This window comes from Calidris pugnax, unplaced genomic scaffold (assembly GCF_001431845.1).
Source record: "Calidris pugnax isolate Ruff unplaced genomic scaffold, ASM143184v1 scaffold25, whole genome shotgun sequence".
NCBI lineage: Eukaryota > Metazoa > Chordata > Aves > Charadriiformes > Scolopacidae > Calidris > Calidris pugnax.
In genome coordinates, this window is record NW_015090805.1 from 9,175,100 (window position 1) to 9,319,278 (window position 144,179).

Sequence of the window (144,179 nt, forward strand, 5' to 3'; positions counted from 1 at the left end):
TCCAAGAGGACTGTCTCCAGCCAAACCTATCATCATGTGTTCAGATGTATTTGGAACCCTTCTTGCTCAGTTATCATCTTTATTTGAGACACATATAGTACAGCAACTCCAAGCCTCTTCTTGTCTCTTTCTGGTTCTCTTTTTCTATTTAGAATGAAGTAATTGTGTTCTTTATCAGCCTCCTTCCTAATCTCAAGTCTATAGTCAGTGCTCTGCAAAGTATCATCTCCTGCAGTGAGACTGTAGTTAGGTCTAACTTTCTGAGTGTTCTGTTTTTAAGGTAGATTCTTATTTCTATTGAACTGGGAAGCTCGTCAGGCTCTTCTAATAGCCCTTTTTAAAGATTTTCTCAAGCACAGACCTGAAAAAAGTGAGAAAACTCTCCTTCTTCTATCTAGAAAAAAAGTGGCTGATTTTACACACACATATAACTTCTGAGGTTTGGAGAGCCATGCTGTGCATCCATCTGCATAAAATCTCTTCTACCAAGATGAGAATATTTTATCTCTGTAACACCTACCATGCAAAGAAGTATGCACTGACTTAGTTTTAACTTTAGTCCCATTGAGCTCAGTAGGAGCAGTCATGTGCGTAAGTTTAGATATACGAGTCTTAGCATAATGAGAGATAAAGAAAACATTTCTTCAGAAACCACACATGAAATTTTTACTCATTTGGATGTCGATAACAAAACCTCCATGAGCCAGGACTTCAACCATGACTGCTGTGTAAAGTGTGATTCAGGCTCATTCTGCAAGTAGTTTATAAATATGTGATCTGTCTTGTCTTACTAAGAATTAAATCTGATGACATGAAAAGAGTATCCCACTGTTTTTCAGATAGTTCTGTTATCACACCATTTTCAGTGAAAAAAAAAAAAGAGAAAAAAAAGAGTTAGCTTGTGTTTGTGTTGCTTTTGTGCTAAAACCTGGGTTTTAATTTTGAATTTTGATGAATTTCATAGACAAATTCAGGTAAAATTCACATCACCATTTCCTAAATTCATTTGGCTTTATGTCTAAGACAAAAACATAATGAAATTAATTTTTACATGTTTTTGTAAAAAATGCCCAACCTCTACACTAAAACATTTACAAACATTACATGGGGTTTTCAGAAAAGGAAAGTAATTTGTTTTTTTTTTAATTATGGGAAAATGCCTTAAAACAAGGAAGCTGTTCCATTCATAGGACGTGGAAGAGTTAAAAGATACCACTGCTGAAATAAAACTTATTTGCCGCATTAGGCAAGGAGAAATAGGTTTTCTCACATCCTGATGAGATGGACGTGATTAAACGTGTGGACTGCACACACAGCTTTCAAGAGGAGGCATTTGCAGTAATAAGAAGAACTCTTAGGCAGCACAAGTGTGATCCATTTACACCCAAAAATGGGAAAGAGGGATCATGCAGCCTTGTTCTCCTCAGGCGAAGACTCCTAAGGACACCTTGTCCCCTGACATGCTGCCTCCTCCTTGCTCATTGCTCTAGAGGGAAACCCAGCCAAGTGTCTCAGCTGGGAGCCCAGCTGGTCTATAGCTAATGCAGTGACTTGCACATGCTGCTCCTTTGCCCTTTTCCCTTTGCTTTTTACCTTTTCACCTTTTCTTTTTTCCCTTTTGCCTTTTCCTTTATTCCTTTATTCCTTTATTCCTTTATTCCTTTTCCTAGAATCATAGAATAGTCTGGGTTGGAAGAGACCTTTAAAGGTCATCTAGTCCAACCCTGCTGCAATATGCAGGGACATCTCCAACTAGATCAGGTGGCTCAGAGCCCCGTCCAGCCTGACCTTGAATGTTTCCAGGGACGGGGCCTCTGGGCAACCTCATCATCACTACCCTCATTGTAAAGCCTTTCGCCACCCTTTCCCCCTTTTTGTTTTCCTTTCCCGTCTTTCTTCCTCTTCCTCTTCCTCTTCCTCTTCCTCTTCCTCTTCCTCTTCCTCTTCCTCTTCCTCCTTTTTTCCCTTTCTGCTTTTTCCACTGCCTTTGGCAGAAGGCATGGCAGTAAGAGGTGCAGCTGCAGCACCCCCACAGCTGGCAGACAACATGCTCCTGGCTGTCACCAACTGACAGAAATTACGGCTGGCACAGCGTACAGAGCTGGAGCCAGTGTCACACCAGGCACAGCCACACATGATTCCCTGGTTCATCCTGCCTGCATCTTCCTCCATTGGCAGGGATACGGGGCAGAATAAAAACAACGTCCAACATAGTAAGACCTCGATTTTCAAAGCCAAGCAAGGGTTTATAATCAATTTCCAGACCTGTTTGACAATCCTGTGGAGGGACTCTGCCAAATAAGGAGAAGCTTTCATTTGGGAGTATTGGTGGATGAAAAGCTGGACATGAGTTGGCAAATATGCGCTTGCAGCCCAGAAAGCCAGCCGTATCCTGAGGTCTGTCAAACAAAGCATGGCCAGCAGGTCGAAGAGGTGATTCTGCCCTTCTACTCCACTCTGCTGAGACCCCACCTGGAATACTGTGTCCAGCTCTGGGGTCTCCCAACATAAGAAGGACATGGACCTGTTGGAGTGAGTCCAAAGAAGGGCCACAAAGATGATCAGAGGGCTGGAGCACCTCTCCTGTGAAGACAGGATGAGAGAGTTGGGGTTGTTCAGCCTGGGGAAGAAAAGTCTCCAGGGAGACCTTACAGTCTCTTCCAGTACTTAAACGGGTCCTAAAGGAAAGATGGGGAGGGAGTCTTTATCAGGGAATGTAGCAATGGGGCAAGAGGTAATGGTTTCAAAGTGAAAGAGGGGGGATTTAGATTAGATACTAGAAAGAAATTCTTTACTGTGAGGGTGGTGAGACACTGGAACAGGTGGCCCAGAGAAGCTGTGGAGGCCTGGAGGTGTTCAAGGTCATGTGGGATGGGGCTTTGAACAACTTGGTCTAGTTAAATGTATCCTTGGCCATGGCTTGGGGGTTGGAACTAGATGGTCTTAAGGTCCCTTCCAATCCAACCTATTCTGTGATTCTATGACTCTAGGATTTCTTGTGCCAAGGGCAGGGCTCAATGCACGAGGGCTGAGCACACCATACACCTCTTGCAATGGCAAGGTGTGTGCACCAGCGAGAACAGTGGCATCAGGCACTTCGTGTGCCTTCTCCATAGGGATGATGGGAAAGCTGTTATGTTGGAGCTGGTGTCCTGCAAATATGAGGCTGCATATGAGGGAAGCGAGTGTCCCCTAAGGAGCAGAAGTGCTGCTGCTCTTGTTCTGGGTCTGCCCCAGGCAGCTGGAGAGGGCATCCTGTGGAAGGGCAGCGTGTGGTGCCAAGCAGGCTGCAGGGCTGGCCTCTGCTGCCCCAAGTCAAAACGGGGCTGCTCTCTGGTAACCATGCATGAAGCTAGGCTTTAGATAGCATGGCAGCCAGAGGGATCTGTTGTTGCTTTTCTTCATCTAAAATGATAGGGATCGTGGTGTGAATTTGTATCCTGCTGTGAGAGCGTTGTCTGTTCTGGTCTGTGTTGCTTCTCAAAAACTCTCAACACTGTTTGCCTTTTTGGCTTTTGCTGGATGCCGCACCAAAATTTTCAAGACAGTATTCACAGTAGCTTTGACGTGTGCTTTCTCAATAGCAAGAGTTAATCCAATTAGTTCAATTTTTAAATTAATCATTAAATATATATGTCATATATTATTTTCATCAGTCATTTTGCAAATTCTGTATTGTAATTTTTCCTTTCAATTGGTCTTCCAGGTAGTGAATTTGCTAGTAATTCTCAACATCAGTCCCAAGAACCTTTTTCTAAAAACTAGTACAACGATGTTTGCTACCTCTGTGTCTTGTGGCAATGATTCCCACACTAATGAGAAGCTGCATATTTTGTTAGCAGCTCAGCTACTTTGCTTTTCTGGTGTTTTTTCCCCCCAGACTGATTGAATACATGCCATCTGGGCTCATTTGCTATTTAAAAAGTGTCTAGTTACCACAGAAGAAGATTTTAAAGATATACACATCTTTGAAAAGAGCCAAATTATGCTCTATGAGCTAACCAGATAACACTTGGGAAAAAAAAAATAAAAATTAAGGAAACAGGAATTTATCAGTCAGAAAAATCTTGATGACCTTTTTCTTTTTAATTTTCTTCTATTTTCTCCTGCATTTCATTTTAGTAAATTCTTACCATTGAATGAAATGTAGCAAGGACCAACAGCAATTTCTTATATTAATAAGCTTATTCAGCTTACTGATGAAGCTTTATTAAACAAAAATTAATTCTAAATGCCTAACAGTACATTTTTACTGCCTTTTCTAGAATTCAAACCTTCAATCTATCTACCTCCACTCACAAAATAATGTATACGACAAAAATTTAGCCACAATAGAGAAAAACCATCTGTCAGAGTTCACAAAGGACAAATTTAAGAAATCATTTCTTGGCACGCTAAAACCCCATGTTGAAATCCTGTCAAGATCAACTGGTATTATTTTCGGCAGGATTAACCATATGAAGGCAGAGATTAAAAAGTAGAATATCCCATGATTATGGACAATGCATGTGCTATCTGAAAGAACAAGCAATGTGACTGAATTCCTGACATGGCAATTTTATGCATTGTATCCTTCATATAGCAAATAATCAGAAGAGAAGAAATGATTTTATATATATATATATATAGTAACAGAAGAGTTATAACCATGGCTTTATGTCTTTTCAGTTCACATCTTTGCCCAGATCCCAAGTTGTACCTGAACTCTGCTTCTAGGCAAGTCAAAAGTCAGAACTCCAGTATAAATGGGAGCAGTAAGATTCAGGTTTTCATACCTGCATCCCACCCCAAACTTCTTGTCTATAGTTGGGGTTTGATCAATTTTAGGGAGCTGGATTTTGAATCCAGCATTTCTGATTTGCATAATTTTTTAATAATATTCTGGAGGCTAGCATGATTGTGGTTTATGTATTCAGCACAATGATCTGAGAAAGGTATCGTTTTATTTTAATGGAATAATTTGTTATACACTCACTATTTATATGCAATTGACACTTCAGTTATACCAATTCTCACTGTTATTTCCTGAGACTCCCATTTTCTGGATGTGTGTTGAAAGTCGGTGGACATTCTCAGAACTGCAAGTTACTTTTCCAGGACCAGGACTGAGCAGAGCATCACCTTAAGAGATGCCTCCAAATTCCCCAGCAGGAATGCTTCCTGTAGCAACTGTCTAGGAGGTGCCATAATATGATAACTTGCCTTTCTTTTAATTGATAGTTAATACCACAAAACTATAGGCTGTAGTTTAACAGTCTGAGACAATTTAATATTGCATAGGTTGTATTTGCTGCAGTGAATATATAGTCAAAAGTGTGTCCTAGAAAACACTCGGTATTTTGTGAAAGGGAAATGTAATAATCACCAGGGAGCAAAGAAAAATCAAAATGAAGGTTTGCAAGATATCCACACACTGAAAAGCATGAAATTTCACATGCCATGTGTGCAAACTATTCTAACTCTTTTCCTTAAAAATGCTCAGTGTTTGCTCTCCTCTCAGACTCAGCTAATTTCTATTTAATGTTCTTTTAAATCACAGGCAGCTTTCTGTTAGGGTTTCAGTGAGCATTAAACCTATATTTTACATCTGCTTTAGCTGGACATACCTGCACCGCCTGAAAGAAATGTAATATACCCAGGAGACAAGTATAATTAGCTTCAAGTCAGCAGAGGGGACATCCTAGTTCTGAGTCAGAGCATTTATTGGAATGTAGACTCAGATTGCAGCGGTGGCTCTAGCTATGGGAATCACAATTCTCTGCAATGGGCTATTGCCAGTCCTGCACACTATCTGTAGAGGGTTTCTATGATGCACAGGGCTTAATCTAGCTCACTTTCCCTTGAGGAAAAAGAGTGTTTTCAGAATGGTACTAGACTAGTAAGGACCATAAGTCTTCTATGTACGGGCTGGGTTTTATAAGAAAAAGGGCCATTGGCACAAACAATGTGATTTAGATGCCAAGTTCTCCAAGCTTCATGGTCATTATTTGGTCAAGCCTATGCGGTGCAGCAGTTTGAATTTCTGTGTTGTATTGTTCCCCAATGCCATCACCCTACTACAAACGCTACCATGTTCTTTGAATACAAGCAGCCAACAGCTAGATTTTTTCTCCCAAGGAATTAAAGGACTAATTAACATGTGCAAGCATCCACACTACCCTTTGGACATTTGGAGACCCTGCACTAATAGAGCCTTGGAAGGCTAACCCACTCCTTCACATAACTCCTAGAAATCAGAACAGAATAGCCAACTACCTGACAAATCTGAAAGCATCATCAGCCATCCAGTTTTCAAACAGTAATGAAATAACCATTGCTTCAGTTGCCCTCAGTCTTTTCCAAGCCAGCTGGCATTGTGCTACAGGGAAATTACACATTCATTTTGATTATTTATTCTCATCTGCACTTTGTATTTCCACCCCCCTCCCTGGATTTAGCAATCATTACTGTTAATAAGGGCTAGACCAGTGAGTGCTGAGAGGCCAACCCAAAGGCCAAAAATGTTAATGGAAGACCTTTATATTTTGAATCAAAATCACACTGTCACACCCAGACAACTTCAGTGAAAGCTATGCACTTAGCTCCTATGTCATTCCAGCAGGAGATGTACATGTGCATCTGCAGATGTTTTATGGAGACCGTATGGCTGCAAAACAATACTTAGTGAAGTTTATCAACATGGGGAGATAGTATCTCAATGCACAGGAAAGGTTAATGGTAGCTGCATACCTCAGATTAAATTTAAGTTACTACCAAATTTGATGGTGACACTTCTGAATCCACAGGTTCCTACAATCAGCAATTCATTGATGATCAGTGATACAGACAAGTGGAGACTTTAAAAGCTTCTTAAGGGGTTGCACGACCAATTCTTGCTAATTTTAATTTGAACTAGACATCCAAAACCTGTTGCCAAGGGAAATAGAGGGGGAGGCCTTAAAAATTACAGACCTAACAAATAAATAAATAAATCAGATACTAGAATTCAGCAATTTTGTTCTCACATCTGATTTTACAACAATGGTTGACTGTTCTGGAAATTGGTTAAACAATATGTATGGAGAGAGAAAACTGTGGCAAAAGCCCACAGTTTAGATCCTGCAAGAGATAAATGAAATGTACTCAGCGGATGATCCTTAGCTGAACACAAGCTGCAGGGTAAAACATAAGCTTCAATCAACTCTTGCAAATAATTTGAGCCCAATGCCATAAGTGCCTTAAATTAAATCCCTCTCAACAGGAGCCAATCTAAATCATTAAACATATGTCATGTAGAGAGCTATAATCACTAGAAGTGTCGTCTACACAGCATTTAATTTACATAGAAAATGTATTGCGGTTGTTAATTTGACCATTTTTCAATGTTCAGTATCTCACAGAAAACATATATAGTTAGAAGCAATGCTTGCTTTGTCACCAAGCAAAACCCACATGTGCACATAATTCTGTTACCCAGTTTGTTGTGACATATATAACTGTGAAAGAAAGCTTTCCTGCCCCTCTTGTTTGAGATCTCTGGTATGATTTATTACTGCCTTTAGAATTTCATAAAGTTTTGGGCCAGGCAGGCTCATTAGAGGATCCACACCTATCTTCCATCATAAACAAGGAGCAGAATTTCGTCCCCTTACCTCCAAAATGAGACCAATAACTTCTGTGTGACAGTGGCACGTCTTTCAGAAAGGCAGTCAGGGTAGATTTGAATAAATGACAACCTGTCAAAGAGTAGCATTCTGGCTTATGGTCTTTAAAACTGTCTCTGTTTTTTAAAATCATACAGCACTTGACCAAGTGTCACATCCTTGGGGAAAAAAAACCCTCCCTCTGCCTGTATGAACTCATGTCATATGAAACTTTCCCCAATCTATGGTCACCCAGGTCTTTGGAGACTTGTCCATCCCCAGGTGGCACGTAAGCTGGCGATGTTCCAGGTTTGCAAGTTAGGGAGAGTAGTAAGTGGAGACATCCCTCCGTTCACTACACTTCCTACACCAAGTGCATCTTTGAGTACAATAATCAACAAGCCTGACTCGCTTGTTAACTATAGTGTATGTTGGAAGTAAGTCATCTGGGACAGTGAACAGAGGTAGCCTGAGAAACTGCAGTGACACTGAGATCAGAGTCATGCCCAGCAGGCACCAGCATTTTGTAGGTACAAAACAGCAAATCAAAACATGAAGGGAAGAAAGGATGTAAACCTAAGCAGCCACTTTTCCATATCTGCACCATCCTGCAAGTATTTTAATAGCCGGGTTTCACTGTAATAGCTTATTTCTTGACTTACTGAAAAGAATATGATAATACTAAAGAATGTGCATATGGGGTTAAATACTAATTTTGTTGAATAAAGGGGAAAAAGTTACATTCACATCAGGGGGACAAAAATGACATACTTTGAGAGAAATGGTATGTTGTTTCTTCCTACTGCTGCCTGAAACTGAAGAGTTTATATGATATTCTGCAGGACAAGGATGCCTCACTTCAGAAGTCCCTTTAGTCAGGCCCTGTTTTATACCCTGCTTTCCTCAAGCTCTGTCATATTCCCCTCAGAAGGTCTTCTTAAGTGGCACAGGACATCTGAAAAATTTAGTCCAATATTTCTTTTAGAATTGTAGTTCATGCTTAACAAGAGCTGGTGGAGTTGCTCAGGCAGTTCTGTTTCTCCAATTTCAACAGCTGCACAACACAGCAACTTCAGCAACCTGAAACAATCTCCATCCTCTTGTTATGGTAATCGAGCCTCAGGTTTTGAATGTGTCGACAGGAGAAGCTCAATTTAAGTTCTGTTTGATTTTCAGGGGAAGACTAGGCTTGGTGTCACTTTGAAACAGACTAAATATATAGCTTCCAAAAAATATAAGCCCATTCAAATGTAGAAAATGTCAAGAAAATTCAAATTAACCCAATGTATAGGAAGTTTTAGACGCAGACAGGAAAAGTGAGTCACTGAGCAAGGAAAATAAATCTTGTCTCTCCTGAGCTGAAGCTTTAATTTTATTTTATTTTGAAAGTTAAGTTTTTCTCTCCTGATTGATGGCGACACATGTAATGGATTTCAAGCCATACTTTATGCACTGTACTAATGATAAGTAATTACAGTTTCCTCTTCACAGCAAGGTTATTTTATGGACTTTTGATAGAAATTTCTGACAATGAAGCTATGAGGCTAAAAAATCCCCTCATAATACCTAGTAGCCTCAGCTTTTACATGTCAAAAATCTGAGGAATGACTTAATAACTCAGATATTCACCTGTTGGAGCCCAGAGATGCTGTATGCAGTTTTTCAGAGAATTGTCTTTTTCTTTATTTTATATTTCTTATTCATTTAATATTTTGCCACAGCTTTAACCCATTTGTAAAATTTTCCACAACCAAATTTTCCTGCCCCTTTTAAAAAAAAGTACACATCTGACTTTCCTATCAATAACTATGGTAATTACAACTAAGTATAACTATAAGAAATCATAGAATCATAGAATAGTTAGAGGTGGAAGGGACTTTAAAGATTATCTAGTTCCAACCCCCCTGCCACGGGCAAGGATACCTGGTTGCTCAAAGCCCCACCCAGCCTGGCTTTGAGCACTTCCAGGGATGGGGCATCCACAACTTCATTGGGCAACCTATTCCAGTTCCTCACCACCCTTACACTAAAGAATTTCATCCTAATATCTAATCTAAATCTCCCCTCTTTCACTTTAAAACCATTACCTCTCATCCCATTACTACACTACCTCATAAAGAGTCCCTCTCCATCTTTCCAGTAGGTCCCCTTTAGGTACTGGAAGGCTGCTATAAGGTCTCTCTGGAGCCTTCCCTTCTCCAGGCTGAACAACCGCAACTCTCTCACCCTGTCTTCATAGGAGAGGAGTTTCATCCCTTTGATCATTTTTGTGGTCCTACTCTGGACCCGCTCAGAGAGGTCCATGTCTTTCCTGTGTTAGGGCCCCCAGAGCTGGATGCAGGTGGGATCTCACCAGAGTGGAGTAGAGGGGCAGAATCACCTCCCTTGACTTACTGCCATGCTTCTCTTGAAGCAGCCCAGAATATCGTTGGCTTTCTGTGCTCGAAGTGCACATTGCTGGCTCTCATCAACCAACATCTCCAAGTCCTCCTCAGGACTCCTCTCAATCCATTCTCTGCTCAGCCTGTATTTGTGCTTGAGATTGCCCTGACCCACATGCAGGACCTTGCACTTGGCCTGGCTGAACTTCATAAAGTTCACACAGGCCTACTTCTTAAGCCTGTCAAGGTCCCTCTGGATGACATCCCTTCCCTCCAGCGTGTTGAGCACTCCACACAGCTTGGTGTTGTTGGCAAACTTTCTGAGCGTGCACTCAATCCCACTGTCCATGTCTTCAACAAAGGTGTTGAATATCACTGGTCCGAGGACTGACCCCTGCGGAATACCACTCGTCACTGTTTGCCACTCAGACATCAGGCCGTTGACCACAACTCTTTAAGTGTGGCCATCCAACCAATTCATTATCCACTGAGTGGTCCATCTATCAAATCCACGCCTCTCAGTTTAGAAGCAAGGACATCGTGTGGGGTGGTGTCAAATGTCTTGCAGAAGTCCAGGTAGATGATGTCAATTTTTCTTCCCTTATCCACCAACACTGTAACACCATTGTAGAAGGCCACCAAATTTGTCAGGCACGCTTTGCCCTGAGTGAAACCATGTTGGCTGTCACCAACCTCCTCTTTTTCCATGTGCCTTAGAATAGTTTCCAGGAGGATCTGCTCCATGATCTTGCTGGGCACAGAGCTGAGACTGACTGACCTGTAATTCCCTGGGTCATCCATTTTTTTCTTTTTAAAAATGGGAAAATAAAAATAAGTCTAATATCTATAAAAACTAACATCTCTAACTAGAGTTAATAATTCCTGATTAAGCTGTTTGAGGGTTTAGCCACGAAGAGATGAAGTATCTAATGCCTTCTAAGTCCTATAAGAATTTTTATTGCAAAATTTGGGCTTGATCCATGGCTCAGAGAGGTCAATGGAAAGACTTGGGCTTCAGTCACATTGATTGCCTATAACAGTTAAGGCTAAATCAGGAAAAACAATATAGGAAGAATGTAGTCCTGCAGATACAGAATGTTGGATGAAACAACCAGAGAGATCTAAAATCTAAAAGTGTATTTTCAGTGCAGCACAATTTTAAGTGTCCATTGTGCAAATGTGCAACTGCTAACATACTCATTGCACATAACAAGCAAATCTTTTCAAGAATGTAAAATTTGCATACATATGACATCTTTGTACAGGAAATGGATTATAGCCAGTGCACTTTGCACATCTTCCTGTTGTTTGAGCCAAATCACTGCTACTGAAATCTCTTCTAATGCAAGAACAGACGATGTATCCTTTGCAGTAAAAATCCAAGGAGCATTGTGTACACTCATGCTACCATAATTTCATTTGCAACCAAATATAAACAAGGACACATTTTGAATTTTCACTTAATGCTGATAAGCAGGGATGTTTGCACATTTGATGATTTCTTTTTGTTTTTAAGACTTTTACTAATCTTTCACAGACCCCACTCAGACAAATCACATCTGTCGCCATGTAGCTCTTGCAACACAGAAAAAAGTGCTATCTGCAAAAACACTTTGGAGAAGAAAAATAGATGTAGCTACTGTAGGCTTTTCTACTAAGTTTTATACTGAATTCATCCCTGGGAATCGCACAGTTAAATCCCAGCACTGGAATGCCTCAATCTGAGTATCATTGCTGGTGAAAAACATTTCTATGTGTGCATCAGGTATAAACGTTAAACATTTCATGTTTGGGTTTCATCTGGTAATAACATGGGTGGCTCAGGTATCCTAAAATTTGCTTACACAGCATGACAGTGGCTTATCTAAAATCGCAGAATCAGAATCGTTTAGGTTAGAAAAGACCTTTAAGATCATCGAGTCCAACTGTTAATCTAGCACTGCCAAGTCCACCACTGAATTATGTGCTTAAGCACTATATCTAGATGTCTTTTAAATAACTCCAGGGACTTTACCACATCCCTGGGCAGCCTGTTCCAATGTTTGATAACCCTTTCAATAAAGAAATTTTTCTTAATTTCCAATCTAAGCATCCCCTGGTGCAACTTGAGGCCATTTCCTCTTGTCCTATCGCTTGTTACTTGGGAGAAGAGACTGACCCCCACTTCAGTACAACCGCCTTTCAGGTAGTTGTAAAGAGTGATAAGGTCTCCCCTTACCCTCCTTTTCTTCAGGCTAAATAACCCCAGTTCCTCAGCTGCTACTCATAAGACTTGTTCTCCAGACCTCTCACCGGCTTTGTTGTCCTTCTCTGAAAAGGCTCCAGCACCTCAATGTCTTTCTTGTAGTAAGGGGCCCAAAACTGGACACAGTACTTGAGGTGTGGCCTCACCAGTGCTGAGTCCAGGGGTACGATCACTTCCCCAGTCCTGCTGGCCATGCTGTTCTTGATACAGGCCAGGATGCTGTTGGCTGCCTTGGTCACCTGGGCTCACAACTGGGCTCATTTTCAGCTGGCTGTTGACCACCACCCCCAGGTCCTTTTCTGTCAGGCAGCTCTCCAGCCACTCTTCCCCAAGCCTGTAGCACAGCACGGGGTTGCTGTGACCCAAATGTAGACAACACTTACACAGGTTATGAATGATTTGAATAGGAGCCTCTCAAGTCACCAGATTCACATACAAATGGAAAGGTTGGTTCCAAAGAACCTCTAGCGATATTCAGCATTAATAAAAGTGATAGCACAACCTGGAAAGTTTCCCCAAAGCAATAATTTCTGGACTTAAGGGTCTTATATCCCTTTTAACTTAGACGCCATAGGAATGGCATAGGAATTGTGCATAGGAATTTCAACATCATATGCTTCTCCATCAGAAGGTTTAACACAAGTTGGAATTTTGTTTCCTCTGTACATTCTAAGCATTTTCAAATCAGTCTTGCTGATAAATATGGGGTTTTGAAGAATATATGTTCTTTTGTGGGGAAAGAAAAAAGTATTACAAGAAAACAGTGTTCCTATAGTTGTTTGGGTTCCAAATTTCTATTGAAGTTGCATGATTTAACACTTCATGTCAAGTTGTGATTAGGTGCAGATGCATTCTGTTTACACTTGTTACTTTAACATTTGCAAATGTAGATGCGAATAAGATATTTTTCAGACACAAATGGCCCTCAGTAGATTGAGGAATAGAAATGTTCCAGATTGATAATTACCAAGAAAGCTTTAAATTGCAGGCACCTCAAGTAAGTGTCTTTTCAAGAGCCAACCATCATTATTATAAAGAAATATGGCAACTCAAAGTGCAGGTGCTGATTAAACATTCCTTGTAAGAGTGGATCAGTTGCAAAATCTGCAGTCCCCCACCCTTAAAAGTATAATCTTAGATGAGCCTACTTAGACATTATACTTTCCAAGACTGAAAATCCCAGTATTTTTCTTTAAAACACCTGCTATATGCTGAGTCTGCAATATAAATAATACCTTGTTTAGAAAAATGTCAGCTCATTTTCTATGTGCTCATTTTTGATACTTGAAGATTTAAGGATGAAACTACAGTAATGCTAGTAAGAGAGGGACAGAATAATCCAGTGGGATGGAAGAAAATACATTTCTATAAAGTTTAAAGAATAATAGGTAAATCCTTAGCAAACTCTGCCCATTTCCTGTGTGTGTGTGAGTGAAGTACCCTATCCCAATGGTGTGCTTGAAGTTTTAGGAGAATCAAAACAATTGATCCAGTGGGAAACCTGGTAAAATTTGTATTTATATCCTGCCTCTATACCAGTAAAAGATGAAGGGAGAGGGGAGATTATTTATTTTAATGAAAATTTGTTGAATCATGTACATATTTTTTTAAGTTTCTGTGTTTAAGCTTCAGGTTTATACTTCCTTAATTACATACCTGACATGAGCTGAGTGGCTTGTGGCACTCTTACCTGCATTTTGTCACTCTTTCTAGAAGTCTGTGAGTCTTTCTGTCACATTGCAACAGGCTCAGCTGCGCAGAAGAGCAGTAATAGAGGCTTGCAAAAATCTTCTACTGGGTTAGCTGCGGCATGAACATACTGTATTCACAAAGGGGCTATGTGGGGTGCTGGTCCTTAGCTTTTTTTTTTGTCAGAGGAGCTCAAAGGCTTTTTCCACAGAATAATCTTTTCCTAATAGAGACGTTATATAGTTCCCTGGTAAGCCAAGACGAGCTCAGCAAGCAATATGTCAGGCTGGCTATGTTTTATTAATGCACGTCTTCTGGGTTCTGAGCATCTACCTTTATCTAATACCTATAAAACATAGCTGATGCTCCCCTTTGCTGAGATGTTACAAGAAATGCCATCATTTCAGTCTGATGAGGACTGAAGCACACTTGGCTCAGTGGTCTCTTCCAGTAACAGCCAGCAGAGGAAGGTGCCAAGAAGTTCCCAAGTGTTGTCTCTGGTGTACTTTTGAAGCTGAATCAGGAAGATGTCCGATTCAATTGCTCGGTGTTAAGAGTACAGGCATGTTGCCTCATACAGGAGAGAGGCACTGGAAGACCACACAGGTGCTGGGCTCAACTTTGTCACGAAGATTTTTATTATGCTTTTCACAGAAACAGGTCCATACTGTCACCATTTTGTTGACAAAGTTTTTTGGGCTATAGGCTGGCATTTCCTGGTGAGACTGGAGAGAAGGTGCACGTATCTCAGACCACTGACCGAGCCCCTGGGCTATTGTCTGCCCTGTGCGACACAAGTATCTCATGTTGCCATAACAAGCCCAAAAAAAAAGTACGGGAGGTCTTATTTTCCCCTCCAGAACTGGAGCAGGTTTCATGTTTTCTGGCTAATTCTACCCCACTGACTGCATTTACTGCTGTACCAGTGGGGCAGAGACTCCAGCTGTGAGCTGAGACTTTGGCAGGGTTAGTGAAGAGCCCAGGGGAGCTCCAGCCACCATGGGAGAACGAAGGCTGGTGACAGTCAAAGGTAAAGTCCTCTCTATTTTAGCTGAATAATTTTAAGATTTTCCTCCAGATTGAGAGGACCAACTTCAGATTGAGAGGAATCTACCATGAACTATTGCTGTGTTTAGAAGGAAAGCAAATTCAAAATTCACTATTACTGCATGCACAGTGTGTGATAGCAAAAGCTAATGTAATATTTGCATCCTTAATGTTTAAATTCTTGATTAGGATTATACTTTTTTGCATGCTTAAAAATGCAAAGTGTCCATAGTAAGTTATAAATGAAGATCTCTGCTGTATCTTGCTAGCTGTGGGCTTCTTGGCATCCTCCATGTCAATAATTTTTTGGATTGATAGATAGCGCTGCCTTTAGGGGAATTCTAACGTCTGGATTTCAGAAAGAAAACAGCCATTGACTCAAGTTAGAGTTTAAAATGTTCCCCCTACCAACTTTGACCTCCCTCTGCCACCACCTCCTTTCTGGAAAGGATGTACTTTTGGGTAGTCTGTGATCTGAGTTTATCCATGCTTTTTCAGGATAAGCCCAGATTTCTTCAGCTTTAATAAAGACCTTATGTTCCTAAGCATCTTACAGATAATAGTGCTTAATGGGCACTCACAAAGAGTATATAATTTTGAAAGATATAACCCCGGTGTTTATGCATAAAAATACTGTTTACTGAATAACACACATTGCAAAGTATAGTCTAGGATTTTGTAATGTCTTTCTATTTCTGTCTAACAGCTTGAGAATAATGGCTAATCCTCAAGTAGTTTCATTGCATATGCAAACTCACAATTGCTTTAAAGTAAGGCTCTGTTCTCACACCTCAGGGTTGCTCTCCAGAGTAACCTTTTCAGGACTTCAGTTGAATGAATTTGTACATCTTTCTGTGGGTCATCTGCTGTTACAGTGCAGAAAATAAGTAAAAGGTTACACATACTGTATTGATTGCTACTTTCTGGAAAGTGTAATATCTTGTAACCACTGCAAGGGAAAGTGGTAAAGCACTTTTTGCACAGATAAACCTCCTGTTTTAACCAGGTGCCTACATAAAGGCAGGTGGTGAAACCCCTCTGAATTAGATTTTCCTTGCTATTCTTTTAGACAGGGTCTCTACTGCTCTGTTCGGTTCAAGGTTTCCTCAAGTGTAAGGTACAATTACTATGTACCTGCAACAAATCTTAGTACATTTTTTAAGCAATCCAAAACTTTTGAGGTGAAACCAGATATAATCAGTAAATAAAACTTCCTGCAAGTTCCACAGCTCAATGCCATCAGTCTTTTAGTCTTCATTCAATGAGCTTGCTTTCCATTCTCCTTGTCTACTTTTTAGTTCTGTGAAATCCTTTTCCCTTCCTTTATTCTTTAATATAGACATTGTTTTTATTCTGTGATCATTCCTTCCTCTCTACTTTTGTGTTGCCTTTCCATCCCTTTCCATTTTCAGAAGCACCTTTTAGTCCAGCACATGTTCAGTAATTAATATGTCAAGATGTCTTGATGTCTCAGAGGGAAATCCTCTGATTCAGACGGATATGTAGGAAAAACATATCTGTGAAGTAGTGCTCTAAAAAATTTAAAAAGACACCAGAAAGTAAGTTTCTCTTCCAGTGGGGCTATTTAAGTTGTTACAGCATAGTGGGAGAAATGCTCAACCGTGAGAGAATTTGATCAAAAACTATTGAAATCAGTAGAAACATTTATCTCCTTCAATAAACTCTTATTTCTTCTGAACAAAATGGTGGGGAGGGAAATATAAATGCCTGTTACTTTGTAGTTGGGAGCCTTGAAAAGGGGGAATGAAATCACTGTTTTTGCAGAGTCCTGGAGTGTTTTTGCCATACAAGTGGTAAATCAGGATGATTTACAGCAAAAAAGGTGGGAATTACAACTACACAGCTGCAGCCAATCCATGATTAACAAAGACCTTCACCAAGATCATCTCATTAACTAAAATAATGGCTTTATTACTTTACAATCCTATTCACACTGAGCCAAAAATGTTCACCTGAAGCGCTTAGGGCAGGAGCTGTGTTGGGCGAGGGCTTCCTCGCTGTGCTGCAGGGAAGGATGGCATCTCACCACAGCTCTGCCCTGCTTCGCTGGGTTACTGGAGAGCTCTGGAGAGAGAAGCTCCATTCATACCACACATCCTGATTAAAATATGGTTCTATTGAAGGAGGAGGCTTGATGTGCCATGTACTTCTGCAAAGAACAGTATATAAATCATGCTCTGCAAAGCAGGCCAGGTCATATGTGCAGGCACAGGCCAAAACTCTGTGTGTGCTGCTATAGCCAGTGCCCTGCTTCTGGGCAAAACATCTCACACAAAAGCTAACCCTGGTCTCTGCAAGGTTTATCTGCCTAATTCTAGCTTCAAGAAGAGAAGGGGAAAAAAATCTTATTCCCTTCTCCTTCCTGCATGGCCAGAAATAGCATCTGATGGGACTCAGCGTTGCATGTGTAACTGGGTAATTAGAACCAATTTTCTCCTTCTCCTGTCTTTGTCTTGTTTGAAATTAATGGGCAATGCACGGATAGCTAGTTTGCCCAAGTAGGTATAGTTAAGTGGAGGGAAGAGCAGCAAAGAGTATAAATAACATACGCATTATGCTGCATTTTCAGTACCTCCTGACTAGCCTCTGCATCAAGTGAAAACAATAAAGGCAACAAGACAATACTTTTTTAATTTTTATTAGATAGATTTCCACCTCTAAAATGATCATTTAATTTCCGGCTAGTACTGCCACTGTATTGCAAGAGATACCTAAATCAGGTCAACCATTTTTTTCCTTGTTAAAAAAAAAAAAATAAAAAGTTCATTACTTAGAAATTCTATAACATGAATCATGGTGATTGAGCCTTTGGGAAATATCTGCAAACTCACAAGCCGAACTCAAATAAATCCCACTGGAAAAGGCAGATCTTTGTATCTTAATAAGCTCAAATTTTTATATATGTGCATATACACATACATATTTTTATCCCTCTGCTTTCTGCAGGATAAAAGCATCACTGAATGCAGTACCTTGCTAGAGTGCATATAATTATAAAACCCTAGCCCTGTCTCTCATAGAGAAGGTTTTGGACAGAGAAGTGCTTTAACATTTTCTATTTAAGATCCTTTCCTTCTGTTTTGTACTCTTCTTCTCAGTCTTTGACTCTGCCTTGTTAGTTATGTAACTAAGTTATGTAGGGAGTTATGTATTCAGACCCAGTGGAAGGGGTTGCAGCTCTTCAGCAGTCGCAGAACTTGCACCTGTCTGCACGAGGGCTGAAACCAACATGTGATTTCTGCCAGTTTCATCGCTGTGTAATTAAGCACTAACCATGTTGCATGAAAATAACAGAAAGGCTGACTCCCTGTGAGAGTTCAGTCTAAATCAAGCAAATTCTGAACCAGACTGCAAAGCCTGACAAAGTGTACCTAACCTCTTGTTAAAGCTGAGAGCAAAATCTTCACAGAAGTGATTGGGATACGATCACGTCCTAAACCCGTGCCCAGAGGTGAATTTTAGATGTGCAGTTTTGAACCTTGGAGATACTCAATTTGTCAAATATTCCATGACCTTTCTAAAAACAAATCTAATCTTCAAAAAAACCAATCCTCACATTTGCTGAATTTGACAGTTGAGTTGCTCCCCCATCCCTCTTTCTTTGTCAGGTTTCAGGTCGTGAACTTGTCCCAGGCTTCAGCTTCCCAGTCCTACCACAAAGGAAAATGTAACCATCACCCCAACCCACCAAAGCCAGCCCTGCTCTGAATTATTGTGTTTGGTTCCAAATTTCTTGCAGTCTGGAGAAGCTTGCAATCTACAGAGACAGCAGAGCAAACAAATGTAGATCTGGGAATAAGGGAGGCAGGAAATTCAGGTGAGCATCAGAACAAGATACTTGCCTTTCTATGCTCACTGTCTCATCTTTTATTTTAGATTCAGATGGCTGAAAACAATAAAGGTAGAGTGTAGAAAGAGCAAGGATGTGGGCTTCAAGTTTTGTTTGAAGTGCATCCTAAAAGGAGGAACCCACAGATGGATGATGAGTTACGGAGAGAAAATGATCCATACCTGGGATCTGGCATAGGCAATGAAATGGCAGTGACATTTGGCAGGGTATAGCAATGAGGAATAAAATCAAAGGCATGCTGGACAGGAACCAGACTGGGTGAATGCAGAGACGGTGAATGCTGAGGTAAGAAGAGGGGCTTGAAAAAGGGTGGGAATAGGCTGAAACAGAGCACAATGTATGGAAAGTTTCCAAAACAGCTTTTGAACAGATTGAAGAGGGAGTGATGGTAGGAAAGTCACTCAAGCTCTCAGCTTCACTGTCTGTAAAATGAGGGTGATAATAGCTGCCTAACTCAGAGGTCCCTGTTGCAAGGCAAAATTCACCCATGCAAAGAATGTTAATGTGTTCAGTTTGCATTCTGTGAGCCAAATGCAAAACCCATGCATCTAATTCCACAAAAACCTAGGGGAGTAAAACCACTTCGATCTGGATTTGTAAATGTAAAATGCAATTACTGTTTGCTATAGGATTGTGATCATTAATGATTCTTCCTGAGAAACATTTTTTTTTTTAAACACACTCACGGAACAGAGTAGTTTATAGGTCATGTGTAAATTAGAGTTAATAGCCAATTTCTGGACTAATCTTACACAGTCAGTGAGCTAACTTTAAAAAGAAAGATGCTGTTAAACTGTCTGCTAAAGGTAAGCCTCTAAGTAATAACTCATTTGATTATTCTTTCCTAGTAAGATGAATGCCCAGACTTAGCTCTGTAACGAGTGCACTTGCACTGGCTCCCAGTCAGGCACCTTATGGCACAGGAGAATGTCCCCTGCTAAGAGGCAAGGGTGCAAAAAAAATGCTTGGAGGGGGTTTCCAGTAGCAAGTGCTTTCACTCCAAGTGGCACACTCTAACTGTGTAAGTGGGCATAATCTGGAGAAAAAAATAATTTCATAAGCACTGTTTCTCTCCGCCCTGTTCCTTCCGGAGCCAGCAGCTCTACCCCTACCAGTCTGCCAGCCCCACTAAGCTTCGTTAAGTGTCTGTGAGTCCATACCTGTGACAGAAAGCAAGGGCAAACTGCATGCTAATTTGGCTTTATGACTCTCCTACACTAACTTGGCATCACCAACAGCTCCTCTTTCGGGAAACCAGTGGCACATAGCTGCACAGTCATTAGGATTTTAACTCTCATTTCTCTTCAGTGACTGACAGGTGGGTTTTAATGAGGTCTCATGGACCTCCTGGCATTCAGATGGTGCTGAGAAAAGGAAAGGAGGCTTCTCAAAGCATAAATCCCCCCTAGGACATAGATATTCAGATGTTTCTGGAAATCCTGCTAGTGAATCACCTGCACATCATGGCACTGAATTGCCTTTGAAAGCCGTCAGTGGCTCAAAGCTTCAGGGATGGAACAATGTCACCCAGTGAGCCCTGTGCTTCCACAATGCTTTTTCAGTTTGTCGTCCTGTGCAAAAAACACCTCCCCAGGAGGATGAGACTATGAAACTAGGATATCCTTTGAGCATGAAAAGGAAACCTGGACACCTATTTTGTTGAAGTAAAATTTCATCCTTAACCGGAAAGAACTGTAAACCATAGAAAGTCCCTCTTTTCCTAGTGAAGGGAAAAATACCCGTGTCTGCATGAGGAAAATCTTGGTTGTTCATCTTAACTATATTTTGCCTCTACCATTCTTCTTAGTCTGCATGTTTTAAAATTTCAAATGTTTTTTACTGCATGGTCAGCATGTTTGTTTTCAAACAGCATTCTTCTGAAGTGTAGAACCGGAATAAGAACATAAACAACATATGGCTTTCAGTTTTTTTTACGCCTCCTGTTTCTCACTTTAATTTCTGTCAGAATATCAAAATACTTGGTGTTAATATTAATGCAGTTACTCCTGGAGTCATATACATATATGAATAGCTGTCTTTAAGTTGCTGGGACTGCTGGCTATAGGAAAGAGGTGGTATGTTGGGGGATAAAAATCTGGCAGCAAATAAAAATCTGAGCAATATAGCTTTTAAATCTCATTGTGTATGGCTTGACTTATGGTCCTTCAATACTGTATCCACTATTCAGGAACAATTTTCTCTGTTTTAACAGTACAAGCAAATGACTTCCCTACACTGCCAGTTTTTTTCAGTGGTCAAAAGTAGAGAGAATGATGTTAGTGATAAAGAATATCATTAAAATATGTTGGGAGGACAGTTCAATAGTGGATACACAGTGATGCCTGGTTTGAAAGTGAGATTGACTGCTGGTCCGGTGCGTAAGCACGGACACAGACCTGCCGTAGAGTTGACTCACACAGACACCAGTGAGCTGGAGAGACTTTTAACGTACTCAATTGGGATATATGAAATTTATCCACAAAGTTAATGAACATGAGAATGTCTCAGAGCAAGATCTACATCTGAAAAATAACTGCTTATTTTTGGCATGTCTATGGTGACCACTGGGTCTCAGGTTGACTTAAGAGCAGAACATGTTTTTTCTCGTTCGGTCTCCTTTAGGTGTCAGAAGGAAATACAGGCCACCCTCAAAAATCTTGGCATTTTCACACCTCTCTTTTGCAGGCTACCAGTGCTGCCTTTCTCTGTAAGACTATCTCCATTTCATCTGGCTTTCTGTAGTATTTTAATAGGAAATAGCAAATAACAAAAAAAAAAACAACCAAAACCCAGTGCAATAAGACGTTCTTATATTTACTATGGAGTAGGTAAGGAAAATCTCTCTGCAAGCAGGATATAGCTTTTAAAATATTTTGAAAAGTTAGCATTTTACTTAGAAAGCATCAAAATGATTACTGACTGAAATCACAGGAATTCCTTCTAGGCTACTCAGGCAATTCAGCATATATGTGGCTAAAAAAAAATATTCTGCATCCACTGTATTTGGACTGAAATATGTTAGTGAGATATTTTGAATTGAGGAAACCTGACCACAGAAGCCCAGGGAAACAGGTCGATAACTGCCGTCAAAAAGGTCAACAATTTTTAGCTACTGCTGTTTATGACTAGTTTTAAAACAGGGACAGAGAATTTTTCCAGTAACAAGACTTTGAGCTCTGCCTTGTCTTGAAGCGAAATGTTGAGACCCATTGAGAGGTATGGAAATTGATTCAGCCATGACCTTTTCTAAAACTCTGTCAGTCCGTGATGACCCCTTTAAATGGAAACATTTGCTTGCTCAGAAGGACTGGAACTGCTTTTTCAGGTGTGTCTACTGAGGTACGCTTTTGTATTTTTGACATTTTACTTGCGGTAGAATTTTTTTTAATCTTCAGAGGATGAACGGGGCTGGTGCTTTGCCATCATTGTCAGTTTGACTCGCATCCCTTGGTCCTCTCCGTGGAGAGCCACTCATGTGGCTCATTTGTGTCAGAGCAGTATTAGCCAAGTTGTCATTTTCCTCTTACTTTTCACAACTAAATTCAAAGCAGGGGCAAATATAGCTTTTTCCTTCATCCTCACAGACTTCACTTTATGAAGTGAGTGCTGAGAGTGAAAGGTTTCCTCACGCTTGTGCACTGAAGCAGGATTATTGGTTCAATGCACACGAACACTGAGGTCTCCCACTGATGTGCTCCTCTGTGGCTGGCGGAGAGCAAATCCCTGCATGCAATAGCATCAGGCAGCCTACGCCTGGCATTGCTCCTCAGCTGTATGTGGTGAGACAGCCTCGGGGAGGTGTTGACACCCATGTGAAGCAGAGCAACTCCTATAGCTCTGGCACGCACCTGGTTTTGGGTCGGCAGTTCCCTGCTGACTCAGGTGGCCAGTCCCGGTTCATCCTGGGGACAGACGCAGCACCTGGGCAGAAGAAAGGTCAGGTCTGGCACTGATCAGGACCAAGCAGCCTTTGGTCAGCCAAAAAGCCGTAGGTGCTACAGCAGATTCGTTATCTGGCTGAGTAACTGGGGAGGTGAGTTGCAAGGGAGGACTCAAAAATTTAAGCTTTGTCTCATGTATGATGTGCTACCAGCAGCCTACTTTGACAGCCAGCGCTTGTTTTTGTGCTTAGCAATAATAGCCTCATTTCTGGAGCATGATTTATATCTTGAGTTAGCATTGATTTTTTTTCCTTTCACTTGTTCAATCCTGTGGTTAATTTGTTTTTAAAATGTTGTACGGTAATTACTTTATTTAAATGAATCATCTGACAAACCAGTTCTTCATCAAACTTGTCACCTACTCTGCTATTTCTCTTTTAACCTGGACCTTACAATAAACTCTAAGCTTGACTGTAAGTCATCAGCAGAACATGGGAAAAGAGAAATTCTTTATTAAATTGCTAGATTTCATTAAGAATACATGGATGGAAACACAACAGCACAGAACAGCCAGATTTTATCTGCTGGCTTTTTTGTGATGCAAATTTATAGACTGATCCAACTCTTTTTTACACACATAGGTCCCACCAGAAAAATCAAGCACAAATAAGTAGCGGTTCAAGGTTTTCACAATGCAATTATTCCAAACTTCACTCGCAGTAAGCAACAATTTCCTCCATAAATTGTCTTGTGGACTTTGCTCACGGGTGGCAGGGCCCTGCTCTTTCTGCTTACTTTAGGGTTTAATTCAGTCAAGTAAACATTTACCGACTTAGAAGAATTGCTTTTGTGGTCTCAAAACTTTCTCATCCTAACAGGGAGGGGGAGCACTAGTTTTCAGGGACTCTAAATGGCACCCTATTCAGCATCTCCAGTTCAGCTGAACTAAATTTCCTTTGTAAAATTCTGAACCTCTTGACCTATCTATCCCATTCTTACACCAGACCTATCTAGAGTATCTCATCAGAAAATTAAAGCACATAACCAGAGTTACCCATAAGTGCTTTACTGCTATATTAACGTACAAAAGGAACATGGAAAATATGATGAAGGGGTACCACCATACTGATTATACAGCTGACTTTCAGAGACACCTATCTGAATATATTTGTCATGTATGTGGTAGAGCAGATGCAGTTTTGATTAATTTGCTTAGGAAACGCATCCATGCAACACTTTCCTTCTTTCTGTCACTCCGCCTTTCCTTCCACTCCTTCCTTCTGCCCAGTGAGCTTCTACTCTTTTTTTAAAAGGGATCTAGCAAAAATTCTGCAAAATTCTGCTAATGAACTATAAATAGTTCAGGGATATACATCAATTGCTATTAATCTCCATTTAATAGGCAAGTGATTAGAGGTCTGGAAAAATTTCTAGTCCTAAAATGAGAAAGTGCTTTTGAACGTATAGGTATGAATGTTACCTCAAGGGTAGTTGAAAGATGTTTTAATTTAAAAAGAAAGAAAAAAAAAAGAAAAAAAAAAAGAAAGGTAATACAAGCACAGCACAATAATAGTTTCCAAGATGGAGGAGATTTTTTGCCAAGATCAAATGGTAAGAGTTCCATCCTATTGGAAGCAGGGAGAGATGGTGGTCACCCTGTCTTATTAGTAAGTTATCTCAGTGTCTTCCACCTTGCCTTACAAAATGATGTTCTGCTAATACTAGTAGGGATCCAAGCAAAACACAACAGTTGTATCTTGCTGGCCCAAGTTCAAGCTGGCATTATAGCTAACTGAAAATACTTGTCTTCCTCAAGTGAAAGGAGGGAAGGCAAATTTTAGTTAACCAGAAAAGTAGTAAATTTATCATCATTGAGATGAGGAATTATAAGATCTGAAAGAACAGGCATTAGATTTTTTTTACTTCTGGTAATGTTATAGTTTGCAAATCTAGAAAATCCTGCAGAGTCTCGGCATTCCACTTGAGGTTTTACATTTGGTTCCAAAACCATCACTTAAGCTTTTTTTTCCAGCTATTTCTGTGTATCACAGTTTCCTAAAATAATGTTTTATGATTGAAGGGGGAAAAAACCCAGGAAGTCCTTAAGGTTCTGATACTTGCATATAGTAAATGAGAAATACAGAGCGCGAACAAGAAAATTGCTTAAGTTGGCAAAATTGCTGAAGTCATGTTAAGGTATTGTTATAAATGGCTTTGCAAGATAATACAATGCTGTGTATTCAAGAGTAGCTAGAGATTACATTGCCAGCTTGGGATTGATAGCCTCCAGTGTTTTCATTGCCGAGTTAAAATTCGAAACAGGTTTTAATTCCACTGTGTTCCCATTTCCTGATTGTCAGCTAATGACTGCACTATTCCTACGCTGGTGACATCAAAATTGCAAGAGATTGCAGCGCATTAGCTGAATACATTCTGATGCTCAGAAAATATAAAGCTATATCTAGGGCTCAAATTTCACATGGGGAAATGGGAAAATATGTAACTGAGAAATCCAAAGTATTCTCTAGTGACTTGCACTAAATGAGTAAATTATACTTGCAAAATCAAGTACTGAAGCTGGAGATTGCTGTTTAAAGGAGCTATTTTTTTTCAAATTAGCTGTGTTTGTTATGCATTCATCAAATCCCAGCGCTCCTAGACAGCTTGAATGTGTTGTTGGCATAATAAAGTCTCTAGAGGCTAGAGGGAGTAGACATCCCAGTATAAGTGGGACAGCCTGTTGACTTGAAACATAGCCACCTTCCCCATCTCAGAGTATATGCCAAAGCATTCAGAATGCTTCCAAAATTCAGATTGGTTATTTACAGGTCCTCTTCTGGAAAACTTGCTTCCAGGTTAAAGAAAAGCTCAGATTCACCTCATTTGTTTTAAAAATGAGCAAGAAGTATATACAGTTTCAGTCTGAAAGGTGGAAAATACGTTCTGACAAATTGATCAGCACTCAAAGAGCAGTTGCCCAGCTGGGGTTGGACAGAACAGGTTGGGACACATCTTTGTTCAAATAGTTCAAAACAGATGTTGGAAGAAGAGTATAGAAGAATGACAGGAAGTTGAGAGCAATTGTGCTAGATGTAGCACTCTCCTTGGAAGGAGACTTTTAAACCAGTGCCATTGTTGTACTGGTAGATGCTACACCACTGCAGAGATCGCTCAACACTTTGGCATGGAAGCAAAATCTTCTGTGGGAGCAATGTGTGGCTCAGTTATGTTCTGTATCAAGTTCAGTTCATTCAGCAATTATTCATTCAGCTTTAAAAAAGTAAAAATATTTGCCTCTCCCTGAGAAAACTGAGAAATGGCCAACAATGTTGCCTAAAATTTATAAAAAATCAAAGCCCTAGGACACTGACCTCAAGTGGAAACTTGCAGTCCTACTGCAAGTGGAAACTTGCATTTCTACTCAAATTCCTAAGTCACTTCCGAATGCGGATCCTGTACTGCCAAGATTTGCAGAAACACCTCAGAAAACATCTCCAACACATTCAAGTTTCATTTCTAAACATAGATTAGGTAGGAGCAGGGGAAACAAGACCTATGAATATCACTACTTTCATTAGTTGGGAATTCAATAGAAGTTTTCACAAGCATTTAAAAACTTTATTTTGAAAAGCCTGAATAATAAACATGCATCATCTTTCACAGATGTTTGTCTAAGCAATATTCATAATATTGAGTTAACCTATAGTGACATTGTAGATAAAAACTAATGATCCAATATGCTTTTGCTGTGGTGTTTTTAAGAGTGATTTTAACTGTTTTCCTTTATGAACACTCAGATTTTTATTGCTCATAATTTATTTTTCTCTTTTTGCATACAGTGATGAAGAGGTGAATAATACTTCTCATTTATCTCTGTTTCAACAGGAGGGATATTTGAAACTGTGGAAAATGAACCTGTTAATATTGAAGAATTGGCTTTCAAGTTTGCAGTCACCAACATTAATAGAAACAGAACACTGATGCCTAATACCACATTAACCTATGACATCCAGAGAATTAACCTTTTTGATAGTTTTGAAGCCTCAAGAAGAGGTAATTATCTCAATTACTGTGTCAGTAACATATATGTTCTATACTACCTTTCCCCAGCTTGGTCTCCTTTTTTGCTCCGATTGCAACGTGTATGTGAATGGTAACATAAAATTAATCTTTCAAAGTTATTTAAACTAAGAATGAAGCTGGACTTGGACTTGTCATCTAGTTTCTGATAAAACACCTACATACTATCTGCATGCTAGAAGCCCCAGATGGAAGGTGGCAAGTCCAACCCATTTTTCTCTCCAAAAAATAGAACTGCCACCTGGAATTCTGCAAAATATGATCACAGACTAACAGGGAGCACAGTGAGATGTCACAACCCATAATTAGCACACACACACACACAGAGATACCCATTATTCATAACAAATTATTTCCATTGTATTTTAAAGAACAGAGACCAGTAGTCTCCCTGTTCTGAAATGTCAATGCTTCAGAGGGTTAAAGACAGAAGTAAATTTCTCTGTTATAAACAACTACAAGAATTAGAGTAGAATATTTTGGAATTTTTTGTCTATTTTATTTTTCTCAGAGGGAAAATTATGGTCCAATTTATTTGCATCTAATTTACTTGCAGACCAAAACAAAAAGGGGAAAAAGTCACAACTCTCCGTAAGGACAGTCTGTTTCTTCACCTCTAGGAGGCAACATTGAAGTTTGTTAAAATTTTATATACAGCAATCTAGTTCCTGGAGTTACATGGTATGCACACAATCTCATGCAAACAAGTCTCATAAGTCACTAAGACTTTGCAGATGTGCTTTGCAGTCTGCTATACCATCTATCACTGTAAATGGTATAAGATACGCTTGCTATACGGCAAAAGATGTGTCTGTTACAAGGCAAATGAAGGCTGCTAAATAAACATGCTTCACATCATGAATAGTGCTAGAATGCTGGTGAGCTGTTGCCTTCCAAACATGTAAGGGTAACTTACATGGAGAATTTGGTTAAAATTCTCCTTGCGGTACTCTAGTTTTTTCCCCTAAAGACTGGAAAAAAGGAGAACAGTTTCAAAGAACATCGAAAACAGCTTTAAATTCTCTTTATTGCATTCTTTTTGAATAATCAGATACATGCAGGAACTATATGATATCAAAAATCAAGTATGCTGGATTTATAATCCATATAATCAAGACAGACAGGATTTTAGATTCCCTGTAGAGTGAGAATCTCTTCTGTGCTATTTTGAAAATGCCTTCTCCATTTAATCTGTAGAAAGCAACACATTATAAATATTTTTGTAAATCTATATGCAAAGAATCCATTCAAACAGTAGCAATTTCTTCTCATCATGAATTATTAATATTATTTATGCAATTTGCACGTTAAAACCTGTGATCCTTTAAGAAACCTTCTGAATTAAACCTTGAAACCCTGAACATTTTATGCTGTCTGTAAAACACTCATTTGTAGACTGGAAACAGAAAATAATTGATTTTCTGTCATATTCTGTTACTGTCAGAGAGCTAAATATTAGTTTAAAAAATCTCAGCTCATTGTGGATGTGTGTGTACTTAGTATTTCATCCAATAGCTGTAATTTCTAAATTTTCCACAAAGAACTACCATACAAAGAGTACAGCACTCTGTACAACTCCCGGTTGATAAAGACCTTATTAGAAATATTTGCAGTAAATTTTACTAATGGACAAAAGTAATTTAATATTACTCCATCTTCGGTTAGCCTGAAAGGACACGGGAGGAAAAGAAAAATGAAAAGACATCTACAGGAGGGGTTCTTTTGGCTGAGATGTAGGCACAAGGAGAAAGAAACCTTTGTTGATACTAGCTTTTGACTGATTTGGAAAGGTATTAAAATGTCAGTGTGTGTTGGTTCTTTATTTCCCTGTGTCATTACTGAGGGCTTTAGCCTTTACTGCCTGTTTTGTAAACACAGATTATGGAGCGCCATGAATCATAGTGCCCTTTACTGTTTATATTCCTTCAGTAGCCTGAAATTAAAGCAACTCACATTGGTAGAAGCTTGCAAGTCAGTGAGGAAATCTGTATAGTGTCTGTTGTGACCCCATGAACATATTTCCTGACACACTGCCATGAAATTTAATTCTCATGATGTCCCTTTGGCAAGCCTATAGCCAGAAAGCTCCTGGTTTCTCCAGGATGACACCATTCTGAGAAAGGCAATTTAGAAATCAATGTGATCTGAAGGTAATGAGCAGAGAAGTTGTTTCAGGTTTTGTTTGTGGCAAGTAAGTTCTAGGATACAACGCTAATCAGTAAAGCCGTTTTCAGGAACCATTTGCAAATCTCTCAGTGGGTTTTTGAAGCAGCATGCTAACCTGGTCTCACTTTGAAATGATGGGGATGGATGGAGAATAAATGATCTCAGTAAACATCACACAAGTTACATGCTTTTGCCACCTAACAGCTTCTCCCCCTCCCTTCCTCTCCCCCCCAGCATGCGACCAGCTCGCTCTCGGCGTAGCTGCTCTGTTTGGACCTTCCCACAGCTCCTCCGTCAGTGCAGTGCAGTCCATTTGCAATGCCCTTGAAGTCCCACATATTCAGACCCGATGGAAACACCCTACAGTGGATAACAAAGACGCATTTTATATCAACCTCTATCCAGACTATGCAGCCATCAGCAGAGCAGTTTTGGATCTTGTGCTATACTACAACTGGAAAATAGTGACAGTAGTATATGAAGACAGCACAGGTAAGTAGTACTGGTGCACTGAAGATGATGTACTTCTATTCATGTACATACAAGAATAAATTCTTTGAGAGAGAGTGCCTGGGATAGTTCAGTTTGGCATACTTACAGCAGTTTTCCCCAGAATGGAGAAGAAAAAGTTATCTTAAGACTCAGCTATCATTCTGCTGCTATTGCTTTTGGAAAGCAGTTCATTTCATCAGACCTTAAGTCACAAGGACATGGCTCCTAGAATCTGAATACTCAGTCATGTTTTGCTTCCTATTTGTGGAACAAATAGAATCATAGAATCATAGAATGGTTTGGGATGGAAGGGACCTTAAAGATCGTCTTATTCCAACCCCCCTGCCATGGGCAGGGACACCTCCCACTAGAGCAGGTTGCTCAAAGCCCCATCCAGCCTGGCCTTGAACACTTCCAGGGATGGGGCATCCACAGTTTCTCTGGGCAACTTGTTCCAGTGTCTCACCACCCTCACAGTAAAGAATTTCTTCCTAGTATCTAATCTAAATCTCCCCTCTTCCAGTTTAAAACCATTGCCCCTTGTCCTTTCACTATGCTTCCTGACAAAGAGTCCCTCTCCAGCTCTCCTGTAGGCTCCCTTCAGATATTGAAAGGCCGTTATAAGGTCTCCCCGCAGCCTTCTCTTCTCCAGGCTGAACAACCCCAGCTCTCTCAGCCTGTCCTCTGATCATCTTCGTAACATAGCTTCACACTGATAAATATTCAAGTGTGGGGCTGATTAGGGATTCCTCCTCCCAAAGTGGGGTTGATCTGAAAAGGGTTGCATCTACAAGCCAAAAGTTCAAGCTGAAGCATTTTTAACATAGAGACTACCTTGTTCCTTGAAACTCTCAGAAACAGTCAACCCACTTGTCAGTTGGGTACTAAAAACTGAATCTGAAAGTTGCCATTTGTGTGAATGTTTCCAGCCTGGGACTCTTAACTCTGAGAAGATCATTCATTCTTTGTGACAAGAACCTCCCCCTGGGACACACAGTAGTCATAGCTGTCCAGCAACATACCACAGACAATCAATACCAGTAACATGCCCCTTTTTGTTCACGGGAGGGAGAAGATAAAAAAGACAGTAACAAGATCACTCCTGTGAACAAGTGATTTAAAATTTTATCAGAGAATAGAACTTTTTTTTTTTTTTTTTTAAATACACAGACACTGTGGAAGAATGTTGATGTTATAAGGAAGTCTAAGCCACCGTTGCTTGTCTTTACCTCTATAGGTTTTACTATCCCTGTAGCAGATACAATATACTGTACTGTACTTTTTTTTCTGAGAAATGTTTTAGCTGCTCTAGTGATTGAGAGAACTGCCTACATAAACTGCTCTCAGAAGGTGTCCTGTCCAGCAGGATTACACACCAAAATTTAGTCCAAGAAGGACTGCAGAGAACATAATCTCTCCTACAGTGTAGAGTCAGCCATGGGTTAAGAGTCCGTAATCTGGCTCCACAAGAAAAGGTGTGCATGTCAACAAACCATTAAAAGCTCAGTGAGGTCTATAGTGTCAAAACATGGGAAGTGCTAAGCAAGGCCTACCAACTGATGGTTTTCCACAGGGCCCAAAGTTACAGGTAAGGGCACATTCTAAGCAGCAGCAAAGATTTTCTTGGAGACATCATATCTGTAGAGATGAAGAAAGTAAAGCCAACTAAATAACTTCCACTGACAGTTATTCCACTGTAAACTCTCACCACCATCCTTCAACACTATCCTTTTATAGTAAAGGTGTAACTGAACCCTATGAATTTCTGAAAAATCCTGTTGTATGTTAGTGGTCACTGGTGCAAATTAAGAACTTCACATTCAGCACTACTCTCAGACCTGCATTCTGCTTTCTCTTCCCATTGCCCGCAGAAGTACACCACCTTCTAAAGCTCTACAGATGTGCAAGTGACATTTAAATTTATTCTTTGATGATGGCATAAAACAAACCTGGATGAGTCATGTATTCAGGCATCTGCCTAAGCCTTTAAAGAGAGTATGCAAAAAAAAGCATGCCTATTAAAATCATGTTGTAAAAAGAGGTCTGAAGGACAGAATTTTGCTTTAAAAAAAAAAAGTCAAACCTCAGTTTTAAGGCTAAAAATGTTGTATTTCTTTCTGCACTCTCACAGCACAAAAGCAGCATGTTTCCTCCTGGATCCAAGAGACAGTGCCAATATTCTGCTCACCTTGGACTCAGAGAGTACACCAAAGGGCTGGAGGTAGAAGGGAAAGAACAAGTCAGACTGGGCTTATTGCAGCAGTTTTCTTGCATTTTCTTTATGATGGTCTAGCTCAGCAGGATTTCTGCTGGGCTCCTAGCACAGTATGCCAAAAACCACTCATCTATTTGTTTAAAAGAGATCCTTTTCAGCCTACTCCATTATCAAATTAGCATTCCAAACCACTAAGTGTTGTGTACGTGTTCACCTACAAAAATGACTGATATTAACGAGACTTCATTTGCAGAGCTATTTACAAAGTAAATTAATCATCAATCATCCCATTAACTTGGAGTCAGGAAAGTAAACAGGTCAACTTTGATCAATATAAATAGTCTTTAGATTTTGAGTTAGTGATGCCATTTAGCTCAAGCTCTTTTTATTTCTCATCTCTCATGTTTGACATTGTTACATGACAAGAAGAAAAAACATATTAACCTATTTTTTTATTGTATGTGAAGATCAGCTTCATTCCGAAACAAACAATGAACTCATAGCTGTAACAGTAAACTTCCAACGATACATACTCAGATTATACAGTTTGAGATTAGCCCTGCTCCAGGTTGACAGTCTGCTTTGAAGACTAAACTTGGAAAATCCTGCTTCCATCATTCACACTGTAGCACTGCTGCAAGGCCACATGCCATCACTGCCAGCTCCAGCACAGAGGCCACATAATGTGCCAGTTTTCCAAGCTGTAGTTGCCCGTCTCCTGTAGTTACAGTTCTCACTACTGCATGGACACATCTATCAATGGAAATGCAGTTGAGTCTGGACTGAGCAATGTTAAAAAAGACAGTTCATCGGAGTGAGTTCATGTTTCTAAATGATCCAAATCGCTTGTGCCCACCCTCCTTATCTCAAACACTATTTACCATGCTGCCAGTTTTTGTGATCCAAATGTTTTTCAGGCATAACTTTTTTCCAGTCAATGATTTTGGAGTGCATGCAGAGACAAGAGCACTACAAACATCTGAATGGCTTAGCAAGAGCCTTCACAGGCCTCCACTGTTTAAATATGGCTTTCTCATTGACATCTGTTTTTTGAGATCTGGCAAATGATTATTTTATAGACCCACATTTTTCATGAGCATGTTGTGTGGTACATGAAGATGGCCACCTCCCAAGGAGAAGTGCTTCACATCTAGGAACCTACCTGTGTCAACAGAGCTTGTAACACCAAGTGAAGGCACTCGGTGTGATACAGAGCTGTCTTCCCTTGACAGCTTAACATCTCTATTAATTATAGTCCCAAGTTTTCATTCTTCAGCATTTTATCACTACATCAGCTTTCCCTTAGCTTGTCCAGTGCTTACACTGAGGTAAGCGTTTCTATGTTATCTCACATAGAATAACATATTTCTCATATGTTATTCTCTGTACTCTTTCTGATATTGACAAAACAGCGTGGTTTTCCAATCTTCTAGAGTTCATTCAAATTTCCAATATTTTGTCACATTAGTTGTTTAGTGTTAATAATCTGCTGAAAGGATTCTATAGGACTGTCATTGATAAATTTTATATAAGCAGGTCTAGAAAACCTGCAACTAATACTGCTAAAAATTACATTTGGAATAGGAAGTACTTACTCATCATGCTTCTTGTCAAGTATCATGTTAAATGGTACCAAATGCACCATGTTAAACAATGTTACTGTCTCCTCCAAAGGGACCTACAGCAGTTACAAAGCTCGAATTTTGTTCCTAAAATACGCTTTCAAAATTTCTTCATGTTTCCAGAGTTGAACAGATCAGATTTTTACCCTCTTGTCTCTTAGACTTCAGTAAAAATATTAATAGTAAAGAACACTACATCTATTTTTATTCTAATTGCTGTTTTTACTGTGCCATTGAAAGATGGACTTTCAGCCAAAGTCATCTTTCTGATAGCAAATTAATGTCTTCTGGCTATAGAGTAAATATTTGTTTAAACATCTTGTAGTTTTCTCTTTCTGAAATTCTCATCATGCTTATTAATGCATATAGCTTTCCAATGCTAGGGAAAAATAAAGCTCCTAAGCAAATGTATTTATTTTTCAGGTTGAGACTCTGTTCCTTTTTCTCATATTAAACACAATCCACATTATGTTCAGAGTCCCCATGCCATAATCAGCCTTCATTCTGATTATTAATTCCTCTTTATTTTTTATCAAGGTGTTAAAAAAGATTTTATATCGAGTGAAATGTCTTTCTCTAAGGCAAAAATTTGTCTCTTGAACTTTAAAGACAATCTAGTGAAGCCTTTCAAGAGACTGCATGATACATCAAGCATGCATTTCCCAAACCTATGTACCGTAAATTATGGTTTATCTTTCTAAATGCTAAAACTAGGTAGACATACTGTTCTCTGGTTTAATTTAACGGTCTGTAATAGATCCCTTCTGACATCCCACTTTCACACTTTGTTATTTAGCAGATTGATCTGTAACAGACACATGACTTTGTCTCAGTTATCAACAACTCAAACAAAAGGAAGAACACTACCTTTAGTCCAGATTTGACTCTACTTTTGATCTATCTTCCCTGAATTCAATAACTTTAACCTACTAGGTGCTGAGAAGGGCAACTACAATAAATTCCTTGTCTTCTGTAAGAATGCCTGACTTTCTCCCGTGTTTGGCCTGCTGTACCAGCATTTCATTAAGGGTCAGGGGAACCAAATCTTTTTGTCATATCAGTTCAATTAGTTTGCACAGGGCAGAATTTCAATTCTTACTGAATTACAAGAGACATTTAACTTTGCTAACCCTAACACAGTTTTCTAATAAAAAGGAGAACTTTCTCCCAAAGCAGTAAAAGCATTTCTTCAATTTTAAGGGAGGTGAACACTTTCTGCCACCACACACTACCACACTAACTCTAGTTGTCACAGGAAATCCAGCCCCAAAGCTTACTAATCCATCAAAATTGGAGACCACAAGATTCATCTTCACTTCATGTGGCAGTAGGAAATAATGGGAAGGGCAAGGCCCGAGTTTCATGTGGCAGAAGTAGAATTTTACGATACACAGTATTTTTCTTACCCCCAAAAGAGATGGAGGCAGTTGGGCAAATCCTACTCTTCTGATCTTCACCACACTTGCACTTAAGTACTTTTTGTTGCTGAAAAGATAAATGACAATACTCAGTCTGAGGTTGTGGATAAGATGCAAGATCACCTGCATGCTGGACTCTTCCTCCCAGATTTCAGTTTTCTCTCTTAGAGCAGCCATTTGTTATAGTGGCCAAGGCACTGCGGTCAAGGGCTGAGTGCACCTGAGTGCACGGTACAACCAAGCTACAGCTTTACAGCCAGATTACATAAACTCCTCTTCTTGTTAGTCAGTGTTGAAGTGTGTGCCCAATTCTCATAATAATGAGCTCAAATTGTTTCATATTTACACAGGCTGGCTTCCAGCCAGGCTCCAATCTCACAGCGTGTGCAGTAATTTACATTTGAATACTCATGATGCTTAATATTCTATATTGATTGTTGATACTTGAAAAGCTGTGAAGAACTGACCCAGCATTGAGGGCGGAGGGAAAGATTATTTTTTTCAAAACACATTGCCAGTACTTGAGTAAAAGCCAACAGTCCTCAACATAACAATCACTCACTAACCTCAGAAGAAGTAGCCATGCTTCATCTTGCCTTATATATACCATTGGACCATTCAACCAAGGACATTCACACACAAAACAAATATATATCCACACCCACAGGAGAGCAATGATTTTTTTCATATTAATAATTTGATTTTTGTCTAAGAACTGCTTCTTGCCTGTATCTTCTCTCTCTTTATGCATATTGTTAAGGCAGCCTTGTACCTTCACTCAGCAGGAGACTGCAAGTTTTTTGTGGGTAAATTACATTCATGGATAATGAGAAAGAGACTGTAATCACACACCTCAAAGAATTCTTAACTATCTTACTTAGGTTTTGGAGGCAGTACAAATTACATAGGAGTGCTGAATTAGCTAGTAGAATTGCACTGTGTTTAAATACTTGGACAAATCTTCAGCTGGTTGAACTCCACTGACTTCAAATAAACCGTGCAGATTTGTACCAGCTGAAGACATAGTCTTAGAAATCATGTTCTTGTGTTTACAGGCGTAGAGCTGGATCTCAAAATATTCTAGTTCTTTATAAGATCTCATACTTGCTGAGTGAACTTATGCAAGTCACTATGCCTTCAGTTTTTTTGGCTCTAAAATGATGATCAGAAAATTGTAAGACTTCTCCTCTGGGGTATTGCAATATATGTTGAAATGAGGACAATGAGAACCATATGGATGGTTATTAAGAATAGTTATTGGTAAGTTCTGCTCAGGATAACCACTGGCTTTTGAGTGAGCCACAATGCAGGTTCTGGCCATTGAACATTTTTCTCCCTCTATCACACCTCATCTGCTTATGCTTGAAATTAGGTGGGAAAGTTAGTAAGGAGATATCTTTCAGATAAAGGTATCTTTCAGAGTATTTAGATGTTGAAACTAAGTAGGAAAAGGAAAAGCTGTAACAACATTAGTTAGGAGTCTGGCAAATATGAAGCTAACAACTACCCTTTGAGTATGTGGAATATATTGGGACTGATAAGAAGATGTTTAAGTGACAATAAATACTCATTGCACAAAATGGTTAGTTGTATAATTGCATATCATTTTTCAGGTCTAATTCGCCTGCAAGAGCTCATCAAAGCCCCTTCTAGATACAACATTAAAATCAAAATCCGCCAACTGCCCTCTGGGAATAAAGACGCCAGGCCTTTACTCAAGGAAATGAAGAAGGGCAAGGAGTTCTATGTGATATTTGATTGCTCACATGAAACGGCAGCAGAAATCCTTAAGCAGGTAAGGGGAAGGGGGTGAAAAAGCCTGATATTAATTTTGTATCCTGAAAGCTGTCATCTGCTCCATTTTTCATTTTCTGGGAAACACTAAAACTGAATGCATTTATCAATTAGGACACAGATTTGTTAATACTAGGGATAGAAGTTGTTACAGAATGTATAGCATTGTCTGAGTGCTCCACAAGACTTCAGGGCTTCACAGAGCCATAAGGACCAGCAGCAGTACTGATGTCTGAAGATAAGCCCATAGATATCCCACAGAAGGAAATATGCATTTATTTTTAATACTTCAGGTTCTACTCGACCAGAAAGATTGTTGCATTTATTTTTGCTTGTCCTGGTTTAATCAATACAGTTTTTATGTCTTGCCTCGCACAAAAAAGAAAGATCCCATTTTAAAGTGTTTAGGGAGCGGCTTACATTGAGTTATTGCCTCCACAGAGGTTGCACATCAGGTTCAATGCTGACTACAGTAACAACAGGGCATTTAATCCACTCCAGACAGGAGCCTAACTCTGCATTCACTTTCCTGTAACAAAGCGAGATTTGGTCTGCTGGTACTACCTCATTACACTTTAAACTCTAGTACAGCAAGAAGGAGAAAGTATCAGAAGAAAAATGAATAGCTTGAAACAGGAAGAGAGGCTATTGTGCAAGGGTTGACATAGCTCTGACCTAAGCGTGAGAGCTGGACAGCCACACAAAGCAAGGACAAGCACCACAAAGCCTGACGTTAATGGGCTGGGACGTTACCAAGGGCACACAAAGAGTGGTGTAAATTAGAATTTACTGATGTCACTTACTATATATTTCTAAACAATCAAAGTCTAAAACACTGGCTCCTGCAATTCATTAACCTATAGACAATAATATCAAGCAATACCGATACAATTCGTTGCCAATGGCATTCCCCTATTTTGCTGCAATTCTAGGTATGAGGGGTTGTTGGTTTTACTGTCGGTTGATCTAATGGGAAACATTGATCCCAGAAAACTACCAGAGAGGTTCCACTGATTGAAATGTACAGATATGGGCTGCCCCATAAAGGTTAAAACCTATGCTTCCAACCCAGAATGTTTTCCTGAAATAGTTAAGTTATGGAGGGCAGCATTCTGTATCAAAGTAATTAGGACAACTTACTGGCTGCATTAGTCTGAGGAGCCTGAAAGCACACTCTCCATACTGAAGATTCTTGGTCCTGTGAACACAGACATGCAGGATGGTGACCAAAATGAGATGCAACACAGCTGAGAACAGCACACAAATCCCCATGAGCTGGTAGAACTAGATTTATTGCTGTCAGGAAAGTTGGCCTGGACTCAGTTTTAGGGTTTTCTCGGTGCAAGTTCTATATTTAAGCTACAGCAGGGCCAGATGCAGACATGATGTTGGGAATGTGAGGGAAGAGCAAGGGGAGGGTACACAATCATGCAGATGCTCTCCCATGTAATGGGGTGTGCACTGTAGCAAGCAACAATCGAGAAGGGGGGTAGACAGCAGAGCTGCTGTCCCCTCACTCTGCTCCCTGTAGGGCTGTCCAAAAACATTAAAACGTGACAGCAGGAACAAGCTGCTCCAAAATGAGAAATGCGGGGGAAGAGTTAAACTGACAACACGAATTTTCAAGGACCTGCAGGAAAAAAGTGCAGATGTCTGACACACTGCAGGAGGCACAAAGCTTCAAAAATACCAGGCTGAGTATGGGGAGAAAAAAAAAATAGAAAAATAACCTTAGTGTCAAAAGAAGAGGAAGTGCTAAAAGATGCACTAAGACAGGGCAAAGTGGCAGAATGGTTTGTGTGGGAAATGGATCAGGGAGACAACTGACAGGCTGCAGATACAGATAATGCTCTCCAATGCCTTAAGAACTCAGAGAAGGATGGTGAATAGCAGTGTGGAAGAAAACAGGAAAATTAAGAGAGGTACACCTGTGGGTCAGAGCTGCGGGAAAGGAAGCAACATAAATATAGGCTAGAAAGAAAGGGAAAATGGCTTTTATATGAGATAGTTCTGTGGCTGAATCTAGACGCTGGCAGCAGTAACTCAGGTGTTGAAGTTCCTCACTGACAACGGCAGCTGTGAAATGGGAAGGTGTGGAGGGCTCTGAATTCACATGTGACTCATCTGATTGTAGGTTAGCTACATGAAGTACCGTGGCTCACATTCTCATCACTGCACACAGAAACCCCTATATAATTTTACACTGAATGGAAACAAAATATTAAAGAGAATACTATAGAAATTATTTTTAAAAACCTCTGCAATGTTAGTAGAGAATAGTTTTGATGTTGTAAATGAGCCAATAGATATTATGGGAAAAATACATATCATTATTAAAGTATATAAGATTTCTAATAGGAGTAGGAATCGGAGCCAACAGTCACCTAAACCTGTCCCCAAAGCAACAATTTCTTGTCTACCTCTTGTATTTACAAAAATGTAGCAGATGTTTAGTAACTCATGCAGGAGAAGACAAATAGAGGAAGTGGAGATTTGTAGTTGATTGAGTGGTGGGGTTATTTTACTGATTAAAACTGCAGCAGGTTCACACAGGCACACACCCACCATTGCTTATGCTCAATTCCTGTGTCCTCCTCATCCTCTGAGCCTGCACAGCTTCCCCTCTCAGAAGCTTTACACAAGGGTCTGCATTTCCCCCCTTTCAAGGCCAAGGGTGCTCCCTTTGCATCAAGATCTGCTCTATCTCCTTTGGACAATCCCCAGCCAAGGTGGGCAGCATCCCTCACCTCCTCCAAGCCTCTGGGAAAGATGCAAGAAGCCACCTCTCACCTGCCCCAGCCACGTTTCGCAGTTGCAGGGCAGCGAGGCATGCTGCCAGCAGCATTTCTGCCACCAGCTGCCAGCCTGCCTCTGAGCTGAAGGCACAGGCAGGGCAGAAAAGCTGCTGCCCTTTTTCAATGCTGCCCATGCTGAAGGGGTGACAACAATGGTACTGCAAGCAGGGGCTGCTGCCACCCGTGCTCCAGGGGCACTGGCAGTGACACAGCTTGTTTCCCAGGAAGGAAGGGCAAGGGATGCCTAAAAGCTCTTTCTAGGAGTAAAAGGATTAGCACATCTGAAGTTACGTCCTGAAAAAGTCAGCATATGGAACTGGTTTTAGGCATGTGGAGCCACCTGACACAGTTGCATTACTGGGCTGTGGGACTAAGGGACCTCTTCACTTGCTTCCTTAGAATCATGGAATTACTGGGCTGTGGGACTAAGGGAATTGACCTCTTCACTTGCTTCCTTAGAATCATGGAATTGCCTAGGTTGGAAGGGACCTTAAAGATAATCTAGTCCCACCATCAACATAACTCTGATAAAAACCATCACTAAACCATGTCACTAAGCACTATGTCAACCCGTCTTTTAAATACCCCAGGGAATGGTGCCGCAGCCACTTCCCTGGGCAGCCCATTCCAATGCTTAATAAGCCTTCCTTTCAGTGTAAAATTTTTTCCTAATATCCAGTCTGAACCTCCCTCTTGTCCTATTGCCTGTGACTTGGGAGAAGAGCCCGACCCCTGCCTCTCTACAGCCTCCTTTCAGGTAGTTGCAGGGAGTAATAACATCCCCTCAGCCTCCTTTTCTCCAGGCTGAACAATCCCAGATCCTTCAGTCGCTTCTCATAAGACTTCAACTGATTGTTTGCAAAACAGAACAAAAGACGGAGTTCTTCTCTAAAATGAAACTATATTTTGCTTATTTGTAGCTTCAACTAAAATACCATTGAGCCACACTTCTTCCATGTGCACAACAAGAACAGGCAAATCAATAAGCTAATTTAAACCCAATACAAAGCCTGCACACGGCTGAATAACCTATTCCTTAAACTCACACATTTCCCCTTTTCTCTGAAATGTTGCAGAGATCACAGGCTTTCACAGCCCCCAACTGGTTTAATGACACTTGGCCGTCTCATCACCCAGATCTGGGAGGAGCAAGAGGAAATTGTGATTATTAATTGCTGCCTTTTCCAACAGTCACTTAGTATTTTCTCTCCATGTTCCCTCAGGAGTGTTGGCAACCTCATGCAACTGGTGCATAACAGCTAAGGGAGTTTTCCAGCCCTCTTGCCTGTACCAGGTAGTCACCCAAAACAGCAGCTCTGCTACCCAAAGTGACCTGTTCCACAGGGATCAGGTTATTAGGAAATTATTTGAGCCTATGCCAAATGAGATACACTGCACCATCAGAGCTGATGGAAAAAGTTGCAGCTGGCCCGACACTGATAGTCTACTTGAAAATCCTGGCTGCTGGAGCTTTAAAACTCATGAAGACTGGACAAATCATCTGACAAGGAGAGAGATCTAGTAGAGAATTAGATGTCAAAAACAGGAGCTAAGTCAAGCTGTGGATTTTTAGGGTATAATGGTCATCTCCAAAGTCCTGCCCAGGATCTGCTTAAGCTCTGTAGGAGCGTCCCTGTTTGACTTCAGCAGTGCCTGTCCTGCTCTGCTCCAAAGGTGCCTAGCATCTCTTTACTTTCCAAGCCTAAAAATAGACATCCCTGAAAGAGGGTGAGAAAATAATGCACGCTCCAAACTTGTCAAAGACCAGCAGGAATGAGTCCTTTATGCAAGGGAGCTTTCTTAGGGAAAAATCCCAGTGGATACAACATTCCCAGAAAATATTTTGTGGACAGAGATTTGGTGCTCTGTCTAGACTAGGTAAGCAATCTCAGATGCTGCTTCTAGTAACCTGACAGGTAGGTTGAAGCCCACTCTCTATTAAGAAAAGATGGGATTAGCTGTGTTCTCGCTGTCACTGGAGAAATTCCAGTGGCAAATCCTCCCAGATCCCCTAAGCCTCAGGGTGAGAAGCAGATAGATACTCAGCTCCCCAGTTCTCCTCTCTCCTATTTATTTTATAAAGGGGTTTTTCTAGGGCAATGTCCTCTTCTGGCCACCTGGTTTCTGCTGAATGACACCAGATAGCGACAGCCATAGGTTAAGACAGCAGTGAAGACCATGGGCACAGAAATGGTGTGGTGGGGTAATTCACCCTGAAATTTGGCAGTGCATTTCAGTTCCCAAATCTAACTGTAGGTCTCCATAGAAGTAAATGTCACCATTGCCTCGGAAACTTTATCCTGAGCTTGGAAGATAGAGCAGCACAGGCTACCAGTCAATCTTTTCAGTCCCTGGGTGTGTAACATCATAGCTGCACTACGCTGAGAACTCTGCTTCTCTCTTCTTAGCTGTGTTGTCTAGATGAAAGCTAAAATAGTAACATAGACTTGCTCATGCAGTTTCTTCCATCCCTGGAAGATTCACCGGGTGGTGCAGATGCAAGCAGCAGACTTTCAAACTAAAAGAGTGCTTTCAGTGTTGGTACTGTGAGATGGTCTCCACTCTGGAGTTTGAAAGGTAATGCTGCTGCCCTAGCTCCCTGAGATCTCTTCAGGAAGCAGAAGGAGCCAACCACAGCTGACTGGGGCCCTGGGCCAACACATTCATTCTGCCCTATTGCTATGGCCCATGTTTTCAGCTGAACCACAACATTAGTGAAGTATTCACAGAATACATCTTGTTTCTTTATATGGCTCATGTCCATGTTAGAGGAACTCTGCACCACTCCAGCTGGACCACAGCTGTGACTGAGTGGGATGCAGATTTCCAGTGAGTTAAGTTATGTCCAAGTAAAGCTGTCTACAGCCAGAGTCCAGAGAAGCACTGTAAACACAATTTAAACCTTTTATATCAAACACTTGAGAGGAGGCAAAAGGGCTGTTATCCATTATGGTGCATCTTGCTGATCTTAGAAAACAGTGGTACTAATTAATTAGATAATGAAATACATTCATTTAATGGTCACCACATTAAAAAATAGCATGAGTGAGGAAAATGCAAAGTGAAAGCAAGCAAATTATGTGATGCTGTTCCTGCTAATATATTTTACCATTGCTGTGATTTCAGCCTGCCTTGAGGGAAGACTGACACTAGCTATAAATGAGGTGGTGAATTTTTTACAAATGAACAAATGTAGGTTGGGGCTGGGATATGATGCAAGCCAGGAGCAGGGCACCCAAAAAGATTTACAGACAGAAGAGAGAATATTTTTATCCAGTCTCTATCCACTTGCCATATATATTTTGATCTATTTGACCACTAATACTTGTTCAGATTCATTTTGCAGTTCATGACCCACAGCTAAAAGTACAGGTCTGCAAAAGACAAGGCCCAAACATCTGATCTGAAATAGATAGTCAGAGATGGAAGTCTCTTTTCTTATTTGCCAGGATAATCCATAATCACCCCATATCTGAGTTTGGCTGAAGAATAGGTCAGGAAGGGTAGGAGATCTGCAAGGAGAATGCAGAATATTTTAGCCTGGTTTCACTAGTTTACATTTATCTAAGTTCCATAATAAGTAAAAGCTGTTATTATTTAAATAGGACATTTATATCAGATGCATAATTATTTAAATAATTACATGCAAAGCTATTTAAATGAGAATGTGTAAAGAAATTGCAGTCTTTTTTCTTACATACACATAAACCAGTTTTGTTGCTTTCCCTTCTCTTTTCTGAGCAGCTCTGCTCATATTCTCTAGTGAGGGGAACACTTGCTCTGTGGGAAGAGCCTTTACAGCTGCTTTGCAGGGCATTTCAGAGATGCCCCAACCTGAAAGGACTCTTTGCTCCTACCATGCTTTTATTATTGTCTCTCTCCTGGTAGTTCCTAGAATCTGTAGTCCCTGTATCTACTGCGCTGCAAAAACATGAGTCCTTGCTGCTGAGAACACACAAGAGTCCTTAAGGCTCAGAAGTCATTAATGCTTTGGGGTCTTCAGCATTCCTCTTACTTTTGATTTAACTTGTCTTCACCTCCTGTTTTCCTAATGCCATCCTCCCGAGTGGGCATTTGGTACTGTCATCAAATCTTCCTTCGTTGGGAATTTCACTTAGCAGCCACGTTATCCTAAAACATGAAAAAGAATTTACTACAAAGTCTTTATGATCTATGAATAGAAAGCATCCAATTTAGGTCAATCTACAGATCTAGCATGTCACAGCAAGGACATATATAGCAGTTATGCTATATAACTGGTAACTAATTGTGTTAATGGTTGTTAGAAGGGAGGGCAACTAGTTAAGGCTGGGCTTGTGACCATTGCTAGGTGAGAGGGACAAGCTCACTGGCAGGTCAGGGCCCAGCCTGGGACAGATTCAGGATCAGCTCTTATTCCTAAACTAGACAAGGATATTAGTACTGTGTGGATGACACTTACAAACTCTCTTCCAGATGTTTGTAGCTTCATATCTTAATTGAGTCATCATTAATAGAGAAAATACAAAAGCAACATGTTGATTAAGCTTTCCAGGGCTGCTGCAATACTCTATTTGGAAGAATTTCAGTGAGTATCTCTCATGGAGCCCTTAGATGCAGGGTCCTTGGCAAATCCATGGTACCCTTCCAGCAATTGCCATGGTGAACCTGTGTCTTAGTTATGGTAGATAACATTGCTGGACGAACCTCACTTTTTACATGCAACTGGCTTTGGTTTTCAAGGGTTTTGGTTCTGTTTTGTTTTCAAAGACAATCCTGTAATGTGACTTTTTGAAATCATTGTTATTCTCAGGTATGTGTGTGTCCTGCCAGCTCTGTTTATAGCACATTACTTGGGAATCAATATTCTCATAAAAAATTTTAACCAAAAATGTGTTCAGGAGGCAAACACTGCTCTCAGGCTACTGCCCTTGTATTTGTGAGGAAAGCAATAACGGGGCTACCTTGGATTAACTAGCTGGATAGCCAGTAGCAATGTAGCTGCAACAGCACAGCTAAGTAGTGGTTTTGGAACATCCAGGCTACACATTTTATAATCATTCTACTTAATGTATCTGTCTAGTTAACATAAAGTTGTATTTTAAGGCTTAGCATTGTCCTGGTTCTCCATTGCCTTACTATTTCTACACAGGCAGATTGCAGTTTATATCTTCTGATAACAGCAATGCAATGACTTGATGTCAGCTCTTCTATCTATCTCAAACTAGAATTAAAACTGTAATGAATCAGTAATTTAAATCTGGGTATTTCTATCCTCCTATTTACATTCATTAGTATGATCTTGTGTTCATACTAATGTAACACCATGGACCAGCTTCCTGTAGAGGACCAAATAAATTTAGGCATTTACCTGGTCTCAAACTGCATTTGTATATTCTGGTGGCTGGTTTGTGCCCCATTTGAAGAAATCGGGTTATTTCAATATAGATTAATCTCACAAGAGACCTGCATCATAAAAATCCTGACTGACACTTCCTTCCCACAGCAGGGACCTTAGACACGGATATCCAACAGCTCCAGGGAGCAGAGCTGAGTCCAGACAGGTCAGCTGGGAAACACAGCATGCAAAAGTTTCCATTGATGCTACCATATATCATTTTCTGTGTGTAAACAGTGAAAGAACATAAGTCTCCAGGATTGCTAGATTGCTTGTTTCTGCAGGCAATAAAATAACTCTAAGAAATGGAATAGAACTGGATTAATAAAATAAGAAATAAAAAAGGCAATTCTGACATGTAAATTCAGTGGATCATTGCAATAAAATACTTGCCTTCTGGCTTGATTTTTAGTGTCTGGAAATGGATTGGTTATTTGTGATTAACACTGAGCTGTTTTTATTATCTACTGCAGCTTAGAAAGTTCAGTTTCTTTCCTTTTCTTATGTAAGGAATTGCCATACACAATCACACAACTGATTGAAAGGAGGAGCTGGAAGCCACCATGCTGCTAGAAAGCTACAACGTAGTTACCATTACTGAAACTTGGTAGGGCAAATTCCATGACTGGAGTGCAGCTGTCGATGGCTACAGGCTGTCCAGAAGGGACAGGTGAGGATAGAGGGGAAGAGGCATTGCATCCATCAAGAAATGGATAGAGTGTGAACAGCTGTCTCTGAAGAACAACCACAAGCAGGCTGAAAGTCAGTGGGTAAGAATACAAGACTGAGGCAATAAAGGGCAAGGTTGGTGTCTCCTACAGGCCACGGTTGAGGCAAGGGCAAGGTTGGTGTCTCCTACAGGCCACCCAATCAAGGAGAGCCTACGGAGTAAGCCTTCTTACTCCAGCTATGGGAGGCATCATGCCTGCAGGCTCTCGTCCTGCTGGGGAGAATTGAACAACCCCAACATCTGTTGAAAAAAGTAGCACAGTGATCTGTAGACAATCCAGGACACTGCTGGAGTGCATTGAGGATAACTGCTTAAGCCAAGTAATAAACAGCCCTGGCAGAAGAGATGTGATACTGGACCTGTTGGTCACAAGTGAGCTCATTGGTGATGTCAAGATTGGAGGCAACCTGGGCTGCAGTGATCATGTGCTGTTGGAGTTCACAGTCCTGAGGGATACAGGTCAGGAGAAGAGTAAAGTCAGGACCCAGAATTTTAGGAAAGCAAAATTTCACCTGTTCAAGATGTTAGTCAATAGGATCCCCTGGGAAATTGCTCTCAGGGACAAAGGAGCAGAACAGGGCTGACAGATCTTTAAGGATACTTTCCATAGAGCACAAGAGCTCTCAATCCCCAGGTTGAGGATGGGACCTGCTAGTCAAACTAAAAGGCAAGAAGGAAATGCACAGGCAGTGGAAGCAGGGACAGGCATCCTGGGAAAAGTATAGTGACATTGTCCGGTTATGTAAAGATGGGGTCAGGAGGGCCAAGGTGCAGCTGGAGCTGCACTTGGCAACGAACATAAAGAATAATAATAATAGGTACGTCAGTGAGAAAAAGAAGGTCAAAGAAAGTATACTCCCTCTGATGAACAAGACTGGCAAACTGGTAACAACAGATGAGGAGAAGGCTGAGGTACCCAACAACTTTTTTCTTCAGTCTTCACTAGCAGTGTCTCTCCCCACACCTCTGAGGTGGATGGAATGCAAGGCAGTGACTGGGGAAACAAAGTCTCTCCCACTGTAAAAGAAGATCAGGTTTGTGACCACCTGAGAAACCTGAGCACACATAAATCTATGGGACATGACAAGATACATCCCTGCCCTGAGGGAATTGGCTGATGTAGTTGCCAAGCCACTCTCCATGATATATGAAAAGTCATGACAGTCAGGTGAAGTCCCTGGTGACTGCAAAAAGGGAAACATTGCACCTGTTATTTAAAAAGTTAGAAAGGAGGACCCTGGGAACTACCAACCTGTTAGTGTCACCTCTGTGCCTGGGAAGAACATGGAACAGATCCTCCTAGAAGCTATGCTAAGGCACATGGAGGACAGGGAGGTGATTCAAGACAGCCAGCATGGCTTCACCAGGGTCAAGTCCTGTCTGATTGACCTCATGGCCTTCCATGGTGGAGTGACTACATCAGTGGACAAGGGAAGAGCTACAGATGTCATCTTCTGTAAGGCCTTTGGTCCCCAACAACATTCTTCTCTCTAAATTGGAGAGATATGGATTTGATGGGTAGACTGTTCAGTGTATGAGGAATTGTTTGGTTCACATCCAGAGGGTACTGGTCAACGGGCCTATATCCAGATGGAGACTGGTGATAAGTGGTGCCCCTTAGGGGTCCGTAGTGGGACCAGTACTGTTCAATATCTTCATCAATGACATAGACAGTGGGATCAAGTACACCCTCAGCAGGTTTGCCAACAACACCAAGCTGAGTGGTTCAGGTGACACGCCTGAAGGATGGGATGCCATCCAGAGGGACCTGGACGAGCTCCAGCAGGCAGCCCATGTGAATCTCATGAGATTCAACAAGACCTAGTGCAGATCCTGCACCTGGATCAGGGCAACCCCTGGTGTCAATACCAGGGATTGGGAGTAGCCTTCAGAGGGGACTTGGTGGATGAAAAGCTGGACATGAGCCAAGGATGTGCAGTTGCAGCCCAGAAAGCCAACTGCATCCTGGGCTGCATCAAAAGAAGTGTGGCCAGCAGATCAAAGGAGGTGATTCTGCCCCTCTCCTCTGCTCTGGTGAGACCCCACCTGGAGTGTTCACAGATCTGGAGCCTTCAGCACAGGAAAGACATAGACCTGTTGTAGCAGGTCCAGAGGAGGGTCACAAAAATGATCAGAGGGATGAAATACCTCTACTATGAGGACAGGCTGAGAGAGTTGGGGTTGTTCAGCCTGCAGAAGAGAAGCTCCAGGGAGACCTTTTCTGACCTTTCAATATTAAAGGGGGCTTATAAGAAGACATAAGGAAAAAAGTTTTTACAACAAGGGTGGTGAAACATTGGAACAGGTTGTCCGGAGAGGTAGTTGGTGCTCCATCCCTGGAAACATTCAAGGTCACGTTGGACATAGCTCTGACCGACCTCATCTAGTTGAATACGACCCTGTTCATTGCAGGGGAGGTGACTAGATGACCTTTACAGGTCCCTTCTAAGCCAAGCTATTCTATGATACCTTGAATTTCAGAGGCTTTTACCATGATAGAGAATTTTGGCAAGCCAAATCACACTATTTTCCCCTGTTTTTCAAGCAGCTGTTCAGGCACTGCTAAAAGAGTCGTAAAATACTATTAATAGCAGATGCTTGCATTACTGTGATCAAGACTGAGTAACATTTAACCTTTGTCTGTGTTACTGTCATGATAATAAATTCTTCAGTAGTTTCCTAGCTCATAATTCCTTCTCCTCTTCACAAGATCCCAGAGAGGACAAAACTCTTGCATTATGGTAATAGTGTGCATAGACGTGGTAACAAGCGTAGGTGATGCTGGGCTGAAATTGTAGAGCATCCTGTTATACACCATCAGGGGTGTTTTATGTAAGCATTCCCAATGATTTTTGGAAAGGGGCTGAAGGAAAAAGAACACATGCCTCTAGAAGTTTCCTGCAATGTAAGGGCTGGGAAGTAAAACTTCATCCTCTTCCACCTGAGGTGGGCAGCCAGCATGCATTTAAATGCCATCCTTACCTTGCAGACTTTCAAAAGGTCTGACTCTGAAAAATTAATCCAGACCAGAAATCCTTTCATACCCATTGTTTTGACAACCTCCTGCAGATCTGCATTCCCCAGGTGGAACAAAAGGCATTTATAAAAGCTTTCTTCTTTTTGCTTTTCTTGTTTACTTCAGTGAGCACTCACCAAGTGTCTTGTTCTCACAGGGTAATGCAAAATAAAAAAATCTACACCTAAGCATTTTTCCCTACAAATTCTGTTGTCTGCTAGTAAATTCCTTTTTAACACTTATAAAGTGCAGAGTAAAGAATTTCACTTTTAAAAAATCAGCTTCTCCTTATCACTATTAATTCTTCTTGTCCTAGAAGTTTTTCAATCTTTAATCTCTTTCCTGAGTAGAGGTGATAAAAACAAAATTTAAACATAGTAGGATATTTTTTGCTCCTGAAGAAAAATGTAGGTTTTATTGTAATCAAGTTTTCATGACTTGTAATGTATTGTTCTTGATTAACCCATGCTTTTCAGACAGTACACTGAAAACATCCAGAGTAAAGTACATGCACTTTTCAATCTCTTTCAACAGATTCTCTCCATGGGAATGATGACCGAATACTATCACTACTTTTTTACAACACTGGTAAGGAACACTAAAGATTTAGGGGTGAATTTTCTCTGTTGCAGAAAAGACAGCTAAAAATTTCTACTTTTTCTAGGAGATCTTTGTTGCCATTGTTCAAGGAAACCCCTGGAGAATGAGTACTAACACTCCTCAGTAATATCAAGACTCACAATTTTGTAAAGAGGGTGTTTTGCAGTATCTGTGAGGCTGGTTAATACTTTAATACAGCATTGTGTTTAAGGAGGAACCATCGGTACAGGTGGATCAGAGTGAAACAAAATAATAATGAAAATTAATTACAGCATTGTGTTTAAGGAGGAACCATTGGTACAGGTGGATCAGAGTGAAACAAAATAATTGATGAACAGCTTTGCCATGGAGCCAAGGATGAGCACTGCAGGCAGTGTGGTTCATTGCTAAAATGTTTAATTTATAAAAACATAAAATTACATATGTATAAAATCACTTGGGATATTTTATGATAAGACAAAATCCCTACATTTTCTTTTATGGTACAAATTTATCAATTCTTATTTCAGCACATTTTTCCTATATTTTAACTTATCTACTATATATAAGTATAACTTATATGCTTGGTCCGTTTGCATTTTAGTCTAGAAAGACAGAAAAGAACCAATATTGCTAGAACAGTTCTAGAGGGCTAGATTATATCATCTGCCTCAGTTTATTCTTTATTTTCTTTCCATATAAAATTTTATGTGGAAGTGAAAATTTTTTTTGAACCCAATAGTCAATTCATTAGTCAGAAAAGACTCTCTAGCTGGAACTTGAAGTAGTAGCTTAAATTAGTTCTCTTCAAGGCCATTTTAACATCAAAAAAAAAAAAGTAAAAATTTAGGATTAACTGCGGGATTTACAGTTTTATACAATAAACAACACAACAAACAATTGAACATAAAATGGTAACCACTGCCAACAGTATGCATGTGATATTATAGAACATGTGTTAGAACAAGCAGTAAGCAGTACTTGTGATATCTTGGTGTTGTGGTATTGTAAATGTTGACATTTTGATGCTTACTGTGATATTAAACCATGACCAACACATTTGTTGGTTTCCTGCCCTGCTGCGATCATCAAAGTTGCTTTGAAAAGCAGCCTTCAGGCTTTGAGAAGCAGTTATCATATTTCCACTGCCTGATAAATACAGCTGTGGAGTGTGCCACACAATTATATCACTTAGAATACCTATTATTTTCCTGCACTGTAAATGCTGAGCACTGAAGCACATGGACTTACTGCGTACTGGCCTGACCTGTCCATTAGATATACTGGCAGCAAGTCACCTGAAGGAGGCAAGGCAGGAGAAAAATGGCATTCATAAGTAGTAAAAGTGTATTGCTCTCAACATCTCTTGGAATTTTCCTTCTCCGAGTTGAGAAATAAGCTTGACGTTGCTCAGCTAATTCCTCATGTTGGTTTGTCAGAGCTGTAACACTGTTAGAGGACTGATATAAATTAAAATTACATACTGCTGTGCAGGTTGCTTGCAAAATAGTATTGTTATGGGGAACTGATTTTTATGTTCCAAAAAGCAGATATGTAGTTTGTCATAAGTTTCACACAGCTTTGGTTTATTCAGATTTATAACTGAAGCAGTCATGACTAGGCTTTGAGGGCAAGCAGAGCGTTCACAGGGAAAAAACCCAGCATGTGAGCTTTGGATTGAAAATCAGATACAATTTTTGACCTAATTGTACTTTCTCAACATTTTGCTTTAAAAATGCTACATCTGGTTTTGTTTTGTTTTCTTAATGGTCATTTAGGATCTATTTGCATTAGACCTGGAACCCTACAGATACAGCGGAGTAAATATGACAGGGTTTCGCCTGCTGAATGTTGAGAACCCGCAAGTTTCATCAGTCATTGAGAAATGGTCAATGGAGCGTCTGCAGGCGCCCCCGAAACCAGAGACTGGCCTCCTCGATGGCATGATGACAGTAAGTGAACAACCACAATGACACAGGGGCATCTACGGCACTCTTTGCAACACTGTTCTAGAAGAGGTGAATGAATCCCATTACTGCTTTGTTTCACAATGCAAATGCTGAAGCAGCATCCCCAAAACAGAATTCCTTTTACCTGCTTTTTTGCAGAAACGCATTTTCCCCATGGACCAATGTTGTACTCATGTGTGACAAACCACTCCCGGGCAGCTCTAGAGATGAGTGGCAATCCTCCATCATGGTGCCATCCAGCTAACATCAGTCATCTTATTGTTGTCAAATGTGTATACTACTGCCTCATTTCTCTAATAATGTTCTGCTCGGAGTGAAGAACATAACAGGAAATAAAAACTTTCAGAGCAGGTGTACGATTTATAACCTGCAGGGAAAGATATTGTACATGTGGATAGGTAATAGCATTTTTAAATTGGAAAAGTGCCCTTTCTCTTCATTTCCATCATCTACAGTAACTCTGGCTTTTAAGATGTAATTTAAAGATAAATGAAAGGTATCATCAAGCCAGGAAATTAGGATTTCCTCCCTGCCACTCCCCCAAGAAGCAAAGGGAAGAATAGGAACAATTACATGGACAGCATGACTCTATTCAGTTTTGCGGGGTGACGGGTTGCCATCTTTTTGCAATACGACATAATGTATCTTAGGTACTGAGTGGAGTTTGAAGTGATATGAAATAGACTTTATTGCAGATGATTGCAGGGAAAATTTTGAAACATCCTAGCATCCTGAAGAGAAATGCATTATGTGTGCCATCTCTAGCATATTTTTTTTTTTAAAGTTGTCTGTTCAGGCAATACCATTGTGCTCACTCATATGGAAAGCAGGGGAGAAAGCTGTCCCAGGGAACTTCTGATGTGAATACACAAGACCTGCAAGGGTAGCTATTAACATACAGCTAATTCACCTGTATTCACCCAACTGTAAAACTAGGAAAACCGAAGCTCTTACGAGACTCTTATCCTCTCCTCTGCATCTCTATAATCTCCTAGTGTCCTTGATGCTCTGAAACAGCATGGGCACCAAAGAAGCATCTTCCTAGTTGGCTGTGATCGTTTAAATATTAATAGCAAGTTCTGCTTATTCAGTTTGATGGAGAGCTGCAATACTGTTATATTTCATTAGACAATAAGGCTATGACAAGCTGCACAGGATAAGCAGATCAGGATTACACGTCCTGTTGCTAACACAGGATTTCTCCCTTCTGGTTCATACTATGTTGTTTGCCCTGATGTTAGTTTGTGAGAAGTCAGCAGGGCATGACCAAGACAGTTTTGAGTTCACATCCCACTTTATGCACAGATTGCACACAGAGGCATAGTTTTTCTAGTGGGTTCCTTTGCAATAATTTTAACAAAATGCAAAAATCAGAAAAACAAGTTCCAGGACTAACTCTTAACTCCTTTCTTCTTACGCACCAGTGCAGGCATCAATATAAGGCAGTTTGCTGCAGAAAATGAGGTGACCTTTTGTTCTTCTATGCAATCCCAAGTCCTACACCAGAACAGCAGTGAGGGGGGAAATAAATGGCTAAGGGAGGTGATACAACCCCCTAGTTGCTGCACAGCAGGATGGATGAGTAACAAGTTACAAAAGCACAAGATACAAGCAGCCAAGTCTGGAAATGCTGCTATCGTACACACACTGCAGGATGCACCATGTGCTCTAGTAAAAGCATGGGTGGTCCCAGATAGATAGGAGTGCAAAGCGAGGCACACTGAAGCATTTTCGCCAAGTATCTCCAGAATGTCTAGGCCTGGGACACGGGCAGACTGGGACTCCAATGATCCAGTAAAATTCAGTCCTGAATGGATCTGTGCCCAGTCTAACATAAAAACTGATCTGAAGTCCATTGACACTGATGGGAATCTTTCCATTGATTCTGAGGGATGTTGGCTCAGGCCTTTGGTCTCCAGGTCTGCTTGGAACAACTGTCTGTTTTAAGACACTTGACACTGAGAACAGCTGTTGTTGTCTCCTCCTGCCTGCCTCACCATTTATAAAGTTTTCAATTTACTCGGATTGTGGGAGCATTGTTTTGGGCAGATCCTGACTAGCATGCCAAGAGCAATTCCTCATCTTCAGTATATTAAGATTTGTTGATAAATTCAGATCACATTTGATTGCCAGCAAAAATCTCCAATGCTGGTAAGACTGATGTTGTTGTAATTTACTTAGGTAAATGAAACAGACAAAGAATCAAATCTGTTAATTTCCCAAAGGCATTGCATGGGAAAGGAATAAAAAACAGATTAGCATTGCAGTTCATATAAATGAGCCCAGTTTCTCATCTGCAGCGTTAGTACTTTTTTTTTAAAGCCCTACTTAATTATTCAGTAGCTTGACAAGAAAGCTAAGCCCTTTATTTTTACAGCATCCCTGTCCATTAAGCAAAACCTGGCCATTCCCACCTCACACATGAGAGCACTGAAGCATAATGCAGGTGAAGTTGAGATTTTTCTACAACTTCCCAGCAATAAAGGATGACAGTGTGTGCAATCTCAGTTTAAGGCTTAATGGGCATACTTTTAAACCAATAAACACATTCTCAGAGGAAAGAAAGATGCACAACAAGCATCCAGTAATTTTAGTAATATTTACTTACCTAAGGGCTGTATTCATCTGTCCTGTCTTAGACAATTAGAAGTCAGATGTCTAAGTCCAACTTAAACATCAAGAAAGGCATCTCGAAAGGACAGTTCACCTCTCTTTAAGAGGTATGGCAGGGGAACAGCCTTGGGCAAATCTTGGTGGGGCCATTTCACACATTTGTGCCAAAAGCCAAGATTCTTGAGAGCAGTAGACACTTGGAAGGAGTAGATACCTGTCTGGTGGGATGCCTACCAGGTGCTCAGAGGGATTGATTTTCCTGGAGAGCAGGGCTGCCTGCCCTTGGGGAAGAGGGCAATCCCACAAGTGCCATGAGAAGACCAGGGATGGGGAGCTAGTATGGGCCTCATGTGGACAGCCCTCCCACACACCCCTAGGCCAGATTAATATAAGATGCAGAAATTGGTTCTGTTGCATCTCAGATTTCCATGGAGAGCCCAGTAGTGGCCTTTTCCATAACAGCAGCCCAGGGAAACAGTTCTCAGCAGAGAGAAGCAGGGACCGGGTACGAAGATGTACATTAAAGAAAGCCTTTCTGTTTCTTTCATGCAGACTGAAGCAGCTCTGATGTACGATGCTGTTTACATGGTAGCAGTGGCGTCCCAGCGTGCCTCCCAAATGACTGTCAGCTCCCTGCAGTGCCACAGACACAAGCCATGGCGTTTTGGACCCAGATTCATGAATCTGATAAAAGAGGCAAGTGTAGACCATCTGCTTATGATCAGCATAATCCTTCTTTTCTTCTTTACTGCACTGGCTGTGTTGTTGCTCCCTGCTCTTTGTCATATGCTATGCTCTGGTTTCTGGCACTCAGATGTCCAATTCTTCCTCACCTTCCTAGCAGAGAAACATTAATTTACAGCCACAAGTCTGTGGCTTGTGTTCTGGTGGAGACTTTGCCTGGTCTTTCAAAAAAAGAAACCACTAAACCCTAGGTGTGATAAAATCTCAGTGTAACAATCCATAAGACTTCCCAGGTTTTTTGCTCAGTTAATGTTTATTGTGGATGTGTATAATTTCTAAAAATATGAGATAACTAACAACAGCCATTCTAGAAATTGAAAGAAAAGTGAGCCTGTAGCTCTGTCCTTGTTTCATCACTTAATTCCAGTTGGTTTGTGGTTGTTTGAGCAGGATACACAATAATACAATCTCCAGAAAATACTGCAGCCAGTATTTCTAAAGAAGTAAATTGCTTCATGAAGTCATGCACTATCTCATAAGAATGCATCACTGAGCTACCTCGATCCATAGATAAAAAAATACGCATTTTTATCTGAAATGCCTTCACTCTTCCAAAAATTCAGTCTTTAGTATGAATTTCAAAACGAAACTTTTCCTTCAGGGAAGCATGTAGAAATGGAAATTGGAAATTACATGGAGCTTCCTATATATATTTCATCTTTTGCTCCAGTTCTTGTCCATGACAGTGTGATTCCTATCAAAGCCACATTTATTAGCACTTGTGTAGGTGGAACACGACCTGTAGGCTGAGGTCCAAGGTAAGTGGTGGCAGCACATCGGGGCGTACACCTGAAACCAGGAATATATTAGGAGCAAACTGAAAGACAAGACATGGTGATTACAGAACATGTAGAAGAGCTGTCATCACCTTCTCTAAACCTTTCTAAGCAAATTTTTTAGAATTGCCAAAGGCAATATACGACATGGTGATTCACCTACACAGAAATCATTAAAAGTTACTGAAACAGTACTCTCCACACAGGGTGTTTATGAATTTTAAGGTTTCCCCGTAAGCTTTTCTCTTTGAAAGTATAAAGAAAAGACAAGAGTTACCCCAGAACTCAGGGACCTGTCTTGAGAATTAAGGAAGTTTTGAGTTACTTTCCTCACTTCAACATAAACCTGGGAACACCCAGTAGAGGCAGGGAAGCAGCACTGGTAAAGGTTATTTCTCTCCCACTGACATGAGCCATGCTTCATTCAGCTACCCTCTTGAGGAGGAGGTGGCAAGACTGCAGCAGGAACAGTAAAAGTAAAAGATAGGAGAAAATTGTCCCACAAGTGTCTGTAATAAAAATGAACTTTTCCCTCCCTTTTGATTTGATCAAGTTGGAACCTTTGCTCTTGTATTTCTCAGCCTCAAACTAAATGGGGTAGCATTCCTACTCATACAATTTCTGGTGCATTTCAAGAATAATTGTAACAAAGTTGGAAGTTAGCGGAAGACTTTGTATTGGTGAATGCATCTGCATAATTCTACATTGGTGACCTACTTATTTTGGTTGATGCTAAGCATATAGCATAAGGGTCCTGAATCCTGTGCCAGAAGAAGTACTTTGACCAAGAACACCAGACATAACTCAGCAGATCCAATTCAAAGCTTAAACAGTTATACAGTTCCCATTTATCATGTACAGCTAGCTTCTCTTGCATGGAATGAGATATGTGAGCTAATTACTGATTGCTTTGCAGATAGTGTCTTTCATGGTCAGTAAAACACTGATTTAAATACTCCAAGAGTCTTATCTTCTTGTTTCTGCTCTAGCCAAAAAAGATGGTTGTTGAAAGTACAGGATAAGGTTTAATAAGATGGTATTACATTTCCCATAAAGGCTGTAACAGATATTGGAAACTAAATAGCAAGTACATTTGGGCCTCCCCAGTTCATGTCAGGATCTGGCTTGCTCAACAAAAATAGATGAACTATATATAAATAGTATAAATTAAGAATCGAGTGAACAGGTATGGAGAAAAAAAATCAAGCAGGCAGAATGATACTTTGGGCCCATATAAATAAAATTTAATTCTACTGGTTTTTTTGTGATATGGTACTGGCAGTCTGTGAAGGCAGTTTACAGACTGGTCTGAAGACAAATATTGTGTCCTGTAGTCTAAATAAACAAATTTCAGAAAAAAAGGTTTTCTGCAATGAGTCCTGCAGGTGCTAGAGCTTAGCAAGTACTTGAATTTAGTGGTGGTAAGAGCTGCAGTCATCTCATTTGCTTTATGGGCTAATGCTATAAAATGCCAGGCTGATAGTAATAGAAAGGACGTCAGAACCCACCTGGACACGAGCAGAGGTTAAGGTGGAAAGCCTCTGACTTGTACAGCAGCTGATAGGCTGCTTGTCTCTTCACTCAGCAGATGGCAAATTAATTTTTTTCAGCAGGTCACTGTCCTGTTGGGAAGTCAAGGTTTGGGTCATACCTGATCCTCAGGTACACGCAAGTTAGCTTCTTCCTGAAAGCAACTGAAAAGTGGAGATCCTAGGGCAAAGTAGTGCCCTTTGATTTATGTTGGTCTGAATACATGTACATTGGAGTCGGGTTTTGAATTTTCAGAGTATGTGAAAACAAAAGATACCTAGTTCAATGTGAGAATACTCCTTTCTCATCCTTAGGACTTCAGTAAAGTGTGCAGGTAACAGCAGTAGCAGATACACTGCCTATTTTTTTTAATGACTAAGACTCGAATTGAAGAGACTATAGGAGAAAAACACTAGCAAAAATGTCTGAGGCTACAGAATAATCAATTGCAGCAATAAAAAGAGTAATTTTCTATGCTCTCAAGATCTCAGGAGCTGATGCTGGCTATAGGAATCTTTTGGAAATTTGCAGAGAAAAGCAAGCCTGGCCAAAGCCCCACAGCCCTGAGGATGGCTTTGAAGTCAGAAAGGTCATCAGCTAGTTCCTGAGAAAGAGGATATTACATAAAATACACTGTCTGGGATCAAGACTCCTCTATAATAGCTCATGAAGATCTTTTTAATGAAAAGTAAATCCTTATCAGAAGCTTGTCTTTCTCAGCGACCTAGTGTCATTGATATCTAAATGATATTTTAATCTTTTAGCCCTTATGGAAGCATTTGCAGGGAGTACATCTTACCCGTGCCTAGAAAGAAAAAGGAGGTCATTCTCTCTCTTCAGAGTGGAAATAAGGAGAGAAAGCATGAAATTTTTTCCAAAGGAAAAATGCGTGTAAGCATGAAACAGGTGTTTATAATTGAATGATCAAATTCCCTGGTCATGTCTCCTTTAAAACATGAGATAAGCCCCAAATAACGATTGTCTGTTATTCAATTATTGCCTAAACCAATGTAAGCTCCCCTCACTCAAATCCAGTAACAATTAAAAGAACTACTGTATAGAGAAGTATTGCAGAAGATAGAGGTGCAGATTTTATCTTTAGTGATTTTAGTAAATCCCCTCAGACAGAATCACGTGCACATATCTCAAAGATTAGAAGAAATCTGAAGCATTTACTTCCATGTTTCAGTTTATGTTTAACGTATTTTTGACAAGATACGTTTCAAGCATGCCTAATTAGGAGAGACCAGGAGTGAGAGCAATCCATCCAGATTCTGCATTGAGTAATTGAATACAGCCTTTCTTTGGTGGTGTGACATTAAAAGCTCTTGAGAATCCTCTGAGCTGAACCAATTCTTTGTGTAGGCTAATGTAATGACCACAGAAAGCAGCAATATAAGTGGACTTGGTCATATAGGCACTATCATGATTGTAAAACTTTCAAGTCTCTGTCTCAGAATTATTTGTAATAATTCCTCTGAGTGCAGATATCCCAGTTAGAGTGGAAAGCCAGCCTCGCTCAAGTGCCTTCAAGCTCAAGAAACTCTTCCCTTAAAATTTATAGAGGGTTTTCCAGCCCTCTGCTAGTTTTTTCTCTTTTCTACAAATAATAAATAGTATGTCTCATAGAATATGTATGTATGTCTCCAGACTGCAAGAAAGCCAAGGACTAGTAAAATTAAGTCCCTGAAGAAGCCTCTCCATCAGCATAATTAGGAAGACTGGGAAACAGAGAGGCATTATAATTTCCAGTCACCACAAAAATTGCTGGGAAGACCTGGGAAGACCACAGGAAAGAAGACTTGAGAGTCCTCTGAGCTGAACCAATTCTTCATGTAGACTAATGACCGTAGAAAACAACAATATGGGTGGACTTCGTCATACCGGGTGTACCACAACTGTGTATTTTTCAAGTCTCTGGCTCAACTTATTCATAATAATTCTGAGTGAAGATGATTCAGTGTATTAGTCACTTGCTAGCCCATACTTGCCTCCAAAACCATCTGCATGACTACCTCCACTGTGCTGAGAGTGTACAATGGTTTAGAAACTCCCATCTGTCCTGAGGTATCTGCTGTATACACGCTTCTTCTAGACCTGGTTGTTCTACAGTAAGCAAGCAGTAGATTTCTCTGTTTTCACACATTTTTAGTGCTTTTCTGCAGCTCTCAGATATTGGCTTTTTTCAAGACAGAAATGTTGGAAAGTTTATGTCCTTTAAATCTCTGAACCGTTTGATGTTTACCCAGCACTTGAGATGGATGGCAAGTTCCTACCCTCTCACTCTGATACAGCAGTGCAGGTGAGATCCTGCCAGTTTGTTTTTCTCTTGGTATGGAGGAGGCAAGCAACCATCCTCAGGACTGCTAGATTTCCTGCGAAGCCCTGGTGAAGAGAAGACAGAACTATCGAGTTGAAAATGGCATGACCACATGCAGGTTGATTTTGTCCAAATCTGATGAGCTGACTAACATTTTGAGAAAAGGGCAGGAAAACAGAAAGTCTTGATTAACTGGGACCAAATCACAGGATGTAATTTTCAGGGGATTCTTGATAATAACTAGCTAAATCTAAAACAAACATAGAACATCATTGGAAAAAGAAGGAACTGAAAATCTTTCATTACAGGAAAAGTATAAATTTAAAATAAGGCAGAAGGGAAAGCAATCCATCTGGGGAAATATGAATCAATTTTTTTTGGTCAAAATTGGCAGCATCTCCAAACAAAGGAACTCAAAACATCTTGTAAGAGAACAGAACATTTCTTTTGTTTTGTGGTCTTTTATTGCTACCAAAGTTAACATTTATGAGTAATTTTATGGCACTAAAAATCTACAGGGTGGAACAAAATAAGTGACCAGCACAAGAATCTGAATGTCAGAAGACACAAGAACTCCCCATCTCCTCTGCCATATGAGGAAAGTTCTGTGTGTCAGTCACATGATCTTTCTGCTACACAGAAAATCTCTGTGCATGCGACTGGGGAAAGTAGACAATATTTCAGCTCCAAAACATAAAATAGCATCTCTTCTGCTGCATCTTTGTCATTGAGTTTTAGTGTTGAGCCAATTGCAGCTTATATATATACTGGCTGCAGTTATTCTCTGGGCTCTGATTATGCAATATTTAGTTAGTCCAAAGAAAAGCAGTTATTTATTTTGGTAGGGCTTCTCTCACGAGATAATTTGATATTAGAATTTGATCCACTGTCATTAAAACAAACATTTTTTTATTGTACTTTTAAAAAACTTTTTGCCCATGAAGTAACACATGCATTTCTGATATAAGCCTATTACTGTCTGTTGCTTTGAACTGAAAACTCTTAATTAAAAGAGCAAAGAAAACAACTGCTAGAATTGCATCCCATTATGATTTATTAGGAATAAAGATCAGCTTTGCATGAAGATAATATATGGCTGAGGTTAATGTCAATAGGGATTCCTATTCTGAAATAAAATTTCAAGTGGAAAATCACTTAATTTATGCAATGATCTATGCACAGATTGCAAAATAGTGGTCCTAGGTCTTGCATACTAAGAATAAATACATATTGAATTGATAAAAAAATATTTGAAAAGTTCTGATACTGTGATATCTTAAATCAAAACAAGAAATCTGACTAATTTTCTTCCTTTCCATTTTTACTTTCTTAAGTATTAATTGGAAAGTATATTTGTTTAAGAAAAATGAGCAAGAATTACTATAAAGTTATTCTATCTGAACATATGGAGGGTATTTTGATATCTGCTACAGAAAACCTTTCTTCAGAACATATTTTATATGTCCCAGCCTACTAAAAGTTCTCATCATTTACTCTACACTGATATTTCAATTTAAGTGTTAGTGCATGGCCTAAAGTAGATGATATTTGTATTGGAAAAGTTCCCAGGAGTCCTACTCACATCACCATCAAGCCTTTCAGTCAGCAGTCTTTGCTTCAAAAAGCTTATGAGATAACTGTTAAACGCATATGATTTAGGTTTTGGAGCAGTGTACTCTTGTTGAAACAATCTGTTTTTCAACCACGCCACCCCATACTTATTCATTCACAGATTTGCCAACACTTGGGTCCCATTATCTCAAGTGGAAACGACACTGTGCTTTGCACCACATGAAGCCCCCACAGGCTCCTTGTCATTCCTGTGGTTCAATGGGTTGATGTAATTCTATTATAGGTAGAACAACAGCTCAGCTGGAGAGGACATTTCCCATTCAAGACAATGGGTGGAAATTCCCGAGCTGTGGCTTTGGCTCCTGGCGCTGCCACGGACTCTGTGCCACCATGAGCAAATCACTTCAGGACAGCCCCAAAACCTGTGATGTGGTTACCTGGTCATTACCTGGTGGGCACTGGGCACTTCCAATGTGCTGACATGATCAGGCTGTTCACTGTCCATGCTTGTATCTGCCACACCTACCACACACTCTAAAAAAAAAGTAGAAAGACCTAAAATTTAGGTGAAAAAGTCCTGTAGATGGAAATGCTGTGATTCTCCTCTGTAAAAAGTGGATGATGGCTTTTGTCTAGTTAGTGTATTTAGTCTGTTTGTTAGCTGTGTGGAACAGGATTTCTCTACATACTGTCTTGCCTGTACAAGCAGTATCTGGTGCAATGGGATCCGAATCCCCCGTCAACACAACAGTGTAAAGTTAATGCTTTCCAAGTTCATAGTCAACAGCAATCCCACTCAGACACTTCAGTGACAGTCATGTTCTTGAATGGTAAGACAGACTGGCAAGGTTTGACCTTCCCTTCCAATTCTGCACACCCACTCCCTCATCTCTGGTATTGATGTAAAAGCAAGCTGGTAGGTGTAAGCTGTATAGGAACTCAAAAGCTTTTAAAACAAATGCTCTGAAATGAATTCATTGAAGCCGTCATCCTCAAGTATTCAGGGTTCATTTGTCAAACATGTCACACCTTTCACATGACTACCCCTGAACGTCATTAATCTCAGCCATTGCTCTGAAAATGTGTGCTCTTGAGCAGCTCATGGAACAGCCTGTGACTTTCCTAAGAAATACTTCATCTCTACCCATCCTTTCTCTCTCATTTCAATGCAGGGGTGTGCTCAGTCTTATAACAGCAGCATAAACCCTTTCCTAAGAACAAGCTTCCCCAAAAACTTCCTCTTTTCCATTCAAGTGCACGGACTGTTCCAGTCCTGGACCTCTTCCGAATAAAGAGACTACCAGGCACCATGATTTTCAGTGAGGTGGATAAAACCCTGTAATGGTGAATGCTGAAATTCTTTTTATTACATCTGTTATGCTGGATTTGGACCAGGATAATGGAAAAGTCATACGCTCACTCACTATATTCCATAATCCTTGAGGATCTCTTTTAATAAGAGGATTAATTGTAAGAGCTGATAAATTGGTGTGTGGCTCAGAGCACATTATGATTTCCACTGTAACTAGAAGCAATATCATTATCACTTAAATCTATCAAGTGTCTCTGCAATTCTAATAAAGCAGATTTCTCTTCCAAAAGGAAAGAAAACCAAAAGAAAATTAAAGTAAATTTTTCCTTGGTTGTTACCATTCTGGTTAGTATATAGTGGCATCGTCATTTACAGTTTTGGGAGATCTTGCTGCAGAAAAGTGATCTGTGATATTCTGAGCATGTAGCCACAGTAGGTTTAGGTATGCCTATATTTTATACATTTTTCAGATATCTGATTTTGTAGTCAAGAAGCAATAGTTTGGAATGGGAGAAGAAAATCCCCATCAGAAAAAACTCACACACTGTCTTGTCCCTTGCTATCAAGCAGCACAATCAATGTCCTCTGTATATGTGCATTAATCATTGTCAATAATTCCATAACCATGAGAGTTCTGCTCTATTAATAAGTCTAAAACCAAACGGGGGAGACATCATCGCCCACCTCTGCATTTGGGTGGTAGGTAGCAGCACAGCCCTCGGATTATCAGTTCAAAACTGAAGTAGATGTTCACCTTCTTTATAAGCAAGTAATGCTGATTAAATAGAACAGATCTATCACTCTGGTACACCTGATATGCTGTTTGAGATTCCCCATATGTACTCCTCTGCCACCTTTTCTTAAAAGCCAAAGTGTGCTGTTCCTTTAGTGTCATGGAGCCATTAGCACTTGTGGAGGTTGCTTTGCTGTCATCACTCTAGCTTGCTAATGTTTAGCAAATGTTCTAATGACATAGTGGTTAAAGGAAATTATGATGTAAAGTCTCTTCACGACAAGACTGCTTTCCTTTCAAGTTGCTCATTTTGGTAGACCAGGACCTCTTAATCTCAGTGCAAACACAAAGTTCATTCATTTTAAAGGATATAGGATATAGGTCCAAAAGGACTGTGATGTTAGTATGTCTCTGCCACTGTGCAATGGTAAATGAGCAAATGTAATTTGGGGAGCTGAATACTAGTGCTTCCTGAATTCCAGGTCAGATGATTGCCAATAATTTTTTTCTTATGTTTCATTCATCATTTAATAAAGAAAGAAAAACAGCAGCATTATGGTGATGTAAGTTAATAACTTTTACCTCAAAATTGTGGTTAATTAGGAATGTATATTAAATAAATAACTGATGTTCAGTTTTGCCTAGTAACTTCTGATAATAAATAAACAGATTATAACACCAAGAATTAAAAATACAAATATACTTGGCCTGTATATCCATCACTAAAAAAGACAAAAAATCAGTCCAATTACTTGCCTTTGTAGGTTACATTTAACACGCTCGGCAAAGCAACCTACCAAAAGTCAAGATAATCCCATTGACAAAACTGAGTAGACAGGAAAATACCTTTATCTTCAATTAGACTTCACTTTAACTTCTGAATGTTCTTCTCCCATACTGAAGAGTCCAGATAACCAGTTTCTGTTCCAAGGTCCCATTAAATCTGTAGAAAAACTCTGCTGATTGCATGTCTTTAGGATAAGGCTTCAAAATGTTTGTTACACATAAACAGCAAGAGAAAGGAAAAAAAAAAAAAGAGAGAAATAAAAATACAGAAACAGTTTTACAAAATAAATAACTACATATGGCCCATTGTCTACTTTTGGAATTTCTCAAGTTAATTGTAGTAGGGTTGGGTTTTTTTGTGTGCCCAGATGCATTGCAAGGCTTTTGAATGAAGAAGGCTGTCATTTAGCATTGCACTTATATTCAAGAATAGTCTTCACGTAAGTTTACAATACTTTCATATTAAAGAATAATTCAGGCTTTGGTGGCAGAAGCAAAGTGTCTGAACATCTTGCACAAATTCAGGCTTGAGCCTGATATTATGCAGGCTTTTGGACCTGAAAACAGAATAGTTCATTTTCTGCCACAATACTGTGCTAAAATAGCTTTTTTTCTTGGTTTTTCACTCAGTTTTATCAACTCCAGTTGTCTATATATTTTTAAAAATTGTTAAGAGTTATGACAGTTTCTCCTTATTTATTCTCCTCCATTTAAAGCAGGTTCAATAGGTACACATATTTTGTAAGTGATGCAGTCAGTTTTATTTTCATTTGGGGGTGCATATTTGTGCTTCAGATGTTTTCTTCTAACATTAGCTCCCGACATTCATTCAAAATGGGGGGTCTTATTCGTTGAACACTGGGAACAATAAAAGCTTAAAACTTGAGTTTGGAACTCTAAAGAGATTGCTTGGTTAATTGCAAGTGGAGGTCTAAGGAACAGGTTCAGAAAAACGGTTTTATTTCACAGGTCTTTGGAATACATGGAATATTAATAAAAAAACGGAAATGTCTGCACATTATGAAGCATTATTAAACATAATAGTTTTAAAAAAGTTAAAATAAGATTATAGCTTTGCATGTTTGTAGTGCCAGGGCACTTTGAACACTTTAAAAAGGACCTCGAAAAATTAGTTTTTTAATCTGAAAGACAACTGTATTTGTCACTGTGACACTCGACTCAGAGAAAATATGCCATAGGCAGATAAATAGTTAACTAAAATATTTGGATAAACAACTATTGAGTAAGAAAAAAACAAATATGTTATAAATACGCAGTCAATTTGTCTGAGAAAGATCGACACTTTTGTGTGCAGTAGTGCAGTGAAATATCCACAAAATTGGCTATATCCCATTGAGGCTATATCATAAAGCTAGACATTTACTCAGTCAATGCATTAAACACACTGTGCAATATGATTTCTCATTCTAGTTATACCTTGCTAGAAAATCCAGAAATATAAGTGAGGTCTTATAGAGACAAAAGAAACAGAATATGAAAAGTACCTGTTGTTTTACCTTACCAAGTCTGGTAGCAGCTGAGCTAATTGATTCTGTGATTGAGCTGTTGATTGGCTTTGGCTGAAACTAAGGCTGCTATAGTAATTGATTCGAGGTGATGAAGTGGAAATTGATATAAAGACCGTGTGATGGTGGTGTGAATTGATAGCAAGCTTCTAGAGATTTCGCGCTTAGAAGCTGATTCAGCTTCATTTTTCAGTTGTTAAAATTTTCCATCTATATATTTGTAAGGAAACCAATGCCGTAATTTGAATATTTTAATCCAGTTGTCAGTTTGCCCACAATCTTAATTTTTTTAAGTAGTAAAAGTAGAAGGTTTCACAGTTTTAATTAGGTGGCTTTGGATATTTTTGCCATGTCAGATACTTGACAGCTTTCAGAGAGAACTGAAGACTTATCTGTGATCTGTTCTGTCTACTACCTTTACCGTGCTTAGTAAAGATGGATCTTCGTAGCTGCTGGTCCTGTATGGTTTTCTTCTCAGCTACCAGTTGAAACCAAGATTTTGGGTTAATTCCCCATTTTGTTTAATAAACAGGAAAAGTTACCAAAGGTTTACAGCTTAGAAATAGGAATAATAATTATATGATAAAACTTAGTATTGAAGACTGTGAGACCTTATTTTGACCCTCAGCTGAACACTGCATTGCCCTACTGCTGCAAACCAAACTCCCAAAAGAATAACATTTCCTTACGGTTCTGTTGTCAGAGACAGCCTACAACCTTGCATAAATAAGATCTAAGACAAGGAAAGTATGCTACAAACAGAAGCTGCCGAAAATCACATTTTTTAATTAAGCTGCAAGCTATACTCAAAATTATACAAACAGAATCGAAAACACATTCTCTCTGCAAGAGTTTCAAATTGTGCCCTTAGTGCCTCTAATATTAAAGCAAGGACAGAGTGCAAAAAAGCAATTTCTTTTGATGAATTACATGATTAGGTTCCGATTCAACTTTTATTATATCCTGTAACATTTAACATGGAGTGTCACCAGTAACATTAAAACTGCTATAAATCTTGCATATAAAAGCCCAAAATCTCATTGCTGTGTTGAACAGTCGTGCCGTTTCTGACTATTCGGAAAGTTCTGCTTCATTTCTGTTTGTTAATTGCGTTTGAGAACTGTGCAACTGCTGCCTATCCCATTTGCCTGAACACGGTGCCTCGTAGGCACTTGCATCCTTGATTTACCTGAGAGGCGTCTGGAAGTGGTGGTGCACAGCCGAGATTCTGGAGCAATGATACATTTCACTGCCTTTGCATGCAGCAGGCAGTTGTGCTTTAGGGCTCAAATCATAGTAAAAGCTTTGAAGTTTTGCTGTAGACTTTGGAAGGCCCGGGGTGGAGTGTAGGTTCCTAGATCATCCCTCCTTTTGTTTCTTCAAGGAAACTTTAGTTTCTGATCAGGTCTGCCTAGACATGCTGCCTAGATAGGCGCCACAACTGTCTTGAAGTCAGATACTAAGTTAATCTCTCTGGACTCAATGCCCAAAGTTTTATTTTTATTGAGAATGAATAAAATAAATAAAATAAAAATCAGAAAGTAACTTCAGAATTCAAATGTTATTTGAAGCATGTGCCTCACAATTAGCGTCTGAAAAAAACCCTTCAACATTTAAGCTTAACTCTTCTGAGAAATGCTCCCTGACTCCTGTTTATAATTTAAGTCATGTTTTGGTCATTATTTGATGGACTAAGTGGGACTTCAGTTAGACAAAGGCTATATGACTTCTCTGCTACCTTGAAGTTCAAGCATACGCCCATGCATCTTGTAACATCTTTTCCTTCTTTTTTGAGTGTGTGTGGGGGGTGGGGTAGAAGCACCAATCCCTATTTTCAAAAGTGAGCTAGCATTTCACCATATAAATCTTTTTTCACAGTAATGGACATGTAGGCTCCTGATACCATTGCCAAAAATAACATATTGGTTCCTTTATTCAAGATCATATCATGTTAGCAGAGAAGCTGAGCACCTGATATGTAATCAATAAATGTGAACATTTCACAGAAGCAAATTGCCCTCTGAGGAGAAATTGATCTCTAAAGATCATATTTTAAAAAATGTTCCATCTTTATGAATAAGAGATAGAGGTCATGTCAGAGTAATAAAAAGACAGACTGGAAAAGAGATATTATATAATGAAACGCATTCATCCTGCTATCTTAATTATATCAGCATACAAAATGACAAGTGTTTCACTGTTTACAGCTGAGGTTTGTGTGTGTTCCCATGTCATTAAGACAGGAAGTCTCATAGAAAATTTGTTGCATTTGCACTTTTCCATTCTTATGTTACTTAAACATGCTTGGAAATCATGCTGTATTTCCACCAAATTCTAGATGGACTAGATTTGTCCAAGGCACATGGTGATAACATCCCAGCATCTGAGGTTAAATCCTGCAGATTCAGAGCTAGAATTTAGATTTAATAGGAAGGAGAGACACCATTCTGTAAGTCTGCTGATTTTTAATGCAGCTTTCCTTATGTCATCCATCTACAACAAATTAAATGAAGCAAATAACAATGCTCAATAGAAAAGCTTGTAATTTATTAATTATATAGCTGACACACATGAAGAAACTCTGCCATCATTTATCATCAACCTTTCTTGTATCCTTCAAGAATTTAATCTAATGTGGGAGCTCCCAAAAATAGATTATAAAAATCATCTGCAGTTTGAAATCCATCAAATACTTTCTTTTATAGATAAGCTTCAGCTTTGAGGACAAAATGGGGGCTATATGAGAGACAGATAGCTCTCATTTAAAAGAAAGTAAGCTTGCTGGGAAGCCTAAAAGGTACAGAAAACTTAAATTGCAGAGGAAGTTACTTTTGGACATTGATCCTGCGGCACTGAAGGAGCATTCCCCAGTACAGGGAATCAACATGGCTGTACAACTGATGTATAAAGTCCACCACTTCAACTGCCTCCTGATGCTAATGTTTAAAACAAGAAAAATGTGATTTTACTTAATTATGATAAAACAGTAAAATGCTGCCTGGACCAAAACTGATCATATGCAACTTGTATGCTGTACTTCAAACACCCATGTAAGATTTCCATGTACATCACACTACAAAGTTTTTACTAGATCTCTGTGACTGGCTGCATTTTTCCTGAAAGCCTGCTTTTAGAGCCATCATCATCGTGCCATCAACATCTGTGAGCACAGGCAGTGGCAGTGTTCCTATTAGGAAGGACACACCTCATTTATTTACTTGGGAATTAGTGTCTTCTTCCTTGGTGGTGCAAACTGAGTTTGTTTGATTAGTGAAACAATTCAGCTAGGATTTGCACCAAAGTCCAAGGACATTAGGAGTCCAATGGTGGTGGGGGAGATTTACAGAATCACAGAATCACCATGGTTGGAAGGGACCTCTGAGATCATCGAGTCCAACCTTAAAAAAACAAAACAAAACAAAACAACCAACCAAACAAAAACAACAAACAAAAAAAGTCCAAACACACCAACAACAAAACAAAAAACACAACACCCCACCACATCACACCCACCCACAAACCAATAATTTTGGGCACTAGAGCATGCCTTGAAGAGCCATGTCTACACGTTTCTTAAATACCTCCAGGTATTTTATTGCTTTGAGCAACCTGGTCTAGTGGGAGGTGTCCCTGCCCGTGGCAGGGGGGTTGGAATTAGATGATCTTTAAGGTCCTTTCCAACTCTAACCATTCTATGATTCTATGAAGTGTTGAGAAAGCTTTGGTAATTCAGGTCGGTTAGCTACCTTCATTCATTAAAGACCTTCTGGGGACTCCTATTCAGCACCAACTACTATTTGTTACCCACTTTTCATGGAAAACTTAAAAGGTCCTAGGCTGGGGTAAAGAAGATCGTTTCAGCAAGGTTGGTGGATTTAGACTCATATGCCAAGGTTCAGACCCAGAGCCTGGACAGCACACTCTCCTTTTTTAATTTCTTAGTGAATACTTCTGCAATTCAGAACTGTCCTGTCTTTGGGCACATGTAATACTGTGGGAGACTGGCTAGCTGAGAAGGGTCACATAGACATGGGTCAGCTAGTCCAGCAAGAGCTCAATAAGCACCGTAATCAACTTATCTAGCTCCCAACAACTGCAAGGACGTTCTGGCCTTGAAGGCAGCTGTGGTCCAACAACAGAATGTCTGTGATAAGGTAAACATGTAACCATAAGAAAGGAATTATGGGCCGAACTGTCTTTTTAGAACTAACCAATAATGAGCTCTCATTTTGCAATATGTATGAGCTAATTATGTGTGTGCATAAAAGAATGATAGTGTGTCTAAATAAACGAAGCTTGCTGATCACTCATATTGAGTGCTCATGTCTTCCCTCCGTCGCGACATAATACATATTTTATTCTTTCTTTCTCTTCACTGTATCTTTTTATATACAGTACTAGACATATGTAAATCAATATGTATAGATTGTCACAAACTTGTGCCCAATTGTAAAATACAAAACATATTGTAAGAGAAACTAGATAACAAAAATGTTGAAGAAAGTGGGTTTTTGTCAAAATAACAAAGCCACATATGTTTAAAAAACTATTTTTAAGTGATTTCATGCTACAGTTAATTTAAAATGCAATATTTTTAATGGCTTCAGAGTAGTTTCTACTAGTCATTACAAGGAAGAGTGTTTTTGTGTTCACACAGGCACGGTGGGATGGCCTGACAGGGCGCATAACCTTCAACAAAACAGACGGCTTGCGGAAGGATTTTGATTTGGACATTATTAGCCTCAAGGAGGAAGGAACAGAAAAGGTAACCAGATCGTTTGTAAAACAATGACAAAAAGTTAATTTGACAGGGGCGTAGGAGAGTCCATTCTCTGCAGGTTGAATCTCCTTTGCTTGGCATAAAAACCACTGTTCACACGATTATTTAAGTAAAAGTTAAAACAGAGCTACTAAGATTGTTTTATCAGTTTACAATGTGCAACTTGCATTTCAAGGTATAGGATAGGAATTTGGGACTGGCAGTAATTGTCTGAATGGAAATAAGTATTTTAAGTACACGTTATCTTCAGCTTATGCCACTGTAACTTAATGTGGTAAATTCATATGTATAGATAAAACCTAGGCTTATCTTACATGTATGTCTTTTAATAAACGTGATATGAGGGAGAGAGGAAAGAAGATACTTTATTATAACCTTAAAAAGAGTTGAGATATTAAAAATTCTTCATGTTTTTGAGATTAGATTGGGTTTTTTTCCCTCACATCCCTAACTGCTTATCATAAATTGAACTGAAATGGTCAGACTACAGGGGACCAAGTGACTTGTATCACCTTTGTTTGGAAGCAGAAAGGTCAGCATAATACAATTTCAGAAACTGGTTCTGCATTCAAACAAAAGACAAATAAAATTCACAGTCCTTCAGGACACTCAGGGAAGCGTGTCTCTGAAAAAAGAAAAAAAAAATCCATGTCAAAAGATCTTGTTTTCCTTACTTTACCACTTATAAATTCTCCTGAAGATGCAGAGGTGTAAGGCAGGGAGCACTCCTTGACTTGCAGAGACCATAGGAAAGAGCCCAAAGCCACAGATGCTTTTGGCCATGGTTTACTCTAGCTGGACAGGACTGCTGCTGGCCTTTGAACCCCACCACTGTCAACCAGGACCCATGCTGGAGGCCAAGGTGAGACTAGGGGCAACCCAGAGGGAGGCAGGATGGACTTGCCCTGGTCCTCAGCCACCAAAGGTGGGTTCCCAGCAGGTACCACAGTGCTCCCTCCACCACCGCCTAAGAGGTAGCTGCTGTGGGTGTCCAAAAATCCCTAACACAGGTAATGCCAACAGCTCATGTCAGCTGGAGACAGCATTGTCTCTTGCTCTGCATACCCTGGATTGACTCAGACTGATAATTGTTAGTGGGTTAATTGGGACTTTAGATTTAATTGTTCCCACACAGCTCTCCAGTCTGGTTCTCTTTTCATTTTTAATGAAGCACTCTTGTTTATTTTTCTCTGTACCAAGGCTGCTGGCGAAGTTTCTAATCATTTATATAAAGTGTGGAAGAAGGTTTGTACACAGACAGGTCATGCAAAAAACCTTTGGGCTGGGTCTTCAGACTCATCCTTTGGGTTTTGACAGTGACTCTCATATTGCAGTTTAGAGACAACAGTCTATCCGAGAGTACGAATTTTTCTGGTAGAATAAGTTTCATCCCAACTTGAGACACTGTTAATTCCAAATAGAGAATTTGGCAGAATTTTGGCAGAATTCAGCTTTTTCACCAAAATCCTTTTTTTTTTTTTTTAAATTATTATTTTATTTCTCGGCAGCTGTGCCCTTCCCTTCTTTGAGTAGAGGCTCCTGGCTGCAGAAAAAGAAGTCCTTTTCTCAGCTATCATCAGGAGGGGTCCCGATTCACCTAAGATTGACCACGAGTGGTAAATTTACACCATTTCAAATGTGTATTAGCATCAGCAGCAAGGACTGATTTAACACGCAGGGTTGGTTGGGGTTTTTTTTGCCTCCCACAGAACGCATACTGTGCAGGCAAAGTTCAAGCATTGTTGACTCAAAATTTTGACAGGTGTGTTATTAGCTCCTTACAGAAAACAATATAGATGATTAAGTGGGTGCTGTCACTCACTAACATAGGGAAATTGGAACTAAGCCTGTTTATAAAAGATTCAAATTGCCCCAGGAATCTCAGCTCTCTTTTAATGTGACATTCTTCTGCCTGGTGGAAAAGGCACCAAAGTGGGAATCAGAGACCAACACCATGCACTGCTCACCACTGGAGACACAGCCCACAGTTGCCATTCTGTAAGGAGAAGATAACAACTGCATTTACCCTGTTTAAAGTGTTCTGGAGTCACAAGATAAAAATTTCTTATAAGACTTAGAATTATATTTTGTATATATTTCACACAAATATTATTATTTCCCACCCCTCCCACATACACAGTTAAAAAAGCGTTTGGGTTTGTGTTATTGGGAGGGATTTTAATGCTACTGAGTAGAGCAGTGCAAAACAACTTATAGCACTCTTTTCATGTTCTTATAAAGCACATATTTAATAACCTTGTTTTAATCTTCAGTGAATCAGGCTAAGGCAAAAAGGCCTCCTTTTCCCTCATTACTGATGAATAGATCATCCTACCTGACATGCAGAACACTATTGAACGAATCTTGCTTTTGACTCTAGGCATTTTGTGCTATGCTGAATTGATTTAAACCAAATTACAATTGGTTCAGAGCACAGGCTTGCTGAGAAGGGCTTATGACACCTCTCAAACTTGTCACTAAACTGCAATAAATCCCCTGGATTCACCATAGTGATGTACTACCTTGGCCTCATTCTTCCAGTGCCCCTCTGACCTCCTCCATTGCTCTAATTAAGGTTGACCTGCGGTGTCATTCTTCTATCCAGACATAGAGTGGTCTCCTGGTGTGTTTTGTATGCACTGTGACTGTGGCGCTCCATGTTCTTCATGGTTGTTCTCCTATTCCCTGCTGCCAGCCGATAAAAGCGTATCAAGTCAGTACCAACGAGCAGAACAGCTTTTTGATTAACTCAGCCACCTTGGTGCAAATTCAAGGACACTGGTTATTTACTGTATTCCTGGCACAGGCTATCATAATATGCAACATTTTATTTCGTGTGTACTTTCCAGATCAGTTTCCCAACCTGATCTAGTTTTGGAAACAAAGGGAATGACTGATAAACACTTGAAAAAATAATTTTTAAAAAATGGCATGACTATCCCCATTAAACACACTTTGGAAAAAAAAGTTTGTGAAAGGCAAAGCAACGGCACCCAGGGACACAAACCCAAAGTTTGTTTGAAATTATACAGTTATTACCCCAAGTCCACACCCAGCAGGCACAAACTAATCTGTTGGATTTGGTACAAAGGCAACACCGTCTCTGCCTCAGTTAACAACCAAAGAAAAAGAGTCCCGGGTCTGAAAAAACTGAGCATCTGATGTTAGATAGATATCTTCAGTACGCAGGAGAAGTCAGTGGGTTTTGTCTTAGATTTACTTGGCAGCTCCGCTGGCAATCCCAGCAGGGAGGATCTGAAAGCGGATCCCTCCCGGGTAGAGCTGAAACATGCTGGCAGAGCAGCGCAGAGATAGGAACAGCTCTAAGGATGGCTGATGTCAGACCCCCAAGCCGTCCGTCTGGTGCTCTCCACAAATGTCCAACGTAAACCAAATCGCCTGAACAAGACCCTTGCCTGGAGTTTTCTCAGCCCTCAGCCACGCAGTGTATGTAAATCCAAAGGCAAAAAAGCCTGAAGATGCTTTCAGATTGCATTTATGTTAAGTAAATATTTATCTGAATAAATCAACAGAGTTATAATTTCTGCCCTCACAAGGTGTAGACACAGATCCACTGAAATCATGAAGATCTTTTCCTTGAGGCTTTGGGTTGGGCGTTAAACGCAGGAATTCTTCATTATCTCTGGGGCTAGAAAGGAATTTGTCTTTGGCCACTTGTATTTCCTGGGTAAATACTGATCAGTGGGTGAAATGGTGTCACCTTGCTAGCTCTGTCATATATAGTAGTCAAGAAATGACAGAATAATCTTTGCTAAACCTGCTGAAGGCACAGTGGAAGCAAAAGGCCAGTGCATCCATCAATCTGCTTCGACATACTTATTCAAGCTTTTAATCTGTTGTATTGGAAGAGAGAGGTCTTGCCATATGTTTCAAATCTACCATTTACGAAAGTTAAAATAAAAAAACCCCAAACCTTAAAAATAGACATTTGACATTTTTAGCAGGAAACAAAGCCAACATGTTTGACTTCTGTAGCAAATTGGCTAATACACCACCGTATTGACATGCCGTATACTCTTACAGCTTACTTGTTTCCACCTGCTTTTGAAAGGGCAGTATGTTCCCTGTGTTTTCTAAATCAGCCATTTGATGTTGCTGCCTTACTCAGATCTACAGCTGTTTCCCTTCTTTAGCATTTTGTACTGCTGGTGTCTCTTTCCGTGGTGACTAGAACCAGTGCACTCTTCCCTGGGCGGTGAGCGTTTTAGGGAAATGTTGTGGCTTGCTTCGGTCGGGCAGCCGCTCACCGGCTCTCTCCTGCACAGATTGGGGTTTGGAACTCATACAGTGGCCTTAACATGACAGACAGCAACAAGGACCGATCGACCAACATCACAGACTCCTTGGCTAACCGGACGCTTATCGTCACCACTATTTTGGTAAGCCTCACTGGGCGAGGGTGGCACCACCAGCCGCGCTGTAGAATGCAGGTTTTGCTGCTGGTGGCTTGCAGGGCTCTCTGTGGCCTCCCTTGCCACCTCTGCCCTCAGTCCGTGGCTGTTTTCCTCCATGCTAAACAGTGTTTTGTTGAAATACCCTGTTTGCAAGCTAGTTTTTTTATTTAAACTCAGAATTGACATACACATTCATCCATCCACAAGATGGATTCAAAAATACCCCATTGCCAATGAGTGGGCAATCAGGGACCTCCATCTCCAAAATCACTTAGCTTGCTTCAGTATTTCAGAGATGATCCCTGCATACTTTTTTTCCCAGAAGAATTGACACACAAATACTCAGCTTTGCAGTCAGTGCTTATACATCCTTCCTTTTCACTGAAAATGAGATGAAGAGGACTGAAAGGAAGTAGCAAACAGTGCATAGACAGACTGAGGTATAACCTTACTATGATGAATGGAAAATAATGCAACTGGGTATTCACAAGTTGTTCGGCCTCATGCTTTCTGCCTGGCCAGTAATGCCACTTTTTTCAATTACTCTGCCTAATTCCTCAGGAGGGAAAGAGCTCAAAGGCTCCCTCTACGCTCCTCTTCTATTGCCAGAGGTCCTTTGCCACGCTAAGCTGCAGAAACCTGCTTGGCCTGATGTTCTATCCAAAATCCTTTAAAAAGAAAAGCAACAAGGTACTTTGCAATCTGCCTGTGCTGTTCTCCATTCTCTCAGATGAATACCTGCTCAGCTCACAGCTATTTTATACTTTTGAAGATTTTTTTTCAATAAAGATTTATTTCTCATAGAACACCCAGTTTTAGAGTCTCCTTTTTCTGTTTTGTAGGCTTCTCTCTCCTTCACCATCCCTTCCTGTCCCTTAGGGTGGGACAATGCAGAGTACAGGCCTTGGATCTGATTTTGGAGCTGCTGAGCACTACTGTAATTAAAGCTCATAGGAACTTTGAATGATCTGTTCCACTGAAAATTAGGGCCCTTATGCTTATCACAAATTGATTCCGTCAACTTGTTAACACACCTAAAACAGGTTTTAATGGACACAGTAAATTACTGGTTTCCATGTAATTGTAATTCATTTCTAAAATATTCATGTAGTTTAGAGAAACTGATATAATCTGAAACAAGCCTCATTTCTACTACTACATGTCTACTGTCTCTTTCTATAGGAAGATCCCTATGTTATGTACAAGAAGTCTGACAAGCCTTTGTATGGAAATGACAGATTCGAGGGTTATTGCCTGGACTTACTAAAGGAGCTGTCAAATATTTTAGGCTTCATCTATGAGGTCAAACTAGTTTCTGATGGTAAATATGGAGCCCAGAATGACAAAGGAGAGTGGAATGGGATGGTCAAAGAACTCATAGACCATGTAAGATTGAATACTTCTCTCTTTATTCTTCTTTCACCTGTGGTATTTTATATGAAACCAGCCCAAATGAAATGTTTGTATTGGTTTCCCTTTTTTTAGAGCCACTGGTCTGTCTTTATTGCCAGTTTTCAGAGTAGGAAGTCGCATCAGTACGTCTGAACAAACAGCTCATGTGTGTTGGGGGGAACCTCCATCTGTGGTGGGGCAGCGGGTACTGAGCACAGGTCTTGCCCACCCCTTGGCTGCAAACTCCAATGGCAAAGGCTGAGCTTCCAGCTCACCTCTGATCTGTGAATGTAGTCCCTTCCCAGGCGCTCTGGCAGTCTGCCCCATTGCACAGGACTGAGCCCCATGTCCCTGGTCACACCTCTCCTAATCACATGAAAGTCACAAGTATCCCTCTGCTTGCAAAAAAAGGGAGATTAATATCATGTGCCAAATAATACCTGAGCGATGTTAAATTTTGCCTCACGCTTCAGATTTATAGTCAAATTTGGTTTAGTTTTTAATACTTGGGGGAAAAAAGGACAGAATAGTAGTGCGTTTCCTGATCATGAAAAAGAATGAGTATTTTCCCATTTGTGTTTTCAGAAAGCTGACCTGGCTGTTGCTCCTCTCACTATTACCTATGTAAGAGAGAAAGTAATTGATTTTTCCAAGCCCTTCATGACGCTGGGAATCAGTATCTTGTACCGGAAGCCCAATGGGACAAACCCTGGTGTTTTCTCCTTTTTAAACCCTCTTTCTCCTGATATTTGGATGTATGTTCTCCTAGCCTGCCTTGGAGTCAGTTGTGTTCTCTTTGTCATTGCAAGGTAAGTCAGAGAAGTAGTTTAGATGCATCCATATTAATTACCTGTCCTTCCATAGGTGTTGCATGTACTCTGCAAAGTAGATACAGTATAATACTATCCTAAGGGTTTTATCCAGTCCTAAAACAAAACATTCTAGAAAGTCTCTTGGTATTTTCACATCAGCGCTGCTATCACATCTATGTTGCAATGTGATGAGATTCTACTTTTCCTTAAGGGCTGAATGGAGAGAAATATCCAATGAAATGTGTTAGACTTTCTTTGTCAGTACACAACACCTCAGCAGACTACATGTTGAAAAGTAGTTTATATTACTTGCATGTAAGCACTTCTCTTTTCCACTAGCAGTGCATACGGTTAAAAGGTAAGAAAGAGGATGTGAACATATTTTTGCAGAAGGATGTTGATTAACTCAGCTAATTTCCTATTGAAAATACAAGATAACGTGACTGGGAACTTAAGGGGACAATCTGCAAGGTGAAGTATGTCCCTCTCCCCGTACTGTCCTGAGGTGCACTCTGCCTGTCAGTGGCAGGCTCCCGATGTCCCTATTCAGAACCAGCAGGAAATAAACACCTACTCACCGCTTTTCCAAATGAAGCCAAAGCTCATAAAGTTCTCAAAGGCAGGTGTGCCACAGTTTCTGGGCCATTGGACCACAGTCACTTCTCCAGAGGGGTAGCAGAGCACTTTATACCCTTATCATTGAACTTTACCTTAAAAACTCTAGACAGTTGATATGGTTTCACAAACTGAATACAAGCAATTTATCACAGCCTCAAGAGACCATGGACCACAGTTTGGGAGTCAGTTGTTCTAGGGCTTTGAACAAGAGCAAACCAAGCAAGAAAGAAAATAAACTTAGAAACTTGTTAGAGGAAATTGGTCATTCAAGGGATACTTTTTTCTATGCTCCTCAATAAACCTGGACTCTGAACTGACATAGTTATTGTCCATTCCTTCAGATAGAGGCCTTGGAATTGCATTTCCAATCCTATTTATTTGATCACATGCCATCCTTCATTTTTTCCTTTTCATAATTTAAAACATAAAAGTGCTTGACAGATATTAATATTTTGGTTCTATTTACTGAGGATCCCTAATCAAGCCTTTCCCCACTTGTGTTATGTATTGGTTTGCATATACATCAATAATATATTCCACATTAATAAAATATGTGGAAAATATCCCAAGAAAACATTTATACTATGAAATATAAGAAGGAAGGTGATGAATCATTGGAAGTCTGCACATTCACATCACAACAAAAGTAACAGAAATGCTGCAGTTTTTATTGCAAGTGATGGCATTCAACTTTAAGAAGTAAGCAATAATGTATATATTGCAATGTATACATACACACACATACCTCATTCAAAAGTCATAAATTAATTGTAGTCTGAATCTCTAATTCTAATAATATAGCACACTGTGCCTGACTTACACTTCTGTGTGAGCCAGGTCAAATGAAACTCTTGCTGCTTTTCCTCCAATTTACTGTTTTCTTTTAATCAAAAGACGCAGCCCTGCAAAACCTTTATTTGCCAGAGCTGTTCTGTTGAGAGTGGCTGGCCTCAAACATACGTTTCTCTGTGGTCCACTGAACAAACCTTGTTCCAGATGGACAACCTATGAGAATACTTCGCTTGTTTACATGTTTCTATACTGGTACAAAAGTCCAGAAATTTTTGGGATTTGCTTTTTCCTTTAAACAGCTAAAACTGTGAAAAAGGAGGAGGGAATTAGAGGAGGAGAGGTCATGGGTTAACTTATTAGTGTTGGCCCTAGGTAAAAGGAAGAGTTCATCCATCCCTGGCAGCTATGGGACTGTATACAATTAGTCATTGCTTCCCACAAGCTCTCGCAGTGGCTCACTGTACCATAAATAAGAACTCTTACTGTACGCAAATCATGATCTCATTCATGACTAATATTAAATCTGCTCGACTGTGACAGATTGACTTTTCTGCAGTTGTGTGCCAAGACTAAAAGCATCCCACAGTCCTCTCCACCTCAGAACAGGCAGAAGGGAATACAAAGCCTGAGTTATCCTCGGCACTTTTATTTTTTAAAATAACAGCGTCAAGTTTGCAAGAGTAAATAAGCATCAGGGTCGTCTGTCTGCTCGCAGAGCTGCCTACATGCAGATGCGTGGCCAGGAGCAAACCAAAGGGAAATGCACAGTGCTCACAAATCATCTGCTGTGAAGCCTGTTTGCTTTTCTCTCTTGGCTGTTAAATATTGCTCCGAATCACAGCGTAGCCTTTGGGAAAATCCATAGGTTTGCCCTGTGCAACAGCGTTATGTTTTGTTTCTTGAATCTTTCTAAAAAACAATAGTTCCAGGAGCAGCGTAACTAATGAAGCCTCATTTCCCTACAGATTTGTGTCTCATGGTGGATTGTGATCGCCAGTTGAAGTTTGTTTGTCTGTTTGTTTGCTTTCCCTGCAGCTGAAGGATTTATAGGCGATCTTTCCCATGCGGATTAACTAATACGTAGCAAGTTGTGAGCTCATCCTGCAGCTTCTCTCCTAGTGGGGCTACTACTGCAATGTTTCACAACACTTTCACGAGCGTAATAACCTGTGAGGCCTCTACCTATTTGTCAAATGTGGCTAAAATTATCTGAAAGGCCTACAGGTCGTTGAAGGTATAGACCCACACACATTCATAATACACAGCACGAAGCCTGACTTCTAACAACTTAAATATATCGAGTTTGCATGCCATTCTCATAACCCACCTATTTTAGGAAAAGAGGAGAAGAACCTACTAGTTCAGCAAAATAGTTAACATAATTTTCTGAATGTTTACATTTTTTCTGATAGATGGGTTTTTTTGAACTGATGCCTAAAACCAGGGCCTAATTAGATTGTGACCGTATAGGCTGAAGTACACAAAACTGTGTTCATGTCATCTTAATTTATTTTAGACTATAAATTTTAATTTACTACAAGAAGCCAAGCCATTCTTACAGTCTATGTCTAAACCTGTTCAAATCTCCAAATATGTCGAGATTTGCCAAGTGTTGCAGCAAATATTGGTTAGATTGGTTTTAAGAACCTCAGGAAACATCCACTTTTTAACACTGCCATAGTAAATTAAATGATTAATATTATTTTGACATCAGTTCATGGAAGACAAATACTTGGGAATAATTTTCATAGACTAGGATAATCTTCCAGTTATTTCTTCAGACTTTTTGGCAGCTGAATAATTTCTCATTTGTGTTTGAGCCTCATGTAGCCCTGTCTTTGTTATATTAATTTTTAAAATCAAACACTGAAGTTTTTATCACTGTGAAGTGTTGCAGAATGACAAAGCTCTTTTCCTAAGAACGCTGCCAGTGAATGAACAAGGCATCTTCTGCCAAAATTTCCCCTTACTGTTAATGTCATATCAGCTGTGCTGTTGATGTTGATGGTAGAGCTAGGTGGCTGAGGTAACCACCAGTGGTGAATAATATCACAGAGAGCCTATATAAGAAGGTGTTTAAGTGACCTTGAGCATCTTGTCTTTATCAGAAACCCCCAGCATAGCTACTGCTGAAGGTCCAAAGAGGGAGAAAACCAGGGGAAAATGACCAGGAAAGCAAGCGGCCTGAGCAGTGAAAGAGCAAATTTGTAAGCCAGCCTCTTCCTAGAGCTCAGCACAGCAATAGAAACACAAGAAGAAAATCAGCTTTGTTTCAAAGTGAAAAAGAAATATGTACCCTAGTACCACATTAAAATACATACTCAGAGCTATAAAAATCTTTCCAGTCTGGCAGAAAGAGTTTTGCTGCCAGAACCTCATTGCCACTTTCTAGCAACTGTTGTTTTGCTCTTTTGGTGATGGAGACATTTGTGTCCAAACTACTGAATGTACTTATTGTCTGAAACGATACAAGATCTCAGCCTGAGCTTCCCAGTCAGGTTGTACACCTTCTTATGGTCCTGTATTAACACTCTAGGGCCCTGTGGGTGAAAGCTCAGCATGGGACCTCTTCACTTCTATGGCAGTTGGCAGCTCAGGCAACTTACAGGTCCTAATTCTGGGTCACTTGTTAAAGATGTGTTTCCCCATGTGTGCACAGGCTGAGTTGGGACCAATTTCGTCACTACACAACAGTTGCTTTCATTATTCTAGCACAAATTTGAAACATATAACTCCATGATTTCTTTTCTTTTAACTGGTGTATACAGAACTGGTGGATCTTGGATCTGAAAACTGCTTCTTTTGTTATGATTTTTAATACTATCATACTAGTAATGGTAATACCGTGCAGCTAATGGCATCCTAAGCTACATTTCACTTAGTGGGTTCATTACTATCAGAGTTCATTACTTCAGCTAAGCAAGGCACTCTGCTTGCAACCGTGCATAAATTCAATGCTTAATTATATTGTTGAAACAGTAATTAAAATGTATTGGCATGACATCGTCAATTAAAGCTATATTCATAAACTTCATGAGGAAGCGTGCAGCAAGCCACACAGCAGTGGGAAGCAACAGCAGGCAAGGCACCTTGGGGAGAATCGGTCCTTAATGTCGCTCTGCCAAGTGGAGAGCAGAGCAGAAGGGCCATGGCTTACAGTTGCAAGGTGACGTGCAGGGAATAGAGCAGAGTTCTTCTATTAAAGGCAATCCTCTGCACAGTTCTGTCCCCGCAATGCCGACAACGTGGCCCTACGGCTCTCAGGCACTGCAATTGTGCCCAAACACCTTCAAATGACCAGCAGCCTTTTGGATTTTGTCCCCACGGCCACGCACAGGGAGAGCACGTTCAGCATCCAGCATCTCACCTACAGACAGCTAACCATGGTTGCCTTTAGAGTGCTGCTCCTCCTTCATTATTTTCTAACCACTTTACCAGGGAGCAGCTACGTGGCTTCCAGCTGTCACTCCTCCCCTGCAAAGGTCTGTCTGTCTGTCTGTCTGTTGGCAGTGCAGGAAGGAAAGCCACGAGGCATTGCAGCAGCAGCCTCTAAGCCGAGCATGGGAGGGGTAAGGGGTAGCCCTGTGCTAGATGTGGGACTGTGCAAGGGGCTCCTGGCATTGCAGCGCTGCTCCACAGCTTGCACGAGGCAGCTGCGAGACGTCCCGTGGACAGCCTTTCAGCTGAGGTTTTCTTTTTCTCCTTTCCTTCATTAACCTCCTCACTTTGTGCGTTGTTCAGCAGGTTTGCTGCCGCTGTGTGTACTCTCTTTGATGTTTACAGGTTGTTTCTGTTAACTGCCACAGGTTTACACCATATGAATGGTATAACCCCCACCCGTGCAACCCAGACTCAGATGTGGTGGAAAACAATTTTACTTTACTAAATAGTTTCTGGTTTGGAGTTGGAGCTCTCATGCAGCAAGGTACACCGGTTACACTTCGTTATCGCACACGTCCCACAGTCTGCTCAAGGGCTTCTGTGCTGGTAAACTCCACCCTCTGTAAATACAGCATATACTGTAAAACCTGATCTCAGAAACTAAGAAATAGAAGAAAGGAAGAAAATGACGTGCCACTGCAACCGGGAGCAGGCAGAAGAGGGGATCCTGTGAAACCCAGGATAGGGCTGCAGCAGGAGGAAGGAAGGGAAGCATCTGAGAGAAAGGGAAGCAGACAGGGCCAAACGGGAGTTTCTGGAGTTGAAATGTAAAATAATCACAGGAGAGATATGAAGTGCTTCGTGCTGAAGTTGAGTTTATTGGTATAAGAGGTTTGGCAACAGGAAAATGTTGGGCTCCATCCCAGTGGAAGCAGAAACAGACTTAGCTACCCTAGAAAAACTGCTTTAACTGCCAAACAAAAAAAGATGATCTCTCTTCAGAAAGGTTGTTAAGTTTGTTGGCATTTGTCAAACACTGTTTAAAACCAAAACCAAACCTTTTTTTTTATGGCTTTTCTGCAGGTATGAGTCCCATCCTTCTGTAAATGCATCCAACCCTAGAAGCATTAACTTAACCCAGTCACAAGTCCCTGTTGCTGATGATTTTGGAAACAGCTGACATTTTACTCAATTGACAAGGAAGGGCAGTGAAGCTTACTCCATATGGGAAGTCAAACAGATATGTGTACTAAACACATTTGTTTATGGCTTGTATGTTCTAAGGTTTCCAGTTATATCACTATTCACCAAAACTGGGGTCCACTGAAAAGAAAGAAAATATTTTCTGACAAACATGTCAAGTTGAATCAAAGCTGAACCAAAAAAACCCCACCCCACGACAACAACCAAAAAGGCAATTCAGAGGAAAGCCCAGCAGTACCTTGGTATTAAATTCCTAAACATTTAAGTAAGGAATATAAAACCATCTCTGCATTCATCCAGGTACAGTTTATTCTTCCCTCTTTAATAGACATGAGTAGTAGTAAAAAAAAAAATAAATGAAGAGGATTTTTTCCGAGATATGCTTAAGAATAAATTTTGTATGATACCTAAGATGCACTTGCTTTTATTGGTGCACTAATGTATTGACAGGATATAGAGGTTCCTCACAGAAATTACTTTGAAGGATGTTGGATGAAGGAAGAGCCGTTCTGTTTTGCTTTTTTGTTTTGTTTTCCTTCCAATTTATCAGTAAAACACAGGCTGAGGTTTTACAGTATCAGGCAGGTGTGTGTATATAACTGTGATTGCCCTGTGTGTGAAAGTGCCCCAGGATTCTGTGTTTCCATGTACTGCCTTTTTTGGAGTTTACCATCATCCACAGCAAACTGTGGGATGCAGTGTCTGCTCGTTACCACTACCTTGGGTACATGACAGTCAGCCCCAACCAGACTCTGCTTGTCTTTCAAGAAGATTAAAAATAAAACAAAAGAAAGAAAGAAAGAAAGAAAGAAAGAAAGAGAGAGAGAAAGAGAGAAAGAAAGAAAGAAAAAAACATTTGTAAGGCAACACAAATGTTTCCATGTACAAACTTGTGGTGCGTGTGATTGTAAGTGCATCATCGTTAACGTGAAGAGTTTGAACATGATGTGAATGGTTGTGAAACTCTGCATCTACCGTTGCGCTCTTTCTTGTTGGCAGCAGCTGCTTGTTATGCTTGATTGGAAGCCACTTGTTATTAAATTTTAAAATGTGATGATCAGACTTTCTCTTTTCTACAGAGCGTGAGCAAAGTCTGGATCAGGATTGGCTGTCATGTCTGCCATAAAAAGGCACTAGAGAGACTTCAGCAAGTATTGTCTCTGACCCCGAGTCTTGCTAGCAACGTTTTTATTTAGACGTTACGTCCCCTGTTTTTCCCCTGAAAGTCTCAGATGTGTTATGCATACTCTGAAAGCATCCAAACAGGGCGCATTTCATCCGATCCATTCAGATAAACTATCACTTTCAGAAAGGCAAGCTGTCTGTCAGAGCCCCAGTTCAGCCGAGCCATGGGTCAGACCAGGACTATCCCGTTAAGCAGAGGGCTTAGGGCAAGGTCTGTGAGCATGGAGCATACATTAATGCTTTTCGCTGGAATGATGGCCCTCGAAAAGGTGAATGTTGAAATAATCATGGGAGTCATCATACGAGATGCCTGGCTCACTTGATTCAGCTGGGAGCAGAGTGTGCTCAGCACCTCACAAAAGCAAAACCGTAGCTCACTGCATAATTAATAGACTCTGGCGTCTTGAGCTTAATTGAACTGAATGTATTCTGCTGCTTTTTCACGAGAAACTTTTTGCTGGAGGAAATCACAGGAGGTTTGGCACCTCACCCCACAAATTGAGCACACAGGGCTTCTCCGCCTACTCTCTTGTGCCGCCGTAAGGCTGCGCTGGCAGATTTCATGGTTGCTGTTAAGGTATCTGCAAGGTATCTGGCTATTATGCATTACTGGGATGTGTGTGTCAGAGCTAGGTATTGCATTGGAGTCCAAGTGTAGAAATTATATTTTTATAGCTGCCTAAGCCTAAGAAAACCAAACCTTCAGGATGACCTGAATCAGCACTCCTAGAAGCCAGATTTTGCAGGTCAACCCCAGCTTAGAAATAAACACACACTTTTCCTGAGAGCAACAAAACAAAAACAGAGAAGATTTCATTGTATTGAAAAAAAAAAATCTAATCTGAAAAGCAAGAAAATACAACAGACCACAAACATAAACCCACATAGAGCTACAGCTCTTGAAACGGGTACATTTGGACTGGGAAATTTCAAGTGAGAGTTTCTGCTTTCAGACCGCTGGCTTAATTTGAAATCCGTGCAGCACCAGGGCTGCACAGGCAGAGCATCTGCTCTCACAGTTTGGCAATTCTGTCAACCTACTCAAACCCTTGGGCTATGCTTAGCTTTGACCTTTAAGAGACATGTCTATATGTTTACAAAGCTAAGTTATATCTGCTTGCTGATTGTTTGGAAAGTTTTTACCCTTTTGGTCTTTCCCCCAAAAGTCACACTTAAGAGTTTTTGCAACGTCTGAAAATATTCTCTGTAACATGTTTAGATTTCTTACAGAAATCATTCAATAGCTGGGGAGAGATAATATGTCAACACATTTTTCCAGTATTAGAAATATGTTTGTCACGTGAAAAGCTTTACATGCTGAGATACCCATTCACAGGCACTTAAGTACTTTCTTAAGTCCATCCTTCATCAACAAAATAATTATGCAAAGGCTTAACTTTGAAGTCAAAAGCATTCGAGTGGCTGTCTAAGTGCTTTGTTGAAGCAGATCCTTGAATCCCACATATCGAGATAAGTTCAGTGGGGACGCCTCTAGAAAAAAACAGCACAAAACTTGCATCAGAATGCTTAGAAATGCAAGTACCTGTGGGGCTTATCTACAATTTGTCTGAGCTGATGAGAAGCCATTTCTGTGCACTTAACACCCACCTGTGCTGTTCTCTGGGGTTTTATGACAATGGCAGATCACTTTCGTATTTGTCGGTGTGACATGCAGGCAGATCTGCTAAAACCTTTTCAGCAAGAATGAGTGTTAAATACACTGTCCAAAACTTCGCCTTGCCCTGTAGATCCAAAGGGTACATCCATTCACCCTCTGAATTTTCAAACCACGCGTTTATAATAAGACGTGTTCTGGGTTCTGAGCTCAGGTTCACACAGGTCGATGAGTTCACTGGAACTGTATTGATCGCCCTGTTTCTGCGTAGGCATGTCGGTAGGATGCACAGGGCAGGTTTCTCTTGCAAGGAATTTCTGCCAGGTACCTTGTAAGCAGAATAGCATTCTGCTAAAGATCTCTAATAAAAAAATTGATTACAGTACACTGGCCAAAGGGGATTCAGGAAATGGACAAAAATACTAGTATAGCTTGCTGGGGATGTAAGAGGTTAATATCACAATGAGCATTAGCTCAGAGATGTAATGGGGCTTAGACCCAAGGATAATTCCATTTGTCATGTATCATGGCATACATCCCCTTCACAGTGTGTTACCATTATAAATGTTAGCTGTGCATCTGTGAGATTATTGTTTAAGTCATTTTATCATGCTACAGCCCATAAAAGCATTCTGTGCCTAAAAACAGTCTGTGGTATCAGGAAAGGCATCTTTCAGCATCATTTTAATATGATTGTTTTGATGATATCGTAACAGGATCAGAGCTGATGCCTAAAGCTCTTTCTACCAGAATAGTTGGAGGAATATGGTGGTTTTTCACCTTAATCATAATCTCATCCTATACTGCCAACCTGGCTGCCTTCCTGACCGTGGAGAGGATGGAATCCCCCATCGACTCAGCAGATGATTTGGCAAAGCAAACCAAGATAGAGTACGGGGCTGTTAGAGATGGATCCACAATGACCTTCTTCAAGGTAAGATTGTCCAGCATTGTTGGCATTTTCCAGCTCTTTACAGTTGGACTGATTCATGGCCCTCCACCAATAAATGGTGAGGCAGAATCATAACACTTGGAAGAATTAGTGCCCAATCTATAGAGGATTTGCCCAAATCTATAGAGGATTCTTCAGCAATATTAATGTAAAAGACAGGAGATTTTTCCCCCCAGGCATATAGAGAAAAAATCTGATGCTACACTGCTGTGGGGGGCAAACTTATGCCTTTGATGGGAAAATCTGAAGGCAACCAGGGCATGGATGTGGGGACAGTCTGCTCCAGGTTGTTTCTCAGGGCAGGATCTCGGCTTCTTACAGCCACTTGGCTACGGTCACTTCTGAAGGTCACATTTGCACCAGAAAAATACTGCAGGCAGTCAAAATGCAAGGCTGTTTGTCCCTTTTTTTAAGTGGTCCATGGCCAGTATTACACAGATTATTAATATACAGGCCACATACACACATGAACAGACCTGTAAGTAAGATCATTGTCTGTGGCTAATTGCTTTGTAGATAACTGCATTCTTTTTTTCTTTTTTTTTCCCCCCACTATTAGTATTAATTACATACAAAATGGGTTAATCTCATAAATGTCAATGTAAAAGCCAACAAGCTATAAATATAGCATATACGCACAAAAATCCTGTGACAATTAGAATTAATTAGCAGCTTCGTCGGCAGTCTCAGCAGGGAAGCAAAGCACTGAACGAACTGGTATTATGCTTTTCACTGCTTTTCACTGTAGCATCTAGAAATGGTGCTTATAGATAGTCAAATATGCCTTTGAAGAGGATGAGGCACCGTGGGGAAGCAGCATGTGGGGCAAAACAATACTTGTGCCACACCTGTGTGTGCAGGAGTGAGCATCTTCAGCCCCCCGTGCTGAGAGCCCAAGCCCCTGCTGCTCCAGCCTGAGCTTTAGCCACAAACCCTTCTGCTCCCACACGAGGCAAAGCGCTCCCATACACACAGACAAAAAGGATTGTGGCTAAAGTATCTGGGTCATCTCTCAAAATGAATTGTGCTCATCAAGGATGTTTCAATCACGTAATAGATCCGATGGTAGGCTATCCCTGATGGAACTGCCAAGGGTGAGCTGCCCTTGTAATGGCTCTCCCGTGGCTGAATAGAAATGCTTCCATGTTGAAAGAAATGCACAAACCACAGCATTTTTCAGAGTCTCATTTTTGTCAGTTCTTGAAATGATGAGCTGACATGTCCACTAAGATATGCTGGGAAACCCATCTGGAGGTAATCCTGGAAATCGCGTAAGGCAAATCCTGGACTCTCATCAGGAATATAAGGCAGCAGGAAGCAGCCCGTGCCACTTACTTTCTGAAGGATTCCGGGCAACTCCCTTGGTCTAAGAGCTCTTCGCTGCCCAGTCACTGTCATTGCTATTCTGAAGTCATATTCAGTGTCAGAGAGAAATCTTCAAAAGCTGTTGCTTCCATGTTTTTTCAAGGGAAATAACTTAATTTCAGCATAAATTCAGAACAAAATTTCGAGAGCTGTTTCCAGCTTTACACTGATTATTTTACACCATTAATTCTTGAAGTTAAAATTTGTAGGCTTAAAAGAATGTAAACCTTTAAAAAAAAGCTTCAAAGTGATGAAATATTTCTACGCTATACATGTGAGCTTACTTGTGCCTGAAATACGCATGTACACAAACACAAGTGAAAGAAGACTAGTTTTAGTGAAGAATGGAGGTGGATTCTCTGGTAGACTGAAGGTGACATAGTGAAAGATAGATGAAAGATACAGTTTGTTACACTTGTAAACCAGTGAGACATATGCAGGGTTATATAGAAGGTGTTACTATTTTTATTACAGAAACCCTTCAAGATCCTCACAAGATTAGGATTTCTTTACACTGTCCAAAACCTAGAAAAAAACAATCACGGGGTAGGTCTCCATACAATAAAGACGACAGGTACTTAGGTATGCGAAAGGAAGACTGTGTGCTCTTGTGAGGGCCTGACTTTGCTTCCCTTGGACTGTAAAATACCACACATACTTCTTCAGCTAAGTAAGTGCACACACACACCACTGAGAGACCTGGGAATCAGGAGAAGGCAGGAGTAAGGGTTTATGGGCAGAGGTTACTCCCGTTCCGGTGCTGCACATGCATTACCATATAGCTTAAGAAAAAACACCTTTGCCATAACCATTGTAGAGAAGACATCTGAAATAACTCTGCCTCTTTCTGGCAGAGTTATTTTCTTTTTACCTCACCTTGGAGTGCTGATGTGATGAGCACAAGAAAAGGGAAAGGAGGAATCAGCACGACCAGGTTCAACAGCAGCAAAAATATGCTGCGGGAGGGCAGCACGGGGCTGGGTTGCACTAAGGAAGGGTCATTATTTCAAGTACTTCCTGTGTTGCAAGAATTGATTTATCTAAGGGCTACGCTCAGTACTTAAACCAAGAAATGCCAGGAGAAACAGCAGACTCTTTCAGACTAACATTTTTTTAAAGCAAAACCATGATACTCTGGGCATTCTTCACTGCGGAAGAGAGAGGAACAAAAGAGTGCCTGTCATGTAGGACACAAGATGCAAAGACCAGATGAGTCTGATTTTCAGGACTATAAGAGATACACATGGTATAAGGATTTCTGAATAATAAGTGCAGAAAAAGATCCTGGCACGAAGCAAACTCTGAAGAGCGTTGGTTTAGGACTTTGTGCTTAAAGTCGCAGCAGGAAGCCCCTGAAAGATGTCATTCCATAGTGTACTTAATGGGTGGGATGCAGGTTGGGAACATACAAGAAAAGCAAGGTAATTCCACTGCTTTTCTGAAAACTCTATTTGCATTTATTCAAACGCCTCACTTTTTATTTATTCTTGTTTGTAATGCATGTACTAACAGTTGTGGTTTTCCACAATGCCTTACACTAGTATACCTGTTGTAATAGTGTCTGTAGAAAAACTATTGCTAAAGAAGCAATATTTTCGAAAGTTTTTGCAGTGACTATGCCTTCTAGTGAGGTAGTGGGGAGAAGGAAAACAAAAGAAATTTAAATTATTTGGGGGGAAAAATGAAGTTCTGACTTTGAAGGAACCTCAGAATCAGCCTCCTCCCTGTATAGAGACTCCAGGTCTGGCCATGCCAGATGAAAATATATAGAAAACAGGGCTTGGAAAGTTAAGGAGTGCTCCAGTAAAGGGATGGAGTCCTAGGCAGGCAAGCCAGCAGGATCTCAGGCAGGATTCACCATCTGTGTGCATGCCCAAATTTGGGAAAAGTCCAACTGAGGGCAAGATGTTTCACATCCACAAATAGTGACACACACATATTTCTCCAGACTGCTGTCCTGCTCTATTTTCAACAGGTCTATAAATCTTCTGTTGCTTTCTTGCCCCTCTTTGATAATAGATCTTAATCTTGTGTTGCAACTCTTGGCAGCTACTACCTTCTGATATGCAGACATGTTTCTGCTGAAGTCAATGAGAATTCAAAGGCCAGAATTTGGCGTATGATTGTCGTGGTTTTGACCAAATTGACCAACCAGAATGACAGATGGCCCCTCCCCTCCCCCCCCTAAGGAAAAGAGAGGAGAGGAAGAGGGGGATAAAAAAACTATGAGTTTAGAAAAAGACTAAACTACTTTAATAAAAATATAAATAAATAATGAAATAAGAAAAAAAAGAAAGAGAAAAAAAAAGTAAAATAAAATAAAACTGTATACAGTATATACAAAACCGTATCAAGCTCCCAGGATGACGATCACACCGGTCGGCGCAGGGGAAAGTCCCAGGCCGTACTCAGTGATGGACAGGAGCCAGATTCCGGATCTGGAGTCAGGAACGCTCGGATCGGGATCAAAGGCAGACGAACAGACAGGGTCCTCCTCGGACGTCGGCCATTGAAGAGAGTTGACCCTTTGATCCCTCAGCTTTTATACTGAGCATGATGCGGATGGGATGGAATACCCTGTTGGTCAGTTTTAGGTCACCTGTCCTGTCTGTTCCTCCCTACAGGTGTGACCCCTCTAGGCTTTTCCGCTTCCGACCCTCCAACGGGGCAAATAACAAATTTGCCTGACCTTGGTTGTTATAGCAATAAGTATAAGCAGGGGCCTCTCTGCATACCATTCCTTGGTATAATCAGGTCTTATCACTGTGAAAGTGAACAGTTTCTGAACAATATGCCGTTAATTTCAGAGTTTAGTTAGTCAGAAGAGGCCTAGCTCAAAAAGTAAAATTACTGAACAGAAAATTAGTTCTGTTTTATCTCAAACCAGGACAATGATCTATCCTGGAAAAAAAAAAAAGGGGGGGGGAGCTGGCAAGTCAAGAAGCTAAGATCTTTATTTCAACCTTCTCTGAATAAGGAATACATCCTTCCAGTAAATTCAATATCAGACTTAATCTACTACATAAAATTATCATCAATTTCAAAGTATATTCCCAGCTCAGCAGTAAAAATTTTTTCTACTGGTAAAGAGCCACTTAACCATCTTCAAAGTATAGTGGTATCCTGCACTCACCAAACTTAGGTAGAATTTAGGTGACATTCACAGGTGTTGAATTTACAGGTTAAGCATATTAACATTTAAAGCTCAAAGAACCGGAAAATCAACTTCTCACAGGAATTCTCCAAACATTGGTGTTTAATAAGCACATATAGTCTCCACACAGTGAGCCTAAAATCAGCTATGATGGCTAAAAAAATGAAGAAAGGGCCTGTGAAGGAGGTGAGAATGTACTGCTCAGAACTGAGGAAACATGACTGTGTGGAGGACCTTCAACTCATATTTACATTAAAAAGTTGGTTTGTATGTGTCTGGCTCATGCTAGGCTGCAACACAAAGTAGTTCAGCAATGGCTGGCTTGCCATCTTGAGACAAAATCATTTGTTTTGATAGTTTCTAATGGACCAACTGTCCATAAGTTTACCTTGATATTTAATCCAAAAGCCACAAAAGGCTGAGGAATATTTTACAAGTGTAATTTGGGTGCTGGTTTGATTCTGTGCCCTAATTTTCCCTCCTTAGAAATCCAAAATATCAACATATGAGAAGATGTGGGCGTTCATGAGCAGCCGGCAGCAGACAGCACTGGTGAAGAACAACGACGAGGGAATCCAGCGTGTGCTCACAACAGACTACGCTCTGCTAATGGAGTCGACCAGCATAGAGTATGTGACCCAGAGAAACTGCAATCTCACCCAGATCGGGGGGCTCATTGATTCGAAAGGCTACGGCGTGGGAACCCCTATTGGTAAGATGCTTTCCAGCACAACTGTTGTGGAGCACACCCAGCACCCTTCAGAAGTTTAGATGGCCATTTGAATCATGTTCTAATCTTCTAGAAACTTTTCTCATCAAAACAGACCCTAGGAACCTCCTTTTAGGCATAAACACCTACTCTTGCCCTGCTCATCTGCAAGCAGGCTCTGCAAGCAAGAGGGAATATAGCAGTGCAGGCTGTATCTGCAGAATGAGGTTGTTGTGACCTGCTTTACCTTCTGGAGGATCCCGTTCGTAGCAAACTGGGTATCCTCCGTGCTGCTCAAGGTGCAAGTTGCTCTACTGAAATTCAGTTTAGTTGGAGAAATCAGGTAGTGTCTCTGGGAAAGTGGAAGCAGTCAGGATAAATGTTATGTCCAGTGTATGCATCCCAAAGACAGCTGCATGAAAGGAGATGAATTTCTGATCTATTTCATAACCTCAGAGCAACACACGAGAACAGCAAGAAGCAATTGGCAAGGTTCTGCATCTGCATCAGGGATTTCAGTGTTTTGAGCTAAGCAGAGTCTTAAGACTCCCAACCTCTGTGAACTCTTTCCAGTAGACCTTTTTTAGCATATCTGGTGTCCTTGACAAGATTTTCTAATCGTAGAGAGTTATAAATAGTGTCAGGTTTTTGTGCTGTGTTCTTGTGAATAATCAGCACTGGGCAGCCAGATCTTGTTCCAGTATAATATACTTCTCCCTACTGTTCACACATGCATTTGCCATGCCATGTTCAGTTAATAGCTATGTAGTTTTATTGTCTTCAGGGGAATTATTCAAGGAAATATCCGTTTACATAGCTATAACAGGTAAAGTATCAGGTCCACTGATTGCTTGGTAGACCAGACATAAATAAGGGAGAAACACCACTGCACTTTGAACTGTGATTCTTTATGCTACTGAGTACCTCAAACAGATTGTCATATAAATAACATTTTAAGTATATTTTTCCACTGGTTATGTGAGAACAGCCTTCTCACCCTGAGGAAAATCATACAAAAGCTAAAATCCCGAATAAAGACAAATGTACAGCAAGAGTTTCATTGCGGTTTTAAAGCTGCCACACTTTAAACCAAGAACAATGAAGGAATAATTGGAACAGATGGCAATCCTCGGAGAGAGTGCATCCACTGGAAATACAGCTGTGAAATATATTTATAAGATGCTTCTTCTATGATAAATGTGCCTTTATTTTTTTTCTTAAGGAAAACCAGCAAAATTCAGGAGAATAGATATCTCCAAGCACTGTGGAATAATTCAGTGCCATCAGGCATCTTAGATTCTGAAACGACTGATTTCATAAACAAAATAAGTCATGGAGATCCTTCCACTATTCAGATGGACCCCAAAGGCTCTCATAGCACTCAGGACTATTGCTTACAGAAGCTGTGTAGGAAAAAAAAAAAAAAAAAAAAAGAATTGTCTGTGACAAAACAAAAGTTTCAGCAAGTCTTAACTGGTCCGCATTCGTTCTTTCAGGAGAATGCACAACCACATGGCTAGGGTTTGCAGCAGCAAAAGTACACCTCGCACTCCAAAATATCCAGTGAATGAGCTGGAATATCATCACTATTTAGCTCCCAAAGCAAAAGGAAGGAGAATTTTTGAAAGTTCTATGAATCCAGGAAAGGTACTATTTTATCAGAGCATCTGCAAGTAAAAAACTGCACACAAAGGCTGTCTTCCTGCTTCTTTGTGCTGGGTTAGAATAAAGGGGATTCAGGTGCATCAAGAAACATCTCCAGTTATGTTTGTTATGGAGACAATGTGTCACAGAGAGGAAGGCTTGCATCAGATTCTGGGCAAAGCCTGTTAGTAATGAAAAATCTGCAGCGATGGTTGCTAGTGGAATTAATGCACTCTGGAAGTACTGCTGTAACAAAGGCACCTCTAAGCAAAACCTATGCAAAATGTCACCCTGGGAGGAATCCGGCTGAAGAAAGCAACGTTATTATAGATGTCAGGGCAGGTATTAAATCCAGTATCACTGCCAGTGCTGATGCTTGTAATTCTAACACTAAAGCTATTACCAGTTACTTGAGAGACTGCTAAGAAAGTAGATAGATGCATTTCTTGGCCTGAGAGGTAGGTCGTTAATAGCTCAGAGGCCATAAATGATATGCTGAATATTCAAAGGGGTGTTGAGATGGATTTGTATGCCGTTTTAGTGCTCACCAATAAAACATTCACCAATCCAACAATCCAGCCACACTTGACAAACTTTAAAAGCACGCGTAGAAATATAGATGTACCTGTTACCCTCAAGATGAATTGTGATAATCCTGCTGGCAACATAAACATTACAAGAAAGAATGAACATCCCCACAAATCCTGCGTTGTGACTCAGGCTGCTTCACTTTACCTAATAGCTATGTCCTTTCAGACAAGGGAAAATAGATGAGTTCTACAATCTAACAGACTCCAGCTATCAGGGTAACAAACCTCTCCTAAGGTAGAAACAATTCTGCTCGCTCTTCTGAGAGGCACAGCTGCTTTCAGTGGTAATAATTCAGTTCTCTGTATGAAGATAATTTTGAAGGTGTTTCTGTTTTGTTTTCTGTTGTGCTTATTTTTGGTTCTTTAATAGCATGCATAGAAATCATCTATTCTTACAGCAGGCGTATTTTCCTTTCAAAGCTGGCTACCTCAAGCAGTGGCTGCTGATTACTGGCTTCCCAGACGGACTTTGTATAATCTGACACATGTCTCTTGGCATCTGTGGTCACAGCATGTCCTAGTGCTGGCAGTAAGATACACTGAAAAATAGCTGAGTGTTGGCGCAACAAATGAAGAACTGCAATGATTTTCACACTGATTCTCCTCAGACAATGCTGCGGGCTAAAGGAAATGGAAAGCAGAGAGGGGGACTTGTATTCATGGTACAATTATTTTTAATAATTTCCTGCATGGCAATGTAGGAAAGAAAACTGAAGCTGTGAGGCCAAATTTCCAAGGCTATTTAGATGCATAGAGACACAGAAGTGGTGCCTAGAGAGATTTTTCTTAAGTGTCCGTGTCTATGTATACCATGCTATCACTGAAATTCTGGCACATGTTCTGCATTAAGAGTTTGTTTACCTTGGTGTGATTGAGAATTGCAGCTGCTTTAATTCTCAGCAAAATGTGACTTTTGGTGAAACTACAGCTTAAGAAAACAGTCTTATTAATGTGCTAAAAGAGAAGAAAGAATGGATGGTAGTTAACTACATGGACAAGGGACAGGTGACACTGTATTTCAGCCCAGACACTAAACGCTTCCAACTGTAGGAAGTCCAGCACGGCATGATTTGGGGGCACATATATACTTTTAGAGCCAAACAGCCTTTTTTGTAACCCTCTCTTGCTTGCTTGCTGTCATAAAAACTTTGCCCCATAAAGAAAAGCGTCTCTCGCAACGCTAAACCCAACTTCCACTTGTCTATTATAATTGTTAACGGGATTGCTGCTATTATTAAGAACTTCAGCTTCTGGCAACATGGGAAAAGATAACTGGTAGCATCTTCCTTTAACTAGAAGCAGGGCAAAGGGAAAGCCTCTCCCTTGTCCCCCTGTAGGGCTACAGGCTTGTGCTCCTGCAAGAGCACAAGTTGGCTGAAGGGACTTGAAGGTGGCAGAGATTTTTTGGAAGATGGAGAGCCAGAGCAGAGCACGTGAGAGGCAAACCTAAACAGACTGAACTGCCCAACGTGACCCCGCTATTTGCCAGATACTGTACAGGGCCATTAATTCCGCTGAGCCTGAGGACACATCATTTAGCAAGCTGTTGGCCTGCAAATAAAAAGAATGAAATAGCTGCTATTTTCATCTTGCAGTGCCAGTATTGTTGCAAGTCATGCGAAAAAAAAAGACTCCACTGCCTTGTTTTCTTATAAGATGTAAGGTGGCTGAAGTGGGGTTGTGGGCTTATGCAGGTATAAATGAGAAGAGAATGTATCTGAGTGACTGGGCTTTTCTTAGACAGCTACTCATTTTACATGCAGTAGGAAAAATAAACAGATGTTGAAGTAAATAGAAGAGATGCAAAGCGGAAAGTCTCAAAGGATGCTCAAAGCAATATTCAAGCATGATATGAAGGAATTACTTAGCAAGAAAACCCACTGCCAAGGCTTAAATAAACCTCAGTAGGAGACCCAAGAAATTATAATGAATTCTCAAACAAATAACCACACCAAAGGAGCCTTCTGCTTTCCAGTCCCCAGGGCAGACACCAGCAGATAGTCGGTCCTCTTCCCCTTTTCAGTCGAAGAGAAACCAAGACTTTTTAACTGGAATAATCAGTCTTGCGATAAGGGAGCACTTTTGCTTCAGATAGCAGCAGCTTGCTCCCTCCCTGCTTTCATTCCCCTGCAACCAGCACTGACGGGTCTTGGTCTCTCACCTTGCAGGGTCTCCTTACAGAGACAAGATCACCATCGCCATCCTCCAGCTGCAGGAGGAGGGAAAGCTGCACATGATGAAGGAGAAGTGGTGGCGAGGCAATGGCTGCCCTGAAGAGGACAGCAAAGAAGCCAGCGCTCTCGGGGTGGAGAATATCGGGGGCATCTTCATAGTGCTCGCTGCAGGGCTTGTTCTTTCGGTGTTCGTAGCCATTGGTGAATTTATATATAAATCAAGGAAAAACAGCGATATTGAGCAGGTGAGTCATCTGTTTCCAGCTTGCTTATGTTTCTGGGAAGCTGAGGTTTGTGGATGTGGAGGTGACTGCATTATAAGTCTCTTTGCTGGCGTGCAGATTTTATATTGCTGAACTCTCACCATGTGTTTCTGGCACTAAAGACAAATAATTTATTAAAAAGAACAGGGAAGTACCTCACCCACAGTCCAATTAGTGCTGTTTAGTATGGCAGTGCAGAACAAGAGCAATTAATTTCTCAAACAGTTTCTGCTTGATCTTTAAGTCTTCAAGTGTAATTTATGTTGGAAAGGAATAAAGCACAACTGGAATTTTTTTTTTATATGGCATTAACATCAGCCCTTTGAATAACAACAGGAATGTACTTCCAAATCCCCAAGTGTAATTTTTCTCTTGCTCTAGAAAGCATTTTCTTCACTTCAAAGCAGGGAAACCTACTGAAAGGTGATGGATGCCACAGTAAACTAAGATTATGGAGCCAAAGAAATTCTGGTTATAGCTCCACTGAAGTGTAATGAGCAATTTAAAAGGGCAGAGGGAAAACAAAGGAAATGCTGTGTGTAAATCATGCCTTGAGCATTACAGCAGTTTGCAAGATAGAATCAATCATTAAAATAGAGTGTAAACGCCCATTTACTGGACCACCAGCCTGCTGTGAAAGAAACAAGGCATGAGCAGCAATTCAGAGTCTATTCTTGAAGTTGTCTGCCAACCCTTTTACTCTGGCTGCCCTCCCTGGTGCCAGTTTGGTTCTGGCCATTGCCTAGACCCTGACATGGCCCTGATGGCTCAACTGCTATAGCTGCCCTGATCCTCTTCGTTTCAACAGGACTTATCACAGGGACAAGGGTCACACTGCACTGCAGGATTGGTGGCCCCTGATGCAATCACCAAGAGTTGGGTTCGTACCAATTAACATCAGGTTTATAGACACCAGGCATCTACTTCGAAGCAAGTTGTTTAAGCTCACTTTGCACTTTTAGGTAGAAAAGGCAGGAGCTTTTCCATGGGCAATTCATCCTCTTCACCCACAGTGTAATCCTGCAAGGCTGATGCCATAAATGCCAAAAATGACTGTTGAGAAAAAGAAACTTAATGAAGGCAGCAGGGATGAGTGGGAGGAGAAGGAGAACATTTTGAACTCGGTCTCAGAGGTGCCGTTTACGCTGCCCACAGCAGTGCTGCTGGGTGCCAGCGTCAATGAGAGGCACTGACACCTGAGTTAAAATAAGCAGCCAGGGCTGAGGTCCTCACGAGGGCAACGTCTGATTTTGGACAGGAAAAATCACCTGTGTCTCCTTGCTGCTGGTAAGGAATCCCTGCAAGCTAAGGCTACACGCCTGCTGCTCAGACAGCTGCAAGGAAGTGAGCTGAATCCTACCATGTGTCCTCATTTTCCAAATGGCAATTAGTGTTATTTTGGGTCCATGACATCTAATGCCAATGTCAGTGGACTTGGTCCTCACAGTATCCTGCAGATGAGGGCAGCTCCTGACTGTGCAGACATCTCAACATGTGTATGAGCAAGATCTCATTAAAGGCAATGGCACTATCCATGAACAGACGCAGTTCACGTGGAGCAATTTTGCAGGCCATATTAATCAAAGCATCTCTGGTTTGAAATAAGTCAGAGATGAAGGATGAACGCATTTTGCAGCTTTCTGATTCGTACTTTAGCCCTACAGAACAATTTTAGCACAAAATACATAAGGAATGTGTCAATATCTCTGTTTCATTCATGTCTCGGGAGATCTTTCATTCAAAGATGTTTTGGAAAACAGTTGCAGCTAATTAAAATTGGTATAAATGCTAACATGGTGTAGAATACCCTGGAAACTCTTCAGGAGTCTGGGAATGGCAATGCATTCCTTAAGTCATAATTAAAGTAGACCCGAAGCTTTACATCATGAGGTAGTGTTGATTTGCTTAGAAAGATGTTGGGTGAATAACATCATATTCAGGGGTACATATATACATATACCATTTGTGAAACTGTGCTACTGGTTCACAGCAATGTGTTCCTTATTATAGGCAGTCTCTTAATAATTAAAATCTTTAAGTGAGTTAATGTGGCAATATCATACTTCTTTTCCAGAGGTAATTTTACAGAAAGTGGAATATTCCAGTGTTACTTTCTGATTTCTCTGTTTTATTTATTCCGGTGAAATAAGAAGCTTAGACAGAAAATGCTATACAGTGTATATTATCACTAAACTAATCTGAAGCATGAGTCGAATGCAATCTGTGACTTTTCTGTTTCCATGAATAGAATCTCTTTTGATTTAAATAGCTTTTGAAGCTCATTCTCATGTTCGTTTTTAATTTTGCTTCTTTCATTTATTTATTTTCTCCATTTTTCTTTTCTTGCATGCAAGGCCTTTTGTTTCTTTTACGGACTACAATGTAAGCAAACCCATCCGTCCAACTCCACCTCTGGCACCACCTTATCTACGGAGTTAGACTGTGGCAAGTTAATCCGAGAGGAGCGAGGGATTCGAACACAGCCCTCAATTCACACTGTGTAGTCAGGAAAGAAAAAAGGTGTGTCTGATGGAAAGCATTAAACTTACACAGTGCACATAATGGCAAAGATTACACTCACCAACACATAGTTAATGACTTCAAAGTGCCTCTTGCTCCAGCAGGAGATAAGCTTATCTAGCGCAAATTGTCAAAGTCCTGGAAATCTGGGCAGTTTAAATGCATATCACAGAAAATAATTACACCTAGAACAAAAAGTGAGTGCAATAGACTGCAGTAGATTTTAAGAATTATCACAGTCTCTATGTACAATTGTCATCTTGTCATTTCATGGGGTAGCTCAACTTTCTCAGGTAAGAAAAATGATTTAACTCCTTTTCATCTCCTACCAAACCTGAGTAAACCAATGGCAGTCTCAATAAAAGCATGGAGAAATATTTTGCTTGGTCTCTGCCAAAGCATTCAGCAAGTGGGTCAGGCAGCTCTTTATAAACCTCACAAAATAACCTGCAGGGCTCCATTAACTTTCTGAACCCCTATTATAAGCAGCCAGAGATTTTTAGCTGGCATATCTTATTCCCAGTGTCAATATTTAATGAATTTTAATTCATCCATTTAAAATTCATTAGGCAAAGCCTCCAAGTAACTATCATAGCACAAAATCATATCTATCAGTTAAATTTTATGCCATGTAACCATTAACATTTAAGAACATATTCAACAAAAGCAGCCTCAGGCACCCCCAGTATATACCTTTCACTGAATAACTCCGTTGACTTTGCTTGAGCAATTAATGATGTTTACTATTGTAAAGCTTTGTGGCATAGAAAACTCCTTTATGGCAAAATCAGAGTATCAATTTATATCAAACAGTAAAGCCTTGGCATTGCTTTGCATATTGAAACACAGAAGGAAACTTTTGTGTAGAAGGTTGGTACTGAATGCTTTTTATACCCTGGAAGGATAAGAGTTTGATTTCATCTAGTCCTCAGCTAGTCTGGGGACTGACAGGGAAGGAAACAATGGACTGGATCTGTTGTTGCCACCAAAAAACATATGACAACAATTTGAGGTCCACAAAATGTACAGAAATGCCAGCTTGTAGGATGTCATGAACCGTGGCAAACAACCATGTTTTCACGACCTGATTACCTTTTATCTGTATTACGTTATATCCCAGCTTACCACCAGTTTCACCAATTCGTTTCCCACCCCTCACACCTACTTCATGTTTTCTTCCACTGCAGTTCCTCCTCATCAAGCGAGTTAATGATCTGTTTTATTGAGGGGCCATTTCTGGACTCTACTGCAATTAGAAAACTTGTTTGAGTGTATGCCTCCGCACTCAATCACCAAATTGCTGCGGCAAAGCTCTGCTCTCCTCTTAAACTGTCTCTCTCATACCTGGCTCCTGAGAAAAGCCAGAGCATACAGTGCCCTGTCTTTTCCTTCTATTCATGTTACAATTTTTTGGGCAGCATTATTTATGTTGGCAGTAGGCTTAGGTGTAGGTGTAGGCAAATTTTTGTGACAAAGATGTACTTCTCGTGGCTAGGCTATACCAATTCTTCTCTGGCAGTGCTCATCTGTGTACGTGAGGGTTTATGCTCAGCTCCAGACGCTGCGAGAAATTGGCTTCCTCAAAATGGCATTTTAACTTGTTTGAATAGGGCCTTGAAAGCTTTGGTTCTTCATAAAACGAGCCTTCTTACCAACAAAGACCTGAATTAGATCTTCTGTATCCTCGATTTAAGAAAGCACTTTTGTTTGCAGTTTCCCAGTAGAAGAGACTTAAAACTAATTAAATTCGGCTTCACTCAACTCTCAGAGGAGAAGGAAAATTCCTAATGTGTTTGTCTCCATCATTGCTCTACGCAAGAAATCCTCCATGCAACTTTGACCAGCTTTCTAATTGCTGTTTAGATGAACACAGAATCCAGAAAGTTTCTGTCACTTTTGGGGTAAACATTTTCATATCTGTCAAGGAAGCAGTCACACTGTTAGTAACAGTCATCAATTCCCCATGTCTAGCTGTTCCAACAGACAACCTCGCAGGCTTCGGCTTGCCTGTGGGAATTACAAAGCAGCTCCTCCTTTCCCTAACGGAGCTTCATACCTAACTACAAAGAGTTATTACAAACCCTTACTTGTTCCTTAGCAGCTCCGCCAGCAGCTGAGGCAGTGAAGAACCAGCATGCTTGTAAAGGCAGTTTTTGCAAGGTTTGCTGTGGCTCCAGGAAAAGGCAGGTGCCTTCAGGTTAACAGCAAGGCTCAAGGAAGGCACAGCCCATAGCATCTCCCATAACAATCTTCAAGAAGTGAGCATCCAGATTTTCCACTTATCAGCAGTTTAAGCTTCTATGACCACTACACTTTGAAATTTGGCCACAAATTCAGAAAAAAATACTCTATTCACAAATGCAGATAGTCACCATTGCATTAAGTCACCATTCCTGACTTGCAGCCTTGCAACTGAATCCAGGATCCAATAATCGAACCAGATCCTTTCTCAGGTATATGTCAGTGCGGGGACATTGCTGTGTAATCAGCTCTGAGCCAACAACTCTGCCTGTGATGGATGAGCCACAACAGACTCCATCAGTTCTGGCACTGCGGCACTAGTAAAGCATAGCCAGAGCTATTTTGGGAGAAAAAAACATCACTAAAAGCATTCCCTTATGCCTTTTTATATTAATTTTTGTTTTGCTGTTGCTGCATTTTACTCGTAACTCCCCAAATATTCCAATTAATAAGTGTTTGCAAAAAACACCATATGCTTTGACACACAGAAGCTACCTATCCTTGAAAGCAAAAGGTCCATGAATGAGCTAGTCCCAAGCCATCACCAGGTTGATCTGGCTGGGTCAGCGTGCCTGCCCTTCTTTAGGGGCAGTCACTGCCCTCAAACAGCTGCAATACAACTAGGCAAAGATGCAGGGGGAAGGAGGGATATAGGATGAGACAAGAGAAGAATGATGGGAATGAAGGCAATATGATCCCCATTGCAAAGAGCTGGGATGGGGGTGGATCAACAACATGCCTGCACCATGGAACTCCACCAAGCAATTCCACGCTTCCCCCAACTAGACTGATGTACTCAAAGTACTGCCATGGTGTTGTGTGCCATCTTTCACAGAGCAAAGCCTTAAAGCTTCACATCCTTAGCTCTTTGGAAACAAAGAAAGAGAAGGGCTAGAAGAAGGAAATCCCCTGTCTCAGTGAGGTTCTTGCAAAATAGAATTTTTGTGAATTTGTCAGGTCTACAAAATTCCCCCTCTTCAGTGAACATCATCTTGAGCCCCTCTGTTTTCAGGCCATAACCCCACCTCTAAACATGACTGTGGCCTTCTGTGCCTTCACTGAGCAGTCCCATTCATGCTTAGATGGTTTCTGAGACCTAAAAGCAGCTTTACTTGTTTGATTTTCTTTTTTTTTTTGTAAACAGGAAACTGAGGAACAGTTTACATAACTGAGGGAGAGTTAAAATAATCCATGGATTATTGTCATACTGTTTTGACACTCACTGTTCAGTAGACTCTGACAGTTTAAAAGACTTAATTTAGTGAGCTCCTCATGCAATTAGCCATCAGTGACAGAATACTCAAACAGATTCTTAATGTGCCGCAACAGCAGTTTGCTCACTAGGAGAAACTATTTTGGATATATTTCCTTCAGTGCATTAGGCACAAACAAATCACTTTTCTTTCAGCAGAAGACATATGTCAGTGTACCAGTTATGGGTCCTCATGGTGAGGGCACTGCAAAAGAAAAATCCTGACTTCTGCACTTCCTTCTCTGTGCCTGAGCTTGTCAGGTGTTCTTCCAGAAGAAATTCTGGCCCACATCCTTCGATTTTCATAGTTCTCAGTTCTCCAACACAGTGAACTGAGGTTTTTTGTTGTTATTGTTTTTTGTTTGTTTTTGCAAGGTGTCAATAAAATGCAATTGAAAAGTCTTGTCCCTAGTGGTCACCCAGCAGCATAAGCAGCAAATTGATAAAAACTGACTATAGGTTTTTTTTTTCCACTCTGTTTTCTACTTTATTTTGTGTTATTCTTTAAATTCTGAATCTATACATATCCTAGAGCTTAACACAGTCTTCTGTCTGGGAGTTTAAGGAAGGATTTGGGAGCTTCATGACCTTTATAGCCTGCTGAAATGACCAAAGGGCAAAGAGAAAGAGTCTCACATCACAAGGAGAGCAAAATCTATTCTGTTTTTAAAGGATGACATTTCCTTTTAGCCTCACATGCCATGTCCTGCAGCATTTTGACACTGCTAGAATGAGAAAGTCAAGCTGACTAAAAGCAAAATGTTAAACTTATTACTCTGTTGTTAAATGTATTGCTCTGTGCCTACTCTGCTCTCATTCTCTGCAAGACCTCAAAAGTGGGCTTAACAGTGTGTAAAAAAATAGCTCTTTAAAGAAATCCTTTAAGTCTGGATATCCGAATATAAGACTAAAAGAACAGTATATTCCCTTTTAAATGGAATTTTAATGTCACCATCCCCTTTTTAAAGGCTACTGTAATTATGCTGCACACATGGTGCTGTTCAGAGGGTCATCTTGGGAATCCTCACTGAATGTGTTTTTTGTCTGTGATTTTCTTGTAAATCCTACAGAATTCTGGCTGAGTTTGTACTTGCTCTGTACCACAGTTTTCTACTGCTTGAAAAGTTCAGGGCAATACCAGCTTGCAGAATCTGTAGAAAGAGTAACTGTCCTTCTGAATGAGTAGCCAAACCCCTGAAAGTTCAAAGTGTCATTTCAGATGCTCTTTTAGATGATTTGAAGTTCTGTGTGAAGGCAGAGGGGCAGAGAAAGCCCTGTGTCTCCAAGGTTTGTAATGCTCTTTGCCACCTCCAGCTGGCTTTCTCAAAGGTGGTAAGATCTCAGACAGGAATATGCACAAAATAGATGAGAGTCATAGTTAGGCTCATAACCATCAGAATATCTTTGAAGGGTAAGTCCAGGGTCATAAATCTACATTAAATTCATTGCTTCAGGTTGTCAAAACTCATGCCAGTGGTGCTCTAAGTCCCTGGAAACTAAGCATAACGCAACTGTAAAAGTAAACCCACTTTTGTTCTTTTACAAAGCCAGGAGCAGGAGCTGCAAAGTGTAAGACATGGGAAACTATCACTGCAAACCCTCCTCCTGTCCCTCTCCCAACCCACTGTCTCTGTAGGATGGCCAAGCCCATTCCCATCTGTGTTGAGTGTGTGTGTTTCAGCCTCTCTGGTAGATACCCAACCCACTGGGCCCTTGCACCACCAGGATGGAGAGGAGACAGTCTCGTTAAGACAGAGCCCTTTCATATTTTGAATACCCTACTTCCATACTTCATCAGGTGGATAAATACAATCCATTTATAGAAAAGTTCATCAACAAGAACAGTAATGTTTTTATATTCAGTTTTACATGCAACTGCTATTGATGAACAATTAGGCAAAAGTTTAATTCTCAGACAAGACCTAAACATCAAAGCCATTCTTAAGAATAGCTTCAAGTCTTTCTGATAATATTTATTTTAAAATTCAAAACAGAGTTCGAGGTGGAATCAGTAGGCACTTCACAAATCATGCAGTCAAATATTAAAAACCTCACATACTTAATGTCAGCAATATGTTTTAAATATCTGTCTGCAGATGTAAAATGATCTTCATGGGACTATTTTGTTGATATGAAATCTAAAGGCATTATGATAATTGCATAGTCTGAATAATATGAATCAGTTTGTAAAATTAAAATACAAGCCTATTAACAAGGCAGTAAAATGTACTATTTCATCTGCAGAAATCGTCCCTGTATGCACATCACAGAGACTGATGGCTATTATCAAATACACAACATATAGGTTAGTAAGAACAACAGCGAAAGAAAATGAACCTGATCAATCCTAGAAATGGTTAATATGATCCTTTTCTTACTTGCTATGGAATTCTGGAATCACTTTACAGTCTAGATTTTGAAAGCTCAATTAAAACCAAAATAGCAGAGAGAAATTATCCATGCTAAGTCAGCCACTTAGGGCATACAGCTTTATTATTTTGGAAATAAGTGGTGCTACTCTCTAAAAAAGCCTGAGGCGATACAGAAATAGTCCCTGTATTAGGATGATACCAGCTTCACCTGGTGCTTCCAGAGGGCATGGGGCTGCAGCAGACACCTTTGACTCTTAACTCCAGTAATGCTGAAATTCCTATATTACATTGTCAAAGGGGATATTTAAATGACAGTTACACCAGCAAATTCCTGGCTATTACAGACAGTGATTTGAAAAGAAAATAGTACACTGCCCTGGCCTATGTCTATTACATTTTGGGGCTGGAATGAATTAATAGCAGTTTAATTAGTGAATTTTAGATGAACAAAAAATAAGCATCTCAAAGAAAGAGTATATTAAACTATAGATTTAACATACTTAGCCTGTGTGCAGCCCATCCCACAAATGGACATGACGATATAGACAAGATTATACACATTTAAAATAAACACACCAGCTGATGCAATGATGTCTTGAGCTCATTTGCAGAACCAGGGTTACACATATTCTAGGAACGGCTTATACTGGAGAGTAAGAAGCACAGTGTTTTCACTTCTCTGGGATTCCTTTACTACCTCAAACAAATAATTTCACCTTGATCCAGGGTACCATTGTACTTCCTTTTGCATTTGAAAATATTTCTCTAAATTAGCTGGTTACTAGGAAAGCTTGAGTTTTCTCTTTTTTAAATAAGATGTCTCTTTTTAAGTTTTTTAGCCCTGTGTAACTGAGGTCACTATTTGATTATTACTGGTTGAGAACTGAACACTGCTTACACTGCATTGGTATCACTCTAGAAATGAATTTGTATTTGATACAGAGAACCATGTCCATGTGCTGTTGCTCTCAGTTTACAAGAACTGCAGTTTTAGCCAATTGTTTTAAAGCTGGTCAGTTTTGCAGTTCTAGAAAGGGTTTTGTAGGAAGGATTTATGCAACTTGATAAAGGTAAGGTGTTTATAGCTTTGTTTCACACCGCTACCATCACTTCATTGTATATATAAATAATTTATTTATATATGTATTTGCATGGAACATTTTTTTGTGTTACTAGATACTTCCACTTAAAGCCTCTTTGTGGGTTTTTTTTGTGTTACATGTAATTATTCCAGCTGTAGATTGTAAAGGATGTTTCCACTTACTCAAAATGTCTTTGTTTCCACTTACTCAAAATGTCTTTGTTAATGTTGTGATGGTGGAAAGAAAATAGATTTCTGCTTTCTTTCTAAACTATTCAGCTACCTTATTCTTGTGATAATTTTATCTTTTCTTCAAAACAAAATATTTGAAAAATATTCTTTCCAAAGAAAAGGGTAGAAGACTGGGCTATGTTTTAGAAATGTCAGTTAATTTTGTGAGGGGAAAATAACTAAGCCACAAGGAAATCTTCAAAAACAGTGTTCTTTGTTTTGTCTAGTGTACCCATTCTTTTGTGGCTAAGGTACGTATGATTTTAAAAAGAAGATATTTTTTCTTTTAAGGTCAGGAGGAAATTTACCTTCTGAAAAAGGGTAAGTTTTATGACATGAAGCCACCAAAACATCACAAATGCATCTGTGTAGAATTTCAGGAACATTCATAATCAGCTTTAGCTAAGCCAAAGTTAAATTAAATTCAGTGGAAGGCAAGCTAGGCAAAAAACAGAACTTAAGCAGGCTCACCTATTATACCTTAGGGGCTTATTCAAAGCTGGCAGAACACGCTGGAGAAGCTTTCTGAGCCCTCCAATAAGAGCTCAGGCCCTTGCTTCTAAAAGCCAGCATTTGTGCAAAAAGGTATGGTCAAACTCTGCCTTCCATGGGAAGTGTTTAATGCCATTTTTCTGTCTTCTGCCAGTGTCTTTCTTTCAACGCGATCATGGAGGAGCTTGGAATTTCGCTCAAGCATCAGAAGAAGTTAAAGAAAAGGTCGAGAACGAAGGGGAAATCTTCATTCACAAGTATCCTTACTTGTCACCAGAGGCGGACGCTGAGGAAAGAAACCATAGCGTGAGCAAGAGAGACCCCTTTGAGGAAATATCAGGAACAAAAAAACAGAACAAAACAAAAACAAAAATGTTGCTGCCTACAAGTTGATTGTGGTGGGATTTCTGAAATATAGACATTTACCTTGTTCTTCAGAAATTCTCTGTGGTTTCTTTTTTTAATCTAGAGGTACAACAGTTTCAATGCTCACATAGACTGATGTACTACTAATCGTCTGGGAAGTGTCTCACTATTTCTTTTGAGATGGATTTGTATGCTCACCTGTTTTGCATCTCTCTTCCCCTCCCTATGCATTGCTGTATGTGCTTTCTAAATAAATAAATAAACAAGAGACAGGGTTCTTTTTTCCAATAGCCTGGGAGTGGAACTTTGTTTTACTTTTGAAGAAAAGATTGCAGTTCTACTGAGCACAGTTGTATAGAAGTCAGGATACAGACAACCAGAGTAAAAATTCATACAATTAACTCATGACTACAAAAATGTATTAAATACAAAGCTAGCCAACAATGAGTTATTTTTCTTTTCTCTGGTATTGTAAGGAACATTCTTTGGGTTCTTTTCTGTGAGAAACTTGTTTTTTGTTATTTTCTCTCTTTTTCATTTCTTATAAAATAAGATTATTAGGTAATTCCATGGCTCCAGGTGCTAGATGTTCAAAAAGAAAAACCAAAATCACAAAAATAATGATCAGTGAATGGGTGAAGGCAACACTGACATCATCACACTGCCATATCCTCAGGCTCCTGATGCCAATAAAACAATTCTTGACTTCAAAATGAAAACCCCTTAGAAATTAGAGCCAAGAATATTCAATTTATAACAAATCTTGACCACAAAGATAAAAACACCTGACAGGAATACAGCCAATGCTCTGGAATTGAAACCTTTTCTTGCAACGGCTGGGGGCACCAGCAATATGTTTTAACAATGAAGGAAAAATTAAATCTTTTTTGTAAAGAAACCTTTCTCTGAAGAACAGTGATGCACTATAGCAGCAGGTCCCCCCTACCCCCCCCACCCCAAACTGTTCCTTTTTATTGCAATGAGGTGAGGCACATTTATATTTATTGCTATCTTGTCTCAGTGATAAATTCTGTTGTTCCTGAGGCTTTTATCAGTGCCGGCTCTGAGGATGCCTGCAAAAGGAAATAGGTAGAATGCAGGCACATCTACCCTTCAAGGGATGAGGGTGGGCGTAGGAGATGGGTGGCCCTTGTGCCAGCAGCTGGGAGCTGTACCCCTGCCTTTCTACACACTCAGTTACGTACACAGACCTGGTCTGTCCAGGGCAATCCCACCACTATGACCACTTTTAATTATAAGGAAAGGCTAGGAAAAGAAAACCAGAGGACTAGAGCCACCGGTTGCTTTTCTGCAGAGCACATGGAACAGGGTGAACCTATCAACAGTTATATGCTTCAGCTTGTGACAGTATTCATTACCCAGGTGCTTCAATGAAGTGTTTTCTTGTCCTTCTTATATTCCCCCAGGGAACTTTGTGCTTACCATTGATTGCCTTTCCTTTGCATCCATGGCCATTTTCTCTGCAAAAGGAGAAAGTAATGTGAAACCCTTTGAGAGAAGAAATCTCACCTTCACCTCGCACCACTGCTCCCTGCAGCCCCCTGTGAGCTTTTACACTGTGCTGCATGGCAAGGTCAATCTGTAATGAATGGTATTGCTTACAAAAGCCCTGCTTCATACATTTTGATATTGACTAGAAGACACCTCCATTTCATTCAGCCTTTTCATGGGGGCCAAGTTTTTTAAGCCTCTTGCCATTACCACTGCTTTCTCCAAGGTTATCTGTAATTACTCCATATCATTCTCAAAACACAATGTCCAAAACTGTACCTGCTTTCCCACCCATGTTGAGTTGGGCAGAAAACATCTTCTTGTGTCTCAAAAGTCATATTGCTGCTCACATGCCTTGTGAGGAGATCTCCTTGCCTGAATTGGGTTAATTGGATGAGCCCTCATCATTCCAGCCTGAGTTTAGGGCTGTGGCTCTATCAAATTACACATTTTTGTGATTTTTTTTTTTTTTTTTTTTCTGGACTTTTTCTCCACTTTGTCAAGATCAGTTTGTTTCCAACCATGCTGGTTGCATGAACCAGCTTGGAGGTACCTGCAAATTTAGCAAACATACTCACTAAAAGCCATCATAAAGGAGACCCAGTTGGTGGACAGTCCCCTGTAGATCCCCTCTGATTTTCACAGTGAAGCTCTGAGAGTTAACAAGACAGTTAATAGGTCTTTTGGCTGCCATATATGTCATCTGGCCTATGGCCCTGCTTTTTTATGAAATGTCACACAGGACAGGATCAACAGCTTATTAAAATAAAAATGGAGGATGCCTTCCCTCACCCATGGGCCCATTAAGCTGTTAAAGAAGGAAATTCATCAGTTTAACAAGACCTGTCTTGGACAGATTCCTATTAACTCTTGCTCATTTCCTACCAACTACTTGCAAAATGGTTATTTCATGCAAGTAGTTTGCTGGGCAACTACAGTTAAGCTAGCTGGCCCAAAACTCCCTGGATTCTTCTTTTCCTTCCTTTGAAGACAGGAATTATTATTGCTGTTTTCCAACATTTCTTCTGGACTGTGTCTATCCTCCAGGAGTTTCTGGCAGGAGATTCAGAGCAGTCATCCCCTGGGAAAGGAAGAAAAAGGGTCTCTTTTAGAGTGACTACAGTAGGAAGCTCTATTGGGAAGAGCTTGCTTTTGGGAAGTTTGGTCTCCTGCATATTGCAGTGACACATTGGGCTGATAAGCAATAATTAAGAAAAACAGCCCCTGGCCCTGAGAGCTCATCAAGCGTCTAATAATAAGTTAGTTCCATTTATTTATGTCATCATCAGGTTACAAACAGACTATTCAGACCACCAGCACCATTCTAATATCATGAATATTTTTCATGCTGTGTAAGTCTATTGCTCTGCCATTCACAGCCTTCAGCTAAGATATTTTTAACTAAGTAAGTTCAAAGTGATAAAAGATTTGTGATCAGGCCTTTTTTTTTTTTTTTTTAAAGGGAACACTCTTCTATGGCTTAGACCTTGAGGTTAAAGAATTCCAAGTTTAATTTTTTTAGAAATCCGCTAATATTTTCCTGAAACTAAGAGACAGTACTTTGTTTGGTTACCTTTTACATTTCAACTTCCCCATCAGTATTAGAATTTCTGGGGAAAAAAGAAAAAAGAAGTACTCTTTGCTGCCTGGGAAGAAATACACGATAGTGGGCAAACAATAAATAAAGTGTATTTGGGTTTTCTTTGATTTCCTTTTTTCATTTTAGTAGCTTGAAAGAGTCACAGCATATCAGCAGGCTTCTATGTTAAACTCGGATGGCAGCTTAACAAGCTATACATACTGCAAAGGAGTTAACTAATCCACTAACCCCTCTATGAGTTCGTGAAGAAGCACATTACAACATGTGGCTTAGCCCTTCCCTCCCAGCTCCAAGAATGCAGCCTGGTAACTGGTTATAAAAATCCCCACCTCTTCCCCCGTATAATTTTTTCCCAAAGACTAGGTGGACACCCGGGCTCCCAGGCTGTCCCAGTTCCCCCCTGGCACTGCCCATGAGCACAGCTCAGAGCACCAGAGCAGACCTGCAGGGAGCTTAAGACTACCGTGTCTTCCACCTTGATTTAATAGAATATTTTATATTTCAGCCTGCTGTAGTTGCAACTAGGGAAAATGATTAGGGACGCATTTAGATCCCACTGGCATCTAAGGATTCAGTCAAGTGCTGTCCTGCCTCAGAGCTGTGATCTTTTCTACCCTCCTCCAAACATGTTTAGGTCACCAGCCAGGCTGCTCCTACACCTCTCGGACAGGTCCCAGCTCCACACACCTGTGCACATACAGTCCACTGAGTCTGCTGTATTCACAGCCATACCACTCTTCATATTTTCTGTACGTAGATGTGTTTAAAGCAAAAACCAAATCTTTTTCTAAAGCGCCTTCCCTCCTGCAAACCAAGCTGCATCCCTAGAAATGTTTTCCTTAGCTTCAGGTGCTACTTGTAAATTCACTCCATGACTGAGAAAGCTACTTTGTCTTGAGGGAGGAGGGACAAGCAATCTAACATATCGACGTAGTAGCAGATATGATTACTGTGACCTTTTCGCCACTTACCAACAAATATGATTTTCCTGCCTTTTTTCCTGGGTGGCAGCATGTGGTAGCAGAGAGGCCTGATTAGACGTTACCCATTAGGAAAGCCAATGTCCTCATTAGATCTCTATCTTGGCAGCAGCAGGCATGCATCCTCATTGTTTATAAAAGAGAAATATAATATTGACGGATGCTGTTGAATGGCTATAATGCGTTTCAGTCCAGAAATGGCCTTGTTTTAGTGCCAGGTGATCTTTCCTGTACAGCCAACCACCCCTAGTCTGCAGGCTTAGTGAGGATTATTTAACATCTCCCAACTTTCTTGAGAAAGGGGGAAGGGATGCTCAGTGGACGAGATGGCGTGTCAGAAATACAAAAGCAGCTGTTTAAGCCCTGTGCTCGGGGCCCAGCCCAATAGCCTGATTGATAAGCTACTGCAGAACAAATGAGGATCAGCTTACTGCCTTTTGGGGCCTCTGTCAGAGGAGCGCATCTCATGGGTCTGCTGTGAACCTGTAATCCCGTGGGGCATTTATTGACTGCTGAGCTTGTCCCTTAATTACTCTCTGTCAAGCTTGCAGGAGTCGGGATTTCTCAGTGATCGGAACTGCCACTATTTAGAGATACATCACTCACAGCTGTCAAAGGACTGCCATTTTATTTTAGCCCCATCGATAGATAAAGATGCATATGTTTTTGCTTGCTGATGAATTCTGACTCCAGCCACGCTCCTGCTCACCTCTCATGGCCTCCCCCAAATCGAAACTCTGTCATCACTGGCTCAAATGTAACACAGCCATCAGTGTTAAGACCTGAAGCTCTTTCTTGCATTTCTAGATTTTGATAGCAGTCGCACAGCCCAGGACATGAGACCCACACTCAGGCAACACATTTATGCTGTGTATGTGTAGCCCAGACCCACGTGCAGGCTCAGAGCTGGTGGTATGGAGCAGCCTCCCACTAGCAGAAGTCTGGGGGGAGGCCAGATTTCCAGCCTGACTCGGAATAATATGAAAACCACAGATATAATCAGTAATGACTAAATATCCTGTCTCCTTGGTGGAGGAGAAATGGTTTCCCGGGTAAGTGAAGCTTTGTTAACACAACCCATGGCTGTGTGTGGCAGCAGTGTGCTACCAGGAGCATGTGGGCAATCCTACCCAGGGAGGACAAGCAGATAAAACTCATTACACTGATCATGCCCCCAGGTCATTTTAAGGCTGCTTGCAACAGCACCTTCAACGCTGCAGAGGCCAACAAATTCATTGCAAAGAGACTACAAAAGGAGGAGAAAATCTGGAACAAGGCAGTACGGCAATATGTTTCCTATCACAGCTGAGAGCACTGACACCAGCCCAGCAGGAGCACACAGGTGCTAGCCACCCAACGCTGTGGTTATCCTAATGAATCACAATTACAGAAACACCTGAACCAGATAATACCGCGCTCATCCGCTCTGAGATGCATAAATAAAAGCATGCAGCAGCTCATAACACTTCTTGACTCCCCAGTGGTTTCAGATAAGCTGCTGTTTGGAAGCTGCTAGGGTTTTTTTGCTTCAGACAGACCTGCCTTACGTGACACAGTACACGTCTTTAGCCAAGGCTTTAAAAGCAAAGGGGAGCTTGGATCTGTTTTCCAGGAGCTGGAGTCCATGGACCTGGAGCTCTCTTTCCCTTAGCACAGCCCAGGATGGAGGACCTCTAAGGGGGTGACACCCAGAAACCTTACCCTCTCTGGGGAAACACAATCAACAAACCAGCTTTAGGCAAGCTGCAGCTGCAAAGTAAGTGATTGCTGGTGTCCCTTCTGGTTCTCCCACCCTGAGCCCCCTGAGGGGGCAAAACATGTTCATCCCCAGGCAAGAGTGGCCACCTGCCAAACTCCCCCCTCCCTGTCCCAGATTGCTGTCCCGTTGGGATATGAAGAAAGCCATATGTCTGCCATCCATTTTTACTTCCCCAGGCAATCCCCCAACTGCTTCTTTTCTTGGAGTGAGGACAGGGCTGGCCTTGCCCTCAATGACTCCCCCAGTCCACAACCATCATGTTTCAGTGCACAGCGTGTTCTCCACCACCACCAAAAGGCAGGACCTTAAAGGGCCTTATGTTGTTAGAGGTGCATGCTGTACCCCCTTAGGTGTCCTATTGAGCAGACCCTCAAGAAGTAGGTGTCACCCTTGGGAAAGGCTGGAGTGCCAGCAGTCCTAGGGGTGCTCCCAGGGACCCCGGGGGAGGGCTGAGCCCATAGGAGTGGGGGAAGTACTGCTGGGAATTGTCAGTGAATTCTCATTCCCTGCTACTGCTCTCTGCCAGATCAGGGCAGGTGTGCCTCTCTCCATGCAGGCTTCTGTGTCCAAGGGGCACCACCTGAAATGATGGATGGGTTGGGGGGGGATGCAAAATTCAACAGTGAGGGACAAGGGTGGGTCTGATTGCAGCAGTTTCATGTATTTTAGAGCATGAAGCTGCAGACACACAACACCTGGGCAGCCAAACGTGTGAGGGGAGGCTGCTGTGACAGTGCTGTGCCTGTAGTACCTCCACCCACAAGTGCACTTGAGCATCTGTTACAAAAATGGAGATTTTGTTATTAATAGCCCCAGAACACTTACAGCAGGGAGGACTCTTCACCTTGAAAACTGCAAGGAGAATTACAGGGATTGGTAAAGTGCTAAAAGCTGGGATGCTACTGAGCTTTGCAGGAGGATAGAGTAAGGAACAATTTACAAGGTTACTGGGACTGCACTGTCCCCAACTTCCAAATGAGCTCCAGCCTGGTGAGTCATCATTCAGACTAGTAATTGGTTCAAACAACCCAATTACTCATCAGTTGACCCATTTAATTTCCTTTGGGTTCTGCCCACAACTGACAGACTCTGCTAGTTATAAACTATATAGTAAAGAAGACACTGTAAGAGGTCTAGATCTTTTTTTTTCCTCCCTCATGCTGCTATGTCTGGGTTTCTTGGTTTTGGTGCTTAGTTTTCTGCTGAAAACCCCATTCCTGCAGTAAAAGTATTCTACTGTTCCTGAAAATTGTGAGACAAACCTACCCTGCTGCAAAGGCGTTAATGATGTTTTCAAGTGATTTCTAAGGATATCCTAAGAACAAATGTAGATTTCCATCATGGAGCAGCCTACCATCTCTTCCTGGAAATAACAACATTAAGGAAATATTCTGATCTCAAAAACCAGTGAGGTAGGACCAGATGAGATCACTGGTCTTAACCATGGTTTTAACCATGTGAAAGGGTGTAGCAAACTAGCACAACTAGAGGGAGAAAAGCCATGTATGGGAGAACTTGTTCCTGTTTGTTGCAGGATGACAGTAGAGATGATAAAGACTTGTAAAGCTTTGCTTCGGCAAGCTGGATGTGAGCTCTTTAGTTCCCAAGCAGTGACAGTGGAAAATTTTTAATGAATTATCCACAGATGGACTTGAAACTTCTCCCTGTGGGTTTTCACTCATGCACGCAGCACCATGCTGCTGAAAATACTGACTAGAGAAACTACTCTGAGTGATGTCCAGAGTGCTTTAGTCACACCACATGAACCCTTAACTCTTCCTGTCTGTGAAGGAAAAAGATATCTTGGTTTCAGTGGGAGTAAGCCACAGAAGGCTACCTAGAAAAAGTCTCTGTTAAACCAGGTATGAGTTGTGGTGTTTAAAGAATTTAGAAGCCCAGAGATACAGTTAATTCCTAGAAGAATATTCAAAACCAGTTGCTTAAATCAAGGTTGTTGTGTTGGTTTTTTTTACCCCAAAATGACACCTCTGAGTGTGATTTAATGTAATTCTAATGACTTGCCTATCATGTCTTTGCAAAGGGAGAAACCTGAGAAATCACATTTAATGCTGCCAGTTAAATGTATCCCTAATACATCCGCTATGAACTTTTTTTCCTGTTCTGCATTCCCTATTTTCATTTTTTTAATCATCTTTATTCTGTAGAAAAAGAGAACTTGGTATAAACACAGAAATCCCCAATAGCTTTCAGTTCAGGTTTCTACAAAATATTAATATTTCCCTTTCATTTAGTAGTTACCACATTTTCAAGTTTTATGCACATGTGCTTGGGGCAGTGGAGTGCTAAACTTTCACCTGGCACGTGGAAAGACGTGCAGAAATGTTTGTGAAAATATTTATAGCACGTTTTCTGAGGCTCCTGCCTGCCATCTCAAAGCAAAAAATAAATATCATGTCTATACTGAATTAAACTAACCAGCTAATATAACAGTGTCTATTAAAACATGCATCATATTTCAACATTTTTTTTTTAAATTATAGCTTTTGCATGTGCCCCTAGGGGAGGCTACTGTAACCTTTAGCATCCAGCGGTAGCTTTCCAGCAGGCAGCTCAGAAAATTATGGGGAACCCTTTGATCTTTACAGCCGTATCCTCCCTTAAAAGATATTGTCCTATACCTAATAAAATGATAATGCCAAAGTGAGGGACTTTTGCTCCTTGTGGTAGCCAGTACTGAATTCCTTTTTCTTCAAAGAAAACATCATCTGTTGAGAAGGCAAAGCCTTAAACGTCCAGAGAAAGAAAAATGGGTTGCCTAACAAGCAAACAGCAAGAAATACTTCTACCAAAGTTATCTTAAGCTTCAATCACCCTTCGGCAGGTCAGCACGTTTACAGTTTCCTAATTGCTAGTGCAGTAGCTTTTCACGGGCTACCAGTTCTAAATGAAAGTGGAGGCTTTATATCTGAAAGAATGATGTCTTTAGCAGTTAATCTCTCTAATCACAAGGTTTCCTAACTGCTAATCTAGCATTTTGTTATCCAACAGGGATTTACCCCGTTTCATTCAATCAGATTGCATGTCAGATTAATGGCCTGCTCGGGAGGCAGAGGCTGGGTATCAGTCCCCCACGGGCCAGGGCAGAGGGGTGGGGAGAACATCTGCATCCTGCAAATCCTTCCAGAGGATTTCACACTCAGAGGTGTTGAGTAGGCTGCCGTTTATTTTTAACAAACATTGTGCACACCAATGATTCTGCATCTCCACCAGAACAACAACAAAATTAAGTGGTTCTGCTTCTTTTGAGAGGAAAGAGAAAGCACAAGGATCAAGTGTCACGTGAGTTTGACAGATTATTCTCTTGTCAAAAAGATATCACCACATTAAGTCCCCAGAAATGACAGCTTTCTTTCCACGCTTGTTTTCTTCTTCCCTGGCTTCCCTTTCCAAATAAATAGAATATTACTTATCTTGAAAAAAATTAAACCCCAAGTTCATGATGGATTAAATAATCTTTCTGTGATTATTAAATCAGTCTGAGTATCTCCTGGGGATGCTCTGAAGAAAGCTTTCCCAGCACGCTGTCACTGTCCCTGTGTTTCCCAAACTATTGCCTACCTTGCTTCATATAAAAGTGTTACCCCAGTCAGAGACAGAACACTGCAAGGTGCTCTTTGCTTTCCACTACATGTCTAAGTTATCTACTCATTTCAGGGTATATCTGGAGTTCAATAACTGCAATGTATTTAGAAGGTCCTCAGATAGTCCAGTGATATAAAGTCAGATATAAAGCTTTATCTGACTGTTTAATTAAAGACAGCAGACGTGTCCAACTACTGATGGCTAAATTATCTTTCCCAGTTCCTTTTCTTAACATGCAAAGTACCTCCATCTCCACAACCCTGCACAGAGCCTGCACCAGAGCTAGCACACTGGTATTTTAAGGGTCAAGACTTGCTCACCTATAAAGAAAAATGAACTGGAACACAATCCCTGACAGCAGCACCTAGTGACAGCTGGCATTATCAAAATAAAATTGTTTTAAATCAATTCCTAACTAGCATGACCTGTTTGACACAATTATCTAAGGGCTAAATTCAGTGAATACATGTCCTTTTGTTCTGTGTTCCTTCTATTTATTTTAATGAGACCTAATGCTAAGTAAGAGACATTCAACAGGAGGAATATATTAATTATTTCTATTGCTTTCAGCTTTACCTCTGCAGGTAGCTACCAGTGTATCACCGATACAACTATCACACCTGTGTTGTTTAAAAAAAAAGCTGGAAAATCAGACCCACAGTGGTCTACCTCTGTAGCAAATGCCAAAGGGAAAGCAAGTGCTCATGACAGCCATTTAGGCCACTTCCTTACCACAGAGTAGGAGGTAGTGAGGCTGGAGGGGCTTTTGCTCTTGGGCTTTCCTGTGGAGGTATGAACCCACTAAGGCAGGCTTCCAGTGTTCAACAGGGACACTGGACAAGGATGCCTGCGTCACTGGAGAACATACTAGCACCACAAATGCAGGCAATTCCTAATCTAATGCATCTAAACTGTGCTGCATGATGCAGAGACACCAGCTTAATTTACTTGTTTCTGCATTCGAATCTATCTTGCAGAATGGACACACGCCCCGTACCATATTCTATCAAGGCTTAAGCAACTTTAATTACTTGAAATTCATCCATAGGATTTAAACATAGTAGATTTCAGGCAGGTGGATGGTTAAGTCTGGTAAGTGAAATATAAATTTTTTCAATGTTGTGCAGACTCTCTGGATGGGACATACTCAGCTCTTCTATGAAAAAGTTTGAAGATGAAGTAGCTGATAACAGATCCCAAATTTTGTCTAATGACAAGCAGTGACTGTAAGAAAGATGGTAAGCTTGCATTAAGAAATTAATTTTTAAGTTCTTCAGCACTATCCTAGTGAGATGACAGTAATCACAAGCAGTGACTGTAAGAAAGATGGTAAGCTTGCATTAAGAAATTAATTTTTAAGTTCTTCAGCACTATCCTAGTGAGATGACAGGCATTACTGAACCAGTTCTTTATGCCACAGTGGCACAGCAAGTTTGTGGATGGATTATTTTTAATTATTAAAGAATAACTAAATATTTTTTAATATTTAGTTATTAAAGAATATTAAATACTTTAATAACTTTAATTATTAAAAGCATTTAACTCATTCATACACCTAATGGTTTATATGCCTAATACAATACCATTTGCATCATCTTTGCAATCCCAAGGAACTAGTTTATTGGAAATGTATCACACTGAACAAAATGTCAAAACAGACATTCATTACTTCAGTATCAATTCACAATTTCCATAAATACTTTAAATGCTGGAAGACAATAAACTTAATTGCAGAGTATCCCAACTTCAGAGCATCCACAAAGACTCTGGAGGACAAGATGATAAGAGATCTTGCCAGAATGGAAAGCTCCTCTGACACAGGATGCAATTCAGGAAGGACAACTGTGAAACACCACTCTAGTGTATGAATAACCAGCTACGTGTGAGACAGAGAGCAAAAGAGTGTGCAGCAGTCCTTCAGAAGGGGATCAAAGAATTATAAATGACTGTTCGTACTGCTGTGTGACAAAGGAAACATGCCAGGCTGGATAAATGGCATTGCATGTTCAAGGAACACGCTGACACCTAACTAGTGTGCTCTGCTTCAGCAAGAGTCCAGCTGGAGCTCTGGGCCCAGGTCATGGCACTGTACTTTGGGATTAAAGGGTGTAGAACTTAGAGAAGAGCAGTGACAACAGTCAGAGATCCAAAAGCACCACCTCTGTGGATGCAGGAAAGAACTGAGGTTTAGGCCAGCAATGACTGAAGGGAAACATGATGATTTTCAAATGTACAAAAGGTTCCTTCAGGGAGGAAATACTATTTCCTGTCTGCAGCACAGGGACAAGAAGAAAGGGATTCAGACTTTAGCAAGAAGGAGGACATTAATAACACAGAGGCATTGGGGCAGGTTGTCTGGAGAGGGAGTAAAAGGCCTGAAGCTGAACAGGCCAGAACTCTCTCAGGATTGCCTTGGTGAATGTGAACCTTCCTTGGGGAAGATAAATGGTCTCTAAACACCCCATCCTTATAATAAAGGTTTTCTGAGTTGGCAGCACTGCCTGACATACAACTAAGGCAAACTTTCTGTCCAACCCATGGCGGCCCGGAATAGATGGCATGCAGCCCCACTGGAGCATAGCTGCACCCAGCGACCTCCTGGGCTTCTAATTTTATAATGTCTGCCACTCCAATATGCCATTATAGAACCGAACTGATCCCCTCTGCAAAGTGTGTGCCTCAATCACAGTCACCTGAGTATCCCCAGCTGGTGGTGACTGTGTCTCCCAGCACACAGAGGACCCAAGGGGAGGGCTCATCTTGGGACCACCAGCCCCAGACCCATCTCCTGTCCCTCACCAGGGCTCTGCAGAGGGGAACGGGGCCCAATCCAAGCTCCTGCTGATGAGTGACTAATGACCACAGACGAGGGGTAAGAAGTGGCAAGTCTAAAGCACAGCAGAGGTTCAGATGCAGCAGTGGGGCACAAGGTGGCAGGAAAAATGAACTGGAAAGATCTTACAACTCCAACACCCACTAGAGGGCAAGGGAGTTTCCTCAGCATGATCAGACATAAGCTTGCCATTGAGAAGTGGAGACGCAAAGCACTGGGCAGAGCTGCAAAGGGAGGGAAGATGCGAGGAGAGTCGGTGTGGCTGAGCAGAACATGTCAGACAAGGAGGAATGAGCGCGTCAAGGAGATGCCATGCTGTTCTGGCATCGTACCAGAAAGCAATGCATGTTCCCAATTATAATTGAGCCACAGGCCCACTCTGAAGTCTGTTTTCTCCCTCAGAAAAATCCAGTAACGGGAAAAGAAATGGGATGAGGTCCTTGGATAAATATGGCTTAGCACCATACTTCTCACACAGCCCTTGTCCTGCTCCCCAGTGGCTGGGTTTCCCTTTACGTGTCCCTCCAGCCGTGGGCTGAAACCGCTCTCTCTCTGATTCCTGGGGTGGGTTTGCTGCTTTGGCCACCCTGGGAGAGCTGCTGCAGGATGGCATGACTTGGGACAGGAGCTCCGGAGTCCCCCATGTAGCCCCCACCAGCGAGGCTGGTACCAGAGCCAGATGAATGTGCCAGGCTGGTAGAAGAGCTCCAGAGTGGTGACCTAGACTGCCTAAAAGACACAGGGAAAGACAGAAATTGCTGACAAAGAAGCTGCAGTCCTGAATGAGGATATGCAGGAAAAGGCAAAGCCACTTAAAAGGAGGGTGAATGAGATGCAACCTCGACAGGGGAAAAAATAAAGGATGGAAGGTGCTATGTGGGAAGAGAAAAACCTACACCTGCATATGAGGGGAAGGGGCTATGATGAAAATTAATTCTGAGTGAAAAGGAAGCAGCCTAAGCAAAGCCAATGTGGTGGGAAAATGAAGGGAAAGAAAGGAGCTGACACATTGGAATAAGAAAGGGAAAAAGGAAAGGGAGGCAGTTCACAAAAAACAGTGCAAATGAGAGGAGAACTGGCCTTACTAAGATCTCAAATGCTATATTTTGACAGAAACAGAGAACCCACACAACTCCTTACATGCCATTCTCCATCCTACAAAAAATGGGGGAAAATCTAGGGTTATTGTAATTACATAAATACTTTATTTTTCAGGGTTTGACTCAATTTATTCCCTAAGCTAGTGACATGGATCAGCAAAGAGGCTGATTTAATGCAGCAATGAACTATTGGGTAGAGCAATGAAGAGTATGGTTATGCTAATAAGATCAAATATGACTTTTAAGTATAACCCACATTTTGGAAATGATTTATATCAGAGCTTTACCCAGTTTAAATCACCCTAGACAAGTGTATGAAGTGACTTTCCATGAAAAATATTATCTACATTTAGCTGAGGTTAACAATTTCCCCAAAGTTTACATGAGAATCTGCATGCCATTTACAATTGATTAACTATTATTTGGCAGGCTATTTGTGCAATGAATTGCTGACATTTTGAAAAGAGCTATTTGATGATTTAACATAGACTTAAAATGTGACCTTTGATTTATACAAAATGCATATAAAGTGGGTAAAATGAGGTGTTGACTTACTGCATAAGTCTTGTCTGATAGCTATGCATATTTTCTGTTTCTGCTTTCCTTACCTCCAAGGTTCTCTGCAGGAAGATTTTGGTGGAAATTTCAGGTACATATCTGAGCATTCTCCATTCAAAAAAAAAAAAAAAATCTCTACTTCAAAATGCTAATAAACAATGATGTTGATCTAGAGCCAAAGCAGCCACAAGACATGTCATTCTTAATATTAATAGATGGTCAATGTTTATTCAATTTAGCCAGAATGGTTTTTTTTTTTCTTAATAAATGACTAGACTTATATATTTATTTAAGAAATCCGTCGCCTCTGCAGGTAGCAACTTACCATGATAGTTAATGTCAAGTATTTTTTTTCATTTGAAACTAGATAAAGAAACGTGAGGGTTTCTGAGGTTAGGTTGAGCCCCTGAGGTAGAAAAGCAGATGGGGACAATCTATTCTGAAGCGTCTGCCAGACTGACTCCCAGCTATGCCATCTGAAGAAATATTAACATATATAGCACCGGTGGAAAGGAGAAAAACTTTTACTTTATGTGCATACTAGAATTTGTATGCATTTGTTCATCTACATATTTGGCTTTATGCTTATTGTCCAGAGCCTGTTATCCCAACCTCAGTGGTTCCAGGTACTTCCAGGTGATCCCAAGCAGAAATACAAATTTCCTATCTATGTAGCATTTCTGCATGCTTTTCTCTCTGTTGTGCAAATTTCTGCTCTTGGTAAAACATCTGTCCGAGTTTCCTCATGTAACTCTTGTACATCTGTTTTTATTCTGCTGCTTTTTGTTTTGTTGTGATCTTTAAAAAAATATAGAAGATTGATGTGTCAACAGCAATATGGTAGTTAAAGGTTGCATGGGGATTTTTGCTTCAAATCTGACCTTTCTGGTGTTATTGAAAAAAGACCACAATAATGGGATATAAATATATAAGTATATATATATGATCTTTTCTGCTCTTTCTAGACGTATTTCAATGCAATATAGGGAGAACAGAAAATTGAAATTGGAAGGCATCTTGAGAGGTCACTTAGTTCCCCTGCACCAAAGCACAGACATGGATATCTACATATTCCTGACAGAGACTGATCTTTAATTCCTCCAATCAAAGAGAATTCTAGGTGTCTCAGGGTGGTCCCCTTCTGGGGAGAAGTAGGAACATTAGTGGTTTCCTAAGGGTTTTCCTTAGGATATAAAACAAGAAAGACTTTTTGGTTGCTGTTGTTTAGATCAATAGCAGATGAAGGAAAAGAGATGGGAGGCCTGGCATTTCAGCCAAAATTTTGATTGCAAAATATATTGCAGCTATGAGGGCAGATGCATGTGGTAAGTATTTGAACTGTTACAAGACAAGAATTCTTCAACTTTACTCAAATCCTTCCCTTTCTATATCTCGCTCCATGTACCAAGTTGATCTTTGAGATCTTCACTACTGAGCAACCGAGGAATCAAACAGGTCTACAATGCTATCGTGCAGAAAAAGAAGTGGGACTTTGAAGAAGTTTTTTCAACTTATTTAAACAGGTGAGACAAAACTTGATTTCCTAACTTAACAAATAACTCAAGACCTTAAAATAGCCAATGGGGCACTGTAGATTTCTGCAGTTACATAAAAGTCTCAGAGGTAATAGTTATTGATAGGCATGTGGTTTCCCATAAACTCTCAGAGGCTGAAAAACTGATCTACAAATTTAATGGAAGAGAGATTCCTCCTGAGATTTTCTGTCTTATTTTGGCTAGATCAGAAAGATCATGATTGATAACAGCCTCTTAGAAATCTGGCACTTTGAACCTGCAGACTGCTCCAGCTTAGGTGGAGGCGTGAATTTACAACTTTTTATTAAGATAGGTACGCATTTAAAAAAAAAAACTTTTTAAAAGAGAATTAAAACGTGATTGTCATTCATATCAGGTTTTCAAGCAGTTGTCATTTACCACATCATTTAAACTAAACTGCTTATTCCTCAGTCGTAATAGTAGTATAAGACTACCAAAGGCTTCAGCTGAAGTCAGGTCACATTATGCTAAGCACTGTTCATGAGTGAAATATAGAACCAAAGTAAGCAGATGACACTTCCCATCCACTTAAAATAGAATTTGCAAGTGAAAGCAGAGAGAAATCTATTACCACTAATTTACACAGAGTCACCTATTTCAAATGTGTTAAGCAATTTGATCAAGGTCACGTAAAACATCTGTGGCAGAGCCAAGAACTAAAGTTAAGAATAGCAAAGTCTCATAGGAATTTCTGAACTCATTTGTCTTCCCCTCATTTAAGCCCTTCAATAATAAGGACAAAAGCATAACTAACATGCCCGAAGACTATAGACATATGCTAAAGTCTGTATCGTATAAGCTTTATACGATACAGACAGGCACAGTTATCCTGCACCCGTCAATGAAGTCTTCTAGTTTAGATTGATGTTTCTTTAAACAATTGGGTGAGCAGCACAAGTCTGAAAAAATGTCAATTGTCACTCTTTTTGACACTAAGCAGTACTCTCTTCTTCAAGAGTGATGGAGTATGTGAATCCCTTAGGAGCATCGTACCAGCTAGCAGACCTCTTTACTTAAAATTATGAAGTACCCATTCAACAAGACAGACTATATACACAAAACCAGAGCGAGGATGTTCACAAAGTGATGTGCCTGATGCATCAATCCACTTCCCCTGCCAAGGAGGAAGATGAGCGATGGCAGCAAGTGTGTGTGCGTGCACGTGTCTGTGCAAGCAGCGTGAAGATGTGCCCCCCTGGTGCTGCAGCTCCACCAGCATGGATCTTTGCTCCACGACAGGGGTGGCCTGAGGCGGTGGTAAGCTCTGCAGCAGCAAGGGGTGAATTGGGACTACGGACATTTGAACCCACTAGTGAGTTTGAGGGAGAAATTTCGTGTGCGCTTTATGTAATATAATGGTTATTTCACCCACTGCTAATAAAAGAACAGCCCCCAGAAGGAAATGAGTTAAGATACTACCCCCAAACATGCATGATCTATACTGGAACTTGGCAATGAGTCGGCCATGAGACTCATGGACATTATGCGCACACATGACTCTAAACATGCATGTGCTTCTCTTTCACCTCCTACTATTATAGCAGCATTAGCTTAGCTCTTAAAACCAGCTTTTTCGATTAAATATTTTTCCAGCTGTTAAAAAAAAAATTCTCAAAGATATTTAATTTTTAAATATCCTTCCTTCCTTCTTTCTTTCTTTCTCTCTCTCTCTCTCTTCTTTTTCTCCCTTGTGCCAACACCTTTTCTGAGGTTGGATAATTTTTTAAGAGATGCAGGCAGGAATGAAGTGGGAAGGGAAGGGTACTTTTCTAAAAACTGGGGACAATGTGTAGGCTTCATTCATCTTGCTGTAGTTGAAAGGTATGACAGAGGTAAAGGAAAAGATGAGGGAAGATAGAAAGTAGAAGAAGGGAAATCCAAGCCTGTTTATTAAAAGCAAAACAAAACAAAAGAAAATAACTATGAAACTCCATAGCTACTTGTAAGAGAAAATAATTTTGTTCCTTTAGAGGCAACTCTAGCCCTGTGATTTCAGAGCATCACAACTCAGCATTCCTTAGCCCTTCCGTGCTCTACAAGTGATAACTCCTTCCTCCTCCTCTTTCCTTAGCCACCTTTCCTGGTACTAAAATTCTCCCTTAATCCTTACTTTGTACCTTCTCTTTCAAACAGGCTAACCATCAACACGTCAAGTTAAACTCAGAGCAATTGTTCCCAGTTTGTGTTTCACTTTGAAACTGGTTGTTTTCATTTCAGCAAAGGACAGTGTGTGTGTCAGAAAATATTTTTACATTTTCCCTCTGTAATGGTTTGTCTAACAAAAGACTTTGGCTCTGTTCCCAAGCCCCACCTGACTAATGTTCGTAGCTCATGATAGCCAGAACACCACTAACTCTTCTCCTCTCCTTCCAAAATATTACCAGGGTGTCCTGTATGTTAAAACTGAGCAGCACTTGTGAGAACACTTTGCCGTTTGGCGGATGATTCTTCTTTATTGGTATAAAGACGTTGGGCAATTCAGATTATATCACCTTACTCAGCGACTGAAGCTCTGTTTCAAATATTAGAAGGTAGCGTCTCTCTTAATGACCCATCTGTCAACATTATTCATATATCACTCCTCACCCTACCATCTGACTCCCTTTAATGGATCACTTCCCACTTGTGTGGAGTCTGGTCATCAAAAATGCACTTGGAGTTCAAATAAAGTTTTCTCTGACTTTGGTAAAGATAAAGAAGGAACATTCAAAAGTAAAGACACTTAGACACCTTCCAAATTGTTTTTTTGCTTATTTTTAGGGTGATTTAAGAAAGGCAACTGCATTGACTTTTGTAAAAGTGTACAAAATATTTTGCTTCATACATACGAAAAGGTGAAGGCAGTATAATTTTTTTCATGGCAAAGGTGATGTAAAGTGCTTTTTCCCAACCTCAAAGCCAATGCAAAAAAAAAAAAATAAAATGGGCTTTTGCCATCCAGCAAAGAGGTCAGCATTTTTCTGCTGGAAAAATTTGATGTTCCGGGCTCTGGCTTGAGCACAAACTCTGTCTGCTGAAGCCGACAGAACAGCCCAGAGGTCTTGGAGAGAGGCTGCTGCCTGCTGCTTTAGCTTACTCCGCTAAGCATACTTGTTCCCAGAAAAGTTCCCCTTCGGTGCTGCTCACCCCTCAACTCTGACATGCAGACCAGTGGCTTTTGTGCTGCTCCCTGTGGGTGACAGAGCCCAGGATCACACTGTGTGGATTCGTGCCTGGGCAAGCTCTAACCAACCGTATTTTTAAAAACAGGAAGATCCCAGCTGACGGTCTTAACATTTGATTTGATATTTTTGCGGGGACCTCAGAACTACAGAAAGTTGATTACTTTCCCTGAACTGGTTTTCCTCCTTTTTTTCAGCATCCCACTTCTCCCCCACCGTCCTTGTGGCTCTGTGTCTATGACCAATAGGATGGATAGAAATCGCATTTCATCTCGTAAAATGTGGACGGTTCTTTTTGCTAGAAAATTGCACGTATGGTATCTGACACAGTCTAAAGATTCATCAGCCCTTGCTCTGCCAGTAACTAGGAAAAGAAAAATCTTCCTGAAAAATACCAAAATTGGTAGTAACCTCAGGATCTGACTTTGGGAGAACCCATTCCAAACTCCTGGGGGAAAATGAGCTTTAACATGCTCACTAAGTTTTGGTATCTGATCACAGATCTTGAGAATCTGTGTCTTAGAGGGAGAAAATGCATCAAAAACTGCAGAGGAGACAAGAGAGTAGGAGAGCTTGTGAAAGGCACATATAGAGACGGCAAATTAAATGTCATACCAATGTATGTTACTTGTGGGAATTACTATGCATTGTCCTACTATACTGTCATTAAGGAATGTGCCCAGAGGCGATGCTGACAAGTCTTCCAGCAACACCTGCAGCTCCCGAGCCCTGGGCAAGCAGCAGGAGCAGGAGGGCTCTACTGGCCCTGGCACCGCTTAGCTACTTACACACCTCCCACCCACCACCCTCACCCCAGGGTGGGCACAGGGGTACCCCCAGGAGATGCATATCTGGATTTCCCACTCATGAAACATGTGTGTGCGTCCAGGATGATGGGCACATCACCAACCCAGAACGCCTGGGAAAGGCCAGCATTGCTGCACAGCTGGATTGTGCCCTTGTTCAGTGGGGTTTGCATACATGCTTAATGAAGAAACACAGCCTGATTCTGGGGAGGGTGTTCCTGAATGAAGATGCATCATGCATGCATATACACTGGCCATGAACATGTACTCATGGCACAAAAATCTTAATGACTACAGCTGGTAATTCATTTCTCTCAAAAGAGCTTTTTCATACAATAACAAAAAATGATGGCACAGGAAAACCAACTCTTCCTGGTCTGAGAAAGATTTCTTCAATAGAAATAAGTGGTAGAAAACACAGTTTATTTCCCAATCGAAATCCTTGTGTATTTTATGCCAGTGCATGTACATGCCTTGCTCTTCTACATGGTTTTAGGTCCATGCTCTTTCTCAGCAACTATTACAACTGTAATGTGAGACACACTAAACTTTTCATAACCAATAAAAATAAATGTGTGTACAGGTAACAGCTTGTACGGGCTCTGTACTGTCACAAGAGAAATCAAATACATTTTTCCTCTCCAGGTTCAAAACATGCAGACTGCCACCATGTAAACAAACCCAACCAAGGAGAAAAAAAAGCAAAAAAAAGAAAAAGGATGTTGTGAAAAGCATGTGATATGTTTGGCTTCAACAGCAAGCTCTACCACATGCTTTCCGAGTGACACTGGGCAAGTCATGACTTCTTCCTGTGACATCTGATGGCAATCATGGGCTGTTTTTGGTGTTCTTTGTGCGTTCTCCTCATTTAAATTTTATGTTTTAAAGAAAAGGAATTTCTCCCCTGCAGTGAGTGTCTATGGCTTCTGGTGATAAAATCGGGACTGGGAGCCTTCTATCCAAAAAAGACATAGATATCCAACCTCAGTGCAGAGTCCCAAGTAAGACAGCATAGGCAAGAAATCTTCCAGATGTAGTCTACAACTAGTAGAACAGTGCTATGCTTAAATAAAATCAAAATATCCACTAAATGTAGCAGTCATTTAGGAAGACAGAAGCTGTTCTAGCCTCAGCAATTCAATACAGCGCAGGGGAGTCCCTGAGCCAGCTGGGAGGCAGCCTGGCCCCACAGCACTGTACAGCACCGTGCTGGTTATGGGTTGCTGCAGTGTGGCCATTCAGCAAGGTGAAAATGCCCGTAGCGTGTTTTCAGGACAGAGAATGAGTCTCGATAAGCATTATAGCACAATCAGAAATGTCTTTTTCAGACAAATTGATTTTGGTGTCCATATTCCTCAGCTCTTCAGTCCTGCCAAGTCAGATAGACTAAACCAACAGTGAATCAGACTGCCAGCTCACAGCAGTTGCCTTTGTTCCTAAAGAGGAACAAACTCACCCTTGAAAATTCATTTTTTCAGAAGTTAACAAAAAAGTAGCATTGCAAAATCCTATACTTGAAAGTGCTTCATCCATGCCGTGTCCTAATCGCCAACCCCACCAATACAATGCAGGATCTGAAATATTTCCAGGTCCAGCCCTGTCCCAGGAGAGCTTTCAGGTGCAGAGCCATTGTGGAGGGCAGCCCACTGTCAGACTCGGGCAAGGACCTCCCCAACTGTTACAGGGTGCTCCACCACCAACCTGACCTTTATTTCCCACAACCCTGCCCAAGCGATAACCACCCGTGGTGGTCATAATGGCTGCATCCACTCATGATGCTGCATCTGGCTCAATGTGGTTTCAGGAAGACAGATAACACACTAGCCAAGGGCTAACGAGCAATTTGCCCACCTAACCACAACACTGGTACTGTGGTTGATACACAAATATGACTATAGGTCAATCATCTCATACCAACACACAGTGAACAGCCCAAGAGCCCTTTGAGCTCTCCTGCATGGCAGTGGGCTGCACGCCAGGATCTTCTCTTGAGTGGGGATGCCTCTCAAAATTACTCCTTGAGGTTAAGAGACTCCTTGCCACAACAGATCCTCAGTAAGTGACTAATACCGCACTAAAGTTCAAAATCTTAGCTAAGTGATATAAAGGATTCATTGTGCATATATAATCCTTTAGACATAAACCGTTGAGCAAGTCTGGGACTAGGACTGGATCCAGCCACACCTAAACTCCTCTCTGAGAAGGAATTTGGAAAGCAAGAGGGTCCTTTCTGAAGCTCATGACTCAATGGGAGGGTCTCCTTGACGTTTCCGTCTGACCCTGTCCTCTACACAGTAAATAACCAAGTGTGGATTCCCATGGAATCTTGTTAAAATGTTGCATTTTCTATCAAACTTTGTTAAATCCCTGGTTTATATCAATAAATGTATCACTGCTGCTCTCTGCGAGTGAAGTGCATCGCTTCATCTGCAACACCAGCCCCGCGCCCCTGTGGGGCCACATCTCCATCGGAGCTGCCTTCCCTCCACTGGGGCTCACACCAGGGATGATCCCAGCTGCTCCTCAGGGTAGAAGGGCACTGCCGTTGTGGGCACAAACTGGTGGGGCTTTGGATTTACACTGACAAATGGCTTTCAGCCTGGCCATAAACAGTCCATGGGGCCCAGAAGAGACAGGATTAGCATATGTGATGGGACAAGACCACCAGCAGCACTTTGGGCAGCCTGAAAAGGAAAGTCTATTGATTTACTGTAAGGCAAAACACAGTGCAGTGTCCTAGACCATTATGATCCCATTCCGCCTTTGCCAAGGTTTTCAGACTTCCTTTCTGTATGTCACTCTTTTTTTTTTTCTTTTCTTATTTTTTTTTTTTCTTTAAGCAGGAATACCTTTATTCTAGCCACTGAGCTGAGCTGTACCCTCAGGAATTTTGTCCTAGGTCTGTACAATGTAGAGAAGGGAAGAAACTGCAAACCTATTCCATTGTACTCCTCCTGACCAAGAAAAGGCAGATATTCGGGTATATTCTACCTCAAATACCTCTTCACTGTCCATTTCATTCCACGCGTGCAAAGTGAAATCAGGTATTTCTTACGTGAAATGATATTAAAATCAAGATTTTGGAGAACATTTAGAGACTCGCTTTAAAAGTGCTCAACTGACACTTTTGCTAAATTAAATTCTGTATTATTCAAGAAATTACACATACTTTGGAGGAACTGAACGCAGGCATCAGAAATCAAAATGATCACCCTGCATTTGTGTTCCTTGTATTTTGATGGTCATGAACTTATTTTGCTTATGTTTTCTCAAAAGCTTAAGGAAAAAGGAAAAGACAGAAAATAAAAAGCTGAGAAATGCAGATGTGGTCTGAATTTCTAGGGAACTAAACCTCTTCACAAAATATTAGAAGAAATTCACATAATCTTCTTTTCCTATCACATATGGTTTCAGTTTGGGATTAATGTTTTGCTTCCAATTTGAAGAGCACATTTCTTTTAAAATAATAATTAAAATATTAAGAAAAGTAACCAGAAAAATAGATTTTAATGCAGATTTTCTTATTTACAAATGTAGTAGTAGTTAAAAGAACCTGACTATTCCCAGTTAGAGGACTTTACGGTACAGCATATTACTGACATTTATCTAGCTATAAACAAACACCCACTGAAGAGCTGCACGTTATGGTTAATTAAACAACAACAGTCGGGTGGAGGAGGGAGGAGGGGGAGGAAATAATAGTCATTTAATTTAACTGGAAAAACGTGAATAGACTTGTAATGCAGCTACAAATTCAGTGAGTGAAAAATGCAAGCCTCTGAAGTTAGTGCTCTAAGGACTACAACTAGCAAACAGCATCAGCATCCCAGGGCCCAATCTCAGCTAATTGATCAGTTATCTTTTCTTAGTGGTACCAGACAGAGATTTGTAGCACCTGTAATTCTAAGAGAAAATAAAATGAATGTATCTAATCGTTACTGGTCTTCCCACTGAAGCGCTCCCATTTCTTTTTCTTCCAAATGGTGTAGGGTGGCCTTCCTCATCCATCGTGCCATTTCTGCCCAAAGAGGGAGATGCAGCCCTCCTGCCAGCAGCCTGGGAGAAGAGCGCTCAGCATCACCTAGAAATGGGCAATTTAAGTTTCTGTTCAAACTCATTCCTAGGTACTGGTAGGCACACAGCTGCTGGCCGGGACTCCTGCTCAACTTCCAGCTCTCCTGATGTGCACTCAGCAGGTGTAATATCTGGGGGGAATCAGCACCCACCTGTGGATGGGCTGCAGTCTGGAACCCATGCACCAGTGGGGTATATGAGTGGCATATACCTGCGGTCCCCATGCAATCAAACACATGCCTTCTGCATTGGGCTACCTGTGGGGGCCCCTTCCCAGCAGGATTTGAGATGGCACAACCAGACAAGCCCCAGGCTGAGAGGATGTTGAGGCTGGTAGCTCTCATTTCGTCAACTTCAGCCAGCTCTGATGTTGAAGGGCAAAAGCAGCCAGAAACACAAATACTCCTACCCTGCATTTATTCCAAGCTCATCTTTGCCCTTCTTTTTTAAATAACACATTAAGGATACACTATATAGCAATTTAATAATAACTTTTCATTCCTAAAAAGTAAGTAATTATAATTTGTCAGCCTTTTATAGACCAATAAATAGGAACGGAGGGTAAATGCTGCACAATGCTGAAAAATCAGCCCAGGTTGCCCTGCCCTGGACTATGCCTATCTGTTGTAGAACAACTGTACCTGAGACGAGATTTCTTAGTACTCACCTCATCTCTTTTTTTTGGCCTTGTCTCCAAATCAGGCAGCCAAAGAGCAGCAGTGCAAATGGAAAGGCAGAGACTGACACCTTGTGCCTGTGGCACCCAGCCAGCTCTGCATCCACTGCTGGCAGGCAGAGGGATGACCTCCACTGCCATCTCTGGAGCTCAGCAAAGTTCTAGGAGCATCATGGATGATGTGAGTGGCAGGGAAATCTGGGAGAACTCCGGTCCTGCTTCCCACCCAAAGCAAGACCAGCTCTGAGATCACACCAGGCTGCTCAGGGCTTTGCTCTGTTGGGTCTTGGAACACGCTCCAAGGATGAAGGTTGCACTCTTGAGTTGGGCTGGGATGCTGCTGGGCACTGGACTTAAAGATGTTTTCGGCACAGATGCCCAGTGAATCAGGCCAAGCTTTAACGATGAAGAACATTAACTGGGAACCAAGGATGGTAGCTCTGGGTGACAAGGGACCTAGATCATAATCCTACCCTTGCCAAAAGCTCCCTGCACGAGAGCAAGGGTTATGGGTTTTGAATGCCTCAGATGCTCCCTCTAGAAAAGACAAATAGTCACTTTGAAGTGAACATTTAAACTTTGCTGCTTCAGTCATTAATGTTTGTAAGAAGCTCATAGAATCATATGAGGCCATTAAGTTCTTAGATTTCACAATGAAAGGTGCCACAGATGAGATGCAAGATTTTTCTCCTGTGATAGTCAAGGGAAAATATTACAACTGAGCATTTCTATCTTCAGAGTGCCCTGTAGCCAGCATGAGTTCCATTTGTGGGTTTATGGAAAATGTATATTTCAGCACTTTTCCCAAAACTCATTAGCTCAATCAATTTTAATCCATTTTCTATCTTCCCTCAGGGTGAACAGAGGAGGAAAACATAGATAAAGGGAAGAAACTCTGAGCAATATCTGCAGATGACATCTTCCAGCAGCAGCACTTCTAGAGTCTGATAACCTCCCACTGACAGTCTTTCTTCTGGTAAAGGCTGTAACAAACTGTTGCTGGGCAGAAGGAAAATGTCAAGCACATCATAAAAGTCATAGCGAACGTATACCTCAAAATGCTCGAGGATTTATTGCAGGTGTGTATTTCTTCTTTGTATTGCTGTATTTTGAAATCCCTAGATCTTCCAGAAACAAAATTTAAATGGAGTCATAACACAAAATATATGCTTTTATGTATAATTTCTTCAATTATTCTTTTGCTACCAATGTATCAGAAAGAGTACTTACCTAGAAGAGTCTATCCAGGCTCAAATGCTAAGTACTGTGCTGCCAGTTAAGGAAGAGAACTTTAGACTCCTCTTCCCAAAGGCATAATGAGTGACAAAAAGCTGCTTTGTCGTGTATCTTTTTTTTTCCTTAAGAAAAATAAAAGATTTTTATGCTTTGTTCCTGCTAGTGAAGTTGTGCCGCTGATTGTATAGGAAAGAGCATTATTCAATAACTAGAACTTTTAATTCCTGCTAGTATTTTTTGGTCTATGGTACATGATGTTTCTCTAATAATAAAGTAGCAAGCAAGTGCAACGCGGTGGGCGCTGTATTCAGAATACAAATGAACTGGTAGTCTTGAAAAAGAATAAATAAGAGACCTCTAGTGCCCGAAAAGATTGAGGGCTCTAATGCACTTGAAAGAACTAGCACAATGCAACAGCTGAAATGTACATAATGTGCAATAATTAAAATAATTCAATATAACAGAAAGCTTAATTCTAATATGATTTTCTACATTAAAAATATGCCGATAAGAACTACATTTGTAAACTGCTCTTTGAAAAAGGAACTCAAAGTCTTTTCTTTCATCACTCAACTGGCCCACTGTGACTGACCCTGCAAGGAGCACAGCTCAGAGGAGAAGGGGGAAAAAACCAGAACAAACAAACAAACAAACAAAAAACCCACACAAACCCAGCAATGAGCTCAGGCAATAACGTTTCATAAGGAAGGCTAAACTTATCCCAACACGGGGAAACTGGAGGGCAACGTCAGTTTTAGATAAGACAGCTGCACCAGTGAGTCGTGATGTTCCCTGAGACAACTACCAAAGAGCAATGACTTCCTCGGGGGGTAGTCCAGCAGGGGGCAGGGAATGCATACACGGCTCAGCCCAACATAAAGTATAAACAATGGACAACTAATAGGGCAAATTTTTAAGAGACCAATGATTTGGGCTGGCTTCAACCCATGTTGATGTTTTTTTGATCTATGAGGACACCCAGCATGGTGATGGTGAGCATATAGAAACTGGTAACGGGAATCATCTTTGTACTGTGATTGAACTGTATGTTGCAATTGCTATATTATGCTTATGCTGTGATTTCAGTACATTGCTGTATCGCTCTGCTAAACTAAAATCCCATATAATGCCAAATAAACCAAATAAGTAATTTAACATTAAGTAAACCTGGTAATAAATAAAATTTGATAATAAGTAGATTCCGTATAAAACCCTTCTCGTGTGGAACATCTACAAGAACCTGCACAGACAGCATTTGACTCTGACATCCACTGACCAAGTTTATTTTGCAGAAATGTAAGCTGTAATTTTTGTGTCTTCATAGTCCCCGTTGTAGATGAATTTTTGTGACAACCCAATGTAGCACAAAATGCTCACACACACAGATTTCAAAGCAACATGCCAATTAGTATCAGAAGCACCAAGATGTATGAATGAAGAATGCTATATAAATTATAGTAATTTCTGCATAGACATGATAACTATGATCCCACTTTTCTTTTTTTCCTTTTTTTTTTAATTCAAATGAATTTATTTACTTGATTCTTAAGTTCAAAGACAGAGGAGTCCATGGACCACACTGCAGCTCTTTTTCTGCCCTAGGAATACACAGGATGAAACTGAGCTTCCAGCTACCTCTCAGTGCTGATCATCAACTGACACTGCACTATGACACCCCTCAGGGTTATGGTCTTAGACTTAACAACGTCTTCTCTCTTCTGAAACTACCAGACAAAACAGCATTGTTAATTGTGAAAAAATGGTGTAATTATAAAGTTCCTCCACATGGCATGTCTACACCAGAAATGGTAAGAACATAAAAGGAGCTACATGGGGCCAGACCATGAGCCCATATAATATACTGTCTCCAACAGTGGCCATAAGCAGATACCAGAGGAGAAGAGTGCACAAACATACATGATGCTTCTCCTGATACTCTCTCAATAAACTCCCTCCCATTGCTTGAAGCTTGGAAATTTCCTATTCTAGATGTGGTTGTACAGTAGGCTTCCATAGAGAGTTAATTCTCCAATCGCTTGTCCATGCTCTCTCAGCCTGTGTAACATTTAGCACCTATATAGACTTTTCATGTGTGGAAAATCATCCAGCCTGTAGAACCTGGAAATGAAATTGATGTAAGAAAAAATACACAGTTATGTTAAAGCCTGGCTTTAACTTCTGCTCTGGAAGTTAAAGCCAGAGCAGAAATGCTAGATCTATTCTTCACGTCTTTTTTCAGCACGGGGAAGAGTGGAGTTGCCTGCTTCACCTTCTAGCCATATGGTCTGATTGAGAAGCTGTTAAATAGAAGAGTCAGTAGAAGAGTTGTAGAATAAATAAACAAGTCGTAACAATAGATGAGGACAAGGCAGTTTTTATTTGGGTCTCAAATATTAATTCTTGAAATAGTTAAGTGTGGTGTGTCTCCTACCGCATGGGCATCAGAGAAAAGGAAAGTGATGGCAGTCTCTGAAAAGAGCTATGGGAAGATGCAGGGATCTGCAGTTTAATAATTCTGCTGCCTGTAGAGATTAGATGATTGGTTGAGAATACAACAGGGGAAGAAGTAAAAGGAACTTCAGTGATATGATGAGAAGGGGCAGTATGACCAGAGAAAGGAAGTTACCAACCCGTAAGAGTTCCTCAAAGGGATTCCCGAGCATGTGGCTGTGGGTGAGCTATATTTGGCTTTCCAAAATGGGTTTGTGTAACACCGCCTGAACAAAGCTCTTTTTAAGAAATAAGTCCTCTTATGTATTAATATCAGGTTAAGAGACGAGAAATAAAAGGCGGGAATAAATTATTAGCCTTCACCATAAGGGAAGCTGTCACAATGGGTGCCTTTGCAGACGAGAGAGGAGCCACCTCTGTGTTTAACACGCTTATAAATTATTTGGAAAAGAAAGTGAACTATAGGATGAAGATTGCTGATGATAATAATTCAGCTCAGTAAAGAGATAAAATGGACAATGAAGAGTTGCAGAAGGAGACTGAGCAGCTGGATGGTAAAACAGGCAGACCAAATTCAATGTTGTTAAAGCACAAAGACACATATAGGGAAAACCAACCTTAGTTAACCAGACACGCTAATAAACTCTAAACTAGCTGAGTATCACTACAGAAAAAAAATTCAGACCCACAGTGAATAGGTTTTTGGAAATGGCTCTGTGCTGAATGGTGGCCGAAACAATGAACAGCAGGTTGGAAATGATTAGGAATAGACAATAAAACAGAAAATTTTCTTTATCAATATATAAACGGCATGCAGTTCTGATCACCATGTCTTAAAATGGATATACAGCAGAACTTAGGAGGTAATGTGAAGAGAGACAAAACAGAAAATCTGAATTGGAAACTTATTCTTCCTTTTTCATAATACAAACACTTAAGGGTATCAGGAGACGCAAAAGCAAAATAAGAAGAATTATTTTTTTTTAAGGAGGTACTTAAACAGTAACACTCACTAGTATGTCAAGTGTACACTTTTTCTAAAAACCAAAAGAAACCCTAAAACTTTAAAGAGAAAAATTAAAATACTACAATCTTGGGCTCTGCAAACCCGTAGCCTGCAGATTACTGGGAGGAAATAACAGGGGAAGGATGACACTGTATTTATGTCCAAAGTGATTTAGCCACTGTCAGAAAGTGCACACAAAGCCAGATGGGCCCATGTAGAGTCAGTAACACTGTTCCTACACGCTACATTTTGAAAAAGAAAAAGTCCACCTGACGACAGGAACAAATTCACACAAAATGGTAGGAGTCAGCTGCATCCCAATTTTACCAATGCATGAATAAATTTACCCACACTCTACCCAATCTTTATCTGCTACCCCTGAGATTAATTTGCCAATATCATTTTCAGGAGATGAAGTTTGTTGTGAATACCTTACCTGCCATGGTTGTTGTGGGTTGGAAATCACATTCTCATGTTTCTGTTTTTGTCTGCATTTTTAATACCAGTAAATGATACCCTGATGATTTCTGAATGATTTCTGAACAACAGAAATTCAGATATAAAATACCTGCAAGACTGCCAGGAGCAGGTAGCCAAGAAGTTTGTTAGCAATAACTGTTTTCCCTCCTTCATGATTCTCCTTGTTCTTCTGCATTCATTTTCCCCCATCTTTACTCAAAAGACATATTAAGTTCTTTCAGCAAACCTAGCTAATTTGAATTTTATTTGCTGAATGAAAGCATTTTCAGGTTGTATTGGTATGTCCAAAACAAATGAGATCAGTAGGCAGTTTCTAAAAAGGTGGTGGACAACTATTATAAGGAAAAAAAATGTAACTTTTTTCAAAGTCTAGGAATTTATCCCTTGTCTTCCACCATCCTGAAGAATATTTCTGAAAGATGCTAGGTACTGTATATTATGTTCAGATAACTTGTGTAGCAGTATTTTTCAATGTTCCTTAATAAAAGCAACAACCTCAAAAATTATCACAAGATACAAAGCATACAGGGAGGAGTCATTATTAATATACAAATGAAGTATTGTATTTCGTGAAGAACAAAAATTTTAATTTCCCTTTTTCAAAAAAAGATGTCATTTAGCATGTAAGTTTGATGTTTTGGATAAGGCATTCCACACAGGTGTATAGGAAAGTTAAAATGTTAAAAAAGTTGCATTGTTTTTCTTAATGCCTACAAAGAATTCTAAATCTTAAGATGGAAATTTTGAAATAGATCACTTGGCACACTGTCTTACAAGGAGGAATGACTTCAAATTAAAGCTTTAACTAGTACAGCATTTAGTAACATTATTAAGTTATCTTTTGTGGTTACAATCCTGGAAAACATAATCTTAATGTACCTGAGACATCCCAAATTCTATAAATAAAAAGTAGAAAGGACACAATTTATTATACTGAAAACCAGGGGAACATTAATGCATTACAGCATGAGCTTTAAATAACATTTATGACAGTTTGCAAAATTTATTACCAAAGCAGTTATTTGCATTAGCAGATTCCTGGATATAATCAATTGCCAGACTTCTGCCCTCCCCGTCCCAGATTTTCACTTGTTTCAGCTGTAATGATTTGGGGTTCCAAAAAGATGCAAACGTCAATTATGTATTTTTAAAATTCATTTTCAGATACCCGATGGTGACAGCCATAATAGACTCATCTCATTTTAGTTACTCATTACATTTTCCTTCTTGCTGGAACTTTGGAATCAATAGGCTGAAACATACAGGGGAAGTGGGACCTATTTACTTCTTGAGACTCACAGGAATAGTCTATAATTATCCAAGTGACTAAGACCTTTTTTCTAAAACAGTCACATTTATGAAGCTTTAATGCATTTCGTGACAGTGCATAACACAGAGCAGGATGCTGCTGCTGGAGTATAAACTGCTGGTCATAAAAAAATGTAGGATTCCTAGATTAACTGGGACACGGGTATAAAAAAAGAAAAAGTCAAAGAAGGATCTAGGTGAGATGAGCTCCAAATACAAGACAATAGCTGGTTTTATGCCGAGAGCACAAAACTGCAGGGAAAATAACATTGTTGACTGAAGGACATCAAATCAGGGTTCAGGGAAGCTTTGCACTAATCCTGTGTTGTAATGACAGCTTAAAAATTTGGTACTTTGATGAGTTCTGAGATTGACTTAAACCTCTTTAATTTGGCTTGCTGGTATTTAATCTTTTAACTTTGCATTCTTAATCAAAACTCAAAGCAAACCTTTAATCTGTATGTATAAAATGGAAGATTAGAGGACCCTGACCTGCCTCTAGTGGACAGCTGTTTGCTTCCCCTTTTCCTTCTCTTTCTCACAGTAACAGCAAGCGAGAGTCATTTAAAACCTGTAGGAAGGCCTTAGGAGAAAAGGGAAAGTATAGAAATATTCTCTGACAGAGAAGAATCAGAACCCTTCTCTCTCTTCAGTGAAGAATTAATATCTATCAGGGCCTCTGCATGTGTTTCTTTTAAAACATCATTAATGTGATGGGAAAATAATTCTGTTTTGGCCAGATTCCTCATTGAAGAGATAGAGTTATATTCAGATTTCCTCTGCCCCTAGAAGACCTGAGACATCTACAGGGTTCTGGGCCTACTCAGGTTTAGTAACACCCAGTATGCAAGGTGAGGACAAGTTAGCAAAATGCTTTGTACAAAGCTAGGAATTGTCTTTACTGATAAAAACTAAAGCTGTGATGATACTTCTACCAAACATGTCTTGTTTTATTGTAAATTCTTTGCAGTAGGGACAGGTTTCTTTAAATGTCAAATGCATCCAGCAACTCCTTTAAGACAGTTCGGTGTTCTTAGATACCAAGAAGCCCCTTTAAACCTATTTAGTATTTGGAGGAGATCATGGAGGCATTAAGTCAGGGCACTTTAGATGGCCCCCTGCTGCAGGGGCCTCACAGTAGGGACTCACAGGAGCTAAGAGGTCCATTTGAACCAGCACTTCAGCAGACATGCAAGGCATCATAATGTGCAGTAACATCTCCTTTCTGCTTCCTGGGTATTTCTAGCCATCTAGGCCACCCACCCAACCTCCAGTGTCAGAGCATTTGAAGAGGCAGGTAGAGACCCTGGAGTCAGGTCCTTGGAGCACTGGTCTAGATGCTTCCCAGGCCACCAGGATGCTCTTCCCTATGACCAACCTAGAAATTTACCTCACTTTGCTACAGCAACGTGGCCCCACTCCAGGGTTTTGTCTCAGACTTAGCATGAAGAGAAGGATCGTTATGGTATGGGCAATTTAATTAGTCCAAAAGCAGGCATTGCTAATTGCAAGAGAGATCTGGGATAAAAGGGAAAGTCACCTCTCTCCTTTTGTGAACTTCGTTTATCCCCCCCTAAATCGAGTTCCCTGTCTTGTGTAGAAATCTCCACGCGTCTGAGTTGCCTGACAAAACTGTTGTCGATTTTCACTGCACGTAGCTGAACTGAAGCAATTTGATGTCACGAAAATCTTAATCAGCCACATTAGGAGAAGAACAATCTTGATTTCACAATTCATTTTAAATTCCTTGCACTTTCCATCATAGTCCTGGAAACACTTTATTTTACACCATTGTTAGTGGTGGTCATCCTGGTTTATCTCTTACTGAATTATTCAAATTACTTAAATAGAGGAAAAGTATATTGAAAAGTAATTTCCTCAAGTTCAGTAAGAGTTTTGAACTATTTTCAACTTAGTTTGATTCCATTGAGTTAGAATCAAACTTTTCTTAACGTGGATTGTTTACTTAGAGAGCACATATGGTGGGATAGAATAACAAAAATTATTTGAGGTTTTATTTAGAGGAGTGGAAAAGGTCAAAAGGGAAAAGGCATTTTTGATATGGACCAGCAAATAAATACGGGAAAAAATTCCTAAGTGAATAAAAAGAACATTTCCAGTATGGCTTCTGACATCATAACTTTTCTGCAGTGCATTTGTAAGGATAAATGTTTTTCACATGATCCAAGGACTAAGATAAGATCTTTCTCCCTGCCTTGAAGAAGATAGCTCAGGACTAAGAATTTTTTAGAACCAGCCCTGACCAAAACAGGTAAGATCTTTCTCTACCTGTTTCATATTTAGGAATAAATCTGTTACTGTCACTAAAATGGTAAGACTTTTTTTTTTCTTGTAGTGATTCCTGTCACATCTCTTGATCTTTGAAAGGAACAAGAAAAACTAGTGTGAATAACAAGGAAGATTTTTAGTCCTCAAGTTGAATATTGGAATGGAAAAAGAATTCAGCAAAACAGAAGTTGGTCGTTCAGCTTTTTGGAAGTTACAATTGATGTTTGACTATGTGAGAAATGAAGAAGTTGAAGAGTTCTTTAAATACTCAGAAGTGTTCCCACATCCTTCTTATGATTTCTGGAAACATTATCTGTGAAGTCAGTAAATCACCATGTGATCAGGCAGTCCCGAATAGGACCAAACAACAGCTGGTATTAAAAGGTTGCTATTTATTAGCTGTTTGGATGTTTTATTGGTCTATTGCTTTTTTTCTTAATTCAGTTGCAAAGTATACCTTGTCATGCAAAATTTTCAGTAACTTTTCTCACCATCATTATCTTTATACAAAATACAATATTATATAAAAAAAATAAAAATCAATGGCTGCACATACAGAAATTGAGGCCAATACACACAATTTCTGGACTGTGCTCAAGTCATCTGGAACTTGATGGAGAAAGAAAAGAAGATGCTGAGCCATCTAGTAACCAGCCTAACACCAGTCACCCCCTTCCTCTCTCCTCGGCAGAATTGGTAGGGGTCTTTCACCTTCAGCTACTGAAATAAGACATTTTCTTGAATTCAAGTTCTACTGTTACAAACATATTCAATATTCGGGGATTATTGCCAACTGTGGATATCATCTACACTTCCATATTACGACTGGCTCTCTTTCTTGGGAATCTTACCTTACTAAGTAGGTTTCTTTGCAGAGAGGGAGGAAAAATTGAGAAAACATATCTTTGCTCCATTCCCTGTTAACATCAAACAAAATAAGTCTTTGAATTAGGCTCTCAGTGGTATTTACAGTTAGACTAAAGTAATTTGAAATGACTGCAAATGAACTTTCCTTCTCTCTATCTGTTTCTTATCTGCAAGCCTGTATTAAAACAGAGCAAATTATAATAATCTCTTTTTTTTGTATTTTTGTTTCTTCTTCTAGACATGATGCTGTGCACAGCCAACAGAGAGTAGGAGGAGGAAGTCAAGAACTGAACTATGGGATTGCTCCCCATGGTCCTGCTATGCTTAAAATCAGTCAAGTACCTTGTAGATAGTGATGGTGAAGGTCAAACTTAGAGCTTCAGCACAGCTTCTAGGGTCAGCTGACAATCTTTAAGGCGTATCAGATATAAGAGCACTGCCTGGACATGAGGGCAGCCTCAAGCACTGAAAAAACCTGTTTATAGGCTTAGTTTACCAATAACGGGGCTAATATTTACTGGTTCTGCAACACTGTTATTAAAATCCATTTGCTATGATTTGAAACACATACAACTAGTAACAGTAACCTGCTATCCAAAATCCCCAACTGGAAGAAGATTCCACTTATTAAGCATTCAATTCACTGTAGATTTATTTGAAGAATATCTGAGAAATATAAACCCAGGAGACTTAATCTGCTCTTCACATTACTTTTTATCCCATTGTCTAACACCCTCAAAATATTTGATGCCCACAGTTACTATAATGAATAAAGCTTTAACTAAACAAAGTATCTCCCTATGATTTTTCAGATTTTCTTCTGGTCTTTCTAACTATGCCAAGAAGGCTCTTGATGAACAGTTGCAGGGTGACTAGAAGCTCAGCAGACTTCTGATCCTCTCACCTCATCCAACTAACACAGATGCCTGTGGGCTGTCTGGATGTGCCCATCAATTCCACTTGGCCTGATGCTGAGCTATGGGTGTATGAACTTATCAGATCTTAGGATATACACTTTGATGAAAGCACTGCAGAAGGCACCATCCAGTAGCTACTGAGGCTTGCCTCCAAGTTCACCATCTGGATAGGCAAGAAGTCTGGTTTCAAAGCTAGCCTTACAATGGCTTTTAAAATGCAACACCAAAATTGTCCATGTCAAATTATACAACACAAGAAGAACTACTTCCTTTTAGCGATTTGTAGGTTCCCCTAATTTCAACCTCATTTTCTGATTCATCTTTCCTGAATTAAGAATTCTTGTTTCCCCTCACAAACTTGTTTTGACTCTTCTGACTACAACAACGTGGTTTTCTGCCTGTTTGTTTCACCAGTACGATAACTCCCAGTTTTGGTTGGTTAGCTATTGGCCTTCTTTTAATACACAAAAGGTGCTTTGTTAGCCAGTGCTTTAAAATGTCTTTGATTAATCTGAAGGTGCCATTGCCCAAATTTATCTGATTCCTGGAATGAGAAGCCTTCTGAGAAAAACCACCAGCAAGCCCCTAAACTATACTACCCACCTCCGCTTCCAACTTTCCCTGAGCAAAGCTGGAAAGCTACCAAAGCTTTCAGTACTATCATTTAAAGTTATATTTTCCAATTTTGCCAGCTAGGTTGACTAGTGGCTTTCCATTGCAATGCCAAAAGGGAGCTTTGATGTCCAGTGCTATAACAGCCCTTCTTTTAATCATGTCTCCCCTTCAAGTATAATAGTGAGTGCCATCAAGCATATAAGACATCACATGAGCCTAACAGATACAATATACAGGAAATCCACATACCTGAAATGGTACTTAACACTTATCTTTAGGTAACCCTCTGCCAGCATCACTGGCAGTAGCAAAATCAATCACAATTACAGGAATTTTACCTTGGAGTTTTCTATCCACGTAGTCAGATAGGGATATTTCTGTGCAGCCATCAACCTGCTTATTGCGATTACTGTTCCCACGGTGAGCCCTATTCCTCTGACTTTCTTCACCCCTGGAAGAGCACAGAGTTTGAAAGCATATCCACGGAGGTTTTCAAGCTACCCCTAGTTCACACAGTGTATCTCAACAACAGGAATCCTTGCCATTTAGCAAGATGCTTCAATTTGTCTTAATACTTCCTTTGCTATTTGTAATAATGCCTTGTTATAAACTACTTTTTTTTTGTGCCCTCCTGCCAGATCCGCTGACATTGCAGCCACATTACACTACGTAGCCATGAGACAGTTCAAACCTCAGAGCAGAGCTGAGGAAAACTACCCAACTTCATGATTGCCACGCTAGCATCATTCCACAGAAGAGAGCAGAAACCCACACCTTGTGTGCTCCAGGGGACCAGATGAAAGGCAACAGCAACCCCATGCCATTACAGAGCAGATCTGGCTTCAACAGTCAGAGGCATTTCAAAGTAGCCCATGAATTTTGGTCACAGCAATGACTGCTGTTTTCCCTGCTTCAGATTATCTGGTGAAGGAGGTGACGGCTGGGGATGCTGAAGCTGTAGCTCTTGAGCTACACATGCAATTTGCCCTGCTGCAGTAGTTTATCCATTTAGATCCTTGACTGCTCAGCATTAATGTTGAAGACACTGGGAATAATGGAAACACAACACAAAAGCACTTATTTTGATGATTACCATTTAGTAAAAAATAAGGATGTACCGTACCTAGTCAAATTTAGAGTTGTAAAAACCAGAAATGATTAAGCCATCATTTTAAAGAACTGTGTTGGAGGAGTCATGACTAATATTACATCACTTCTTCATGTGTTTTACTTCCTGTCCAAATTGCCCAAAATAGGTTTTAAAGGGGGTAAATATAGCAGAAGAAAATCAGCAGAAGCACAAGACTTCTCTTAAGTCTTGCACAATAAATCTTCTGATTTACAAAAAAAAAAAATAATATCATAAATCACGTTCCAGTGAACAGGGAGGAGAGTATCATCTTGGCTCCTACTAATTCATAGACTTGACTGGGGATGCAGGATGATGGTCCTGCAGCACACACAGGATTAGAATTTTTCTTTCATATGACTTGTTGCAAATTGGGAGGAATAGAAAAGCAAAAAGGACATTACAAAACCAGGAAGCTTGTGCAAAGAGGTTTGTTGGTTTTTTTTCCTTCATTAGCTAATGACACTGAAGCAAGGTCTGTGATTAGCCGACTTCTGTCAGTATCCCATCAGTGATTCTGAACATAAAGGATGTTGTGGTGTTGAGAGACATCACTTATTCATCAGCATTGCTCCATATGACTTGAGATTTAAAGGGAAAATTAAAACTGCCATTGCTTATGAATAATTTGACTTTTAAAGTATTTTTGCAAGCATTCATAAATGCATCAGCTGGAGTCATTATGTCTCCAGCTGCTGCAACTTGTTTTCTGATGGGAGAACAAAATCCAAGAATGGATTTTTTTTAAGATATGAACTTAGCATAGATAGATGCAACGCGTTCAGCACAAACATAACTATTTTCAAGTGATAGGGCCACCCATAGAAGACAGCTATAAATGAACAATTTCAACAACGTGGTGCCTTCTGCAACGGTATGTGAGATTGTGTTTCTCCCTGAGGTATTTTCCCTAGAAGAATTACCACATCAAAAAGTTGTAACGCCAAAATGCCAACCCCGAACAGCAGCTGTTGGATCTCTAAAGCCTCAGCCTCAAATCACAGCCCCTTTGGGAAAAAAAAACCCAAACTCCCAACAATGCACAGCAGCTGGGTTCTCGGCATAACATTATTTTTTCTTTCGATTGATAGATTTCCTAAATTTGTGAGTCTGCAAGCAAAGTTTCCGCCGTCAGAGTATCTCTGAAAGTACTGGAATGTAT

The 144,179-nt window shown here is 40.5% G+C and overlaps 1 protein-coding gene across 1 annotated transcript; it reads left to right on the top strand.

The window, feature by feature from the left end:
- Nucleotides 1-14,936: 14,936 nt before the first annotated feature.
- On the top strand, nt 14,937-106,791 carry GRIK1 (glutamate receptor, ionotropic, kainate 1). The gene is made up of 17 exons (XM_014938003.1): nt 14,937-14,967; nt 26,622-26,789; nt 29,217-29,474; nt 36,343-36,524; nt 48,976-49,029; nt 50,799-50,972; nt 54,156-54,299; nt 69,560-69,667; nt 70,883-70,927; nt 73,969-74,082; nt 75,280-75,483; nt 76,075-76,298; nt 81,518-81,636; nt 85,812-86,029; nt 91,053-91,278; nt 95,678-95,928; nt 106,290-106,791. The coding sequence occupies exons 1-17, from the start codon at nt 14,937-14,939 to the stop codon at nt 106,443-106,445; spliced, it is 2,676 nt and encodes an 891-aa protein (XP_014793489.1). The 3' UTR covers nt 106,446-106,791.
- The last annotated feature ends 37,388 nt before the right edge of the window (nt 106,792-144,179 follow it).

Bases quoted from the DNA above. Each gene is read 5' to 3' on its own strand.
- GRIK1 (XM_014938003.1), top strand. From the start codon at position 14,937: ATGGGAGAACGAAGGCTGGTGACAGTCAAAG. The intron at 14,968-26,621 runs GTAAAGTCCTCT...CTGTTTCAACAG, and splicing joins AAGGCTGGTGACAGTCAAAG to GAGGGATATTTGAAACTGTG. The intron at 70,928-73,968 runs GTTTGTACACAG...TCTCCTGCACAG, and splicing joins TATATAAAGTGTGGAAGAAG to ATTGGGGTTTGGAACTCATA.